At 44.2% G+C, this 144,179-nt stretch overlaps 2 protein-coding genes across 3 annotated transcripts in view; both read left to right on the top strand.

Moving 5' to 3' along the window:
* The window catches only part of KPNA7 (karyopherin subunit alpha 7), a 21,266-nt gene extending 20,224 nt beyond the window's left edge, over positions 1–1,042 (top strand). The window contains exon 11 of the mRNA XM_073647895.1: positions 932–1,042. Coding sequence (XP_073503996.1) covers positions 932–1,027 — 96 coding nt within the window. The 3' untranslated portion in view covers positions 1,028–1,042. The remainder of the gene's footprint in view (positions 1–931) is intronic.
* A 23,886-nt stretch (positions 1,043–24,928) lies between these two features.
* On the top strand, positions 24,929–129,388 carry ARPC1B (actin related protein 2/3 complex subunit 1B). Of its 2 annotated transcripts, none has more exons than XM_073647894.1 (10): positions 24,929–25,170; positions 96,780–96,845; positions 97,684–97,788; positions 98,524–98,746; positions 101,101–101,208; positions 111,358–111,564; positions 116,639–116,714; positions 124,783–124,979; positions 125,564–125,654; positions 128,936–129,388. In XM_073647894.1, the coding sequence occupies exons 2-10, from the start codon at positions 96,782–96,784 to the stop codon at positions 128,972–128,974; spliced, it is 1,110 nt and encodes a 369-aa protein (XP_073503995.1). In that variant the 5' UTR covers positions 24,929–25,170; positions 96,780–96,781; the 3' UTR covers positions 128,975–129,388. The 2 variants fall into 2 exon arrangements, with proteins under 2 accessions (XP_073503995.1, XP_073503994.1); XM_073647893.1 differs by lacking the exon at positions 24,929–25,170 and adding an exon at positions 48,494–48,649.
* Positions 129,389–144,179: the final 14,791 nt, after the last annotated feature.

Genomic DNA, 144,179 nt, shown 5'->3' with positions numbered 1-144,179 from the left:
TGGATCTGATGAAAGTTAAATAAACTTTATTAATCAAACAGTTGGTTTGCAGGAGTTGTGCAACAAGACAAATGGAGGAGCATGTCAAAATAAAAAAAATATGGTGCAGGATAATCAAAAATTCATGTGTAAAAGGAATGTGAGGAAGAAGGTGCTGACTATATATTAGTTACACATATAGAATGGCCACTAGTAAGGTAGGTGTATACCTGGTATGGCAGCAGCTTCCTGGAGATGTGCACGCTCTGACACTCATTTCAGCATTGCCTTTGTCAGTGGTTGGGCTTGTCTCCTGGAAGTTGCTGCTGCCATCCATCCTACCTTACGGCCACTTGTGATATATAGTTTCATCCTAGTTTCACTTGGCGTGGCGGTACTATATTTTGCATGTGGACTCATTCCCTATCGGCACATTTATACTCCTGAGTATGCACATGGATATACCAATACATACATGTGGGGTTAATGGCCCACATCATTATATTTAGCCCATGCACCTACAACTATACAATTGTGGATGTTTTAAAACAGCTGATCTGTAAGCAGACAATGCATTATCCTTGTGTGTGACACCTATCAATAGGGATAATGCATGGTCTACTTAGAGATCAGCTGTTTTAAAATATCCACAATTGTATAGTTTTTTTATTTAACTTTCACATGTTCCCTTTTTGTCTTGTTGCATGACTCCTGTAAACCAATTAATGTTTAGCTAACTTTCATCAAATCCATTTTGACCGTTTTTTTTTTTTTTCTTTTGTGCAAAATCTGAAGGTTAAATAAAATCTGCTACATTTCTAAACTATTGCCTTTCAAAACAAGTTAACAAGTTGTCACTTACTTTATAGTAACATTGTGGTTGCACTCTTTAATGCTGCTCGTATATTTAACTGTTTCTCTTCCATAATTTCTTGTGACAATCTATATCCAGGAGGCGGATGACATGGCGGCATTGGAACCAGAGGCTACTACGGACACTTATACATTCCAAGCCCTGAATGCGCAGAAACAGGCTTTCAATTTCTAATATTTATGCGATGCTTGACTAAATTAAAGTGTACAAAAATTTGTAAAACATGCTCATTTGTATCTGTAGGAAATAAAACTAATTCTAGCATTTGGGGTGTCTTTGTATTTCCAAGGTTGAAGGGAAAGCTTATCAAAGTCAGCTGTAAGTTAAAAAAGATATCACAATCACTCTGTGCTGTGATCTTATATGTTCTGCAGGAACATATGGTGGTAATAGCAGTGATTGGTCTTTGTATAGAGATTATTTTCAGTAACAGTGTGGTCATCTGCTGAGGTTCTCCTACATCCACTAGCTGGGTGTGCCACCATAGCTGTAATCAGGGTTAGGGGCCCACTTAGATTCCCCCTCCGTGAACCAAAACCCTATCTACGCCTTTGCCAGGTGATAATGATGGTTGGACATAGCGCTAACTATAAAGCTTTTCCCAGACGCTACTACGTGTCACTGACACACATTAGTTTGACAAAAACTGACATGTTTGTGTTTTACACACGGTCTGTGGAAATGCACTGATGTGTGCAGACCCATAGATTTGAATGGGTGTAAGTGCCTCCGGTATGTGTGTGAACTCACCGCACGTGCTGGAGCCACTGATGTGTGAAGGGGGGCCTGACTCTATATGGACAGTTATACATAGAAAGCTGTCAGTCACTGATGGGACTACCGACTGGACCAAAAATCCCAAATGGAGCAGAGGCTTAAACTACTAAAACACACAGATTATATTGAATATTTTCTGATAAAATATATAAATCTACTCGGATCATCCTCCTCTAACATGTCTGCAGTTTCATGGTGACACGTTCACTGTTAAAGCACCACTCCAGTATTTTTGTATTTTTCAGTGCTGGAGTAGCGTTTTAAATGCAAGTCCCCTGCGTCCGTTCTTATACACACTTCCAGCGGCTTCACCTTTTTAATAACTCCAGTCCTGCGGCATCAACTTGTGCCCATAACTTGCAACTTCTGACTTGCGGCCAGTAGGGTCACAAAAGATCAATGCAAGTCTGAGGCTCTCGGATGTATTGCAAAGTGATCTCCGGCACGCTTCATGAAACACTGGAGCTGCCAGCAGGTCACTCTTTACTGGAGATTGACAGTGACGGGAGCAATGCTAGAAACTGATGAAGGTGGCAGCAGGGGAATTACATTTAAAGCACCACTCCAGGGGTGCAATAAAAATGTTGGAGTGATTCTTTAAAGTGAAAGATTCTAGCTTCAGTTTTATTTTTAAATTAATTATGAGTTTGTATCATATGCTCATAGTTCTAGGGGGGGCCAAGTATTGATGCAACCATGACCTCAAATAGGTGCGATACCGGGCTAGGAAGCCGGCATTCACATTTTGGCTGAAGGGGCCAAAATTCCTAGAAACCCACTCAGATCTTGTGTAATGCCTTCCATAGCGGCTGTAAAATTGGCCACATTCAATGCTAATGCTGACTGTATATATTTCACTAAGGTGTAATGGTCAGATGTCCACTTCTATCAATTCTCACTATACAAGTGTGTAACACAAATTGTATTTCTGCAATTTATCAACATCTTTGTCCCTACTGGGTCTCACAATCTAAATTCCCAACTGCATGTCTGACATGTGGGAGGAAAGTCACTCACTCCCTCAGTGGGAATTTAACACAGGACTCCAGTGCTGCAAGGCTCCAAATCTAACCATTGAGCCACCATGCTATCCTGTGTATTCATGTGTTCACACAAGGTTTATATGATGAATTTATTCCAAATGTTCATTTAAAAATGTATTATGTGCTAGTTGATTTTGTAATAAACCAGTAGTTCTCTAAAACCACCTCATCATTCCTAGGGCCGATAGACTGACTATCCAAAGAAAAATCCTAAGGTCATGTCTGCTCGATGTATTATCCTGAGCAGACTACCTGGAGCTAGGAGATTCTATAGTTGCTTCTTATATACAATATAAAAAGCTCAGTAGCTAGGCAACTAGTTTCCATGGATATCCTATCTTAACGTGTCCTGATTTTCTGCAGTTATATAAATTTATTCTAGCACCATAACTTTTAGACTTTAACATGAGCCCTTTTACGATAGATTTCCTTTAACCCCTTAAGGATGGAGCCACTTTGTACGTTCATGACCTAGCCTCCTTTTTAAACTGACCGGCATCACTTTTTGGTAATAATTCTGGAACGCTTCAATGAATCCCAGCGATGCGGAGTTTGGTTTTTTTCATGACACATTGTACTTCATGTTTATTGGTCGATATTCATAAATAAATGCAAATCATATCATAGATTTGACAAAGTAGAAAATGTTTTCAAACTTTGATTTATTGTGTGTGTAAGACAGAAAATAGCAAAAAGTGACACCATTTTAAAACTGCACCCCGCAAAGAGTTCAAAACCATATTCAAGAAGTTTATTAACCCCTTCACCCTACAAGCCTGTTTTCATCTTCATGACCAGGCCAAATTTTACAGTTCTGACCAGTGTCACTTTATGAGGTAATAACTCTGGAATGCTTCAACCAATCCCACTGATTCTAAAAATTGTTTTTTTCATGACATATTGTACTTGATGATAGTGGTAAAATTTGTTTGATATGACTTGCATTTGTGAAAATATCGGATATTTGGGGAAAATTTTGCAAGTTTCATAATTTTCAAACTTTAATTTTCATGTCCTTTTAAACCAGAGAGTTATGTCAAACAAAATAGTTAATAGATAACATTTACCACATGTCTACTTGACAGCAGCACAATTTTTTGTTACGAAGTTAGAAGGGTAAAAGTTGACCAGCAATTTCTCATTTCTTTCAACAAAATTTACAAAACTTTCACATTTGAAGTGGCTTTGAGGGGTGTGAAGAATATAGGATGATTTAATGGCAGCTTACAATTCTCCTTCAGCATGCATAGCTGTGCCGGGACACCTGGTTCAGCTGGTGGTCCAGCCACACCAGCTAGTATCCAAGCTCATACAGGATGACTTCCTGTGGCATGCACGCTCTGAAACTGCTTGATCCAGTCAGGATTTCATATGGAGATTTAAGGAAAATATGGAGTTATCATACGTTCTAGCCACACACCAGTTACATTTTAGAGATCTCTGGAATGTGCCGAATGCCTTTCAGGGTCTTGATCCGTTCTACAACCCAGCGTGGGGAGATACACAGAATGGCTAGTGGAAGCCAGGTAGCGAAGCCGTGTTCGGTCTCCAGGTGTAACGGGGGGGCCTGGCCGGATCTGATAGCACTAGAACCGAAGCCTTATGATCTTCCATTGGGAAGTTATGATCATTCATAGGTTTTGGAGTTTTAGCCACAAAACCCCCCGGAGAAGGGGGGGGGATTAGGATCAGCCCAGAGGCGTAGCTAGGGTTTTGGTTCAGGGGGGGCAAAACTTCTGAGTGGGCCCCTAACCAGGTAACCCTGATTACAAAAATAGTGGCGCACCCAGATCGTGGATGTAGGAGAACCTCAGCAGATGACAGCGCTGTTACTGAAAATAATCTCTATACAAAGACCAGCACTGTTATTACTGCCATATGGTGACATATTGCTAGATACCAGTCCTGCAGAACATATAAGAGATCATAGCACAGTTATATATAGTAACATACTGCTGACGTTCTTTCTGATTAAATTGTTCACTTTTCCCGTCTTTTCCATCTGGCCCAGACCGACACGACGACTTCTCCATCCAGGACTCAGAGACTCAGGTCTGCAGAGATCACAACAAAGACACATTTGACTCCTTACATTTCAGGCCCTGTCCCCATCTATTCCCAACCTGCACAAACTCCTCATCCTGCTGATACCCCAATACTGAACCTCTGTTTCTGTACGTGTCCATATTACTGCACCGTCTGTGTGCTCTTAAGATGGTAAAACAACCCTCTAGAATATAGTAATGCAGTGTGCAAGTGCCATAGAAAACAGTGACCACATTTTGCCCCCTAGAAAGTAATAATGCCCTCTGTGTGCCCCTCTGACAGTCACAATAACCTGAATTCCCCTATAATGATAAGTGCCTACTTAACATTTAATAATGTCCTGAGTCTCCCCCATGTACAGCTCCCCTATACACAGTATGATGCTCTCCTATACACAGTATGATGCTCTCCTATACACAGTATAATGCCCCCTCACTGTATAGTACCCAACACACAGTATACTGACCCCTTAGTAGCCTCCAAACTGATGTCTCCAACACTGTATGATGGCCCCCACACTGTGCAAAGACCCCACATTATCTCCCACACTGTATGATGGCCCCAACACTATACAAAGACCCCACATTATCTCCCACACTGTATGATGGCCTCCACAATATACAAAGACCCCCACATTATCTCCCACACTGTATGATGGCCCCAACACTATACAAAGACCTCACATTATCTCCCACACTGTATGATGGCCTCCACAATATACAAAGACCCCACATTATCTCCTACACTGTATGATGGCCCCTACACTATGCAAAGACCCCACATAATCTCCCACACTGTATGACCCTAACTGTAATTCCCACACTGTATAAATAACCCCCATATAGTATAATGCGCCAGATAGTCCTCAATATAGTATAATGCACTCCCCATAGGCAGAGTCTGCCTATATGTATGGATACATCTACGGTCGTGAAGTGGTTAACCTTCAGATGCATCACAGAAATTAAAACAATATGGAAGGAAAAAGGGAAATTTTTTCGCACAAAAATGTTTTAGCATCAAATTTTTAAGTTTCACAAGGGTAACAGTAGAAAATGGACAGTACATACAGTGGAGGAAATAAGTATTTGATCCCTTGCTGTTTTTGTAAGTTTGCCCACAGACAAAGACAGGAACAGTCTATAATTTTAAGGGTAGGTTAATTTTAACATTGAGAGATAGAATATCCCAAAAAAAATCAAGAAAATCACATTGTATAAATTAGATAAAATGTTGGCAATGTTCTCTAGGGCACTTGCACACGGCATTACTGTAATCTAGAGGGTGCACAGCAGGTGCGGTCAAAGGCAGTCTGTAGCATAATCCCCCCAGGCAGTCTGTAGCATAACTCCCCCCCCCATCCCACATAGGCAGTCTGTAGCATAATCCCCCCCATCCCCCATAGGCAGTCTGTGGCATAATCCCCCCACCCACCCATAGGCAGTCTGTAGCATAATCCCCCCCACCCCCATAGGCAGTCTGTAGCATAATCCCCCCCCCCCCCATAAGAAAAAATAAATAAATAAGCACAATGCTCACCTCTCTCTCCTCCTGGTTACCCCACTGCTCTGAGCCTCCCGGCCCGCACACATCTTCAGCACAGCAGGCCGGGCTCCAAGTGATGACGTCAGACACAGAGGACGCTATGGGGACTGATCGGAGAGGGAGTGTCACTCCCTCTCCCATCACTGAACTTGCGGTTGCAGTGGATGATGGGGAGGGCCCGATGCTGGCACCGGGGGCCCCCCTCCCGCTCAAGGGCCCCATAGCAGCCGCCAGGCAGTGCAGGGACATCGAGTCTCCCTGCTCTGCCCGGAGTGTAACTGTAGCGGTGTGCTGCTCACGCTGCTACAGTTACAATAGTGTAGCTCCGGGTGGGCCCCCTCAGAGCGCGGGGCCCGGGGTGACCGCCCCCTCTGCCCTCCCCGGTAGCTACGTTACTGGACCAGCAAAAGGGTTAAAAGGCTTGTGTAAGGCCATGTGCTCTCTCTTTGTTATTCTCTTTGTTATGCTTGCAGTTCACTTCTAAAGAGGGAACCACGTTGAGTAATGTACTGGAAGAAACTGGAATGAGTTTGTAACCCCAGCACACATGGTCTAACATCAAACCGGTAGCATGCCTACTGATGGGAATGTGGGGGTGGATGATTTACTGTGTCCCTCTCCCCTCGAGGGGGGGATCCATCAAGGAAGCTGTAATAATACCTTAGGCCACGGCCCCACTATCAGTATTGGGTCAGTACTTTTTCTCAGGAGTGGGAGCCAAAACCAGGTGAGGAACAAACAGAGAAAAGGTGTAATAGAAACAAGTGCACAAATTGTGCATTTATCACTCATTCCTGGTTTTGGCTCCCACTCCTGAGAAAAAATACTGACTGAATACTGACCAAATACTGATAGTGAGGCAGTGGCCTTAGAGTGTGGCCAGCAAGCATGCTGGAACAGTTTGACTGGTGAGGTTGCCACAGAGGGGTCAGACAGCTGCAGAAGGGGAGCATGCAATTGAGGGCGGAGCTGTCCCAGGTAAGGGTAGGGCACACAGGTAAGGCCTCATTGAAGGGTTCCTTCACAACCGGGATGTCAGAGGGCCAGGTTAGTCAGTATGGCCCGACGACTTGGCCAGAAGCAGAGGGGCAGCGGGCACTACCGGTGGTTGCAGCGGCCATGGCCCCTGTCATGCGCAGTAGTTGCGCCAGGATCCAGGGGCCCCTCGGAGATCCGACGGCTTCCCCCCTTCCAACCAAGTGGCTGCCGAGTCAGACGGAGGCCAGGAGACAGGTCCTGGGGAACTGACAGAAGACATGGCGGCCTGGTCTATTCTGGCCATGTCCAGTCAGGGGTTTCAGGCATCATTGGAAACCGATGACAGCCTAAAAGCTCTCAAGGAGCAGGCGGCACAGCCTCCCTCGGACTCAGACCTCAAGCGGGTGGTCTGGAATCAAGGGCGGCTGTACCGGGTAACGGTCCAGCAGGGTTTAACGGGGACGTGGCCTAGGGACCGACAGTTAGTGGTACCCTATCCATTCAGGGCGGAGTTGTTGCAGATAGCACGCAAAATTCCGATGGCTGGACATCAAGGGATCTGTAAGACAAAGGTCAGGCTAGCCCAGCACTTCTACTAACCAAAGATGGGGGCTGATGTGGGTGCCTACTGCCATTCATGCGACACCTGTCAGATGGTATGGAATGCCGGGCGGTGCCCCAAAGCACCACTGGTAACTGCACATAATTGAAGAGTCTTTCAGGAGGGCGGCTGTGGATCTAGTTGGACCGCTGTCCACTCCCTGCAAATTCGGGAAACAGTTCGTATTGATGGTAGTAGACTATGCCACCCTCTTATTGTCCATTCGGGCCGACAAGGTGGCCACCGCCCTACTGGAGATTTTCTCTCGAGTGGATTTTCTCCAGGAAATGCTCATCCACCGGGGAACCAAGTTCAAGTCACAGCTGGAGTCCCTCTGTAAGCAGGTACAGATGCAACATCTGGTGACCAGTCTATACCACAGACAGACCAACGGCCTGTGCGAATGGTTCAATGGCACCTTGAAGCAGATGCTTAAGATGCAGGTCGACTCCCATGGGCGCGACTGAGAGCGGTACCTCCCACACATGCTATTTGATTAAAGGGAGGTTCCACAGGCCTCAACGGGGTTCTCCCCCTTTGAGCTCCTGTACGGGCGATATGTGTGAGGGCCCCTGGCTCCGGTGAAAAAGGTCTGAGAAGGAAACTTAGCCACTTCTGGAATGTATGTCATAGAGTATGTCATGCGTTTCCGGGACCAGATGCAGGCCTTGGCGCAGCTGGTGCACGATAATATGACGCGAGCCCAGGCTGACCAGAAGCAATGCTACGACCAGAATGCTTGTGAGAGGACCTATCAGGTGGGTCAAAATGTGTGTGTACTGGTGCCCGTACCCCAGGACAAGCTTCAGGCGGCCTGGGAAGGCCCATACCTCATGCACCAACGGCTCAATGCTGTAACGTACCTGGTCTCCCTGGAAAATGCCCGGGGAAGGCGGAAGGCCTTCCACATGACCATGATGAAGGCACATCATGCGCGGGAGGACGGCAACCTCCCCATATGCAACCTGCCAGAAGAAGGAGAGGCGGAGACCCTCCAGAATATGCTCACCCATGCTAGGGTGGATGAGACCATTGAGGATGTGGAAGTTTGCAACCAGCTCTTGTTGGACCAATGGTCCCAGCTGTGGCCAATCCTACACCCCTTCCGGGACAGAGTTGGCCGTCCATCACGAGGACACCGGGGATCACCCCCGAATCCAGTGTTCAGCATATTGGGTCTCCCTGGATGTGAAGCAGCACATGCGCAAGGAGATTGACGAGATGCTGAAGCTGTGGGTCATCCAAACATCCAGCAGCTCTTGGGCCTCGCCTGTAGTTCTCGTCCGAAAGAAGGACCGGACAACCCGGTTCTGCGTGGACTACAGGGGGCACAATGCTATCACGGTCACCGATGCGTACTCCATGACCTACTCGATCAGTTGGCCAGGGCTAAGTACCTGACCATCATGGATCTGAGCTGGGGATATTGGCAGATTCATCTGACTCACAAGGTGCCTTTATCTCCCCATTCGGACTGTTTGAGTCCACAATGATGTCATTTGGCATGAAGAATGCACCTGCCACTTTTCAGCAGGTGGTCAACACACTGCTCAAGGGACTGGAAGGATACACGCCAAGCACCTGGATGATGTTGCCATCTTTAGTCCCACCTGGGAGGATCACCCAGAGCATCTGGCGCAGGTGCTCGGGCAGATCTGCCAGGCACGCTTGAGCATTAAGCTGGAAAAGTGCCAGCGGGGCATGATTGAGATCCACTACCTGGGACACCGAGTAGCCAGGAAGGGGGGCTCTGAAACCGGAGCCGGGAAAGGTATATGTCCACCCCCAGGATCAAGAAACAGGTGATGTCCTTCCTGGGCACCACCTGGTACTATAGGGGGTTCATTCCCCAATATAGTAGCCTGGCGAAGCTGCTCTCCGCAGTCGATTAGACAAACAACTGTGAGACGGCCTTCTGGGCATTGAAGACTGCCTTTTACAGGTTCCTGGTACTTCAAGCAACGGACTTTACATGGCCAAATATAGCACAGAAAGACACCAATGACTTTGGCCTCGGTGCTGTGCTCAGCCAGGTCAACTCTACAGGCCAAAAACACCCGGTTTTGTAACTGAGCAGGAAGCTTCTGCCGAGGGAGGTGGTCTACTCCACGATGGAAAAGGAATGCCTGGCAATTGTGTGGGCCCTGCCGCGTCTGCAGTCCTACTTGTATGGGCACCAGTTCGCCGTGGAAACAGACCACAACCCCCTCAGCTTGTTACACACCGTATCCAGAAAACAAATGGGAGGTTGCTACATTGGAGCCTTGGCTCAAGCAGTACCCATTTGTCACAAGAAGGGCCATGACTGCGGTAATGCCAATAGGTTATCCCAACGAGGGGAGGTTGCGGACGGGCACGCGGCCAAACATTGGAAAGTGCTGCCACCTAGCACCAGGTGTAAAGAGTATGGGGTATTTAATGGCAGCTTACAATCTTTCTTCAGCATGTGTAGCTGTAACAGGACACCTGGCTCAGCATGTGGTTCAGTCACACCAGCTAGTATCCAAGCTCATACAGTATGACCTCCTGTAGAACCCATGCTCTGTAACTGCTTGATCCAATCAGACAGGATTTCATAAGAAGATTTAAAGAGTGTATGGAGTTATCGTACAGTATGTCCCAGCCACACACCAGTTACATTTTCGAAATCTCTGGAATGGGCCAAACTCCTTTCATTGTCTCGATCCGTTCTAGCACCTCAGAATGGGGGGATACACAGAACGGCTAGTGGAAGTGTGGCACCCCAGGGGTCTGGTTGCCACAGTAATAGAAATATTATGTCTGAGAGCAAGTGGGAGGTTTCTCTGGTCAGGAGCCCTAAGCCTGCAACACTGCCCGCCCAGACCTGGGAGGGGAGGAATCTGCCCTTATAAACTGGGTCTGGGGCGGGATTAGGTGAGTCAGAGCTTGGAGAGGGGAAGATACAGCAGGAGCTCTGTAGGAACAGTAGCTGAAGACCAGGGGCTGGAGCTGAGCAGAGCTCGTCCTGGCTGAGGACACTACAACTGGACACCGGAGTCTGAGGCTGTGGGGACATCCAGGTCCAGCAGCAGAATCCAACCGGCAGGGGATTCCAGGTCCTCTGGCCATAGAAGCCCGGAGGCTCAGTCACAAGAAAGGGACCAGCGTCGCCATCCAGGAGCGGAGGCTAACAGAAGGCCCCAAGTCACCAGCCATACGGGTGAGCACCACACGGTATACTCAGGGATGTGGGCTACTTGTAACCGCTTACAGCAAGGTAGCCAGGAAAGAGTGCAGATAGACGGGGAGGCCTACAACTCCGCCTGGCCAGGGGAGATCCTGCTTGCTCACAGACTGACCAGGCCTCTACTGCTAACCAGTACTCCCGGGAGGGTCTGCTTTATACCATCAGTAAAGACCCTGAACTGCACCACACGTCTATGTGTTTCATCGCTGCACCAGCACCATTAGTACTGGGACGCTCACACCGTCACTCCCATCATCCACACTAGCTGCCCTGAGGCAATACTTCTCCCGTGGGGAGTTATCCCATACTTGGCTGCGCTTACAACATCAGCCTCAGCGGTCTGCAGCGCAGCGGCGGTCCCCGCTGACCACAATCCACGGGTGGCGTAGTCGGACATTTGTTATTACACTAAGACTGCCACTGGTTTGACCACCCTGAGCCACCGACCGGGTCGCCGCCACACTGAGACTACCACCCCTAGCATCCCACCAGAGGCCCGGTTCCGGGTTCCCCACGCGGCCCAGGGGGCGAGTCAACTTTGGCGTAGTCGGCAGGATTTCGTGCCCGCAACCACTGGGTACTGCGTGCCTGAAAAAGACTTTTGTACTTACCTGTGGCGAAGTTTCCCGCCGTCCGGAGTCGTTTCCCGCCATCGGACGCCATCTTGGGTCGTTTCCCGCCGTCTTCTGCCGTCTTCCCGCCATTCGCAGCTGCTTCCCGCCATCGGACGCCATCTTCAGGACGCCGCACGGGAAGAAGAGGGGTGTGGACGCCGAAAGCGCGCGAGATCCGAAGCTCCGCCCCACGCACTGACGCTGCGCAAGGTCCTGGAAGGGAGGAAGAGCGACGCTGACGTCATCGGAGCGCGACGCCAGGTCCTCTACCCCGACAATTGACTGCGGAGCCGCGGCCTACGGAAGAAGAGCATCGCAAGGTAGGCCACGGTCCACTAGGGGGGTAGAAGGATGTCGGATACCGAGGGGAGCTCCACCGCCACACCATCCGCCAGCGCAACCGCTGCTGCGGTCATGCCATTCACCATGCCCTATATCCCGGGGGCAACCTGGCTACCCCAGTACTCAGGGGAGTCACATACCCTAAGTGACTTTAGTGAAAGACTGGATAGCCTCTTCCAGGTATACCCCCTCACGGAAGAGCAAAAAGTAAGCATCCTGGTGGCCCAGTTAATCGGGGCAGCCCAAAGGGAGGTAAAGTCCTGGTCACCTGGGAAGAAGAGGACTGTCAGAGAAATACTAGCCCGGCTGAAAGACACATTTGACACCCGCACCTCAGCCGAAATAAAGCTCAGATTTTACGGGTGCAAACAGCGGGCACATGAAAGTATAAGGGACTATGCTCTAAACTTACAAGAGGCCCTGAGAGCCATTAAACAGGCAGAACCTGACAGCGTGGGGAATGAAGACAAGCTGTTGACCGAACAATTTATTGAGGGTCTACTGTGCAACGCCCACTGAACCCAGTTGCGGGCAATGGCCTTACAGGACCCTGACCTGGACTTTGCACAGTTCAAGGACAGAGCCATCCGGGTGCTCCGAGAACCGGCACCAGGTGGCGCTGTGACCCACAGGCGCCCTGCTATCACTTATCACCAGGACACGGCGCCCTTGTCTGCAGGGCCTGTGGGAGCTGATGTGCAGGCTTTGAACAATAACCCGGCTACAGACCTGCACCATCAGGTCCAAGAGCTGACTAAGAGCGTTGCCGCGCTAACCAGAACTGTGCAGTCTTTACAGGTCTCTTCTTCAGGAAAGATCCAGCTGGCATCCGGACCGGAGGACGTCCCGTGGCGCCGACAGAGGAGGACCCCACCGGCCAGAGGAAGACCCAGCGACCGGTACAACGAGGACGGACGACCCATCTGCCGCCGCTGCAATCAACCCGGACATATGGCAAGGTACTGTCATTTAAACGGGCACAACCTGGGGTAGAGGGCCAACCCCCAGGCCTAAGATCATCAGGCCCATCGAACTGGCGTGACAAGTACGTAGGGGGACGTCCGGTCTTGCCTGTGGTACTGGACGGCATTCCTATGAGTGCCCTACTGGACACCAGGTCACAGGTCACCACCATCCCGTACGTGCTCTTCAAGCGGTACTGGAATGACACGGACATAACCCGCTACCCAGATGACGACCTGAGCATTATCGCCAGCAATGGTCAGCCCGTGCCACAGATAGGATTTAAAGAAGTGACCATCAAGGTCGGTAAAGTTGAACTGCCGGCACAAGGACTGATCATTGTGGACATTGACCGTCGCGAGAGTCACCCAAAAATAACCCTAGGTACTAACGTAATTGAAAACTGTCTTGCAGAAGTGATTCTTATTTTGCAGCAGGTTGCCAAGAATGCCAGTTCCAGCCAGCAGCATGTGCTCCAAAAAGAGATCCGGGCACTGATGAAGCGGCAAGAAGTGGAACTATCTGGTGGTGAGATAGGTAGCATGAGAATGTGTGACCCGTTCCCTATTGCCATGCCCCCAAAAAGTGAGATGATGATTTGGTGCCGGGCAGCTATTGGTCTAAGAGGTAGAGACTACCAAGCAATGGAAGAACCCATCTACTCAGACAGTAGGCCCACCATTTTGACAGCACGGGGGGTGGTAGATGTACGTCATGGGAGGGTGCCCGTCCGCATCATAAATATCGGGGAGAGAGAAGTATACCTGCCCCGGTATGCCACGCTAGTCAAATTGTTCGCCATAAACCAGAACTCTGTACAGGCCGTGGAACCCTTGCCTCCATCTCAACCAGAGGAAGGTAACGGCTCTAAGAAACCAATGGAGGACTGGTGTCAGCAACTGCATTTGGGTACTGACTCCACTCCCTCACACCAAAAACAGGGAGTCTACCGGGTGGTTCAGGAGTACGAGAGAGTGTTTAGCAAACACCCGCTAGACTTTGGGCGAGTAAAGGGAGTAGAACATCACATCCCAACGGGAGACCATCCTCCCATAAAGGAGAGATACCGACCCGTACCCCCTGCACACTATCAGCACACCAAGGGGATGTTAAAGGACATGAAGGAGGCTGGGGTAATTAGGGACAGCTGTAGCCCCTGGGCAGCTCCACTAGTCTTAGTGAAAAAGAAAGACAACACCATGAGAATGTGTGTAGACTACAGGAAGGTCAACCGTATCGCACACAAAGATGCGTACCCGTTACCAAGGATAGAAGAGTCCTTAGCTGCATTAAAATCTGCTAACTTCTTCTCTACTTTGGATCTCACTAGCGGGTACTGGAAGGTTCCTGTAGCAGAGGCGGACCGGGAGAAGCCCGCATTCACCACCCCGATGGGACTCAGCGAATTTAGCTGTATGCCGTTCGGGCTCTGCAACGCACCAGGAACCTTCCAACGGTTGATGGAATGCTGTCTGGGACACCGGAATTTCAAGACGGTCCTGTTATACCTGGACGATGTCATTGTTTATTCCAAGACTTACGAGGACCACCTGAAACACCTGGCAGAAGTGTTTGACGCCCTGGCAAGCTACGGCCTAAAGGTGAAACCCTCCAAGTGTCATCTCCTGAAACCAAAGGTGCAATACCTGGGACACGTGGTGAGTGCTGACGGAGTGGCTCGCGACCCCAATAAGATCACCGTGATTAAAGACTGGCCAAGACCCTCCAGCATAAAGGAAGTGCGGCAATTCCTCGGGTTGGTAGGCTACTACCGAAGATTCATTCCCGGTTTCACCAAAATGGCAGCCCCTATGCAGAACCTCCTGATAGGTCAATCTCGGAAAGCTAAAAACCAGAAGCCGCCCTTCAGGTGGGAAAAGCTGGAAGAGGAGTCCTTCTGCCAGCTGAAGATGGCCCTCACGGGGGATGAAATCCTGGCGTACCCTGATTACAGCCAGCCCTTTATCCTCCACATGGACGCAAGCAACATCGGGCTAGGAGCCGTACTGTCCCAGATCCAGCAGGGGAAAGAACGGGTAATCGCTTACGCCAGCCGAAAGCTACGGCCCACGGAGAGGAACCCTGAGAATTATAGCTCATTCAAGCTGGAGTTCCTGGCAGTGGTGTGGGCAGTGACCGAACGTTTCAAGCATTACCTTGCCTCTTCCAAGTTCACCGTGTACACGGATAACAACCCGTTGACACACCTGGACACTGCAAGGCTCGGTGCCCTGGAGCAGAGATGGATGGCCCGCCTGTCCAACTATGAATTCACCATCAAATACCGGGCGGGACGCTCAAATGCCAACGCAGATGCCCTGTCTAGAATGCCAAACTTACCGGACGTAGGGGAAGATCCAGAAGATCTGGAAGAAGTCGAGCTCCCTGCGTTCCACCGTCATGGGATTACCCTGTATTCCCACCGTGTGAAGGACAGGCGCTCTGTGACGTTCAATCCCTTGCCCCACTACAGCTGGGCGGAAACGCAAGACAGTGATCCCGCAGTCCGTCTGGTGAAGGAAATGCTGACACAGGCCGATGCCCGTCTTGACCCCGACGCTCCGGAGGAGACCAAGCAACTGTGGAAGGAGAAAAGTAAGCTGTTCCTCTACAGGGAGAAGCTGTACCGAAGAATGGTTAACTCTCGAACACATGAGTTGACCTGGCAGGTAGTGGTCCCAAGACGAGACGCGGCTATGATTCTGGAGGCATACCACAACGGAGCAGGACATTTTGGATGGAAGAAGCTGGAGTACTTGTTGCGTGAACGGTTCTACTGGGTAGGCATGAGAGGAGCCATCGAGAGGTGGTGCAGAGACTGTGGCTCGTGCAACCTAAGAAGAAAGGGCCATGCCAGCCAGAAGACTCCCCTGCAGCCCATCATCACCCGACAGCCACTGGAACTGGTAGCCCTGGACCATGAGAAACTGGCTCCGAGCAGATCTGGGTATGTCTACGCCCTCACAATCGTAGATCACTACTCCTGGTTCCTGGTGGTGGTTCCCGTCAAGGACTTAACGGCTCAAACAGCAGCTAGAGCCTTCCAGCAGCACTTCTGCCGTCCACACGGGTACCCGGAGCAAGTGTTGACAGACCAAGGACCAGCCTTCGAAGCAGAGGTCTTCCAGGAGTTCTGCAACCTGTATGGCTGCAAGAAGATAAGAACACCGCCCTATCACCCGCAGACCAACGGACTCTGCGAAAAGATGAACCAGGTGGTGATAGATCTGCTGAAAACATTGCCCCTGGAAGAACACAGTCTGTGGCCTGAGAAACTGCCCGATCTGGTGAACCTGTGCAACCACATCCCGGTAGGTTCCACCAACTGTACCCCGGCTTACCTAATGCGAGCAAGACCTGGTAAGCTGCCTATTGACCTGGATATGGGAGTCCTGACACCTGAGGACACCTTGCCAGAGGCAGACTGGGATACAGAACGGCAGCAGCAGTACCGGAAAGTACAGGAGCGAAGTCTCTGTCAATCAAGAGAAAGGCAGGAGAGGACTTATAACCAACATGCTCCCGCTGTTCTCCTGGTACCTGGAGAGCAGGTCTTGAAAAGAAAAAGGCGGCTCCATAAGTTGGACGACCAGTGGGAAAAGGACCCGTACACCGTACTGCCCTCAAGCCACAAAAATCCAAAGGTGTACGTCATCAGCAAGGATGGGAGAGACCACAGCCACTGTCTCCAGAGACCACCTGAAAAAGTGCCCCGAGAAGTTTCAAAGCACGGATGAAGATCAGGAAAACCCTCAACCCGTAGAGGAAAAGGAGGAAATGATCAGCACCGTACTCGGAGACTTTCCCCGGTCCTGGACACAAGTAAACAACGCACCCCAGGGGTCTGGTTGCCACAGTAATAGAAATATTATGTCTGAGAGCAAGTGGGAGGTTTCTCTGGTCAGGAGCCCTAAGCATGCAACACTGCCCGCCCAGACCTGGGAGGGGAGGAATCTGCCCTTATAAACTGGGTCTGGGGCGGGATTAGGTGAGTCAGAGCTTGGAGAGGGAAAGATACAGCAGGAGCTCTGTAGGAACAGTAGCTGAAGACTAGGGGCTGGAGCTGAGCAGAGCTCGCCCTGGCTGAGGACACTACAACCGGACACCGGAGTCCGAGGCTGTGGGGACATCCAGGTCCAGCAGCAGAATCCAACCGGCAGGGGATTCCAGGTCCTCTGGCCATAGAAGCCCGGAGGCTCAGTCACAAGAAAGGGACCAGCGCCGCCATCCAGGAGCGGAGGCTAACAGAAGGCCCCAAGTCGCCAGCCATACGGGTGAGCACCACACGGTATACTCAGGGACGTGGGCTACTTGTAACCTCTTACAGCAAGGTAGCCAGGAAAGAGTGCAGATAGACGGGGAGGCCTACAACTCCGCCTGGCCAGGGGAGATCCTGCTTGCTCACAGACTGACCAGGCCTCTACTGCTAACCAGTACTCCCGGGAGGGTCTGCTTTATACCATCAGTAAAGACCCTGAACTGCACCACACGTCTCTGTGTTTCATCGCTGCACCAGCACCATTAGTACTGGGACGCTCACACCATCACTCCCATCATCCACACTTGCTGCCCTGAGGCAATACTTCTCCCGTGGGGAGTTATCCCATACTTGGCTGCGCTTACAACATCAGCCTCAGTGGTCTGCAGCGCAGCGGCGGTCCCCACTGACCGCAATCCACGGGTGGCGTAGTCGGACATTTGTCATTACACTAAGACTGCCACTGGTTTGACCACCCTGAGCCACGGACCGGGTCGCCGCCACACTGAGACTACCACCCCCAGCATCCCACCAGAGGCCCGGTTCCGGGTTCCCCACGCGGCCCAGGGGGCGAGTCAGAAGCCAGGTAGTGTTTGGTGTCCAGGTGTAACGGGGGCCCGGCCGGATCCGATGGCGCAATAACCTCCGCCCTATGACCTTTCATCGGGAAGTTATGATCATTCAAATTTTTTCGACAAAAATGTTCTTTTAGTTCCAATTTTTTATTTTCACGAGAGTAACAAGAGAAAATGGCATAGACAATTCAAGGAACTTATTTAGATGTGCGGAGAGTACCTTGAATCCCTGGGTGCTTCACAGAAGTTTATAAAGTAAAGCCGTGAAAATAAAAAAATCGCCTTTTTCCCACAAAAATGTTCTTTCAGCCCCAATTTTTGTATTTTCACAAAGTTAACAGGAGAAAATGCACCGTAAAATGTGTTGTGCAATTTCTCCTGAGTGCGCTGATACCCAAAATTAGCAGGAAAACTACTGTTTGTGCACAAGGCAGGGCTCAGAAGTGAAGGAGCGCCATTTGACTTTTTGAACTCAAAATTTGCTGGAATCATTAGCGGACACCATGTTACATTTGGAGAGACCCTGATGTGTGTAAACAGTTGAAACCCCTCACAAGTGACCTCATTTTGGAAACTAGACCCCTCAAGGAATGTATCTAGATGTGTGGTGCGCACCTTGAACCCCCAGGTGCTTCACAGAAGTTTTTAATGTTGAGCTGTGAAAATAAAAAATCACATTGTTTTCCCACAAAAATGTTCTTTTAGCCCAAATTTTTTTTTATTTTTACATGGGTAGCAGGAGAAATTGCACCATGCAATTGCTCCTGAGTATACTGATAACACTTATGTAATTGAAAAACTACTTGTGAGGCACAGTACAAAGATCAGAAGGGCATATTGGAGTTCATATTTTGCTGGACTGGTGTGAGGGTGCCATGTCACATTGGCAGAGCTGCTGAGGTGCCAGAACAGCAGAAACCCCCCATAAATGATGTAATTTTACAAACTACACCTCTAAATGAATTCATTTAGAGGTGCAGTATGTTGACACCACATGTACCTCACAGAAATGTATACCATTGGGTGGTGAAGAAAGAATACCATATTTTTCTATAAGATGTACTTTTTTCCTCCAAAGTTTTGGAGGGAAGTGGCGGGTGCGTCTTATAGTCCAGATGTACCTTATGATTATGGCTGTTGATGGGGGGGAAAGCGGCAGCGGCGGAGGAGCAGGTTACAGAAGGCAGGAGCTGGCTTCTACGGCTAACACGGTGCCTGCTATAAAAAGAATGAATATTCACTGCTTCCCACTCCCATGGACATGGAGAGCAGTGAATATTCATTTTCTTTAACAGCGGGCACATGTGATCACCCAGCAGCTGCAGGAAGCCAGCCCGCTGTTAAAGGAAATTAATTCTCACTGCTCTCCATGTCCATAGTCCTGGTGTGGAGAGCAGTGAATATTCTGGCAGCTGATCTCGGCATGTGGGAGCGCATGGCAGTGATGTCATGGGCTGCTTACACACTGAGATCAGCTGCTGGACACAGCGCTTGAGCAGAGGGATGGAAGGTGAGTAGAATCGTTTTTTTTTTTTAATGTGTGCAGCATGATGGGGGCCATATATACCAGGTTGGGGATAAGGGGGCCATGTATACCAGGATGGGGATGAAGGGCCCATGCATACCAGGATTAGGATGGGGGCAATGTATAACTGGAAGGGGTGCCATGTATACTTGGATTGGGATGAGGGGGCCATGCATACCAGGATTAGGATGGGGGGCATGTATACCTGGATTAGGGGCCATATATACCTGGATTGGGGCCATATATATATATACATATATATATATCAGGATGGGGTGCATATATACCAGGATAAGGACATATGTAATCCAGGATATTAGTATAGATTTGGGGGACATCAGCCCTATAACAGAGTCAGCAGCAGCCCCCTCTTCATAGCAGTGCATCATGACCACATTTTTTCCTTCAAATTTTTTTTATTTTATTTTTCTCCTCTAAAACCTAGGTGTGTCTTATGGTCCGGTGCGTCTTATAGTCAGAAAAATATGGATTACATTTTTAACGCTAAAATGTTGTTTTACCTCCAAATTTTACATTTTTGTAAGGGCTAACAGGAAAAATGGACCTCTCAGTTTGTTGTGCAATTTCTCATGAGTACGCCAATACCCTACATATAATCCGAAACTGCTTTTGAAGTACAGTGCAAAACTCAGAAGGAAAAGAGCGCCATAATTTAGTGCCAATTTTACTGTTATGGTTTGTGGGTGCCATGAACCACTGGGAGAACCCCTGAGATGCCTGTACAGCAGAACCCCCCTTAAGTGACCCTATTTTACAAACTACACCTCTCAATTAATTCATCTAAAGGTGCAATGATCATATTGACAACATGGGTGTGTCACAGAATTTTATACAATTGGGCAGTTAAGAAAAAATAATTACATTTTTACCACAAAAAGTTTTTTTAGCCCCAGATTTTACATTTTCACAAGGGGAAATGGGTAAAAAATGGCACCAAAATTTGTCACACAGTTTAAGCTGAACATGTAAATACAGTGGTTTGTTAAAATATTCACCCCCTTAGCATTTTTCATGTTTTGCTACCTCACAACCTGGAATTTCACAGTTTTTTTAGGGTTTGCATCAGTTCATGTAAAGAACCTGCCTACAACTGTGAACATTGGGTTTTCTTTTTTTTTGTGAAGGAAACAACAACAAAGACAAAATAACTGAAAGCTTCAGTGTGTATAACTGGGATTTTTGCCCATTCCTCAAGGCAAAACTGTTCCAGCTCCTTCAAGTTAGATGGTTTCCGTAGGTGAACAGCAATCATTAAGCCTGATTCTCAGTTTGATTAAAGTCTGGGCTTTGAATAGGCCACTCCAAAACATTTACACTTTTCCCCTTAAACCACTCGAGTGTTGCTTTAGCAGTATGCTTTGGGTCATTGTTTTGTTTGAAGGTGAACGTCTGTCTCTCACTGACAGACTGAAACAGGTTTTGCTCAAGAATATCCCTGTATTTCACACCATCGATCTTCCCCTCGACTCTGATCATTTTCCCTGTCCCTGCTGCGGAAAAATATCCCCACAGCATGATGCTTCCACCGCCATGTTTCACTGGGGATGGTTTTCTTGGAGTGATGAACTGTGTTGATTTGGCGCCAGGTATAGTGTTTACCTTGATGGCTAAAAAGTTTAATTTTGGTCTCATCTGACCACAGCACCTTTCTCAATATATTTGGGGAGTCTCCCACATGTCTTTTGGCAAACTCAAAACAGGACTTACAATTTTTGTGTGTAAATAAAGTTTTTTTTTCTGTGCACTCTTTCATAAAGGCTACCTCTATGGCATGTACGGCTTATTGTGGTAGTTTGGATAGATACTCCAGTCTCTGCTTGGGAACTCTGCTGCTCTTTCAGGGTTACCTTTGGTCTCTGTGCTGCCTCTTTAATTAATTAATTCCCTCCCTGCCCAGGCTGAAAGTTTGTTGTGGTGCAATGTTCTTTCCATTTGATAATGAATTTGATGGTGCTCCGGGGGATCATCAGAGATTTTGGCTTAATAGAAAACGGGGTGAATACATATGTGCATGCCAATTTTTAGTTATTTGATCCCATGAATTTTATTTATGCCTATATTTTTCTCACTTCAACTTAATCAACTTCGACTATTTAGTGCTGATGCATCACACACAAATCGCATTACAAAAACATTTAAACATAGGTTGTAATGTTTTTGAATTGCTTTATTCTGAGAGCTATAAATCTTTATTTTTGCACTGATGGAGCTGTATGGCAGCTTGTGTTTTGCGTGATAAGATGACGTTTTCAGCTTTACCATTTTTATTTACATTCGTCTTTTTGATCTCGTTTTATTGCACTTTTTGTTCGGCACTATGATGAAAAAGCATTCTTTATGTTGTTCACTGAAGGGGTTAATGAGTGGGACAGTTTTTTAGGTCGGGTCGTTCCGGACGCGACGATACCAAATATGTATTCTTTTTTTATTTTTTTACATAAACATATTTATTTATGGGTACAATATATATTTTTTACCATTATTTAGTGGTTTTTTTTAAAGATATTTTTACATTTTTTTACTTTAACCTAAGTATTTTGCTAGCCTTCGTGACGCAGATGTCGTCATGATGACGTCGGCAAAGATCGGCCCCTCACGATGACGTCGTGGGGGCCCCATGGAAGGGCAGAGGGAGCCCCCTTCCTGCCTTCTAAATGGTGCGATTGATATTGAGCGCAGCATTTAGAGGGTTAAACTGCCGGGAGTGGGGCAGGCACCACTCCTGGCAGTGAGTGCCTGGTGTCGGCTATCATGTCAACTGAACACTGGTGGCGATCGCAAAATTGTCTGAACGTATCTATACGTACAAGATCGGGAAGTACTTCCCAACCTGAGCGTATGGCTACAACTACGGTCGTGAAGTGGTTAACCTTCAGATGCATCACAGAAATTAAAACAATATGGAAGGAAAAAGGGAAAATTTTCCTTCAAAAATGTTTTAGCATCAAATTTTTAAGTTTCACAAGGGTAACAGTAGAAAATGGACAGTACATACAGTGGGGGAAATAATTATTTGATCCCTTGCTGTTTTTGTAAGTTTGCCAACTGACAAAGACATGAACAGTCTATAATTTTAAGGGTAGGTTAATTTTAACATTGAGAGAGAGAATATTCCAAAAAAATCAAGAAAATCACATTGTATAAATTTGATTTTTTTTTTTTCATTTTGCAGTGAGAAATAAGTATTTGATCCCCTACAAACCATTATGAGTTCTGGCTTCTACAGACCAGTTAGATGCTCCTAATCAACTTGTTACCTGCATTAAAGACATCCGTCTTACATAGTCAACTGTAGAAAAGACTCCTGTCCACAGACTCAATTAATCAGTCAGACTCTAACCTCTACAACATGGGCAAGACCAAAAAGGTTTCTAAGAATGTCAGGGACAAGATCATAGACCTGCACAAAGCTGGAATGGGCTACAAAACCATAAGTAAGACGCTGGGTGAGAAGGAGACAACTGTTGGTGCAATAGTAAGAAAATGGAAGAAATACAAAATGACTGTCAATCGACATCGATCTGGGGCACCATGCAAAATCTCACCTTGTGGGGTATCCTTGATCATGAGGAAGGTGAGAGATCAGCCTAAAACTACACGGTGGGAACTTGTTAATGATCTCAAGGCAGCTGGGACCACATTCACCAAGAAAACCATTGGTAACATATTATGCCTTAAAGGTTTAAAATCCTGCAGTGCCCGCAAGGTCCCCCTGCTCAAGAAGGCACATGCGCAGGCCCGTCTGAAGTTTGCCAATGAACATCTGGATGATTCTGTGAATTATTGGAAGAAGGTGCTGTGGTCAGATGAGACAAAAATTGAGCTCTTTGGCATTAACTCAACTTGCCGTGTTTGGAGGAAGAAGAAGGATGAGTACAACCCTAAGAACATCGTCCCAATCGTGAAGCATGGTAGGGGAAACATTGTACTTTGGGAGTGCTTTTCTGCAAAGGGGATATGACGATTTCACCGTACTGAAAAGCGGATGGATGGGGTCATGTATCGCGAGATTTTGGCCAACAACCTCCTTCCCTCAGTAAGAGCATTGCAGATGGGTCATGGCTGGGTCTTCCAGCAAGACAATGACCCAAAACATACAACCAAGGCAACAAAGGAGTGGCTCAAAACGAAGCACAGTAAGGTCATGGAGTGCCTAGCCAGTCTCCAGACCTTAATCCCATAGAAAAGTTATGGAGGGAGTTGAAGCTCCGAGTTGCCAAGCAACAGCCTCAAAATCTTAATGATTTAGTGATGATCTGCAAAGAGGAGTGGACCAAAATTCCTCCCGACATGTGCACAAACCTCATCATCAACTACAAAAAAAGTGTCTCTGCTGTGCTTGCCAACAATGGTTTTGCCACAAAGTATTAAGTGTTGTTTGCCAGAGGGATCAAATACTTATTTCTCACTGCAAAATGAAAAAAAATTATCTAATTTATACAATGTGATTGTCTTGATTTTTTTGGGGGGATATTCTATCTCTCAATGTTAAAATTAACCCACCCTTAAAATTATAGACTGTTCATGTGTTTGTCAGTGGGCAAACTTACAAAAACAGCAAGGGATCAAATACTTATTTCCCCCACTGTATGTGGTGGAAAACTACTGTTTTGGCTCATGGCAAGGTTTGGAAGGTAAGGAGCACGATTTGACTTTTGGAGTGCAAAATTGGCTGGTATAGATGGCTAACGCTGTGTCACTTATGCAGAGCCACTGATGTGCCTAAACACTGGAAAAGTGACCCCATTTTGGAAACGAAACCCCTCAAAGAATTTAAAGGAATTTATCTAGAGGTGTGGTGAGCACCTTGAATCCACTATTGCTTCACGGAATTTTATAATGTTGAGCCGTGAAAATGGAAAAAAAAATGTTTTCCCCCAAAAAATGTTGTTTTAGCCCCAAATTTTTTCATTTTCACAAGGGTAGCAGGAGAAATTGACCTTAATTTAGAAATTACACCCCTCTTGGAACTCATTTATGGGTGTAGTAATAATTTTGACTCCATGGGCGTTCTCCAGAAACAAGCATTAATGGATGTTCAAGAATGAAAATACAAATATGCCATTGAGCTCCCGGCAGTGATTGTGCTGATGTTTCAGCACCTCCTGATTGACTAACCGATCACAGTGATCAGAGAGTGGGTACCACATCTCTAGCTGTCACTGTGTGTTTTCCCACAGTGACACGTAAAGTACATGATGGTATAGCACATCATGATGCGGGAACTGACACCTGCTCATGACGTGCTTATGTGAGATGTGTGTCGGTTCAGCAGAGTGATATGATTGTGTAAATCTGTATCCACACCAGTACTTGTTGAAAAACTGCATATACTGTATATTTTGATGTAAGGTTTTAGCTCTGTGAATGATTTAAAATGCATTGTATTACATGATTATATAAGGAGAATAAGCAGTTAATGTATTGATGATAAGAAGTTCAGTGCACGTTGTTAAGGGGTAGTGACTGCAGGAGAGTGAAGGATGAAGTTTGCCCAGCAACCAATGTAGACAATTGGTGATTGGTCTAGCTCCAGTGTGGGAGAGGCTTAGTTATTGTGCTCAGGGGAATTCCCAGTGGACAGTTGAAAAGTACGAGACAGGAATAAGTGGAGCAGCCATCTTGGGGGTAGTCTGGAATATGTCCTGAACAGAAGGGGATGTGCTGGAAGGAAATTCATCAGAATCTGCTTGTGAGAACACCCCACTGACACCAGAGAAATGGCATATTGGAGCTGAGCTTGCTCATGAGTGTTGGACACCACTGAGAAATGAAGCTACAAACATCAATGGTACCGCTCACCTGTTGAAGGGGCCCCACAGTGAGTAACTGTTCACGCATAATATAACATTTTGGTGCCAAAATACTCAAGGCTAAGATATAGCCTGTAGTTAGTTAGATATATTAACTGCTTCAAACAACGTTTGTTGCTAATACCAGCGTCCAGAATTTTTGGATTTGCTGCCATGGTTTATGCTGGTTTAATAACTAAGAAAATCCCAATCCACTTTGAGGTGCCGACACGGCACACAATGGACTCCGGACCATACTTGAACTCCATTTTGTTACAGGAGAAAGTGTCTGCACAGCATTTTAGTACTGGAAAGTTATTCAACTTCGTACGACAATATTTATGGCTACAGAAAAAACTGTCCGGCACTTCCAAAACAAGAAATAGGTGTGTACAGGTGCTTACTAGAAGCAGCTACCTCCATATATAACTAACAAACAAAGTAGCACTCTGCAACGCTATGTATACGGACATGAAATATATGAAATTTGAATAGCATTACTGCTCTAGAAAATAGACAACACTCATTAGGTACTACATATTACCTGCTGAGTTAAGAAGCGACACACATATTGATTATAAAATATACATTTTATTGTTAATTTTTTTTAAAAAACATAAAAAGGAAAGGATGCTAAAAAAATGCACTGGGGCTCAATCATATATATTGTCTATACAATTCACAACAGACACAATAAATTTATAACCTAGAAATATCAGATCCTTTTGAGATTATTGAAATCATCCTCTAAAGTGATAAAGTGCTAAAGTGTCAAATATACCTCCAAGATTATTATTAATATAAGTAGATATACAGTATATATAGTGCCAAAAACATTTTTTTTATTAAAACACCACAGTATATTATAAATATAAAAATAACCTAAATGAAAATAGTGGTCTTTGTTCTAAAGTGCATAGTGCAAAGAAATATATATATCCAATATCTACATAAAGTTTCCCCTATATCTATAAGGCTACTGCACACATTGGCATCCAATTGAAACATTAATAGTCACTGCTACAGCTATTTCTCTAAGGTGTATAGTGCAGAAAATGTCCAATACCTACATAGGAAGATTTTCACTATATATAAAGCTATTGTATTCAATGGCATCAAACTGCAAGTGACCGAGCGCCACAACAACTTGAGTAAAGGTTATTCTAGGCAATAATAAAAGAAGGTCTGGAATGTTATTTACCTGTAGTCCAAAGTATAAATATACTGTATGTTGGCTCCACAATGCAGCCCCGACGCGCACGTTTCACCCTGCTTGCTTCTTCCGGGGGCCACAGTGAGTAACAGTTCACGCATAATATAACATTTTGGCACCAAAATAGTCAAGGCTAAGATATAGCCTGTAGTTAGTTAGTTAGGTATATTAACTGCTTCAAACAACGTTTGTTGCTAATACCAGCTTCCAGAATTTTTGGATTTGCTGCCATGGTTTTTGCTGGTTTAGTAAATAAGAAAATCCCAATCCACTTTGATGTGCCGACACAGCACACAATGGACTCCGGAACATACTTGAACTCCATTTTGTTACAGGAGAAAGTGTCTGCACAGCATTTTAGTTCTGGACAGTTATTCAACTTCGTACGACTATATTTATGGCTACAGAAAAAACTGACCGGCACTTCCAAAACAAGAAATAGGTGTGTACAGGTGCTTACTAGAAGCAGCTACCTCCATATTTAACTAACAAACAAAGTAGCACTCTGCAACACTAAGTATACGGACATGAAATATATGAAATTTGAATAGCATTACTGCTCTAGAAAATAGAAATAAATGAGAAATCTTAGCGCATAAATTAGCCAATTCATGTGTACCTGGTTGTGACGTTAAGGCGTTTCTCGTCATACCAAAAACCTATCAATGTGAACTCCTCGCTAAGAGACATAAGCCTGCCTGTGTATGGGAAAGCAAGTTCCTGCTGCAATTAAAACCGCCTGTGGCCTAGAGGCGGAGTGGTCAGTCAAAGCTTATACATAGAAACAGAAAAAACTGACCGGCACTTCCAACACAAGAAATAGGTGTGTACAGGTGCTTACAAGGAGCAGCTACCTCCGTATATAACTAACAAACAAAGTAGCCCATTGCAATGCTAAGTATGCGGACATGAAATATATAAAATTTGAATAGCATTACTGCTCTAGAAAATAGAAATAAATGAGAAATCTTAGCACATAAATTGGCCAATTCATTTGTACCTGGTAGCTACGTTAAGGCATTTTTCGTCATACCAGGAACCTACCAATGTGAACTCCTCGCTAAGAGACATAAGCCTGCCTGTGTATGGGAAAGCAAGTTCCTGCTGAAATTAAAACCGCCTGTGGCCTAGAGGCGGAGTGCTCAGTCAAAGCTTATACAGGTGGACAGTTTAGACAGGTACGCCAGCAGGTAAATCTATAAAAAAAATAGTAAATACAGATTGCTTAGGTGCCACGCTGTATAGCACAGCGGTTCCAGCTGTTGACTAATGTTTGCATAATATTTAAATGTTTTTGTATTGTCTGGGTGAAAATATACACTTAACTAAGTAAAATAGTTCTTTTGGGATCAAACTGTGTAAGAGTTGGTTTTCTCGCCTGTGGCTCCGCTGTGTCCTGAAGAACACTCCCGGTACACGACTACAACTTGGCGTAGTCGGCATGACGTGGCGATCATTATGGATGAGAAAACAGCGGGAAGCAGGGTGCCTCAGCCCAGCAACACCAGCCTGACCCTGTGGTATCAGCCCAGGTAGGGTACCTTCCAGCAGGGACCCTGCTCCATCACATGGCCAGGTTCGATGGAAATAACATGGGACTTCAGGATTGGATATAGAGGGTTCGGAGTGCGGTTAAGGTGTGTAATCTGACTCCGGGGTTACAAGCAGAGGTAGCGCCGAATGCTCTAGAGGCGGACGTTGATGGTGCACTCTGAATCTGAGAGGGACACCATAGAGAATATATTTGCCCTGCTGGAAAGGGTCTATAGGACCTGTGTGCAGGTGGCGCAGCTGAGGGGCGAATTCTTTAACCGGCCACACCGTGAGGCGGAAACACTGATGCGATATGAGAACGCCCTTCAGAAAGCAATGCATGAGACCCGGAGGCGCGACCCAACAGGTGTGGGCGCATTTCAGGAGCTGGACCAGCTCCTGAGAGACCAGTTCATTGTTAGGATAGCTAATAAATCCTTACAGGACAAACTGCGAGAGTTGACTCGAGGTAACTCAGCTCTGACATTTGATGACATTTATTTGGCTGCCTTAGAAAGGGAGGAAGAGTGAAATCCTGGGATCAAGAAATCAGTGAGTAGCGCCCAAATTACTGAAGGTCAGGCCGGATCAGGGAAGGCAGCAGCCTTGAGGGAGGCGGTCCAGACGCTGACGACAGCAATGCAAGAACAAATATGAAATCTTCGTTTAGAGGTAGCTCAGATAAGAACTCAATCTTTCCATGTACCGATAGCGGCTCCGCGGTCCCAAGGCTCTATGGTGAGACCAGTCAGGAAGCGAAATTCCGTGGGTCATGTCACATCGGGATAACGACAACCGCTGGGAGCCCCAATGTTGGCGCTGCCTACGATATGGTCATATCACTAGCGATTGCTCAGCACCTATAGATGTTGAGCCACTGTTAAACTCGCGACTGCCGCAGTAGTCAGGCGTCCTGCAGTGGTTCACCGTAAGCCAAGCCCCGCACAAGAAGAACATGATCTTTATGGAAGCAGCCCTGTTATGAAAGTAGAGTTAGAAAGACAGAAGGTACGCTGTTTAGTTGATACAGGGTCGGAATGCACTACTATGCCCCTTGAGTTCTTCGAAAGGCATTTTGGACACATGATGGAGCTGGAAAATGGAAGCGTCATCAGGCTGACCGCGGTTAATAATTGTGAGATGGATGTGCAAGGAATAGTCTGGATGCGAGTCCGGTTGTTCGAACAGGACATTGGCAAGAAGGGGATCGTGCTTGTAGACAATCCGCCTCGGAGAGGATTGTATGTGACGCTGGGCATGAACATATTGAGGGATCTAGACCACCATCCCTATGCCAGAGAAGGTCCTAAATATTGGCAGCGGGCCACCACACAGCGGTCGACTCAGAAGATACTGCAGCAGATGGTGAGAAGCTGTAGCCTACAAAAGAGCCCCATGTGCGATCAGCCTGTCGGACGAGTGAGAGTGTGGTCGAAGACTCTGGTGAAAATTCTGCCACGGCAGGAAACGGATATTGATGCTGCCGGTGGGAACTAGACAACGACTAAGTGGACTGGAGGTTCAGATTGAGCCCGTTACTCAGGAAAAGACATCAGAAGGATCACTGGTAGCTTGGGCCCTTGCCACTGTGAAAGACGGATGTGTGCCTGTACGTTGTATTAATGTTTTAGACAGCGCGTTAACCGTCCCCGGAGGTACCCTGCTGGCCATAGTCTATGTGTCTGATGGAAAAGCCCTGCCTAGAAAAGACTTCACGTTACAGCCAGATAGGAGGTCAGTCTGGACTTATGCCATAGACGTCCAACGAAAGCTAGCTCCATCAGTGGAGTGGAATAGGTGGGTGATAATGAACCTGATGGGGGAGGACCGCTGGACCTTGACTCCGTGACAACAAAAGCTTCTCGAAGAAACTCTGTGGGAATTTCAGGAGGTTTTCTCAAGACATGATGAAGACTTTGGATGTGCTACCACCATTGACCACGAAATTCCTACCGGTGATGCTGCGCCAATTCGAGAAAGATACCGGCATTTTTTGTTGTACACTGACGGGAGTCTACATGGACTGGAGGCTGTGCTATCTCAAGTTCAAGACGGACGTGAGAGGGTGATTGCTTTCAGCAGCCGATGTCTGAGAGAGTTGGAGCACAATCCTGACAACTATAGCTCCTTTAAGTTGGAGCTTTTGGCACTAGTGTGGGCCATGACCATGAAATTTGCAGAGTATCTAACAGGTGCCGAAGTAACTGTAATGGCGGACAATAATTGATTAGCGCACCTGGAAAATGCTAAATTGGGGGCTCTTGAACAAAGGTGGTTGGCATACCAATATCGCATCCGGTTCTGATCAGGAAGAGAGAGCGGTAATGCTGATGCACTCTCCCGAGTTCCAGTAGGATCGCCAATCCAGAATGTCGATAAAGAGCTGGAGTACACTGAAACCCCGAATTTCAGCCGTGTATCTACATTCGAAAACTTGGCACATTCAAGTGGGGTGGCTTCCGGGATGCCTATGGTGTTAGCGAAGACTTTGACTGATTGGGAAAAAATTCAGGATGACTGTCCGGACCTACGGAGAGTGAAAGAGTGGGTCCGGATCAAGGTCTGGCCATGGGCACAAGAGCAAGCTCGCCTGTCCCCAGAAGGCCAGAAGCTGCTGAGGCAGTGGGATAAGTGGAATGTTACCCAAGTGCTGTTGTGTCGAGCTGTTTACTTACAGTCGGAGTTGCAATACCGACAGCAGATAGTTATTGCCATGTCTTTGGGGCCGATGGCTGCCCGGGAGGCCCATGAGAGGGGCGCCCATTTTGGGAGCGATAAGACATACAGGTGGCTCCAGCGCCTGGTATATTGCCCTGACTTGAAAGACATGGTAACTGAGTCATATTTCAGGTGTCGGCCTTACGGACTGAGTAAGAGTTCCAATCAGTAGGCCCCTGTTCAGACCATTCGAACATCTGGGCCTCTAGAGATCCTGATGATTGATTATGTACAAATTGGGTATTCTATCTCAGGACACTCATACTGTCTGGTTATGTCAGATCATTTCACAAAATATGCGGTGGCTGTACCCACCAGGGATCAGAGCAGAGTCAGCCGCTGAGGCGGTTTGCAAACAGTTTATTCAAGTGTTTGGTTGTCTGCAGAGAATTCATTCGGATCAGGGAGCATGCTTCCAGGGCACCCTGATGACTGAGCTGTATTAGCTTTATGGCATCGAGTGTTCCCGCATGACCCCATATCACTCCCAAGCTAACTGGGCGTGTGAGCGGTTTAACCACACTCTGCTTCAGATGCAGCGGACTCTGGAAAATAGTCAAAAGGCTTGGTGGCCGGAATACTTAACCAAACTGATGTAGGCCTATAACAACAATGTACAGAGCACCATTGATTACTCCCCACATATGCTCATGTTCGGGAGAGCAGGCAGGGAGATCAAGCATCTCCACATGCACTATCCAATGGGGCCACTGCATGAGCGCAAGAGCACCTCCGCCAGCTGAGAGCAGTGCACAAGGTTGTGGGGCAACGCCTGAGACAAGTGGTGCATCCTAACCCTGGACCTGTGTAGAAGGATGAGTATGGTCCGGGCGACCAGGGGATGGTCAGGGCCAAGAGGATATCTGGGAAGTTAGATGGGCGGTGGGAGGCGGTCCAATATACAGTGAAAAGGAGAGTGGACCCAACCATTCCGGTCCATGAGGTAGAGCCACTAGGGACAGGGGGACCCTCGCGGTATCTGCACCGTAACATGTTGAGGCGCTGCACTTTTGAGGAGCCTATGGCCTCAGAGGAAATATCCACTCCTACCTTGAGAATGACAGAACCTCCCATGGAAGAGGGGTGGTGAGTGGTTTCGGTCCCAGCATTTACACCGCCTCCAGAGGTTGCTGGGCTACCACCCAGGGAAGAAGTTGTACACCCGTTCCTTCTCCGACATACATACCCACTGTGTCCGATCCTATGACTGCGTAGGACAGCTAGGTCCTATGCTAGTATACCTCCACAGCGTTATGCGCAAGATGAATTTGTATGGGGAGGGTTGCCGAGGACGTCAAACTCTAGTGGGGTGGTATGTGAGATGTGTGTCGGTTCTTCAGAGTGATATGATTGTGTAAATCTGTATCCACACCAGTATAACATTGTACTTGTTGAAAGACTGTATATATTTTTTGATGTAAGTTTTAGTTCTGTGAATGATTTAAAATGCATTGTATTACATGATTACAAAAGGAGAATAAGCAGTTAATGTATTGATAAGACGTTCAGAGCATGTTGTTAAGGGGTAGTGACTAATGATGAGCGAGCACTAAAATGCTCGGGTACTCGTTGCTCGGATCGAGCAAATTGGAATACTCGGGTGCTCGACCCGAGCAACGAGCCAATGTAAGTCTATGGGAAACTCAAGCATTTTTCAGGCGGCTCCCCCCGGCGGTCTTCAGAGGGCCTAAAAATTGCCCAAATCTATGGGAACAGTGCTCAAATGACATGGGAACAGCATGGCGAAGACCCCTGGAAACATTTCTGACTCCCAGGTCACTGCTGTCAAAAACGTTGTCAGAGTATTACGCCACTTTTACGGACTCACAATAAAACATACAAAAACGAAACCAAAATGGATTTTCCTGGAAAATATGTTAAGAAACATCCTTTCCAGGGTAATGACTAGTATATAAGGCAAAATAAATAACTAATACCAAAAATACTCCTCCACACCTTGGGCTATGTTCACACGTAGCGTTTTTGATGCATTTTTGCACTTTTGCATTGCTTGCAACCAAGACAAATGCATTCACTGTGGTGTGTGACACATCATCAGACACATGCATACAGTGCTGAAAAGACATGGGAACAGCATGGGGAAGACCTCTGGAAGCATTTATGACTCCCAGGTCACTGCCTAAAAGTGTGCCCATCATAAGTGATCCTTGGCGCATGCGAAGATGCCTCCCGCCATGCACCTGTCGTTGCAGACTTGCAACAATCACCATTCACGTCCTTGTCCCAGTGCAGCGTTCGGGTGTCCCTACCCCATTCCTTGGAATGCAAGCGCAAGTATGCAGCAAGCCACCCACCCTACCACAGGCTGCAATACTATACTGCCAAATTTTTGACAGCTGCTTGCTCTTAAAATGTGGCCTTTTAGGCTCGTGGAGACGGAATCTGTCCAAAATCTTATGGCGGCGGTGACCGGGTATCCATACTCGGTCCCCAGCCGCCACTATTTTTCCCGGTATCGTCTGCGCCTTCGACAAGCACGGGTCCCACAACATTACCAGTGTCCTCCCCTGTGCACTTACTGGGAAGGACCGCCTAACCACAAACACGTGGACAGATGAATGTGGCCAGTCCACAGCTTTTTTTGATGAGAGTTGTATTTAGCTCGGTGAAAGGACTGGCATAGAGGGAAACCGTATCTACTCTGGGTGTCATTTCTCCCAGGAAGTCCTCTAATACAGCTTGTTGCAGAAGCAATGGCAGCCCGTCCAACATCAACTCGCACTTGTCGGTGGTACTTTGACACACACACATCTTTCTTTGCGCATTTAATTTCATGGCCTGATCTGCAAAGCGGTTTGAGAAATAACATGCATAAGCATGTCCGATCCACATTAAAAGAGCAGCCATAGAGTGTCTAGGAACCTTCCCCCACACTTATCTTAGCCAGGACTGCTTCTCGGCAGGGTTGGACGGTCCCACCAGTGAATCCTCTGGTGTGCCCTGGCTTCTACCTCAGGAGAGTTCATGATAGCGCTAACTTTGCAGCTGCTATGTGGCTTTTGAGCGGGGGAGAAAGGAGAGCCCTCAGAATCAAATCCTCTGGTGGGCACAATGTTTTTCAATCTGAAACAGCTTCTCGGTGGGAGTTGTATTTCACCACAGCCATATTCTTTAGCTCAGTGAAAGGACTGGCATAGAAGTAAACAGTATCTACTCCGACTGTCATTTCTCCGCCACCAGGTTCCGCCCATTGTCCCACGCGACCATGCCTGGCTGTATGTTCAGCGGTGAGAGCCACAGATCGGGCTGCTGTGTTACAGCTTTCAACAACTCTGCAGCACTGGGCGGTTTGTCACCTAAGCATTAAGCATGTTATCTTCAGCACAGCCTGTTGCTGCTTGGCCAAGGCAGTGCTGCAGTGCTGTCAGCTTGTGACTGATGTGGTCAGTTCAGAGATGGAGGAGGAGGTGCGGGAGCTGAACAATGTGATTACATTGAGGTTAAATTTGTGACGCTGTTTTTTATACTAAAGAAAGATCAAAAGCATTTTAAGACAAATGCATTCACCGGGAAATGTCATTTTAACATTTTACAACCTTATCTGGATAGTGGTGTGTGACACATCATCAGACACATCCTGTTTTATTTATGATGGAGGGACTCTGAAAATCATAAAGCCTATTTTCATAGGGCCATCAGACGGCCCTTACTATTCTTAAAAGGCCAGCAGTCGGCCCTCGCTATTGTTAGAGAGCCATCATCTGGCTATGCTTTGTTGTTCCCATTATTAACAAGTGGGTCTCCTATACTGTTATTGCATATGCAGTGACTGCAAGGGCTGCTGTGGCGCCCCTGAGGGTTCAGTCGCCACAGGGGTACTGCACCTCAGATAGAGGTGTGGTATCTCCTCTTCCAGGTAAGGATGGAGCATCTCTCAGGACCCCACTTCACCATTCAACACTACACCACTCCTGTCCTGAAGGGGGCCTAAATGCACCAGGGTGCTGCCCCGGCCCGGGATAGAGGAGATGGGAGGAACCAAAGATAGGGGGAACCATGTAGTGGGTGAGGGTGGAGGACACACTTTTAGGAAACACATTCATTCATATTTAATCTACAGCCATCTTAAGTTCAAGGCCTTTGATTGTGGTCTTCGTCTTTGATTGTGGTCTCCGTCTGTGATTGTGGTCTTCTGCCAGAGTCCAGCAAAAGTCTGCAGCTGACTGAAGATACACGGTCCTTGTACTCTGGCCTTGAGACGAGGAGCGGGTCAGAGTTAACCACTGTCTCTACCCGGTCAAGGTCCTGACCTAAGAAGGCCCTGGAGGGGAACGGAGGAGATAGGCTCCACAGGCAAAAGGATCCCAGGGGGATACGGACGGAGCGGAGTCGCCACCTGTATTCTTTACTCTGGCCTAGTCAGAGGGATTCCTGCTGCAAAAGGGGTGACCGGCCCCCGATATCTGACTTTGTTACTTCACGTCTCAGTCAGAAAAGCCCGGAGGCTTAGTGGATCCCAAAGGGATACGGACAGAGCGGCTTACGCCACCTGTATCTCTTACACTGCGTTTATCCAGTGGGACCCGGCCTTACAACACGTTCGTACCACACACAGTTAGGAGAAGACTTAGAGGGAGAGCTCACCAAGGAGAGGAACACACACCAGAGGGGTCTCGACAGGTGCTCCTGATCTACCTGGAAAGTGCTGAACCCCCTTCCCGGTGGCCGCAGTACGCCGTGTGTAGCAGAGAGAAGCTTTGCGGCTGAAAGTTCATCTGAAAGTGACTAAAGACCCGGATGACTTCACACACCGCCTCAGCCTGTTATTTCCTGCGCGGCACTGCACCCACCATTCCTCCTCACACTGCCCCGAGGCCTGCTCCGCCTGCGGGGAGCTGTCCCATCTTAGCTGCCCCTAACACCAGTCTCAGTGGACTGAAGCAGCGCTGGTGTCCATCACCGGAAACCGCAGGTGGCGTAGTCGAAATACCACTCTCACTTGAAAGCCCAATAATTTTTATGCGACAGCCCTGGGCACGGAACGGGTCCAAGCCACGACTGCATCCCCTGTAACACCTACACCGACCCGGCTCTGAGTAACCCCAAGGCTCAGGGAGGGCGAGTCACTGCCAAAAATTTGGACGCAACCCAATACCCCTTTGAAGAGACATAGAGGAGGGTCTCAGTAAAAAAAAATGTTTCCATTATAAAGGAGCGGGTCTCCTATAGTGGTAATGCCCATGCTGTGACTGCAAGGGCTGCCAAAGTTTGGGAAAAACCCCACTAAGAATTTAAGGACACATAGAGCAGGGCCACAGTAATGACAAATTCCCATTAGAAAGGAGAGAGTCTGCTATACAGTTATAGGGTATGCAGTGAGTCCAACGGCTGACCAATTTTAGAAAAAAACCCACTAAGAATTTAAAGACACATAGAGCAGGGCCACAGTAACAAGTACGACATGTTCCCATTAGAAAGGAGAGGGTCTGCTATACAGTTATAGGGTATGCAGTGAGTCCAATGGCTGACCAAATTTAGGAAAAACCCCACTAAGAATTTAAAGACACATAGAGCAGGGCCAGAGTAACGACAAATTCCTATTAGAAATGAGAGGGTCTCCCATAGTGTTGGCCTATGCAGTGAATGCAAGGGCTGCCAAAAATTGGGAGGCACTCCAATGCCCCTTGGAAGAGACTTAGAGGGCCTCATAAAAAAATGTTCCTATTAGAAAGGAGCGGGTCTCCTATACTTGGAATGCCCATGCACTAAGTGTATGGGCTGGCAAACATTTACCCCTGGGGGGGATACATGAACATACTGTATAACTTTTTTTTTTACGGGCATCATAAACACCCTTTAAAAAAATTATGTGGGTGTTGCATCACGGACCACGGTCACCCTGGTGATATGGTGGTGGAGGATGAGGATGAGGAGAAGGAGGAGGACAAGAGCAAATAGCCAAAATCAGGACGCGTATACCCATGTGTGGGTGTGAAAAGGTGCATGGGAATACACCTCCCAAAAAAAGACACTGGATTTGAGTTTATGTTACGCTGCTATCATTCGGTGGTGTTGAGAAGTCTGGCCCAATCCTGCCCTTGTTTATTTTTATAAGAGTCAGCCTGTCAGCATTTTCAGTTGACAGGCGGATGCGCTAATTAGTTATAATTCCACCAGCGGCATTAAAAACCCGCTCTGATAAAACTCTAGCGGCAGGGCAGCCCAGTACCTCCAAGGCATAGAGAGGCAGTTTATTCCACATATCCAGCTTGGATACCCAATAATTAAAAGGCACAGAGGAATCACTGAGGACGTTGGTACGGTCGGCAAGGTAGCTTCTCAGCATCTTCCCAAACTTTGCACTCCTTGTGAGAGTACCCCGCACCTCAGGGCCTGTGCGATGGGAGAGTCTGAGAAAACTGTTCCAGAACTTTGACAGTGTTCCCCTGCCTCTGCTGGATTGCATTTGTGTCTCTCTCGCCTGTACTCCTTGGTTGTCCAACGAACTGTGACCTCTGCCGCCAGCGTTTTCAGATGGGAATTTTTTTAATAGTTCCGCAACAAGGGCCTTCTGGTACTGCCCCATTTTTGTACACTATCCGCCTCAGGAATAGGAGATATAAAGTTCTCCTTGTAGCATGGGTCTAGAAGTGTCACCAACCAGTAATGACTGTCACACAAAATTTTGTGAATGCGAGGGTCATGGGAAAGGTAGCGTAACATAAACTAAGCCATGCGTGCCAGACTGCTAACAGGCAAGACTTCTGTGTCCTCACCAAGAGGATGACTGACCATGCTCTCCTCCTCCTCTCTGTCCTCTGGCCATCCACGCTGAACAGACGGTATGACAGTTGTGCAGGGCAGGTAGTACCGTCTATAGCGCATGAAACTAGCTCCTGTTCTTCCTCCTCCTCCTCTTCCTCATTGTCACCCAATCCATGTTGGGATGAGATGAGGCTGGGCTGTGTGTAATCACCCTGTATGGTTCCTTGCTCCATCTCATCGTGCTCCACCTGCAATGCATCCTCTTTGATTGTGAGCAGAGAGCATTTCAGAAGATAGAGAAGCGGGATGGGGACGCTAATTATGGCATCATCACCGCTCACCATATTGGTGGAGTCTTCACAGTTTTGAAAGATGGTACATATGTCTGACATCCATGTCCACTCCTGAAGTCTTATGTGTGGAGTCTGAACTGAATACCGACGGCCTTTTTGATGCTGGTACTCAAGAACTGCCATCTTCTGCTCACAAATCCTTCCCAACGCCTGCACACAGGCGGCGTACTTTAACAAGCAGATCCGGCAGCTCCGGGTAGGATTTGAGAAACCGATGAACCACGAGGTTAAGCACATGGGCCAGGCATGGTACATGTGTGAGCTCACCTCGCCTCAGAGCCGCCACCAGGTTCCGGCCATTGTCACACATGACCATGCCTGGCTGTAGGTTCAGCGGTGTGAGCCACCGATCTGCCTGCTTTTTCAGAGCTGTCCACAACACTTCAGCATTGTGCGGTTTTTCACCTAAATATATTAGCTTCAGCGCAGCCTGTTGCCGCTTGGCCGAGGCAGTGCTGCAGTGTTTCCAGCATGTGACTGATGTGGTCATTTCAGAGATGGAGGCTGAAGAGGAGGAGGCTGAGGAGCATGAGGTGCAGGAGCTGTAGACTGTGGGGACAACCCTGATTGACCTAGGGCTTGCAATCCTCGGCGTCGGGAGGATGTGTTCCGTCCCAAGGTCCGACTGGGTCCCGGTTTCCACCATGTTAACTCAGTGTGCCGTCAGCGTGATGTACAGTCCCTGCCCACAAGCACTTGTCCACGTGTCCGTGGTTAGGTGGACTTTCCCGGTAACTGCGTTGTTGAGGGCACGGCTAATGTTTTGGGACACGTGCTTGTGTAATGCAGGGACGGCACACCGGGAGAAATAGTGGCAGCTGGGGACCGAGTACCAAGGGACGGCCACCGCCATCAGGTTGCGGAATGCTTCCATCTCCACGAGCCTAAAAGGCAACATTTCGAACATAAACAGTCGTGAAATATGGGTTCCAAGGACTGGGGTATGGACAACTGAAAGCTGCGCTGGGACAAGGACGTGGACGTGCTTCCTGATGCTGCTACTTAAGAGTGTGCAACGACAGGTGCAGGGCAGGAGGCATCTTTGCATGCACCATGGACAGGGGATTGGCTTGCATGCATAACAGCGGAAGAAGCAATGATGCCACCCGCAGACACTGTTCCTGGACCCTGGGGTTCGGCCCACAAAGTTGGGTGCTTTGCTGCCATGTGCCTGATCATGCTGGTGGTGGTCAGGCTGGTCGTTTTGCCACCCCTGCTGATGCTGGCCTGGCAGGTGGTGCAAATGGCCTTTTTGGGGTTATCGGCAGAGTCTTTAAAAAACAACCAGACTCGGGAAGACCTAACAGTTGTACTGGCAACTTCCATCGTGTTAGTGTTACGGTGAACGATTGCCTGCCTTCTTTCTGTGGCCACCACACTGCTTCTTCGTGCCTGTTGGGGTGCTCTGCTTCCCTCCCCCTGTGTGCTGCTGTCCTCGCTCTGCATGTCCTTCTGCCAGGTTGGGTCAGTTACTATATCATCCACCACCTCGTCTTCCACTTCCGCACTCTCGTCCTGCTCCTGACTTTCTGGCAATTGTGTCTCATCATCGTCCACCTCTTGTGACACTTTCCCACCATCGCCTTCGTGTGACTGTGGCTGCTCAAATATTTGGACATTGCTACATACGATCTCCTCTTGCCCCGCTTGCCCGAATCTATAAATCGGAAAGTGAACAGCTCTTCGGAGTGTCCAAGTGTGGGATCAGTTGTCTCTGGGCACTCGGCATGGTGGGAGGAAGGAGGATCAGGGTGAGGAATATGCAATCCAGACTCACAGCTACTGAGACTTGACCGTGTGGAAGACAAGGTGGTGGTGGTGGTGTTGGCTAAGTGACTGGAAGCATTATCTGCTATCCAACCAATAACCTTTTGACACTGCTCTGTGTTCAATGCTGTTCTGCGGTCCCCTATTAATTGGGACAGGAAGGTCAAGCGAGAAGATATGGGTGTTTGTTGTGGCACAATTTCAGCTTGCCCACGGCCTCAGCCTCTGCATACACCATCATCACCATCAAGTCCAGTTCCCCGTCCCTTGCCACGTGCCTTGCCCATTTTAAATGGAGGACAATATCTTCCACACTCACAACAAATGACTGAATTTGGAGCGAACTTATATGTGATCCGTGTGATGGACAAACCACAGTTTTAAATACCTGGCCTGTAGGTAACTATTTTGAACAGCAAACCGGTGTCAAAAACTTTGCTGACACACTGAAAACATTTTTTTAATGGAGGCCAGAAATGGCAGTATTTTCTGAAAACGTATATGTCATTCGTGTGACGGAGAAAACACAGTTTTAAATACCTGGCCTGTAGGTAACTATTTTGAACAGCAAATCAGTGTGAAAAACTTTGCTGAACACTGAAAAAAAAATTTAATGGAGGCCAGAAATGGCAGTATTTTCTGAAAACGTATATGTGATCCGTGTGACGGACAGAACACAGTTTTAAATACCTGGCCTGTAGGTAACTATTTTGAACAGCAATCTGGTGTCAATAGCTTCACTGACACACTGCAACAAATTTTTAATGGAGGCCAGAAATGGCAGTATTTTCTGAAAACGTATATGTGACCTGTGTGACGGAGAAAACACAGTTTACATAGCTGGATTTTTAACACTGTAATATGGAAAGGTCCTGGCTGTATTCTGCAGTGCCAACAAGCAAATGGCACAGAAAAACTGTGTTCTCTGGATTGCTTTTTAAGCAAATAATGAGGATTAAGATCTCCAAAAAATTATTCCTGGCCCCTGAGACCTGGGCCTTTGTCTAGAAATATCTAACAGAAGCAGAAGGCATAACTGGAATGGAGCTTCTTGTGCTTTATGCACTGCAATCTGCTATATACCCTGCCTGCCTGCCTATATACACTGCCTGCCTGATATCTCTGCAGATGGATTAGTCCTCAGAAGGACTGTTTGTTGAGATGGATATGTGTCTCTAATATAGTCTGTACACCTACACTAACTAGAAACAAGCAAATCTCTCCCTAGATCAGCAGCAGTTCTCCCTACACTGTCTGATTCTGGAGTGACTGTGACGAGCATGGCGGCGCCAGGTCTGTTATAGACCTGATTACGCTGTGCGGGCAGCTAATCACTGTAATGCCACAACCAACATGGCTACAGCATTACAGTGAGTGGCAGGCAATCCCTGCATGTTCATTGGCTCTCTAAAGAGCGTCAAACTTGCAGGGAGGAGACCCGAGCTCCCGCCAAGCAACCCCGGAATTACTGAGCCGGCGCCGAGCATGTCGAGCAGTTAGATGCTCGGACGAGCACCGAGCAGTAGCGAACATGCTCGCTCATCACTAGTAGTGACTGCAGTAAAGTGAAGTATGAAGTTTGCCCATGAACCAACGGAGACAATTGGTGATTGGTTAGCTCCAGTGTGGAATGGGCTTAGTTACTGTGCTCAGGGGAATTTCCAGTGGACAGTTGAAAAGTACGTGACAGGAATAAGTGGAGTGGCCATCTTGGGGGTAGTCTGGAATATGTCCTAAACAGAAGAGGACGCGCTGGAAGGGAATTCAGCAGCATCTGCTTGTGAGAACACCCCATTGACAGCAGAGAAAGGTCATATTGGAGCTGAGCTTGCTCACGACCTGAACCTGTCCAAGATTGAGGAAATTCCTGTCAGAAACTCTGTCCAAAGACTCACTGCGGGGCTCATCTGTTGAAAGGGCCCCGCAGTGAGTAAATGTTCACGCATAATATAACATTTTGGCGCCAAAATATTCAAGGCTAAGATATAGCCTGTAGTTAGTTAGTTAGGTATATTAACTTCTTTACACAACGTTTGTTGTTAATACCAGCGTCCAAAACTTTCAGATTTGCTGCCATGGTTTATGCTGGTTTAATAACTAAGAAAATCCCAATCCACTTTGAGGTGCCGACACGGTACACAACGGACTCCGGACCATACTTGAACTCCATTTTGTTACAGGAGAAAGTTTCTGCACAGCATTTTAGTACTGGACAGTTATTCAACTTCGTACGACTATATTTATGGTTAAACGGACATCACCGTAGCTTTTTTGGGGTATTTTCGATACAGTTGAGAACGGACTGTTCCTCTATAAACAGAAGGGAAATCTATAACAAAAGATAGTAACTACAGATAGTTCAGGTGCCACGCTGTATAGCACAGCGGTTCCAGCTGTTGACTAATGTTTGCATAATATTTAAATGTTTTTGTTTTGTCTGGGTGAAAATATACACTTATATAAGTAAAATAGTTCGTTTGGGATCAAACTGTATAAGAGTTGGTTTTTTCGCCCATGGCTCCGCCGTGTCCTGAAGAACACTCCCGGTACACGACTTACACTATACCCATCATTGGTTGTTAAGAGGTTAAGCATGTGTTTTTCTATCAGCAGATTTTTGCCACCTAATCTGAGAGAAGCATGATGTAGAAATAGATCCTCCTTTCAGCAATGTGTCACTTACTGGGCTGCTTGCTGTAGTTGTTTTTTTAGAATATGCTGATAAAACATGGATTTTTTTTAATCCCTTGAGGACTAGTAAACCTGGTGCCATGTAGTCATCCATATTCATGAGCTCTATATAACCCCGCCCCCACCACTGATTGGCAGCTTTCTGTGTACTCTGTGCGTAATCAGTGGTGTGGGCGGGGTTATACAGAGCTCAGCCTTCAGAGAATTGATAGTTCTGTAGCAGAGAACTGTGATTTTATCAAAACTACAGCCAGGACCGCTTTTAGACAAAGTGGGTCTCTGGACAAAAGTTTAAAGTGGGGCCCAAATGCTCACATATGGCACCATCACACAGAAACATTTCAGTTGTATTTACAAGCGCTGAGTTCAGGTCGTTAAACAAGCGTGATCGGCAATATTGAAGTTGTTCGACGCTTGTTTCCCGTCCTCTTTACACCAGCTGAGGAAGAATGATGGGGACAGAACAATCACTAATAGATCAATCTGTCCCCATACAGTATCAGGTTATCAGCAGCACATCTGCAGTTTTCCCCGGACGATGTGCTGCTGAGAACAAGGATTTTTGTTCCGCCATAAACAATCCAATCACTCGATGAATGAGCAGCATTTTGCTTGTTTAGTATAATACACTCCATAGTCCTCCATATAATATAATGCACTCCCCATAGTCCTCTATACAGTATAATGTGCCCCATTGTCCTGCATATCGTATAATGCACCCCATAGTCCTCCATATTGTATAATGCATACCCCACAGTCCTCCATTTAGTATAATGTGCCCCATAGTCCTCCATATTGTATAATGCATACCCCACAGTCCTCCATTTAGTATAATGTGCCCCATAGTCCTCCATATAGTATAGTGCACACCCCATAGTCCTATATATAGTATAATCCACTCCCCACAGTCCTCCATATAGTATAATGCACACCCCATAGTCCTCCATTTAGTATAATGTGCCCCATAGTCCTCCATTTAGTATAATGTGTCCCATAGCCCTCCATATAGTATAGTGCACTCCCCATAGTCCTATATATAGTATAATCCACTCCCCACAGTCCTCCATATAGTATAATAAAATCCCCATAGTCCTCTATATAGTACAATGAACAGCTCATATCTTCCCTATAGTATAATGCACTCCCTATAGTCCTCAATATAGTATAATGCACCCCATAGTCCTTCATATAGCACAATGCATTTCCCATAGTCCTCAATACAGTATAATGCAGCTCCGATATAGTACATATAGTATAATGCACACCCTATAGTCCTTGATAGAGTATAATGCAGCTCCATATAGTACATGTAGTATAATGCACTCCCCATAGTCCTCGATAGAGTATAATGCAGCCCCCTCATAGAGTATAATGCAGCCACCCCATAGAGTATAATGAAGCTCCGCTCAGAGTATAATTCAGCCACTCCATAGAGTATACTGCAGCCCCCCCCTCATAGAGTATAATGCAGCCCCCCCATAGAGCATAATGAAGCTCCCCTCAGAGTATAACGCAGCCATCCTATAGAGTATAATGCTACCATCCTATAGAGTATAATGCAGCCCCCCTCAGAGAGTATAATGCAGCCCCCCTCATAGAGTATAATGCAGCCCCCCTCATAGAGTATAATGCAGCCCCCCTCATAGGCTATAATGAAGCCCCCCTCATAGAGTGTAATGCAGCCATCCTATTGACTATAATGCAGCCCCCTATAGAGTATAATGCAGTCACCCCATAGAGTATAATGCAGCCCCCCTCATAGAGTATAATGCAGCCCCCCTGATAGAGTATAATGCAGCCCCCCTCATAGAATATAATGAAGCTCCCCTTATAGAGTATAATGCAGCCCCCCCATAGAGTATAATGAAGCTCCCCTCATAGAGTGTAATACAGCCACTCCATAGAATATAATGCAGCACTCCTCATAGAGAATAATGCAGCCCCCCCATAGAGTATAATGAAGCTCGCCTCATAGAGTATAATGCAGCCACCCCACAAAATATAATGAAGCCCCCTCAGAGTATAATGCAGCCATCTTCAGAGCATAGTGCAGCCATGCCATAGAGTATAATGCAGCCCCCCTATAGAGTATAATAAAGCCCCCCTCAGAGTGTAATGAAGCCCCCCTCATAGAGTATAATGCAGTCACCCCATATAGTATAATGAACCCCCCCATAGAGTATAATGCTGCCCCCCCCATAGAGTATAATGCAGCCATCTTCAAAGTATAATACAGGCCCCCCATAGAGTATAATGTAGCCCCACAGTCCTCCAGTATTATGGCCACCATGTACTCACTGATTAAAAAAAAATACTTAACTCCAGTCTCTGCAGCACATCTCAGCAGCTCCACTGCCCGGAACACCGTGGCGTGCGATGAAGTGAAAGCATTGCACCCGCTGCGTCAGAGGGGGAATGATGGGAGAGGGAACGTCACTTGATGCTCTCTCCTCCATCATTGCTTACAACTGTATCAGCATCTATGATGCTGATACAGTTGAATGCACTGACTACAGCGAGCAAACCACTAAGTGATAGCTGGAATCAGAGTCTCTCCCCCAACATCATGCATGCTGGTTTTAGATGGAGTAGCAAAAATATGGTGACAGTTTCCATCTACAGAGACACTTTGGTGGTGGCTCCCAGTAGAAATAGAGTTCATTTTGTTCCTGCTGCCGCACATTCAGTACTGTGGCCGGGTAGCTTCATAATGCTATTAACCTGCAGATTAACTGTTATCAGACCTGACAGGGTCCCTTTAAGAAATAGGGCTCTTGAGGAGCAAACCTTTTGAGACACGGGTTACACATAGTGAAGTGAAAAATGTTATTAAAACCAGCGCTGCCACTAGTTAGGTGTATAAAGCAGCACACACAAACGCACGGTCTGCCGGCCTGCATGCTGGAATGTAATATCAAAATAAAGAAAGGTATGCCCTAAATGCGGGCCTGTAGCCAGTGATGCCATTTGTGCCCTCGGCGGCAGGTTTTTTTCACACGGTGTCTTAGCAAGTGCGACCGGCCGGAACGCTGCGGACACCGGTGCTCATCTAAATTCCAAACACAGGAAGGATCATCCCGTGTGCCATCTCTACTATCCACGAGCAAGAAAAGGAGACTTTACACGCCATCGGTGACGGGAAAAGCCATCTAATACGGTAGGCTTTCACTACCTGACAGCTACCATATGTGTAGATATACTAATCAATCAGGTATAACCAGTACCTTTTGAGTGTCAGATCCATTTTTCACTGTTAGATTTGCTCACATCAACCACATCTTGGAAACTTGCATATATGTGCTTGATTGGCGAAAAGCAAAAGCAAAAAGTGGAAGGCACTCACCGGACTGTTTAAAAATTGCTTCTTTTATTTCTTCATTAAAAACGACACGAGCTGGGGAATACGTGTTGCACCTTTCTTGACGACGGCCGTTTCGCGCTAAAGAGCGCTTCGACGAGTCAAACAGGTATGACCTGCACTCTTTAGCGTGAAACGGCCGTCGTCAAGAAAGGTGCAACACGTATTCCCCAGCTCGTGTCGTTTTTAATGAAGAAATAAAAGAAGCAATTTTTAAACAGTCCGGTGAGTACCATTGCATATAGGTGCATTTAGCACATACCTTTCTTTCTTTTATTTTGGGGTTACAAATAGTGGCAGTTGAGTTGTTACCTCTCCATGCTCTAGCACCATACTCCCATCCTTGCTGCATGATGCTAGTTGGTCACTGAATGACACTGATCTCACAGATGGGACATCATCATTTGATCACACCGGCTTCTGTACTGTGCTGCTAATTTTGGAGTCATCAATTCAGCTCCATAACCCAGCCACTTCAGGTGTCTACTGGTCAAGTCAGTTATGCTTTCTGTTGCTTCACACATTTTTAGATTAATAGGGTGAAAGTCTTAACAAAACATGTGACAAAATCTTTATGTAACACATGCGTACTTGGTGCAGAAAATCTACATAAAATTACATTTTACTCCCTTAGTTTCACAGCTCTCTACAGACATCATCATCGCTGTCCCCAGCTAAATTCCCTATCAGTATGTCTTTGGGAGGAAATCTACACAAACACGGGGAGGACATACAAACTTCTTGCAGATGTTGTCCTTGGTGGCTTCGAACACTAGGACTCCAGCACTGCAAGGTTACAGTGCTAACCACTGAGCCACTTAGCAATGTGTCTAGTAATGGGGGTCTAAGAGTGTGATGTGAGACATTGTGTGATTGTGTGACTGTGGCCTTTGTGAAGATACAGACCTGGGCAGGAGTATTCCCTAAGTAGTTTTGTGTTTATTTGGTGTTGTTTATTTTGGAACTATCAAGGTCAATCCTTTTTTCCAATATGAAACCATTAAGCAGTTAAAGGGAATCTGTCAGTAGGATCGTCCCTCCTAAGCCGTCTATATGGGCATGCAGGGCATAGGAAGCTGAATACAATTATACCTTGATATCTGCAATGCGATGTCTTACGTGAATCAGCATACATATTAAGAAAATCATGAGGTTTTCTGGAATTAGACATCGAATCGCAGATATCAAGGTATCATATTATTCAGCTTCCTATGACCTACATACCCATACCCTGGCTTAGGAGGGCTCATCTTACTGACAGATTCCCTTTGAGTGACAGTAACTAGATCACTTTGTGAGCCACTGTATACTGTATCAACCGTTGTGTTCAGTAAAGCTGAACTGTTGAATTAGGCTAGGTTCACAACAATAAGGTGCTCTACGCTGAGCACAACATCAGGATTTCTGTCAGAATCCCCAAAAAACTGTATTCTGCCCAAAACCCTGGCAGAGGCTCAATGGAGCCATTCAATTGAATGAAGATGATGGAATTACTGTGTATACTCTTTCCACCATCCTGGCAGTTTTTCTCTTCTTTACACATGCACGAAAACATGGTTAGCCACATGACTTAAAGGGAATCTGACAGCGGGATTCCTACCATCACCCCCAAACTATATGTGCATGTACCTCTTTCAAAGACAAGTCCAGCAATACCTTTATATGGCCAGTCCATTCCTCCATTACGGAGACTCAGTGTTTGAATTGATATGCAAATGATGATGTAGACCTGAAGCCTCTGTCATTCCAGCTCTATTCCCCACATAGCCATGCCCGTCAAGGGCGACACATAGCAGTGACGTCATGCGCCGCCCATGGCTGGCACGCCAAAGTCAGCTGCAGGCTATAGAAGAGGATGCCGCACGTCGTGGGAGTGGAGAAAGATAAGAAGAATCGTTTATTTTTTAATGTGTTGGAAAAGAGAGTCAGAATGAACATAATACTAGGAAAGGGTCCAAGATGGGGGACAGTATACAAGTAAGGGGCCCAGGATGGAGGACATTATAGCAGGAAGGGGTCCAGATTGGGGGACATTATAGCAGGAATGGGCCCAGGATGGGGGTCATATACCAGGATGGGGGACATTACACCAGGGTTGGAGCCCATGATGGGGGACATTACACCAGGAAAGGGCTCAGGATGAAGGACATTCTTATAGGATAGGGGACGTTATACCAGGAAGGTGCCCAAGATGGAGGACATTATAACAGGAAGAGGCCTAGGACAGTGAGCATTATAATAAAAAGGGACAGAATGGGGGACATTATAGCAGGAAGGTGTCCAGGATTGGGGTCATTATACCAGGATGGGGGACATTATACCAGGATCGGGGACATTACACCAGGGTGGGGCCCAGGATGGAGGACATTCTTACAGGATGGAGGACCTTATACCAGAAAGGGGCCAAGAATTGGGGACATTATAACAGAGTGTGAGTCGGGATGGGGGACATTATTACAGAAAGGGACCAAGACGGGGGACATTATTACTTTTCAATGCAACTTTCCAAAAGGTAAAGGTAAATTTTTGTTGTGATCAACAAAGCTCCAAAGACCCGTGATGATGAAAGGATTGAAGTATGCTTTGTACTGTATTGAAGTAGTGTCAGCATATTCTGAAATGCTGTGTTCTTGTTCTCGTCCGCTCTGGCAATACATAAATAAACTAGTAAACCAGAGGAATGTACGGAGAGCGCTTTCACTGCACAACATCGAGCAAATCATATTATTGTTTTATGGATCTTTGGAAATGAAACCTCCGGCTCCCAAATTTATTTAATCGCTGACTAAAATACAAAGGGTGCCGTGTTTAGAAATGTCCCTGATGTGCTAGACCCCCTACCCCTCCTATGTGCTGACACAGAGGCCATTCTTATTCTAGTACTTTTGGGGAAATTTGGTCATTTTAAATGTCCAGATGTGAATAAGTCTGAGTTCAGTCTAGAAGGAGCACTGAAGAGAAGGGGGAGGGAGAAAATGTTGGCTTATTTGTGGGATTTTTTTTTTTTTTTTGCTTTAAACACCTCCGCCCACACAAGGAAGTGGCTGCATTACTCAGAGAGGAAAAGAGAAGTTTTGTGAAACTGTAACAGACTTTATACTTTCTTCTCCATCTGAATCTACGGTCACCGGACAGCACAAGAGGCATAGGTAGGTGTAACTAATCTACAACTATCCTTAGATGAGGAATTAAGATATTCTTTATTCTGTAACAATTTGATTTAGTTATAGAGAATATTAAGCAGTTTCTGTTTTACAAGCCAATAGTTTGGTAGTGCAAGCATCAGCCTTCCTGAACCATGACAGATATGAAGATCAGCCGCTGTAGTAAGACTCATATGGCTTCTGCTGTGTCCTGAAGTGCAGATCAAGATCTATCTCCAGAAGGTGGAGAACCGGCACCTTAGAATAATGATCATATTCAGCTGTCTACAGGAAGTATGGAGCATCACCAACTGATATGTCCAAATCATGTGATTGCTACCAACTTCCAGTCTTGTGCAAGTCTTTCCTCCACTCCCTCCATATTTTTTGTAAATTATAATGAATTATAATGATAGAAACAATGAAGAAAAAGAAGTGTGCCAAACAAAGAGATCACCTACAAAATGAATATTTATTGAATTATGAGCAAAGAAAAACAATTAAAAACACTAAAAAGTTATGTGCACACAGTGCGTTTTTGGTGCATTTTTTTGTGCGTTTTTCCCGTGCAGAATTGCACCAAAAATGCATTGCATACCTTATCCCATGATTTCCTATGACATTTTGCAAGTTCTGTGCACAAGATCAGGAATTTTCCTGACAGGATTTCATGTGCGGAAAAAAAAGCAGCTTGTCCATTCTTTGTGTGTTTTTGCCTATACAATGCATTGGAAAAAATGCATGGCAAATCTGCAGGCAAAAATGCACCAAAAAATGCATCCAAAAATGCATCCGCAGCGTTTGGCTATGTGCCCACGTTGCGGACCTGAAGCATATTTTTTACGCTTCTCCCTGGCGGGAAAATCGCATGCGGATATTACATGCGGTTTTCCCGCCAGGTAGAAGCGTTTGTGAGGCGTCTTTGCATGCATTTCCGCATGCGGGTTATCAAGCACTTCTCCAAGCATCACTTGGAAAAGTGCTTGACAACTTGTTCAGAATGGTAAAAAATAAAAAAATAAACTTTATACTCACCTTCTGATGCATTCTCTGCCCCGTCCGGAGGCTTGAGCGGCTCACGCTGTTGTGTGCAGGACCTGCGGTGACGTCATTGAGTCATGTGGTGGGTCACATGACTCAATGACGTGGCAGGTCCTTCAGACAACAGCGCGACGGAGGGAAAACATCAGAAGATAAGTATAAACTTTATTTTATTCTTTTTTTTACAGGTTCTTTGGTACCCAGGTCTGGATGAGAGTCTCCTCTCATCCAGACTTGGGTACCATCCGCACATTGATTCCGCTGCGCTTCCGCAAAATTAATGAACATGCTGCGGATTTTTGACCGCAGCATATACGCTGCGGAAAAATCCGCAGCATGGGCATTGACATTGCGGAATGCCATTGGGGACCATGGGGTGCGGATATACATGCGTTTTTCAAGCGTTTACGCTGCGGAAATTCCGCAGCATATACGCTTGAAAAACGCTACGTGGGCACACAGCCTTTTTGCTGCCAAGAGGTGCAGAAACGCTGCAGAAATTTCTGCAAGCAATTCCTGAACGTGCACACATAGCCAAAAGCCCAAATGGCTATGCAAATATTGTTGGACAGGTCCATAATAGAGCTATAGTCCACCTGTCCAATCACATACTGTATAACACAGGTTATCAAAGATAAAAACAGCATTAATTCTATCTGTACAACAATGATAGGAATACATAGGTGGATAGAGGCAGCAATAGCATAGGGAAGTAAATAACCTATAAAACATATAAATAAATATTATATGCTATGTACACTGGGTACGGAAAGTATTCAGACCCCTTTAAATTTTTCACTCTTTGTTTCATTGCAGCCATTTGGTAAATTCTAAAAAGTTCATCTTTTTTTCTCATTAAAGTACACTCTGCACCCCATCTTGACTGAAAAAAACAGAAATGGAGAAATTTTTGCAAATTTGTTAAAAAAGAAAAACTGAAATATCACATGGTCATAAGTATTCAGACCCTTTGCTCAGTATTGAGGAGAAGCACCCTTTTGAGCTAGTACAGCCATGAGTCTTCTTGAGAATGATGCAACAAGTTTTTCACACCTGGATTTGGGGATTCTCTGCCATTCTTCCTTGCAGATCCTCTCCAGTTCCGTCAGGTTGGATGGTGAACGTTGGTGGACAGCCATTTTCAGGTCTCTCCCGAGATGCTCAATTGGGTTTAGGTCAGGGCTCTGGCTGGGCCAGTCAAGAATGGTCACAGAGTTGTTCTGAAGCCACTCCTTTGTTATTTTAGCTGTGTGCTTAGGGTCATTGTCTTGTTGGAAGGTGAACCTTCGGTCAAGTCTGAGGTCCAGAGCACTCTGGAAGAGGTTTTCATCCAGGACATCTCTGTACTTGGCCGCATTCATGTTTCCTTCAATTGCAACCAGTCGTCCTGTCCCTGCAGCTGAAAAACACCCCCATAGCATGATGCTGCCACCACCATGTTTCACTGTTGGGATTGTATTGGGCAGGTGATGAGCAGTGCCTGGTTTTCTCCACACATACCACTTAGAATTATCACCAAAAAGTTCTATCTTCGTCTCATCAGACCAGGGAATCTTATTTCTCATAGTCTGGGAGTCCTTCATGTGTTTCTGAGCAAACTCTATGCGGGCTTTCATATGTCTTGCACAGAGGAGAGGCTTCCGTCGGGCCTGCCATAAAGGCCCGACTGGTGGAGGGCTGCAGTGATAGTTGACTTTGCGGAACTTTCTCCCATCTCCCTAATGCATCTCTGGAGCTCAGCCACAGTGATATTAGGGTTCTTCTTTACCTCTCTCACTAAGGCTCTTCTCCCACGATTGCTCAGTTTGGCTGGACAGTCAGGTCTAGGAAGACTTCTGGTGGTCCCAAACTTCTTCCATTTAAGGATTATGGAGGACACTGTGCTCTTAGGAACCTTGAGTAATGCAGAAATTCTTTTGTAACTTGACCAGATCTGTGCCTTGCCACAATTCTGTCTCTGAGCTCCTTGGGCAGTTCATTTGAACTCATGGTTCTCATTTGGTCTGACATGCACTGTGAGCTGTGAGGTCTTATATAGACAGGTGTGTGCCTTTCCAAATCAAGTCCTATCAGTTTAATTAAACACAGCTGGACTCCAATGAAGGAGTAGAACCATCTCAAAGAGGACAACAAGGAAATGGACAGCATGTGACTTAAATATGAGTGTCTGAGCAAATGGTCTGAATACTTATGACCATGTGATATTTCAGTTTTTCTTTTTTAATAAATTTGCAACAATTTCTACATTTCTGTTTTTTTTTTTCAGTCAAGATGGGGTGCAGAGTGGACTTTAATGAGAAGAAAAAATGAAATTTTTAGAATTTACCAAATGGCTGCAACGAGTGAAAAATTTAAAGGGGTCTGAATACTTTCCGTATCCAATGTACTAGCAACCCGACGTATGGACAAGCAATCAATAACAAAAAGGCACAAAAATATGCCCCATATAATGGTCAGTGATAAAATGGAAAAAAGCAATAATACACCAAAAAGCCCAAAATAAAGCTACGATCTACCCTACCAGATCACATGAGACATAAGTGAACAGCAATATATACACTAATGATTGGGAATATATCTGCGTTGCAACATAATAGTTACGATTGAACAGATAGTGCATGATGGCAACGATATAAGTGAACAGACAGTCCCCGTGTAATAAGACCAATAATGTATACTGCCAACACAACTGTAAAAGTACAGACGTTCGATCAACAGAGAAAAGGCATAATGATAAGACCTGTGCAGTTGTGGTAGAGTTAGGGAATAAACCCCATGCGTATCGCTTCTTAAAGTGAAGCTTCCTCAGGGGCAAAAAGTGCATTATAATTATACAGCAGTAGCTCTGTAAAGCAAAATCCCTCAATGATGTCGATCAGCAGCAAATTTATGTCAACAGTATATTTCCAAAAAACATTAAAGGGGCTGCCCAGCCAAATAAAAAGTGGTTTGGTGTGGTAATTAATTGAACTTACTAGTATCATTCATTAAAGCTGTATTTATGACCCATTTTTACTGCTTGTCCCAGGTACCAACATATAGAGCTTTCTACCCCCTCTCTGTGTCAACACATGACCATTGATGCACTGGCGACACAAACAGAAGAGGCCCCTGTGCAAGAACAGTATATGCTCATCATAATGCACAATTCCACATGTTTTGGAGGTGGAAATGGGCCCCCTTACCTCTTGGGCCCCTGTGCGGCTGCACAGGTTGCACCAGTGATATGTCCGCTCCTTCATTGATGTATATAAAGGGGACTGGCTGCTAGTTCATTTCAATAGCTAAGGAAGCCCCCTTCTTTGACTCTGAATCAGCTAATAAAGAGGAGTCTGACTTTTCTATTGAAATCCACCAGCCAGCTTTCTCCATGCACATCACTGGTCACCTGTCAACACAGATAGGGTAGAAGAAGATTTCTCCTGTGTCTGGATTAAAGCAGAATTTAAGATTTTTTTTTTAATGAAGTACATTAGTGAGTCCAATTTACTAAAGGGGTTGTCTGGTCTAAAACTAAAAGTCTGCAGTCACTCAATGGACTGCAGTTGTCAGCGCCGGGAACGACAGTCATGTCACCTCAAGTATGTGATATGCACACTTCCAGCCACAATCCGACTAGACTGTTTCCTGCCTCGCTCAATACAGTTGCATTGAGCGAGGTCATGCCCATCTAGTTGGATTGTGTCCGGAAGTATACATATCACATACTTGCAGCCACATGGTCGCTGTACCCGGCATTGACGCTGGAGAATCCTCACAGTGTGCTGTGTGCGCGATGTGAGGATTCACAAGTCTACAGTCACACAGAGCAACCACAGACTTTTAGTTTTAGAACGGAAAACCCCTTTAAGTTTAAATCAAACCCAAACCACTTTTTATTTTTGGCAAGGCAACCCCTTTTTACGTTTTTGTTTTTTTAATTTATATCTCTTTAAAATGCATCATGTAAATAAATAGATATAATTGTGCAGTTCTACCTGTCTGCTGGCTTCTGGGTTACAAAGAGAAAGGAATTTGGTTGCCAGTATTGTCAACCACATATATGCTAAGTAGTTTTCTAAAAAGTGGTTAAGAATGATGAGGTATGGTGTGGTTGCTTCCAAAAGTGTATTACTTCAAAAACTATGTTTGCCTTTAATAGACAGCATATAGCCATCCATATATACACTGCTCAAAAAAATAAAGGGAACACTCCAATAACACATCCTAGATCTGAATGAATGAAATATTCACATTGAATACTTTGTTCTGTACAAAGTAGAATGTGCTGACAACAAAATCACACAAAAATCATCAATGGAAATCAAATTTATTAACCAATGGAGGCCTGGATTTGGAGTCACCCCCAAAATTACAAGTGGAAAAACACACTACAGGCTGATCCAACTTTGATGTAATGTCCTTAAAACAAGTCAAAATGAGGCTCAGTATTGTGTGTGGCCTCCACGTGCCTGTATGACCTCCCTACAACGCCTGGGCATGCTCCTGATGAGGTTGCGGATGGTCTCCTGTGGGATCTCCTCCCAGACCTGGACTAAAGCATTCGCCAATTCCTGGACAGTCTGTGGTGCAACGTGACGTTGGTGGATGGAGCGAGACATGATGTCCCAGATGTGCTCAATCGGATTCAGGTCTGGGGAACGGGCGGGCCAGTCCATAACTTCAATGCCTTCATCTTGCAGGAACTGCTGACACACTCCAGCCACATGAGGTCTGGCATTGTCCTGCATTAGGAGGAACCCAGGGCCAACCACACCAGCATATGGTCTCACAAGGGGTCTGAGGATCTCATCTCTGTACCTAATGGCAGTCAGGCTACCTCTGGAGAGCACATGGAGGGCTGTGCGGCCCTCCAAAGAAATGCCACACCACACCATTACTGACCCACTGCCAAACCGGTCATGCTGAAGGATGTTGCAGGCAGCAGATCGCTCTCCATGGCGTCTCCAGACTCTGTCACGTCTGTCACATGTGCTCAGTGTGAACCTGCTTTCATCTGTGAAGAGCACAGGGCGCCAGTGGCGACTTTGCCAATCGTGGTGTTCTGTGGCAAATGCCAAGCGTCCTGCACAGTGTTGCTACCACGAGTGTGAAAGCACAACCAGCATTCAAAAGTGATCCAAAACATCAGCCAGAAAGCATTGGTACTGAGATGTGGTCTGTGGTCCCCACCTGCAGAACCACTCCTTTATTGAGTGTGTCTTGATAATTGCCAATAATTTCCATCTATTGTCTATTCCATTTGCACAACAGCATGTGAAATTGATTGTCAATCATTGTTGCTTCCTAAGTGGACAGTTTGATTTCAAAGAAGTTTGATTTACTTGGAGTTATATTCTGTTGTTTAAGTGTTCCCTTTATTTTTTCGAGCAGTGTATATACTACTCATAGGTATATAAATTATGTATATTTATGTATTCCTCAAAATTAAAATTGCCACAGCATGAAGTAAAAATCGTTAAATTATGGAAATTACAAGATTGATAGATATGTTAATGATACACAAATTTTAAAAAAATGGAAACAAAGACCCCGATTCATCAAAGTGTTTTAACCAGAATTCTGACATACAAAAACCTTTTAATGGGTCACAAAACCTTTGCTCACGCCACTTTTCAGACGCACCTGATTCATTTAGAGGCGTGTGCCCAAATTATTCAAAATATCTTGATTTATTCAGTATTGAGTATGAGTGTCACACTCAGAAATACCTGAATTTATATGCTTTGGCTGCTATGAATGAGATTCTTAATCGTCGTCTGAGGAATATTCTGCCACGCTGATTGCACTTGGAAAGCAAATCATCAAGATCCACTGCTGGCAGCCCCCTTTGCAATTGCCAACCAATGATTTCCCAAATGTGTAGCACATTTAGGCAGTGCACATTGCTCATGGCAACATGATAAACATGCAGCCTGGCATTGTCATGTTGAAAAACAGCTCACTCTGGGACACTTTGGAGAAATGGCCGTACCACTAGTTCCACAATCAAATCAATACAACGCTGAGCGGTTATTGTACCTGGAATGAAGACTAGAGGGGTCTGGCTGCAGTACATTTTGCCATACCACATCATAATTCTGGAAGTAGGATGGGTGTGACATTTCCTCGTGATGGCCGATTCAGGATGTTTGCCCCGTGGTCTCATCAGATTTGAAGAATAGCACCTAATGATCAATTCTGTTCTGCAAGTGAAATTGGATGTCTGCATGACCTAAACATTCTACCATGGCCTGCAGTGTCTCCCGACTTTTCTCCCATCGAGCACATTTGGAACGTCATTGGTTGACAATTGCATAGGGAACTGCCAGCAGTGGAACTTGATGATTTTTGTGACCAAGTGCATTCACTGTGGCAGAACATTCCTCAGACGGCCATTAATAACCTCATTAATAGCAGCCAAGGTGTGTAAGTACATGTATTTCTGCACGTGGTACTCGTACTTGATACTGAATAAATTGAGATATTTTGAAAATTCCGTTTCATTTTTTTCATCATTTGCATATCATTAACATGTTTGTCCATCCTGTGATCTCCATAAGTCCATGACTTTTCTTTCTCGGTGTTGCAGTTTCAATGTTCAGGAGTCTGGACACACACTGCATGTATGGCCACTGTCCAAATACTTAGGAGGTGTACACCAGGCAGTGGCCACAGACAGGATGGATATGCAGTCTGCTACGGTGTCCTATACTGTTTAACAAACTTTATATGACTGTACGCAGACGTTTACCTGCCAGACAGTATAAAACAAAATACAAAAGGGGTGCAAATGGAGCTGTTACCTAATGAAACAATGGTTCAACAATAAAAAGGACGCTCACCTTGCCGTGCTGTGATGATGCACAACACATATAAGAGCTAATGTGGAGAGCTGCAGATAACACCAACCCTAGCAGGGTTCCAAAATGTATCAACGAATGATGTAGAAGAAGAAAGGTGTCTAAATGTCGGCGCTCCTCCGCATACAATGATGATCTTGTGTCCGATGGATAGATGTAAAAATTTTATTAAATAAAAGCCACATTCAAACTCGTTTCACGGACGTCCTGTCTGCTTCCTCAGTGAGTAGCTGCTATACAGACTTCTCTAGTGCAGCTTAAATACAAACATGCATAAAAAAAAAAAAAAACTTTTTTTTTTTTTTCTCTTTCTTCCCCTTCCTTCCCCCATGCAACGGCCAATATGTTGCATATTATTAGCATAGACGTAATTGAACTTAAAAACATATATAATCACAGATATATTAAAATATTATGTACATATACAGTACAGACTAAAAGTTTGGACACACCTCATTTAAAGATTTTTCTGTATTTTCATTTTTCATGACTTTGAAAATTGTACATTCACACTGAAGGCATCAAAACTATGAATTAACACATGTGGAATTATATACTTAACAAAAAAGTGTGAAACAACTGAAAATATGTCTTATATTCTAGGTTCTTCAAAGTAGCCACCTTTTGCTTTGATGACTGCTTTGCACACTCTTGGCATTCTCTTGATGAGCTTCAAGAGGTAGTCACCAGAAATGGTCTTCCAACAATCTTGAAGGAGTTCCCAGAGATGCTTAGCACTTGTTGGCCCTTTAGCCTTCACTCTGCGGTCCAGCTCACCACAAACCATTTCTATTGGGTTCAGGTCTGGTGACTGTGGAGGCCAGGTCATCTGGCGTAGCACCCCATCACTCTCCTTCTTGGCCAAATAGCCCTTACACAGCCTGGAGGTGTGTTTGGGGTCATTGTCCTGTTGAAAAATAAATGATGGTCCAACTAAACGCAAACCGGATGGAATAGCATGCCACTGCAAGATACTGTGGTAGCCATGCTGGTTCAGTATGCTTTCAATTTTGAATAACTCCCCAACAGTGTCACCAGCAAAGCACCCCCACACCATCACACCTCCTCCTCCATGCTTCACGGTGGGAACCAGGCATGTAGAGTCCATCCGTTCACCTTTTCTGCATCGCACAAAGACACGGTGGTTGAAACCAAAGATCTCAAATTTGGACTCATCAGACCAAAGCACAGATTTCCACTGGTCTAATGTCCATTCCTTGTGTTCTTTAGCCCAAACAAGTCTCTTCTGCTTGTTGCCTGTCCTTAGCTGTGGTTTCCTAGCAGCTATTTTACCATGAAGGCCTGCTGCACAAAGTCTCCTCTTAACAGTTGTTGTAGAGATGTGTCTGCTGCTAGAACTCTGTATGGCATTGACCTGGTCTCTAATCTGAGCTGCTGTTAACCTGTGATTTCTGAGGCTGGTGACTCGGATAAACTTATCCTCAGAAGCAGAGGTGAGTCTTGGTCTTCCTTTCCTGGGGCGGTCCTCATGTGAGCCAGTTTCTTTGTAGCGCTTGATGGTTTTTGTAACTGCACTTGGGGACACTTTCAAAGTTTTCCCAATTTTTCAGACTGACTGGCCTTCACTTCTTAAAGTAATGATGGCCACTCGTTTTTCTTTACTTAGAATTTGTATTATGGCAAGAAAAAAGCAGCTAACAGCCTATTCAGTAGGACTATCAGCTGTGTATCCACCTGACTTCTGTACAACACAACTGATGGTCCCAACCCCATTCATAAGGCAAGAAATCCCACTTATTAAACCTGACAGGGCACACCTGTGAAGTGAAAACCATTTCCGATGACTACCTCTTGAAGCTCATCAAGAGAATGCCAAGAGTGTGCAAAGCAGTCATCAAAGCAAAAGGTGGCTACTTTGAAGAACCTAGAATATAAGATATATTGTCAGTTGTTTCACAATTTTTTGTTAAGTATATAATTCCACATGTGTTAATTCATAGTTTTGATGCCTTCAGTGTGAATGTACAATTTTCAAAGTCATGAACATACAGAAAAATCTTTAAATGGGAAGGTGTGTCCAAACTTTTGGTCTGTACTGTATATTAATCGATTAAAAAGTAAATGTATATAAAACATCCAAAGGTAAAATTTACTTCTCACCAAGAGTGATAGTCCTCAAAACTGTTCAGCGGCAGACATTACGGACTTACTGAATTTATCGATACATCTCACATCAGCATCGATGATTTCCTCCCCGACACATAATCCTGAGACCCCCCCTATCTGGGACCCCTCTTATTAAGGATTGGTCGGGTGTTGGTGTTCTAGTTGATAATACTAAGATTGACAGCTCCAAATGTGTCACAAATTTTTTTACCCCAGGTCCACAATCCTCATCCAGAGACTCTAGATCACTATTTCAAAAGGTTGGGGAAAAGAAAAAAATTAGAAAAGCCTGTAGAGGAGGAGGCCAGCAAAAGAAAGCTAATAAACGGATAACAAATAAGGACACCAACAAGTGTAACAAAACTAGCATATACAACAACTTGTCAACCTATACACTTAATTCAGATGAAAATCATGTGCTCTCTAAGGGGCTTTCTTTTTGCCCCACATACAAAATCAAAGATTTTGATATCTTCTTGGACCTTCAAGCTTTCATTAGAAAGATCAGTCTCAAAAGACATTACGCCATCACCCCTATAAACATATCAAGCAAAGAAAACCTTACAATAGGGACAATGGAGGATACCATACACACTGGTCTGAAAAACAAATCCAATTTTTACCCGGTAGAAAGCAAGAGTCATCAGATAGAAACGTTTAGTGATGTAACCTTAACGGATTTTATAAAATTATCAGAGCATCCTATTAATTTTAACAATGGAAATTTGAGCAATCCTTAAAGAAAAGCTCTCATAAGTCTTAAGAACAACAAAAATATTATAATTAGATCAGCAGATAAGGACAGGGGGATTGTCATCCAAAATTACGGAGTGTAACATACCTGGCGGCGTCCTTGCATGGTGGTCCATCTCCCACTGTGCAAGAGGGCGCACTTGATCTCCTGTCCAGAATGTCTCTCTGGCTTCCCTCCATGCTGTCTGTTTGTGTCTGTTTCTGCTGCTTAAGGGCGGCGCCCGATCACTTCCTGCCTTTTGTACCTGCTGTGGGTCACACCCCTTGTGCGTCCTCAGCCTATTGCTGTCTGTCACTTGGTATATAGCTCAGCAGCTCCCTTCTATCCCTGCCTGAGCATAGTGTTTCCTTCAGTGTGTGCTTGCACTCTGAAGGTGCCAGGTCCCGTCTCTTGTCTCCTGCTTTTTGTATCAGTTCCCGTGTCTGAACTGAGTCCTGTATGTCTCCTGCTTTGCGGTATCAGCTCCCGTGTCTGAACTGTGTCCTGTATGTCTCCTGCTTTGCGGTATCAGCTCCCGTGTCTGAACTGAGTCCTGTATGTCTCCTGCTTTGCGGTATCAGCTCCCGTGTCTGAACTGAGTCCTGTATGTCTCCTGCTTTGCGGTATCAGCTCCCGTGTCTGAACTGACTCCTTTCTGTGTTCTCTTGTCTGTCCTGTCTGAACACGCTCCTAGCCTGTTCCTCTCGCCTTCTAGTGGCCGATTTCCTAGACCCGCTCCTGTGTCTGGTCTGTCCTGTCTGAACACGCTCCTTGCCTGTTCGTTCCGCCTTCTAGTGGCCGATTTCCTAGACCCGCTCCTGCGTCTGGTCTGTCCTGTCTGAGCACGCTCCTTGCCTGTTCGTTCCGCCTCTCTGGGGGCCGTATTCCCAGACCCGCTCCTTTATCCCTCTGCAGTGTCGGTCTCCTCCGTACACTCAGTTCCAGTCTGAACTCTCTCCTGTCCTTTACCTGTTTTGCCTCTATGTCCGTTCCCTTCCTTTTTCTGCAGAGTCTGAACTCGTACCTAACTCCTGCTTGTTGTCTCTGCAAGTACTGTGTGAGTATCTGGCTCTGTCTTTCCCTTCCTGTCTGTTCCGTGTGAACAGAGCCCTGTTCTCCCTGCTCAGCCTTGTCTGCACTCTAGCTGTGCTAGCCTGTAACCCTCTGCCTGTATTGTTCCTGAGTCCCGGTGTGTACTGGGTCCTATCCCGCCTGTGTTCCTACCTGCTAGTGCCTCCCTGTCTGCACTCTAGCTGTGCTTGCCTTTACCCCCCTGCCTGCATACCCGCCTGCCTGCATACCAGTCGTGCCTGCCTATACCCACCAGTCTGTGTGCCAGCCTACCAGCCTGTTCCTGTATTCCCCTGTGTGGGTCAACAGCCGTGTCCGGGGTCTGTCCTGGAGTAGCACCTGGTCCCTCTGCTCGGTTCCTCCTTGGTGCACTGGCGTCGTATGCCGTCGTGCGACCCTGGTCGGATCGGGTGAATACTTAGTCACGCCCCTCCAGGCATTCACTCTCCGGCACGGTCCAGTGGAATCACTACCAATCACACGCACACGCCGCTTAGCCCGGGCGTGTGCATAACACGGAGACTATGTAAATGAAGCCTTTAGGATCCTTGGAGATACTAACTATTATAAAAGGATACAATATGATCCCATAGAAAGAAGCATTTCCACCTATAAAGAATTGATCGAAATGGGATATAAAAAGGGATTGTTAACGGACAATGAGAAGAAATTCTTGACAGTAAAATTCCCCTGTATGCCCTTCTATTACCACCTCCCAAAGATTCATAAAAACACCACTAACCCTCCTGGAAAACCCATTATATCAGGGATTGGCTCTCTTACCAGTAATCTGGCTGAATATCTGGACAATCTCCTCCAGCCCTTTGTAAAAAATCTAAAAAGCTACCTACGGGACTCAGGTCATCTCATTAATTTAACGCGGAACATTAAATGGAAGAAATCCTACGTTATCATAAGTCTAGATGTCACCTCTCTTTATACTAATACTAGCTATTGAGCCCGTTCTACGCCCGGGTGGCGAGCATTTTTATTGGTATATGGTCTCCCATGCTGGTATGTGCTGCCCCCATCCTGGTATTTGTGCTCCCCAATCCTGTTTTCCCATCCTGTTATGTGCTGCCCTCTTCCCTATCCTGGTATGCATGGCACCCCTCACCCCCAATCCTGGTATGCATGGCACCCCTCACCCTCAATCCTGGTATGCATGGCACCCCTCTCCCCCAATCCTGGTACACATGGCACCCCTCACCCTCAATCCTGGTATGCATGGTACCCCTCATCCCTATCCTGGTATGCATGGCCCCCCATCCGAATCCTGTTATGCATGCCCCCCCAGATCCCTATCCTGGTATGCATGGTACCCCTCAGGTGGTCTTCTCATCCATCCTCCCAGTGGATGACCATGGAACAATGAGGTGGAATAAGATTCTACAGGTGAACAACTGGCTACGTCGATGGTGCCGTCAACAAGGATTTGGATTTCTGGATCACGGAATGAATTACCTATACGATGGACTACTTGCTAGAGATGGGGTGCACCTTACGAAGACTGGAAAACATGTATTTGGAAGTCGCCTTGCTACACTCATCATGAGAGCTTTAAACTAGAACAATGTGGGAAGGGAAGCAAAAGGCCAGAAAAAGCCATACAGCTGACAAATACTATTGAGATCTCTGCTACTGGAAGTGGAAAGAAAGAACAAAGACAAAAAAATCTAAATAAAAATATGGGAGGAAGAGAAACCAATCACAAACTAAAATGTTTTTATACAAATGCACAAAGCATGGGCAACAAACAAGGAGAATTGGAACTACTAATGCAGGAAAAGAAATATGATGTCATTGGAATCACTGAAACTTGGTGGGACGATTCACATGATAGGAATAAAAGGCTAAAAGGATACAACTTATTTGCAAGAAACAGACTTGATAAACGAGGAGGAGGTGTCGCATTGTATATTAGAAAAGCGTATATCTGCACAGAGATTGAAGCTTCAGAGACTGGGAGTTCTGTGGAAACTGTTTGGGTAAGAATACAAGGAGAGAACAACGGAAAGGACACCATTGTAGGCATTTACTACAGGCCACCTGGGCAAGCTGAAGATATGGATGAACTCTTTATGTATCAAATGACCAAGTTCTCCAAAAAATATGACGTAGTGGTCATGGGAGATTTCAACTATCCAGACATTTGTTGGGAATCTCTCTCAAGTAAAACTAACAGGTCAAGCAAATTCTTATCCTCTCTTGCTGACAACTTTATCTTCCAAAAGGTAGGGGAGAAAACAAGGGGATCTGCTACTTTGGATCTAATCCTTATAAACAGGGAGGAAATGGTTGAGGAGGTAAAGGTGGCTGGGACCCTAGGAGGCAGCGATCATGCTATTATAGAATTTTGGATAACTAGAGGAGGAAGACATGTGAAGACTCAAACTTCAAGGTTAGATTTTAGAAAGGCAGATTTTAAGAGACTCAGAAAGAGAATAGGAGGGATCCAATGGCTGGATGTCCTTAAGGACAAAAATGTCCAGGAAGGATGGGAAATTTTTAAAAATGAGATTCTCAAAGCACAATCGTTGACAATCCCGAAAAGTAGGAAGAATGGGAAGCATTTAAGGAAACCAAGATGGATGAACACAGAACTTAAACACATGCTAAAAAGAAAGAAAGAAATGTTTATTAAATGGAAAGAGGGAGGCATATCTAAAGAAGATTATAATGCAGTCTGCAGATCCTGTAGGGCACATATCAGGTTAGCTAAAGCTGACAATGAATTAAGGCTTGCAAGAGATGTCAAAAGCAATAAAAAAGGATTTTGGGGGTATGTCAAAAGTAAAAGAAAAGTCAAAGATGCTATAGGATTTTTACAGGATGAAAATGGAGAAATGGTAAGAGAGGATGTTGAGAAGGCCGAACTTTTTAATTCCTATTTTGCATCTGTTTTCTCTCAGAAAGAAAATGTAACATCAACTGATCTTCACTGTCCTTTTAAAGGAATAGAAGAATCCAAGTTATCTGTAAACAGAAAGATTGTGAGGGAATATTTAGCTAACATAAATGAGTTCAAGTCTCCAGGTCCAGATGAATTACACCCCAGAGTACTGAAGGAGATCGTAGAAGAAATTTTAGAACCACTCTCCATAATCTTTGAAAATTCTTGGAGAACAGGAGAAGTCCCAGAAGACTGGAGAAGAGCAAATGTTGTTCGTATCTTCAAAAAGGGGAAGAAGGTGGACCCAGGGAACTATAGGCCGGTGAGTCTGACTTCTATACCAGGAAAGATCTTTGAACAAATTATTAAACAACATGTATGTACGTACATGGATAAGAACGAAGTGATTAACCAGAGTCAGCATGGGTTTGTAACTAACAAGTCATGTCAGACTAACTTAATTTCCTTCTATGACAGAATCACTGACTGGGTGGATCAGGGAAATGCTGTAGATATAGTATATCTTGACTTCAGCAAAGCATTTGACAAAGTATCTCACACCATCCTTATTGAAAAAATGACCAAGTATGCAATGGACCAGGCAACTGTTAGGTGGATTCATAACTGGCTTAGTGATCGAACTCAAAGGGTGGTTGTAAATGGCTTCACATCCAGCTGGATGAATGTCTCAAGTGGGGTACCACAGGGCTCTGTCCTGGGACCTGTATTGTTCAACATCTTCATCAATGATTTAGATGAAGGAATTGAGGGTAAACTGATTAAATTTGCTGATGACACAAAGCTAGGAGGGATAGCTAATACTAGAGAAGAGAGAGAGAGGATTCAAAAAGACCTAAATAAACTGGAGCAGTGGGCTGCAACCAACAGAATGGTTTTTAACAGGGAAAAATGCAAAGTACTACATCTGGGCAATAAAAATGAAAAAAGCATATACAGAATGGGAGGAATAGAGCTAAGCAACAGTACATGTGAAAAAGACTTAGGTATACTAATAGATCATAGACTGAACATGAGTCAACAGTGTGATGCAGCAGCAAAAAAGGCAAATACAATTCTGGGATGTATTAACAGAAGCATACAGTCTAGATCACGTGAAGTCATTATCGGTCTTTACTCCTCTTTGGTCAGACCTCATCTGGAATACTGTGTACAGTTTTGGGCACCACATTTTAAAAAAGACATAGACAAACTGGAACAAGTTCAGAGAAGAGCGACCAGAATGGTGACTGGTCTGCAAACCATGTCCTATGAGGAACGGTTGCAGGATTTGGGAATGTTTAGCTTGCGAAAAAGAAGACTGAGAGGAGACTTAATAGCTGTCTACAAATATGTCAAGGGCTGTCACATTGTAGAAGGATCATCTTTATTCTCATTTGCACAAGGAAAGACTAGAAGCAATGGGATGAAACTAAATGGGAGGAGACATAGATTAGATATTAGAAAAAACTTTTTGACAGTTAGGGTGATTAATGAGTGGAACAGGCTGCCACGAGAGGTGGTGAGTTCCCCTTCAATGGACGTCTTCAAACAGAGGCTGGACAGACATCTGTCTGAGATCATTTAGTGAATCCTGCTTTGAGCAGGGGGTTGGACCAGATGACCCAGGAGGTCCCTTCCAACTCTACCATTCTATGATTCTATGATTCATCCCCCAATCCTGGTATGCATGGTACCCCTCATCCCATCAATCCTGGTATGCATGGTATCCCTCACCCCTCAATCCTGGTATGCATGGCACCCCTCTTCCCCCAATCCTGGTATGCATGACACCCCTCATCCCCAATCCTGGTATGCATGGCACCCCACCATCCCCAATCCTGGTATGCATGGCACCCCCCATCCCCAATCCTGGTATGCATGGCACCCCTCATTTCAAATCTGGTATACATGGCACCCCTCATCCCAATCCTGGTATGCATGGCACCCCATCTCTCATCCTGGTATGCATGGCATCCCTCATCCCAAATATGATATACATGGCACCCCTCATCCCAATCCTGGTATGTATGGCACCCCTCATCCCCCAATCCTGGTATGCATGGCACCCCCCATCCCCCAATCCTGGTATGCATGGTACCCAATCCCCCAATCCTGGTATGCATGGTACCCCTCACCCATCAATCCTGGTATGCATGGTATCCCTCACCCCTTAATCCTGGTATGCATGGCACCCCTCTTCCCCCAATCCTGGTGTGCATGACACCCCTCATCCCCAATCCTGGTATTCATGGCACCCCACCATCCCCAATCCTGGTATGCATGGCACCCCCCATCCCCAATCCTGGTATGTATGGCACCCCTCATCCCCCAATCCTGGTATGCATGGCACCCCCTATCCCCCAATCCTGGTATGCATGGTACCCAATCCTGGTATGCATGGTACCCCTCACCCCTCAATCCTGGTATGTATGGTATCCCTCACCCCTCAATCTTAGTATGCATGGCACCCCTCTTCCCCCAATCCTGGTATACATGACACCCCTCATCCCCAATCCTGGGATGCATAGCACCCCACCATCCCCAATCCTGGTATGCATGGCACCCCCCATCCCAAATCCTGGTATGCATGGCACCCCTCATTTCAAATCTGGTATACATGGCACCCCTCATCCCAATCCTGTTATGTATGGCACCCCATCTCTCATCCTGGTATGCATGGCACCCCTCATCCCAAATTTGATATACATGGCACCCCTCATCCCAATCCTGGTATGTATGGCACCCCTCATCCCCCAATCCTGGTATGCATGGCACCTCCCATCCCCCAATCCTGGTATGCATGGTACCCAATCCCTCATCCTGGTATGCATGGCTTTCTCATCCCCAATCCTGGTATGTATGGCCCCCTCATCCCTATCCTGGTATGCATGGCACTCCTCATCCCCCAATCCTGGTATGCATGGTACCCCTCATCCCCCAATCCTGGTATGTATGGTACCCCTCATCCCCCAATCCTGGTATGCATGGTACCCCTCATCCCCCAATCCTGGTATGCGTGATACTCCTCATCCCATAATCCTGGTATGCATGGTCCTCTCACCCCCAATCCTGGTATGCATGGCACCCCTCATCCCCCAATCCTGGTATGTGTTGTCCCCTCACCCCCAATCCTGGCATGCATGGCCTCCCTCATCACCCCATCCTGGTATACGTGGCCCCCTCATCCCTCAATCCTGGTATGCATGGTCGCCTCACCACCAATCCTGGTATGCATGGTCCCCTCATCTCCCCAATCCTGGTATGTGTGGCCCCCTCATCCCACAATCCTTGTATGGGTGGCCCCCTCATCCCCCAATCCTGGTATGTATGGCACCCCTCATCCCTTTCACACTGCACACATACAAAAAAAATAAACACTTTTCTTCCCTGTGCTCCAGCGTTGCTGTGTCCTGTTCTGCCGGAGGCCGGGGGAGGAGTGCGGTGCCGGAGCACCGCGCTGTCCAGTGCCATTTTGCTGAAGACACACTGCAAATGTGTCTTCAGTAAAATGGGGCCGGATAGTGCTATTCGCATGTGTCGATTCCGACGCCTTCACTCCGTCCCCAGTCTCTGGCCAGAAGAGAGGCGCTACGGCAACGCTCCTCCCGGTCAGGTAAGTATGTAAGCATGGCGCCGGAGATCGCGGTACGCGTTCAGTGTCTACGCATAACACGATCTCCGGTGCCATACACTCCTTTTACCTGTAACAGCTCCATGCATTCTTCTGTCTGGAGCCAGACTCCGCGTCGCGCATGCGCAGTCTATAGAGGCTTCAGACAGAGGGACGCTTGGCCGATTATATTATAGATTGATTGGGACATTGGTCTGCTTTGCATTGATTATGCCATCAAGGGAAGCAATGGGTTATCTGCTACTCATAAATCCTTCATCCTATCAGAACTTTCCTTCATTTTGAAAAATAATTATTTTAGTTTTTTACAATATACATATCATCAGAGGAAAGGGACCGCGATGGGGTCAAAGGTCGCACCCACTTTTGCTAACCTGTTTATGGGTGTTTTTGAACAAATATTTATCTATCAAGGTTTATATCACAGAGCAGTGGTTTTTTATAAGAGGTATATTGATGACTTGATCCTGAAACTAGATAGGGATATGTTTGAACCTAATTCCTTCATCACCTACAGTGGTGGCCAAAAGTATTGGCACCCCTGCAATTCTGTCAGATAATACTCAGTTTCTTCCTGAAAATGATTGCAATCACAAATTCTTTGGTATTATTATCTTAATTTAATTTGTCTTCAATGAAAAAAACACAAAAAGAATTGTCCTAAAGCCAAATTGGATATAATTCCACACCAAACCTAAAAAAGGGGGTGGACAAAAGTATTGGCACTGTTTGAAAAATCATGTGATGCTTCTCTAATTCGTGTAATTAACAGCACCTGTAACTTACCTGTGGCACCTAACAGGTGTTGGCAATAACTAAATCACACTTGCAGCCTGTTAACATGGATTAAAGTTGACTCAACCTCTGTCCTGTGTCCTTGTGTGTACCACATTGAGCATGGAGAAAAGAAAGAAGACCAAAGAACTGTCTGAGGACTTGAGAAACCAAATGGTGAGGAAGCATGAGCAATCTCAAGGCTACAAATCCATCTCCAAAGACCTGAATGTTCCTGTGTCTTCCGTGCGCAGTGTCATCAAAAAGTTTAAAGCCCATGGCACTGTGGCTAACCTCCCTAGATGTGGACGGAAAAGAAAAATTGCCGAGAGATTTCAACGCAAAATTGTGCGGATGGTGGATAAAGAACCTCGACTAACATCCAAACAAGTTCAAGCTGCCCTGCAGTCCGAGGGTACAACAGTGTCAACCCATACTATCCCTCGGCATCTGAATGAAAAGGGACTGTATGGTAGGATACCCAGGAAGACCCCACTTCTTACCCTGAGACATAAAAAAGCCAGGCTGGAGTTTGCCAAAACTTACCTGAGAAAGCCTAAAACGTTTTGGAAGAATGTTCTCTGGTCAGATGAGACAAAAGTAGAGCTTTTTGGGAAAAAGCATCAACATAGAGTGTACAGGAAAAAAAAAGAGGCATTCAAAGAAAAGAACACGGTCTCTACAGTAAAACATGGCGGAGGTTCCCTGATGTTTTGGGGTTGCTTTGCTGCCTCTGGCACTGGACTGCTTGACCGTGTGCATGGCATTATGAAGTCTGAAGACTACCAACAAATTTTGCAGCATAATGTGGGGCCCAGTGTGAGAAAGCTGGGTCTCCCTCAGAGGTCATGGGTCTTCCAGCAGGACAATGACCCAAAACACACTTCCAAAAGCACTATAAAATGGTGTGAGAGAAAGCACTGGAGACTTCTAAGGTGGCCAGCAATGAGTCCAGACCTGAATCCCATAGAACACCTGTGGAGAGATCTCAAAATGGCAGTTTGGAGAAGGCACCCTTCAAATATCAGGGACCTGGAGCAGCTTGCCAAAGAAGAATGGTCTACAATTCCAGCAGAGCATTGTAAGAAACTCATTGATGGTTACCGGAAGCGGTTGTTCGCAGTTATTTTGGCTAAAGGTTGTGCAACCAAGTATTAGGCTGAGGGTGCCAATACTTTTGTCTGGCCCATTTTTGGAGTTTTGTGTGAAATGATCAATGATTTGATTTTTGCTTCATTCTCGTTTGTGCTTTTTCCTTGCAAGCAAATTAAATGAAGATAATAATACCAAAGAATTTGTGATTGCAATCAGTATTATCTGACAGAATTGCAGGGGTGCCAATACTTTTGGCCACCACTGTATATCAACAACAATTGCTGGGGCATCTCTTTCAATTCAGACATGAATGAAATTGTATCAACTTCTTAGATCTTACACTTTTCATTAAAGAGAACACCATTTGCACAAAAACTTTTTTTTTAAAAGGTAGATGTGAATGGATACATCCATTACAGTAGTGGACATTACAAAAAATGGCTCAGAAATATCCCTTTCAATCAATTTCAAAGAATCCGAAAAAATTGTACAGCAAAAACAGATTTCACTGAACAGTCTAAAATCCTCAAAGAGAAGTCCGCCATGCGGGGCTACCCCAATAAACTAATTAAAGAGTCGTATAAAAAAATAAGTGAAACTTACAGTCAGGATACTATCTGTTGTCAAACGAAAACAGATAATATTCCATTTGAGCATAAGCTAAAAGTTTATTACCACATACAATTCCCAACATAAATCTATTAGGGAAATACTACAAAAAAAATTGGCATATTTTGCTTAATGATTCTGTCCTTTGCGGAGTTTTACCAAGGAACCATTCTATTGTATTTAGGAGGGCTCCCACTTTGAGAAACATAATAGCTCCCAGCAGGATATATAACCCTTGTAATTCCACCCACAAAGTGACACAAAGAGGGAAAATTTATAAATGTGGCAAGCTGCAATACCATTAAACATGGAGCAGAAATATTCACTTCTGTCTCCAACAAAGAACAATTTAAAATCAATAAAGCAATGTCTTGCAGCACAGAGTTCGTAATATACTTAATTGAATGTACATGTCCCAAACAGTACACTGGGAGGACCACCCAACCTCTTCATAAACGACTCAACTCACATAGGCATAATATAAACACTGGTTTCTTAAAGCATGGTCTTTCACGACATGTGATTAATCACCATAACAGAGATTTCAGCTGTCTTAGAAAGATAAGATAAGATAAGATATACTTTATTTATCCCGGAGGAAATTGCGGTATCACAGCAGCAGAACACAGATCTCGAACATGACACATATAATAACATAACATTTGGAATGCTTTAGACATTGCTTTTCAGACATTTGTTAAACACCCCCATAGCTGTTGGAACAAACGATCTCCTGTATTTTTCCTTTTTACACCTTAGTTGTATTAGGCGATTGCTGAATGTGCTCTTCTGTTTCGCAAACAGTTCATAAAGCGGGTGTGTGTTGTTGCCCATTATAGCTCTGCACTTCTTCTTAATCCTATCCTCTACCACCTCTTCAAAAGTCCCAAGCTGTAGGCCCACCGTCGCGCTAGCCTTCTTTATAAGTTTGTTGAGCTTGTTGACGTCAGCAACACGCACACTGTTACCCCAGCAAATTATTGCCGCAAAGGTGACACTAGCCACAATGGATTGGTAGAACACCTCAAGCATTTTGCCACACACATTAAAAGACCTTAACTTCCTTAGGAAGTACAATCTACTCATCCCCTTCTTGTAGACCTTCTCCATGTGGCACTTCCAGTCTGGCTTGCTATCCAGGTAAACCCCCAAATATTTGAAACTGTCCACCATCTCCACATCCTGACCGTCAATGGTAACAGGTAGGCATACCTTCTTGCACCTTCCATAGCTCATCACCAACTCCCTGGTTTTCTTAACATTTAGTTCTAGATGGTTAGCCTGGCACCATACTACAAAGTCCGCAACCACCCTTCTATATTCCTCTTCATCCTGGTCCTTCCCAATACCGCCAACTATCACAGAGTCATCCGAGTACTTCTGGAGGTGACAATGGTCTGATTTATACTGAAAGTCAGCTGTGTACAATGTAAAGAGGAATGGCGACAGCACTGTTCCCTGCGGGGCTCCGACACTGCTCAGTACACTATCTGATGTAGCCGTCCCCCACCTAACAAACTGTGGCCTATCCGACAGGTAGTCAATTATCCAATTCACAAGTCCCTCATCCACCGCCATTTTAATCAACTTTCCACGCAGTAAGAGTGGCTGTAATGTGTTGAACGCACTAGAGAAATCAAAGAACAAAGCACGCACTGTGGTTCCATCATTGTCCAAAAAGGAATGTACTGTTTGTAGCAGATACGCTACAGCATCGTCCACCCCCAGTCCCTGCCGGTACGCAAACTGAAGAGCATCAGTATGCGCCATCACCCTCGGACACAAGTGAGCAAGTACTATTCTCTCCAAGGACTTCATCGCATGCGATGTTAAGGCCACCGGTCTATAGTCCCCCGGGGAAGCCGGGAAGGTAGTCTTGGGAATCGGCACCAGGCAGGAAGTCTTCCATAGCACTGGTACTCTCTTTGATTGTAAGCTCTGGTTAAAGAGATGCTGGAAGACAGTACACAACTCATTTGCACACACTCTGAGGACACGTGGACTGAGACCGTCAGGCCCTGCTGCTTTGCCAATGGCCAGCTTACTAAACTGGTCCCTCACGTCATTTTTGGAGACCGAGAAATGATCTATTTCACCCCTTGTTAATTTAGCTAGTTGTTCCCCGGCCTCCTCCCCCTTCCCTGCTGCTACCGCACCTTTATTGCTGAATCTATTGAAGAACTCATTCATTTCATTAGCCATTCTAAGTCCACCAACCCCCTGCTCCGACCTTGCCTTAAACCCAGTCACTAGCTTCATTCCAGCCCACACCTCTCTGGAGCTTTTTTGTGCAAATTGATTTTCTAATTTAACTCTGAATGCCTCACGGGCAATCTTAATTTTCCCCTTTAGGTCTCGCTGTATAATTTTCAATGCCTCCTTGTCCTTCCTTTTAAAAGCCAGTTTTTTCATGTTTAGTAAATGTTTCAACTCTTTTGTAATCCATGGCTTATTGTTTGCATAACACCGAATCTCTTGAACAGGTACTACAATGTCCATACAGAAGTTGATGTAATCAGTAACTCTGCCAGTAATCTCATTAACATCGCAATTCTCTTTCATGGTACACAACACCTCCCAGTCTGTACAATCAAAGCAGTCTTGTAAAGCCTCCTCTGCTGCTGGACACCACTTCCTTATCTTTTTAATTGTCACTGGTTGTTTGCGGACGTCTGGTTGGTAAGCAGGAGACAATAGTATGAGGTTGTGGTCAGATTTCCCCAGGGGGGGTAATGCAGCCGATGAATAAGCATTCTTAACATTAGCAAAGAGGAGATCCAGTGTGTTGTTGTCCCGTGTAGGACATTTGACATATTGATAGAACTTTGGTATTGCAGATGAGATCTTTACTCGATTGAAATCCCCAGAAATTACAGTTAGAGAGTTTGGGTGTTTAGTCTGAAGCCGGGCCATCACCCCTGACAACACATCCCCAGCAGCCTCTGGGTTCGCACATGGTGGTATATACATCACAACTACAATAACAAGAGTGAATTCTCTAGGCAGATAGTAAGGCCTGAGGCCCACTGCTAACAGTTCAATATTTGGACAGCAATGTTTCTCCTTAACAGTTACATGCCCCTGATTGCACCATCTGTTGTTAATGTAGAGTATCACTCCTCCACCTTTTTTCTTGCCGCATCTAACTCTCTCTCTATCAGCCCGAACCATTTGAAATCCTGGTACCGAGACACATGAATCTGGGACCTCCTCATGCAGCCAGGTTTCTGTAAAGCACATGAGACTGCATTCCCTAAACTCCTTCTGGGTCTTACACAGAGCCAGCAGTTCATCCGACTTATTTCCCAGCGATCGTACGTTACCCATGATAATGGATGGGACCACTGGTTTAAACCTTCTCCTCCAGGACTTGATCTTCTTGCCTGCTCTGCAGCCTCTGAAAGGTCTCCTTATTTCCCGTGGAACATTCCGTATTGCCACTGCTGGAGAAGACTTTATCCTGCGCAGTTCCAGAAGACGATCCCTAGAATACACTGCTCGTTTAGCAACAGACCTAGGGTCCACCATCCCGTCATTGTTTCCACCCGTCACACCAGTCCTCTCCATGGCAAATCGTATGCAGTGACCTCCACCGCTCACATATGGCTGTATCCCTGTCACAGGCTGTGGGTAGCAGCATGCATCCTTCAGTAGCATTAGCTGAGATGGTCCGTATTGCGTGCCCCAGAGTGTCTGTACCTGCAGGAGACTTGTAAGTGGTGGAAGAAGATCCAGGTGCAGATCTCGTGCTGTGTGCCCAGCAGCAGTTGATAGTGTGGGAAGTGTTGTATCTTCCATCCCCAATAGACGAGTATACAGGAACGTTGCAATCCAAAGAAGGTAATAAAATAATAAAATAAAATAACTGTAACAAAACTGTAACTGAAATAAAGTAGAAGCTTCTGCTGCTGCAATGGGCTGCCAGTAGTCCGGCGCCGTATTGTCTCCACAATCTAGCAGAGAGGCAGACAGGCATGTCCACACCCTCCGGAGTCAGAAAGTGAAACTACTAGAATTATGCCAATAGAACATATCTCCAAGAATACAGCCAATAAGATCCAAGTTCTAAATAGAAAAGAAGTATATTGGATCTATAAATCAGATACACTAAAACCCGGTGGGCTGAATGAAATATTAGAGGTTTTAATGTAAGTCATCTTTTAGCTTACTCTTCTTGTCACTAGGTCATCATTATGTGTGTAATGAGCCTTGTTTGAGCCTTTTCCCCATGCATCAGAATCCTTATTTTAGACATACTCTGTTTGAGTATTTTAATTTCCCTTTCTAGCCTTCAAGGGCAATTAGGTTTGCGAGCCAGTGGAGTGATCTCGACATTGGGTTACCTGCGGCATTTTCTAACGTCGCTCTGATACTGCTCCCTCACTTCCTAGGCGCAGCACTGCTGCAGTATTCCCTTGGTGTGATGCACCTTGCGCTGAATCTGCATTGCTGGATTTCTAATGCTTCTTTTAGGTCACTTACCTTTGTAATGTCTGTCCCATCAGATGAGGTGTTTAATTTCTCAGTAGTAAAGTTCTATTTGATGTGATGTGGGTTCCGATCCTTTCGATCTCATTCGCCTTTTCTTATATTTATCTTATGGGATATGGGCGCCTATTGAGAATGGGTGCCTATTGGGGCATGTACTCTCTCTCTCTCTCTCTCTCTCTCTCTTTCTCTCTCTCTCTTTCTCTCTCTCTCTTTCTCTCTCTCTCTCTCTCTCTCTCCTAAAGAGTAATTCAAATAAGTCCTTTTTTCAGCTAACCAGTAAATATTCATCTGTGATCCTTCATTCTTTGGTTAGATCTAATAGAGTAGGGATTCCTACCAGCATCCTCTGGTGTATAACAGCACTACGTTGGGTTAGGAACCACAGGTTCTAATCCATCTGTGGTTTATACAATTTATTGGTACATTTTCCAGGGGCAACAAGCTCACATATATACAGTGGTGGCCAAAAGTATTGGCACCCCTGCAATTCTGTCAGATAATACTCAGGTTCTTCCTGAAAATGATTGCAATCACAAATTCTTTGGTCTTATTATCTTCATTTAATTTGCTTGCAAGGAAAAAACACAAAAGAGAATGAAGCAAAAAATCAAATCATTGATCATTTCACACAAAACTCCAAAAATGGGCCAGACAAAAGTATTGGCACCCTCAGCCTAATACTTGGTTGCACAACTTTTAGCCAAAATAACTGCGAACAACCGCTTACGGTAACCATCAATGAGTTTCTTACAATGCTCTGCTGGAATTATAGACCATTCTTCTTTGGCAAACTGCTCCAGGTCCCTGATATTTGAAGGGTGCCTTCTCCAAACTGCCATTTTTAGATCTCTCCACAGGTGTTCTATGGGATTCAGGTCTGGACTCATTGCTGGCCACCTTAGAAGTCTCCAGTGCTTTCTCTCAAACCATTTTATAGTGCTTTTGGAAGTGTGTTTTAGGTCATTGTCCTGCTGGAAGACCCATGACCTCTGAGGGAGACCCAGCTTTCTCACACTGGGCCCTACATTATGCTGCAAAATTTGTTGGTAGTCTTCAGACTTCATAATGCCATGCACACGGTCAAGCAGTCCAGTGCCAGAGGCAGCAAAGCAACCCCAAAACATCAGGGAACCTCCGCCATGTTTGACTGTAGGGACCGTGTTCTTTTCTTTGAATGCCTTTTTTTTTCCCTGTACACTCTATGTTGATGCTTTTTCCCAAAAAGCTCTACTTTTGTCTCATCTGACCAGAGAACATTCTTCCAAAACGTTTTAGGCTTTCTCAGGTAAGTTTTGGCAATCTCCAGCCTGGCTTTTTTATGTCTCGGGGTAAAAAGTGGGGTCTTCCTGGGTATCCTACCATACAGTCCCTTTGCATTCAGACGCCGACGGATAGTACGGGTTGACAATGTTGTACCCTCGGACTGCAGGGCAGCTTGAACTTGTTTGGATGTTAGTCGAGGTTCTTTATCCACCATCCGCACAATCTTGCGTTGAAATCTCTCGTCAATTTCTCTTTTCCGTCCACATCTAGGAAGGTTAGTCACAGTGCCATGGGCTTTAAACTTCTTGATGACACTGCGCACGGAAGGCACAGGAACATTCAGGTCTTTGGAGATGGACTTGTAGCCTTGAGATTGCTCATGCTTCCTCACAATTTGGTTTCTCAAGTCCTCAGACAGTTCTTTGGTCTTCTTTCTTTTCTCCATGCTCAATGTGGTACACACAAGGACACAGGACAGAGGTTGAGTCAACTTTAATCCATGTTAACAGGCTGCAAGTGTGATTTAGTTATTGCCAACACCTGTTAGGTGCCACAGGTAAGTTACAGGTGCTGTTAATTACACGAATTAGAGAAGCATCACATGATTTTTCAAACAGTGCCAATACTTTTGTCCACCCCCTTTTTTAGGTTTGGTATGGAATTATATCCAATTTGGCTTTAGGACAATTCTTTTTGTGTTTTTTCATTGAAGACAAATTAAATGAAGATAATAATACCAAAGAATTTGTGATTGCAATCATTTTCAGGAAGAAACTGAGTATTATCTGACAGAATTGCAGGGGTGCAAATACTTTTGGCCACCACTGTATCTAACAGAAGCAGAAGGCATAACTGGAATGGAGCCTCTTGTGCTATATGCACTGCAATCTGCTATATACACTGCCCTCCTGCCTATATACACTGCCTGCCTGATATCTCTGCAGATGGATTAGTCCTCAGAAGGACTGTTTGTTGAGATGGATATGTGTCTCTAATATAGTCTGTACACCTACACTAACTAGAAACAAGCAAATTTCTCCCTAGATCAGCAGCAGTTCTCCCTACACTGTCTGATTCCGGAGTGACTGTGACGAGCATGGCGGCGCCAGGTCTGTTATAGATCTGATTACGCTGTGCGGCCAGCCAATCACTGTAATGCCACAACCAACATGGCTACAGCATTGCAGTTACAGGTGCTGTTAATTACACGAATTAGAGAAGCATCACATGATTTTTCAAACAGTGCCAATACTTTTGTCCACCCCCTTTTTTAGGTTTGGTATGGAATTATATCCAATTTGGCTTTAGGACAATTCTTTTTGTGTTTTTTCATTGAAGACAAATTAAATGAAGATAATAATACCAAAGAATTTGTGATTGCAATCATTTTCAGGAAGAAACTGAGTATTATCTGACAGAATTGCAGGGGTGCAAATACTTTTGGCCACCACTGTATCTAACAGAAGCAGAAGGCATAACTGGAATGGAGCCTCTTGTGCTATATGCACTGCAATCTGCTATATACACTGCCCTCCTGCCTATATACACTGCCTGCCTGATATCTCTGCAGATGGATTAGTCCTCAGAAGGACTGTTTGTTGAGATGGATATGTGTCTCTAATATAGTCTGTACACCTACACTAACTAGAAACAAGCAAATTTCTCCCTAGATCAGCAGCAGTTCTCCCTACACTGTCTGATTCCGGAGTGACTGTGACGAGCATGGCGGCGCCAGGTCTGTTATAGATCTGATTACGCTGTGCGGCCAGCCAATCACTGTAATGCCACAACCAACATGGCTACAGCATTGCAGTTACAGGTGCTGTTAATTACACGAATTAGAGAAGCATCACATGATTTTTCAAACAGTGCCAATACTTTTGTCCACCCCCTTTTTTAGGTTTGGTGTGGAATTATATCCAATTTGGCTTTAGGACAATTCTTTTTGTGTTTTTTCATTGAAGACAAATTAAATGAAGATAATAATACCAAAGAATTTGTGATTGCAATCATTTTCAGGAAGAAACTGAGTATTATCTGACAGAATTGCAGGGGTGCCAATACTTTTGGCCCCCACTGTACATATATGTACTTTTTTTATATACATATAAAAAAAGTACATTTTACCTTTGGATGTTTTATATACATTTACTTTTTAATCGATTAATAAATATATATATACATAATATTTTAATATATCTGTGATTATATATGTTTTCATGTTCAATTACCTCTTTCCTAATGATATGCAACATATTGGCCGTTGCATGGGGGAAGGAAGGGCAAGAAAGAAAAAAGAGAAAAAAAAAATCATGCATGTTTGCATTTAATCTGCACTAGAGAAGTCTGTATAGCAGCTACTCACTGAGGAAGCAGACAGGACGTCCGCGAAACGCGTTTGAATGTGGCTTATATTTAATAAAATTCTTACATCTATCCATCGGACACAAGATCATCATTGTATGCGGAGGAGAGCAGACATTTAGACACCTGTCTTCTTCTACATGGGTTCGTTGATACCTGCCAGACAGAACACACTTTTGGCCACTTTCTTGTCAATGATGGCTGATGGGAACATGAAAGTTTAATTTGGTAAAAGCTCCCAATGTACTTTAGGCCACATGCACAGACATATTAGCTTTTAGCTTTACTTCTCACAGCTTTGTGTACGAAGGGAACATTCTTTTCTGATTATCAGCATTTTAGCCTCATGGGGTAATCATGTTGCTGTTTAATCCTTAAAGGGAACCTGTCACTCGATTCAAGCTGCTCAAACCGCATGCAGCATAAATCAGAGCCTGGCTGTACGATTGTAGCCAGGTATGTGATATAGTGAAAGGCTTTGGCATTTCAGAGAAAATATATTTATAAAATCTGGCCAGGGATCACAGCTGGAGATGAGACTAGTGCTGCTCTACCCCTGGATCTTCCCAGCTAGAGATGATTGACAGATATTATAACTATATTTTTTCTGAAACGCAGTCATGCAGCTAGGATATGATGCATGCTGCCCATGGTTTGGACAGCATGAATTAAGAGACAGGTTCCCTTTAATGTTTAAAATAAGAGGGTTTGGTAAAAAAAAAAATATAGTGTTTATTAAAATGATCACAAAAATTCTTCTAATTTATTCTCCCTCAAAGAGAAAATGTAAGATAATCTGTCAGAAGATCTTTCCCTACTATGCCATGTGACTGCAGACTTGTGAATCCTGCAGATTATTGTCTACTCTTTGTGACTGCAAACTTGCAAATCCTCCCAGGGCACGTACTGTGCGTTGTAAGGATTCTCCGGTGTCAGCGTCGGGAGCTAGAATCCAGAGTCCAACAAGACCAAGACCGGGGCACATCTGGCCCTCTGGTTGTTCCATTCCAGGCTACGGGCCGAGACAAGCAAATGACTGAAAAGTGGCCCACGGGCCGCACCATGCCATTGTCCGCTGTCCATCTGCCGTCGCCCGCTGTCACCTCTAACCGCTTCCTCGGGATTCAAAAAGCGGTGAATATATTGGTGAAGGACGGATTCGCTCACTCCTTCCACCAATTAGCGTGTGCGACTGAGACAGCAAACCTGATGACGTCACTTCATCCTGTCAGAGTCAGTGCACCAGAAACAGAAGCTGGGGGAATGGGAGTGAGGTGAGTATGTGGTTTTTTTTTTATACGTGTATGGGACGTTTGTGTATAGGAGGCTATGTGGGCACTCACACTGTATATAGTGGGGGCTAAGTGGGAATTCACCTTGTATTTAGGGGACTATGCGGGGGCTCATACTGTATATAAGTGGCTGTGCGGGGACTCATACTGTATATTGGAGGCTATGTGGATGCTCAAACTGTGTATAGGAGGCTACTCGTTCTGTATATAGGAGGCTAAATGGGGGCTCATACTGTATACAGGAGGCAATGTGGGGGCTCATACAGTATATAGGAGGCTATGTGGGGCTCATATTGTATATAAGGGGCTATGTGAGGGCTCATACTGTATGTAGGGGGGCTATGTGGGGGCTCATACTGTTTATAGGAGGCCACTCATTCTGTATATAGGAGGCTATGTGGGGGCTCATATTGTATATTGGAGACTATGTTGAGGCTCATACTGTATGTAGGGGGCTATGTCGAGACTCATACAGCATATAGGGGTCTGTGTGCAGGCTCAAATGGTATATAGTATGTTCTGCTCATAATTAAGTGATTCAGTTAATATTATTATAAAATAATTATAATTAATATGTTAATATTTATATTGAGCAGAATTAATTTCATCCTATTGGTTTGACCCTATACAACAGTCATGGTCTATTGTGTGGCTCCTCTGGAAAATAAATTGCCCACCTCTGGACTAGACTGTTTCAATCCTTGCGCAATTCACTTGTATTGAGCATGCTGGAAACAGTCTTGTTGGATTCTGGCCAGGAATATGCATATTGCATACTTGCGATCCCGTGACGCCGCTCCCGGCGCTGACACCGGCGAATCCTCAGCTCGCAGTACGCACAGTGTGAGGACTCACATGTCTGCAGTCACATAGTCATAGTCATTATTTTGAAACATGTTTTATTGAAGATTATACCACATAACAAGTTTACATCATAGAATAAAAAAACAACATTTATCACTGCTCATTAATACTGTTTGGCAAATTTAACCTTGCCCTTAACATACCATGGGTCTAATATCTTAACCAAAAGCATAAGACAACCATGTCAGACATCAAATTGATGAGTGAATGCCCCTCATCCCCTGGGGATTAATGTGAGTCAAAGGGGAATCAAACCAAAACTCCCATACCTTATCAAAATTTTCAGGACAATGTCTATTTTTATATACCACCCTCTCATAGGAAACTGCAGTATTTACCACATTGACCCAGTGTCACTTTGGATCACTCCGGGCTAAACACAATGTTTCCCTGCGATGAGTATGAGGGTAGCGAGGCCAGGTCTCCTCATCAAGGATTCCTAATAAACACACCTTAGGGCAGAGTGGTACAAGGGGTTTTATGAACTCAATGAGGATTGTTATGACCTCCTTCCAAAAGTTTGCATTAAGAGGGCAGTACCACATCAGGTGTATAACATCTGCCACCTCTTCCCCACACCTATTGTTAGAACCTTGCTCTTAGGTTTTTTCCTTTGCTGGTCACATGACCTCGTTGGCCTATTTAATCCTGCTCCGCCCTTCTGGCTTTGCTGGACTTCATTGTATAACTACTTTCTAGCTAGCCTGTGCTCTGTATCTAACTCTGTTAGTTTGCTTGGTCTACGGACCTCAGTGTTCTATATATTTTGTTTGTTTGTCTGTCTGCTACTATTTCTGTTAGGAGGTGTCCCATTTTCCTCCCAGTCCTTAGTACTTGTAGGGATTCCTTCCCCACATCTATAGGTCTCCGTACAGACTAGCTTAGGACTTTAGCAGGTCTGATCGCAGGATCAGGTTCCCTGTTACATCGTAGGGATTCAGCTGAGTTCTATCGTAGGGACAGATTTCCTCTCTTTCCTTAGCTCTGGTAGCAGAACATAACACCTATGGCAATCTGCAGTGGTGGATCTACCTGTTTTATATAACCTGCTAGGTGTCAGGCAGCATTGATGGATTATATACATTTGAACTAGCTTGTTATTAATTGTCGGTGAAACATATTGTGGGGAGGTCAAGGCCTCACTCCAATTCTCCTCTGGTAGGGAGGGTATTATGGTCCTCCATTTGGCCTCAACCAACAATGGCAATAAGGAGCATCAGTCATAGTCATTTTAGACCAGACAACCCTTTTAAAACCAATGGCAACATATCTTTGTAGCTATTTACTGTGTTAGTATAGCCGAGAATACAAACTTTATTCCTATCTGTAAATTAGCTTGCAAGTGCCCATGGGTTTATTCAACCCCGCAACTGCTTTGGCTCCAATCACTAAACTCTTGTCAACCCCTCCCACATGGTGTTGACTCACAGGTCCAGTGTGCAGTTCCTTCCCCGCTGTGCACATACAGGCCCTCACCCCACCCTGAAATGCACAGCATGGAACCATTAGTCAACAAAAAAAGGATAAGGGTTCTAACTGTATATACCGTATTTTTCGGGCTATAAGACGCACCAGACCGGACCATAAGACGCACCTAGGTTTTAGAGAAAGAAAATAGGAAAAAAAATTAAAGCAAAAAATGTGGTCATGATGCAATGTTATTGGGGAGGGGGGTCTGCTGCTGACACTGTTATAGGGGTAATGTCCCCCAATTCTGTTTCTATATCCCCCATCCTGGTATATATGGCACCCCCTTCCTGTTATACATGTCCCCCATTCCCATTCTGGTATACATTGTCCCCCATTTAGGTATGCATTGCACCCTCATCCCCATCATGGTATGCATGGCACCCCCATCCTGGTATGCATAGCACCCCCAGCTTGGTATGCATGAAACCCCCAGTCTGGTATGCATGGCACCCCTTCCTGGTATGCATAGCACCCCCATACTGGTATACCCATACTGGCATCCCCATCCCCATCACTGTGCACACAAAAAAAATAAAAGGATTCTACTCACCTTCCTTTGCTCTGCTCCAGCGCTGCGTCCTGTTCTGCCAGCAGCTGATCTCAGCTTGTTAGCTGTGCATGACGTCACTGCCATGCACCCTAAGATGCCGAGATCAGCTGCCGGAATAATCACTGCTCCCCATGCCGGGACTATGGACTTGGGGAGCAGTGAATATTCACTCTCCTTAATAGCGTGCAATGACAGCCCAGCCACGGCTCCTGCAGCGGCCGGGCGATTACGTGTGCCCGCTACTAAAGAGAATGAATATTCACTACTCCCCACGCCCATGGGAGTGGGGAGTAGTGAATATTCATGCGCTTTAATAGCGGGCACACGTGACTGCCGAGCCGCTGCAGGGCTGACACTGTGCGCACGCTATTAAGGAGAATGAAAACTCACTGTGAATATTCGTTTTTTCTTTTAACAGTGCCTGCCTCCTGTGCCCCTCTCCTCCGCCGCTGCCACTCCCCCCAAACCCTACACCATCCACAGAAACTGTATACATTCAGACTATAAGACGCACCCCCCTCTTTCCCAAAAAATTTTGGAGGAAAAAAGTGCGTCTTTTAGTCCGAAAAATACGGTAATTGTATAATCTAGTGAGAATGGTCAGGTGACTTCTTTTAATTACTTCACAGCTTTCAGAGTCTGAAAAGGTTAAAATAGCCTCAAAAAGACTGAATATGTGCACAGCAAGTTGTGACATTGCTGTGCATATGTTAATTATTTTTAATACTTTTTAAGTGCTTTTTTAGGCAGGTTTCAGGTGGAATGTATCTGAAAAAGACGAGTGCTATATGTTGTTTTGACTGATAACACTCGTACCCATGATATTCTATGGGGCTGTGCACGTGCCCAAGTTCTTCTCCAGACCGAGTGGTCTGAGGAAAAATAATTGACATGTCTGATTTTGATCTGGAAAACATCGGACCGCACTTGAATGACACAAACAGATCTCATTCTGGATCAAAATCTAATCAAAGTGTCATTAGCATCAGAGTGTTTTTTCTTGAATGGAGAGTATGCAGTCGTGTTACCCTAGCCTTAGGGTTAGTTTAATCATTGAGTGTAGCCTTCGAACTAGAAGTGGGTGTGGAATCCTGCTCTGTAGAATTCACTGTCGTGTTTTCATTTTTGTACACATTTCAGGCCAGGCTAGGTACATACATTTTGAGAGCCACATCGATAGTTAACAGTCTGCAGTCCCAAGCATAAAACCAAATGCAAGAGCGGCTGTCAGGATGTAGGTTGGCCATCACTACCATCAGAAACAACAATTAATAACACTTCAAAAGGATCTAGATATGCTTGAACAATGGGTAGTGAGTAATAGAATGGTATGTAACAGGGAGAAATACAAGATTCTACATTTGGGCAAGAAAAAACAAAACTGACATCTACAGAATGGGAGGAATAGAACTAAGCAACAGCATGTGTTTAAAAGACTTGGGTATACCAATAGATCACAGACTGCAGATGAGTCAACAGTGTGATGCAGCAGCAAAAAAGGCAAACATAGTTCTGGGATGTATTAAGAGAAGCATAGAGTCTAGATCACGTGACGTAATTAACCCACTCTACTCCTCCTTGATCAGACCTCATCTGGAATACTGTGTCCAGTTCTGGGCACCACATTTTAAAAAAGACATAGAAAAACGCGAGCAAAGTTCAAAGAAGAACGACCAGGATGATGAGCGGACTGCAAAGTATGTCCTACGAGGAAGGGTTAAAGGATCTGGGAATGTTTAGCTTGCAAAAAAGAAGACTGAGAGGAGACTTAATAGCTGTCTACAAATATCTGAAGGGTTGTCACACTGTAGAGGGATCATCCTTATTCTCATTTGCACATGGAAACACGAGAAGCAATGGAATAAAACTGAAAGGGAGAAGATACAGATTAGATATTAGAAAAAAAAAAATTGACAGTGAGGGCGATCAGTGAGTGGAACAGGCGTCCACGAGAGGTGGTGAGTTGTCCTTCATTGGAAGTCCTCAAACAGAGGCTGGACAGACATCTGTCTGAGATGGTTTAGTGAATCCTGCATTGAGCAGGGGGTTGGACACGATGACCCTGGAGGTCCCTTCCAACGCTAACATACTATGATTTCAATAAATTTTGCATAGTGGAAAAGAATGGGGCCTCCACCAAAATCATTGCCAAGGCAAGGCAGTCTGATGATTAAGCAGCCAAACTACAAATCTATCCCTGCACATTAGCATATGTATGTATAATTTTGCAAAGGAAGAGCAAAAAAATTAATATTTGCCCTTTAAAAATGGAAGGACAGCTTTGTTCCTGGTATGTGACACTACGTGGAACAGTGTCAATAGAGTAATGACCTTATAATTTAACCAGTTCGAGCAGTGCTCATACAAACACACCATTAGCACAAATACAAATGTCACAAATGTCATTATAAAGTGACAAATATTTATTAGCACCCATTTGTAAAAGGCCATTCCGTAGCCACATAAATGAATTTAAACATCTGAAATAAATGATATTCTGCCATAAAGGCAACCGGTCATTATTATGAGGCGTCAACCGTCTTTTCTCCAGTTCCTTCCTGCCTGCCCTTATCAAGGACATACACATTTCAAATTACTAATTAAATGTTGTTGTAAAGCCTGTGGGCAGCCTGCCAAATCACCGAGCAAAGGGTATTGTCTCCAAAGCTGCTCACGTCCTACACTACTCCCAAGGCTTGGCACAAACTGTTATTTTAGACATTCCGCTCAAGTAAGTGGTGCAGCTGACATTGACAGTGAGCAGTATTCAGACCATGCATCACAGCAATCTCTTTCCAAAGGACTAATCTCGGTCAATGCAAATATGGACTTTTATCTCACCTAGTAGAGCAGCTATATATGGCGCAGAAGCTAAAGTCGCTGGTGCCTTTTTTGGGGACTGTCTGCCAAGTCCAAACCTCAACCAATTTTACACCATTCAACAGAATTGACATTGATAAACTTTCTCCATGGTTAATGCTCATTGTAATGTAAGGCACTGGTCATATTATTTCTTGATATCAAGAGAAATAGAAAAAATCCTAAATGGGAAAATACTGTAATCCTCATAAATAGTCACAACAAACAAGTGTCGGTTCCAGGATAAGGAAGAGAAGTGATCAGAGGTCATTTCTCAGTCTGTGCATTGGGCTTTCACAAGACACTATTGCTCCATCATTACCATGAGGGGGGATTCTCCCTTGTGACTGGTTATACTGTATAAAGATAATATTGTGTGCCAATGATGTGTGCCAAATAAAGATTAATTTCAGTTGGAGAAACAAGTTCTCCTTTATTACTTGTGGGAAAGACTCATATCCAGGCGTTTACTTCTTAGATGCTAACTTTGAGCATTTGAGTTTCCTTTAGCAAAATATAGCAACTATTGGCTGGAATAACAATCTTGAACTAATCTTAAGGCTTTGGGCAGTTTTGTACAGAGCATGACAGCACTGAGAGTGGTATAACTAAGGAAGGCTGAGACCTGTAGCTAACTTTAGAATAGCTGCACCTTTGAGCACTAACATAATAGGACAAAATGCACATTAATGTGTGATTGACACCTAAATATTTTAAATCATTTTCTGGGAGTGTAAACATCAATATAACTGTAGGATATGTACTACTTAAGAGAAATGACCACCCTGCACGTGACCACTGCAGCCATGTTAGCAGGGCCGGCTCCAGGTTTTTCTGGGCCCCGGGCGAAAGAGTCTCAGTGGCCCCTTTAACACATACCACGATTCATGATGCAGAGATACGGCGGAGAAATAAATATATATATATATATATATATATATATATAGTACAATGCAAAGATTTCACTTCTTACATTACATGAGTGATATCTATTGTAAATTCCACAATAGCTCAGAAACTGGTGAATCGCTCCACACAGAATACTGGCCCCCATATAAGGCTCCATATGGAATACTGGCCCCCATATAAGGCCCCATACGGAATACTGGCCCCCATATAAGGAATACTGGCCCCCATATAAGGCTCCATACGGAATACTGGCCCCCATATAAGGCCCCATACGGAATACTGGCCCCCATATAAGGAATACTGACCCCATATAAGGCCCCATACGGAATACTGGCCCCCATATAAGGAATACTGGCCCCCATATAAGGCTCCATACGGAATACTGGCCCCCATATAAGGCCCCATACGGAATACTGGCCCCCATATAAGGAATACTGGCCCCCATATAAGGCCCCATACGGAATACTGGCCCCCATATAAGGCTCCATACAGAATACTGGCCCCCATATAAGGCTCCATACAGAATACTGGCCCCCATATAAGGCTCCATACGGAATACTGGCCCCCATATAAGGCTCCATACGGAATACTGGCCCCCATATAAGGCTCCATACGGAATACTGGCCCCCATATAAGGCTCCATACGGAATACTGGCCCCCATATAAGGCTCCATACGAAATACTGGCCCCCATATAAGGCTCCATACGGAATACTGGCCCCCATATAAGGCTCCATACGGAATACTGGCCCCCATATAAGGCTCCATACGGAATACTGGCCCCCATATAAGGCTCCATACGGAATACTGGCCCCCATATAAGGCTCCATACGGAATACTGGCCCCCATATAAGGCTCCATACGGAATACTGGCCCCCATATAAGGCTCCATACGGAATACTGGCCCCCATATAAGGCTCCATTCGGAATACTGGCCCCCATATAAAGCTCCATACAGGATACTGGCCCCCATATAACTCTCCATACAGGATACTGGTCCCCTTATAACGCTCCATACAGGATACTGGTCCTCATATAATGCTGCATGCAGGCTGTTACCCCCCACATAATGCCCCATACAGGCTGTCCCCCCCTTATAATGCTCCATGCAGGCTGTTACCCCCCACATAATGCCCCATACAGGCTGTCCCCCCCTTATAATGCTCCATGCAGGCTGTTACCCCCCCACATAATGCCCCATACAGCCCCCCCCCCTTATAATGCTCCATGCAGGCTGTTCCCCCCACATAATGCACTATGCAGTCTGCCCCCCCCTTTATAATGCCCCATGCAGGCTGTTCCCCACCTTATAATGCCCCATGCAGGATGTCACCCCCCCTCTTTATAATGCCCCATGCAGGATGTCCCCCCCTCCTCTCTTTATAATGCCCCATGCAGGATGTCACCCCCCCCTCTTTATAATGCCCCATGCAGGATGTCCCCCCCCTCCTCTCTTTATAATGCCCCATGCAGGCTGTCACCCCTCCTCTTTATAATGCCCCATGCAGGATGTCCCCCCCCCCTCTCCTTATAATGCCCCATGCCTCCATACATTAAAAAAAAAAATCAAATACTCACCTCCCTTCTCCTCACCTGCTGCCCGCTGCCTGCTGCCCGCTGCTCGGGTCCGAACTCCAGCGTTGTCGGCATCTTCCCGCTCAGCGCTCCCTGTGACGGCTCAGGGGAGGGCGCGGTGTAAAGACGTCACCGCGCCCTCTGACCTCACACGTCACAGGGAGCGCAGAGCAGGAAGACAGCTGATCTGCGGAGGCACGGGGAGAGGTAAGTATCCAGCTGCCGGGGCCCTGAGCAAGCGGAGGGGAGAGGGGAGGGGGCGCTGACACCGCTCTCCTCCGCCCATAGCCCAGCGGGGTGCGCGACCGCCAGTGGGCCCCTCTGCCTGCTCAGGGCCCCGGCATTTGCCCAGGTGCGCCGGGTGCTGACGCCGGCCCTGCATGTTAGTGGTGTTGCTTGCATGTTACTGGACGGCGCTGGGCAGATTTTGGCTTTGGCCCTCAGTAACTTCCCAAATTTGTAACACTGTGCAAGTGATTGTATAATTTGTATTGCCCTTGTGCCCTTTAGATTGTGATTCTAGTGTTCTGACCAAGCTACTTCCCTGATCAATCTTCTGCATTAACCGCTGGATGCCCGCTCTGTTTTACTTTAGACTAGATGACTATTCTCTTGGACATAGATGAAAAACATAGTCAATGGCATCAGGGTCAGATTCTGTCTTGGTCCTTGCTCTCTAGTTCTGACCTGAATTTGTTTGGTAATCCCCCAGCTCACACCACTGCCCAGCTAATACGTTTGAGATAAAACGTGCAGCAAAAACCACTTTCCTTTACAGGGCATAAAAAGTGAAAACCAGGGACCCCTTAGACCCTGACTATGGATATCTCAAATGAAACGTCATCAAGGGGGCAGAGTCTGTGGTCACTGCTGCAGCCCCTGCCACCTCCCTGAAATGAAGCGTCATCAGTGACCTTCATTCCAGGTGCTGGGCTAGTCCCTGTGCAGTGTGCACTGAGCAATGTGCACAATGACAGCACACTTTCTCACCGGCTCAACTCAGCCGGCAAAAGAGTGATTTGTCAGTGCGCGTTGTCTAAATAACCGACCCGGTGTGTAGAGACCAGCACCGCCCCCACAAGTGACGTCTGTTTAGAGGCGGTGAGGGAGCACTCTGGTGGTAGATACTGTAAGGGAAAGAACAAGGAAAGCAGGGAGAACATACTGGACATGCTTAGGAATTGACAACCGGCACTGGCTGAGTAGAAAAGAGTTTAGCCAAGCCACTGAAAGTGACATCACTGATGATGTCCCCTTTCAGGGTGGTGACTGCACCTGTGGGGAGTGACAGAAGCACCACCCCCCTGATGACATCACATTTCTGGGTGTAAAAAGAATCAGTGGTGAGTGACAACAGCCCTGTCCCCCTAATAACATGTTGGAGAATCCCCAGTGCATGCTTTTTGAGCCAAACTCTTCACAATGGTAATTCATGAAATTTGTGCAAAATAAAATGATGCTCTTTACAGTATATTTGTCTCTTGCTTTTTTTGTTCCAATATGTCACAAAAATTACAGACATACCTAAAATCACTCCAGGAGTGAGTGAAGTACATTTGCACAAAAATTTGAAAAATTTCCAAAAGTAGCAATTAATGAATTTGCCACAAACATCTGAAAAACATAAACCATGCCCACATTGGCAAATCTAAAACATATATAAAATGGACTTGAAAAAAGGCTCAAATTAAAAGAGCAATTTATTAGCTAAAACAGGCTAAAAACACCGAAAAGAAGACTAAAAACAGGGCAAATGTAATTATGAATCGGGACCTTACTCTCTATCTGCAGCATAAAATGCATGTTAGCTCAGCCTTCAGACAAGTCTAGCACAGTGTGAGATCCGTGACTATTACGCTGTGGTTTGAATACGGGAAGGAAATATTTTTCTGTATAAATGGCTTCTTTCATAACCTCAGTGCAGTAAACCTGTCTCAGTCATACACACAAAACTACTTACCATTAAGTTATCATTTGCTCATTTCTGATCTCTCCTGGCAAACACACTCCTAATGTTACTTCATAAATTTGTTTAAAAGTAGGACTTTTTTAACCATTTAATAAAGCAGCCAATTTTCATTTTTGCTCTTTTATTTTTCACTCTTCTTCTGCCAAGAGCCAAAAGGTTTTTTTTTATTTTTTTCCGGAGATGTACCGTATGAGGGCTTGTTTTTGCAGGTTGAGTTGTAGCTTTGAATAACACAGCCATTTTAGCATATAATGTACTGATAAAAAAAATCAAATTCTTTAGATCAATGAAATTACAAAAAGAAAAAAAACGTATAGATTTTTTTTTCTACGATATCAGTAGCTTAAAAAAAAAAGCTGAACTTTGTAAAACAAAAATTGTTTTGTGATGACATTTTCCGAGACACATAATATACAGGGATCTTGTGCGCAGGCGATGAGAAGTCACAGTATCTTGTCGGCGCCTGCGCACAATATCCCTGCAGTACTATGACCAAAGACAGCAGGAAGAAGTGCGCCTTCTGTACACTATATTCAGAGTATGGGAATTCCCCTGTCTGAGACTCTTTGCTCACCACCCCATCCTCTGATTATCCTACTCTCAAACTATCCTATTTCACTAGTTTACAAAATGTCAGTGTTGCAGTAGCATTGTTCAGTATTGATGTATATACTGACGAGCAAAAGGGTAACAATGTTTTGAAATTTTGACTTTCAGGCTCCATATCTCACCATCCCCTACTGCTTCAAACGTGAGACTACCATAATTTTATAGACAATCATCTTGGCTATCTCACACATAAATTTGACTTGCAACTATTTTGCATACAATTAGTTATGATGATTATTGTCATGTCACTGCATTGTTACTGTTTTGCTCCTAAAAATCTAAATTTTAACTATTTTGTTAATCCACCTTTGGTTTTCAACACTGCCTGAATCCTTCTGGGCATGCTCTCGACCAGATTCAAACATATCTCTACTTAAACCTGATCCCCGGTCTCTTTTACACATTTCCATAGTTGTGTTTATTGGTCGACTCACTTGGGTGTAACAGGTATAGTGATGGAACCACTGTGCCATGGCAAAGGAGAGCCTGGAGGGGCGTAACACCTGACTCTTCACTAGAGCCCCTGATGATGAGACTAGACTTGGCTCCAGATGGACGCCAGGACAGACCTCAGACACACGACAGCTGACCCCCAAAGGGGCTGGTAGTTGGAACGGCCATGAATGGATGGACTTTGACAAGTACAGGGAGGCATGGCAGGTGCGGCTGCAGGATGGGAAGCATGCAAGGACGCAGCTTTTTCTTCAACTCTACTCATATGTCTTCACTTAGGTTAAGGTCTGGGGACTGTGGGGGCCAATCCAGTGTAGTTTACTTCATTGTCATTGAACCATTTCTTTGTCAATCTCGACATATGCTTCGGGTAGTTGTGCTGCTGGAACACTATGTCGACCTTTTCATACCCATAGTACTCAAGTGTGCGAAGTAGTCTTGTAGGATACTCACATATAGCTCAGCATTGAGACTACCATTGATCCTGGTCAAGTATCCAACACCTTTGGCTGTGAAACAACCCCATATCATCAGGTTTCCTCCACCAAACTTAACAGTTCCTTCAATTTCTCGTTAGCCCCTTTTCTCTTGTTTCTTCCAGACCCATTTGCAACCATCAGAGCCTAGTTTTTTACTTTTGTCTCATTGCTCCAAAGCACCTGTTTCCAATCTTCTGCTGTCCACTTTTCGTACTTTTTTTTTTGTAAACTCGAGCCGACGCTTCTTATGACAATATTGAAAAGTCAAGGCTTCTTCAACTTTTATCCGGCCACTATTCCAAATTTGTATAATGTGCGTTGCACTTGCATGGATGTCTGTGATCTCACTATTACGAAGCATACAAGCCCCCTCCCACCAGAACTGATAGACCTTGCGATGAGCCGACTTGTTGACTCTGAAATTTTGCCTAGACATCCACCTCTTGTCTTTTAAATTGATAGACGGACTTCATTTCGTATTCTTCCAACTGTCATGGCACTCATATGACGCAGTTTGGCAATTTTCTTGGCCGAGAGACCGCTATCGATGAGCTGGATGATGCTGTTTCTCTTTTGTTGGGAAATCTTCTTCATTGCTGCTCCTCAATTTGAACCAGTGACCTTTCGCTTGGGAATCAACCTAATAACACACTGAGCTATTAGGGAATGTGAGAAAAGGTTGTATTTTGTAGTATACGGGAAGAAAAAGATTTTTCCACAACCAGAAGCAAAACAGTAACAATGCACTGACATAACAAGAATCTGCATAACTAATCCTATGCAAAATAATTGTAAATCAAATTTATGTATGAGATAGCCAAGGTGATTGTCTATAAAATAATGGTAGTCTCACGTTCGAAGCAGTAGTGGATGGTGAGATATGGAGTCTGAAACTGAAAAGTTCAAAACATTGTTATCCTTTTGCTTGTCAGTGTATATCATACGTCGTGAAGGGGTTAAAGAGGACATGCCACCATTCAAAAGTGGCCATTTTTTTATTTCATTTTATTCCCACTGCTACTATGAGTAATCAGGTTTTTTTGGTTTTGTTGTTAATAATCTGCCATATGGTTTCAGAGATATGGGCCTTTTTCTTTAGTGCATGTTTTTATGATCAGCAGAGATATGGTCTTTATAAGGGTGCATGGCTCAAAGGGTAAGAATGGGGAGTAGCCTAAAGAGACGCCCACAGACAATAATATGATCCTCGCCCCGTTATAAAGACCATGAAAATTAACATAAAAGACCATAAAGATTAAGAGGGGCTCCTCATATACTAGAAAAGGGAGAGGAAGAGTAATTCTTACCCTAATGTGTAGACATTGGATTGAAGTGAATTGTTTGAATTGCGTCATAACTTTTCTTTCTGAAATATCTGGAATTCAGAATTCTATTGATATGAGCCCAAGACAATGAACAATGGCTGCAGTGTCTGTTCTAATATTAAGTGTAACCCAGTTAGTGAAGTAATGAGTAATGATATCTGGAGATTCGCTCAGAAAGCGGGTTATTAATATTTTAGTAAAGATTTTGACCTTTGAATTTAAGAATGAGCTAGGCCTTTATGAGCTCGTTAATGAAGGGTCTTTCTTTGGCTTTGAAGGGTTTATTCACAATAAACTTTTAAGCAATCAAAAGCTTGTACGAGTATAAAATAATAATTGGAGCCGTCACTCTCCCTCTCTCCACCGATGCTCTGGTCTTTATTGTTAGGCTGTTTATATTATGTTTAATTTATTGCTTGTAATTTTACATTTCTACAGTTCTAATTTTCTACTGGATATCTGAGTACACCATGTCTATATTATTTTACTTGACTTGAAAAGTCATAAATCAAGAATAAAACAGAATTAAGCAATAAAACTTCCCAGAGATGTCATTAATCTTGAATGAGTGTTTCATTATATATATTTTCCATTGGTGTTACATGTGATTTTATGGTTTTAATGTGTGACTTCATTCTTCTTGTTTACATGGCTAAGTTATTCGCTACTTAATGTCTGACATTGTTTCTTAAAAAGGACCTGCCTCTTGCTCAAAAATATTAAATTGAGTTCCCTGTAAAAATCCCTGAGCTCCCCTGATTCTGCCACTCTTTTCTGTATTGCGCTGCGTCATTCCATTGCAGAGATATTCACATTTGTTTCTTTTGGAGCGCAGTATGTGAAATCTCTGCTTGTAGTACACCTGGGTGATTTTTCACAGTCTTCTCTGGGGTTATGTGCCTTCATCCTCCCTCCCAGATGCTGCCAATCACAGCTCTTCTTCTGATTTGGCAGTTTATTAATCCCAGAGGGTGCTGACCTGTGATTGCATCATCTGGTAGGTAGGGGTGAAAGTAGACAACCCCAGAGAAGAGACTAAAGGTTTCCCAATTGTAGAAATGTAACAGAAAATCTCTGCAATGGGGCTACGCAGCACAGAAAAAGGAGTGACAGAGTAAGTGGAGCTCAGGGATTTTTACAAAGTACTTAACTCAATTTCTTTGAGCAATTGGCAAGTCCTCTTTAAAAGAGGAACTGTATATGAAAGTAATAGCCCACACTTATCTGCATTTACTTTAGCAGAAATAGGCCCTCAATGTAATGTTATAATATATTCCATTTCCTTTTTCAGTTAGTTATAGCTCCGCAATCTAGTTTATTTACTTGAGCTAGCGATACTGCACAAAAATACATAGATATGTGACATTTTAATTTTGCCTCATGAGAAATCTCTTTGCTGAATTCTCATGTGATCTCGAAGCATAGTAAATATACAGTTTTAGGCTGCGTTCACATGTTGCAGCTGCGTTCATTTTTTTAACGCAATCACAGCAAAAACTCATTGCTTTGTTGAGATTTTTCAAAATCGAGGCAAAAACATTGTGGCTCTATTGCATTGTAAGCCCGCAAGGGCAGCGTCCTCTTCCCTCTGTACCAGTCTATCATTGTTAGTTCATTTACTGTGATATCTCTATTTTGTATGTAACCCTTTCTTATGTACAGCACCATGGAATCAATGGCGCTATATAAATAAATAATAATAATAATTGCATTTGCATACCCAAACCACACAAAGTGGCTGAAACATGTGGACACGACCTTAATGGTATTGATTCATTGAATTAATGTAAGTAAATCAATCAATTGCATCTCTATAGAATGATACATCCCATTGCATTATAGAGTAAGGGCTCATGCAGACGTCAGATCACGGATCACAATGCACGGACTGGCCGCGGGTCTCCCAACCAGAGCATGACAGCCTTATAGAAAAATATGAAGATATCATACTCCGGTCGAGAGACCCACGGCCAGTCTGTGCATTGTACTGAGACCACAGATGTCTGCATAGGCCCTTAGGGTGTAGAAGAATCATTTTCGTGGTTGTTTTTGTCATAGTTTTGGTGGTGACTTTGAGGATCAGAGCAAACTTGTCCTGTATTAGGATGGTGCAGTTTTGCATTGATTTAGAAAATTGAATGAGAAAGAAATCATAACAAAATGACTCAAGTAAGTACAACCTGAGTGCCCATAACCTTAGCTGATTGTGTCGTATGGCTGGGAAGTGTTTGGAAATATCTACACTGTGTTTGCCACACATTCTGCAGTTTCACAACATTGCTGTCAGCCTCATAGCAAGTGCATGTGAAGTACATTGTGTTCATGTGCTGCACCTGAGGCTGTAAGGCAGAAACCCAATCACAAATCCACATACAGTACAGACCAAAAGTTTGGACACACCTTCTCATTTAAAGATTTTTCTGTATTTTCATGACTATGAAAATTGTACATTCACACTGAAGGCATCAAAACTATGAATTAACACATGTGGAATTATATACTTAACAAAAAAGTGTGAAACAACTGAAAATATGTCTTATATTCTAGGTTCTTCAAAGTAGCCACCTTTTGCTTTGATGACTGCTTTGCACACTCTTGGCATTCTCTTGGTGAGCTTCAAGTGGTAGTCACTGGAAATGGTTTTCACTTCACAGGTGTGCCCTGTCAGGTTTAGTAAGTGGGATTTCTTGCCTTATAAATGGGGTTGGGACCATCAGTTGTGTTTTGCAGAAGTCTGGTGGATACACAGCTGATAGTCCTACTGAATAGACTGTTAGAATTTGTATTATGGCAAGAAAAAAGCAGCTAAGTAAAGGAAAATGAGTGGCCATCATTACTTTAAGAAATTAAGGTTCGTCAGTGCGAAAAATTGGGCAAACTTTGAAAGTGTCCCCAAGTGCAGTTGCAAAAACCATCAAGCGCTACAAAGAAACTGGCTCACATGAGGACCGCCCCAGGAAAAGAAGACCAAGAGTCACCTCTGCTTCTGAGGATAAGTTTATCCGAGTCACAAACCTCAGAAATCACAGGTTAACAGCAGCTCAGATTAGAGACCAAGTCAATGCCACACAGAGTTCTAGCAGCAGACACATCTCTTCAACAACTGTTAAGAGAAGACTTTGTGCAGCAGGCCTTCATGGTAAAATAGCTGCTAGGAAACCACTGCTAAGGACAGGCAACAAGCAGAAGAGACTTGTTTGGGCTAAAGAACACAAGGAATGGACATTAGACCAGTGGAAATCTGTGCTTTGGTCTGATGAGTCCAAATTTGAGATCTTTGGTTCCAACTACCGTGTCTTTGTGCAACACAGAAAAGGTGAACGGATGGACTCTACATGCCTGGTTCCCACCGTGAAGCATGGAGGAGGAGGTGTGATGGTGTGGGGGTACTTTGCTGGTGACACTGTTGGGGATTTATTCAAAATTGAAGGCATACTGAACCCGCATGGCTACCACAGCATGAATGTACAATTTTCATAGTCATTAAAATACAGAAAAATCTTTAAATGAGAAGATGTGTCCAAACTTTTGGTCTGTACTGTACATCTTCCCACTATGACGGAATGAGAAGGCTGCGGCCACTAGTGTTGGTGTAAATCGAGCCACAGGACCCAGTCTACTAGTCAGGTCAGTAATCTCTAGGTGTTGGATGGAACTGCCTCCTCCGCGCTTTTCTTTTGATTAGCTGGCCAGACACAATGTCACGTGTGTGGGACGCCACAATGATGAAGTTGAAAAGAGGGGTAATCAAAAGAAAAGCCACAGATAATGGGGGGGGGAGGAGACAGTTCTCAGGGCTCACAGCCACCTAATCTGAGGACTGGGTCTTATGAATCGATTCACACCAACTCTAGTGGCCACTGATTGGCAGTACGATCACACAGCGTCCTCTTCTCGAAGAATAAGCTAGGAGAACGACGGAGGGGTCCAGTAGGTGACTATATGTTCATTTTTTGCTTTCAAAACCCCATGGGCCCATTTTTATTATAAAAATGTAATGGACAACCCTTTAAAACCAGGTGTGGTTATTTTGCAGTGCGGTTATGAGCTGAGTGGTGCCCAACTGTGTGGACAAACTTGAACTGCGTTCACATGTTGCAGTTTTTTTTTTTTGCTGCAGTCGTTCTCCTATGATTGTCAGACATCACAGCTAGAATGTCGAGGTTCTGCCGTGACAAAAAAATACAACATAGTCGCTGCATATGAAATAAGGCTTAGCTATTGCCATTAATGGAGAATTCTGAGTGGTTAATTTGTTTCCTGTTTGAAAAGATAATAAACAGTCATCTGCTTCTGCTTAACTGTATACATGGCCCTCACATTACTTTTATTTTGAGTAACTTTAGAGATTTTACTATAATTTATAGAGAAGCCACTAAACTTGTATTTTCTTACAATTCATCAAGTCCACTTGGAAGGTTTTCATTTGTATGTGAGAATGAATTAATCGATTGATGCAGCACCAATTCGTAAATTAAATGGGTTTTCCCACAAACAATAATTAATAATAATAACAGATCTTGGAAGAATAATAAGTTTCACAATTGGATGTGTTAAAAAAATGTTCCTGTGCTGAGAATATCTTATGTGCCAAACATGAACTGGAGCAGCTCTGCAGGGTGAGACACAGCCAATGCACAGTACACAGCAGGGGCACATTTCTAAAATTATCTGAGAGCAGGAACATTTTTTTAATACATCCAATTGTGGAACCCATTTATATATAGATCTATTGATTAAAATGTAGTTTGTTCGTGAGACAACCTCTTTAATGCCTTTAAGAAACCAATTGTAACAAGTGTTATTTTATTATTTCATGTGTTATATATATTTTTTTCCTTTTACATAGGAATGGCTTTTCACAGCTTCCTCTTGGAACCCATAAGCTGCCATGCGTGGAACAAAGATAGAACTCGTAAGTCCTGAAATTACTATAGTATTCCGTATAGAGAATTAAATGTATGAAATCTGGGCTAAAGAGCTGGAAAATATTAGCAACTTGATACGGCCCATTTCTAGTTATTAAAGTGCCTTTCCTAAATCAGTCACTATGTTTCTTGATTTGGCCATCTGATGCTTCAATCACGGTGTAGGAAACTTTGTCAACTGACTCTTATGGGTTCGATATTTTATTTGCTAAATGGCTAAACTTCAAAAATAGAATAATTTTGATAAAAAGCTGCCGAATTTCATTATTAATTATTATTAACCTGACACCTTGCTGCATTTTTTATTTGAGAAGAAATTAAAATCCGTGAAGGTGGTTTTGTGCTACTGCCCTGATTCTAGTAAAGAATCAATGTTTTCAGGTTAATAAACCCATTTACTTCAATTTAGAAGGTGCAGTGTTGTGCAGAGTTCATCAAGTAGTCTATGTTTAGTATAAGCAAGGCATAGTAAAGTGGGTTGATGGGCTGATAAATTGGCGCCAATCAACAATAAAGGAAGTTGCCCAACACTGATTTACTTTAATCTACTTGTAACGATGCTCTGCGGGGGCGTTTGTATGAATGATCGCTACCCCCTGCCCCCACCCTCCCATAATACACTTTCTGTTCCTAAACCTGAACAGACAATTGGGATTTCAAGACGCTGATGTGAGGAGAGTCCAGTTATTACATGCAATGCTTTCAGCCCATGTAGAATAATTATGAGCCATGTTTAGAATGTAGCACTATACCGGTAGAAATGACTTTGAAAGTGTCAAGAGACATAGACAATACTTTTATTGGAAGTCCTTTAATTTTTTTCAGAAATTGCCTTTTGTCCTAACAGTCATGATGTTCATATTTACAAAAAGGATGGAGACAAATGGACCAAAATTCAAGAGCTAAAAGAACACAATGGACAAGTCACAGGTAAGAGATATTATTCCATTTCTTTTCTTTGATATGAACAAACAGCACAAAAGAAGACAGTTATTAAGGAGTTAAAAGTATAAGTACTTGGTGAGTGAACAGTGTGCCCTTCTTTATTTGGCACAGTGCTCCCACTTGAATTGAGGTAGTAGATGTTACCACCCTCAGGTCATAGCTCAAGGGGAATAAGTGGGCTCAACTAGTGACTAGTAATGACTAGTCATTAGTTCTCTTGAGGAAGCAAGAGGTATTTTGTGAAACGCGCATCGGGCACATGGATTTTGATCACTTTGCATCACCTTATTATGAGTAAGACTATTGTTGTTGTTGTCTATACATTGATTGGATTTATATATTACTGATAATATCACTAATTACATTTCCTACCTAGGATACCCATTTTTCTAATTTTCCAACATTTTATCTTCTTCTACTGTTACCTATGAGCTATTCATGTCACCATATATATTTGGGCTTCGTAGCCTTGGTTTATTTTGTTTTAAAAAAAATTGAAATATTTTTAGATTTTTTCAGTTCAATTAATTATATTTTGTCATTTTCAATGCAAGATCTGCCCTAATGGCATGGGGCTGATTTGTTAATATTTTGCCCTACAACAATGGTGTGATATCCTCTATGTGGTCTACAGTAATAATATGACAGCTTTGACGACTAGGTAATAGCGAGAAGGCAAACAGGACTTGACTTCTAAATCACTCTTACACTTTTCCCTAGGCATAGATTGGGCTCCTGAGAGTAATCGTATTGTGACGTGTGGCACTGATAGAAATGCCTATGTCTGGACTCTGCGAAACAATACGTGGAAACCAACACTTGTCATACTCAGGATAAATCGCGCTGCACGATGCGTCAAGTGGTCTCCAAAAGAAAATAAGTTTGCAGTGGGCAGTGGTTCGAGGCTCATCTCAATCTGTTATTTTGAGCAAGAAAATGACTGGTGAATATATTTTAACTCTTTATTTGTTATACACCGCGTGCAGAATTATTAGGCAAATGAGTATTTTGATCACATGATACTTTTTATACATGTTGTCCTACTCCAAGCTGCATAGGCTTGAGAGCCAACTACCAATTAAGTAAATCTGGTGATGTGCATCTCTGTAATGAGTAGGGGTGTTGTCTAATGACATTAACACCCTATATAAGGTGTGCTTAATTATTAGGCAACTTCCTTTCCTTTGGCAAAATGGGTCAGAAGAGAGATTTGACGGGCTCTGAAAAGTCTAAAATTGTGAGATGTCTTGCAGAGGGATGCAGCAGTCTTGAAATTTCCAAACTTCTGAAGCGTGATCACCGAACAATCAAGCGTTTCATGGCAAATAGCCAACAGGGTCGCAAGAAGCGTGTTGGCCAAAAAAGGCGCAAAATAACTGCCCATGAATTGAGGAAAATCAAGTATGAAGCTGCCAAGATGCCATTCGCCACCAGTTTTGCCATATTTCAGAGCTGCAACGTTACTGGAGTATCAAAAAGCACAAGGTGTGCAATACTCAGGGACATGGCCAAGGTAAGGAAGGCTGAAAAACGACCACCTTTGAACAAGAAACATAAGATAAAACATCAAGAATGGGCCAAGAAAAACCTTAGGACTGATTTTTCAAAGGTTTTATGGACTGATGAAATGAGAGTGACTCTTGATGGGCCAGATGGATGGGCCAGAGGCTGGATCAATAAAAGGCAGAGAGCTCCACTCCGACTCAGACGCCAGCAAGGTTGAGGTGAGGTACTGGTATGGGCTGGTATCATCAAAGATGAACTTGTGGGACCTTTTCGGGTTGAGTATGGTGTGTAGCTCAACTCCCAGACCTACTGCCAGTTTCTGGAAGACAACTTCTTCAAGTAGTGGTACAGGAAGAAGTCGGTATCGTTCAAGAAAAAGATGATTTTCATGCAGGACAATGCTCCATCACATGCATTCAACTACTCCTCAGCGTGGCTGGCCAATAAAGGTCTAAAAGAAGAAAAAATAATGATATGGCCCCCTTGTTCACCTGATCTGAACCCCATAAAGAACCTGTGGTCCATCATAAAATGTGAGATCTACAGGGAGGGAAAACAGTACACCTCTCGGAACAGCGTCTGGGAGGCTGTGGTGGCTGCTGCACGCAATGTTGATCGAAAACAGATCAAGCAACTGACAGAATCTATGGATGGAAGGCTGTTGAGTGTCATCATAAAGAAAGGTGGCTATATTGATCACTATTTTTTTTTTGTTTTTGTTTTTTCATGTCAGAAATGTTTATTGCTAAATTTTGTGTACTGATATTGGTTTACCTGGTGAAAATAAACAAGTGAGATGGGATTATATTTGGTTTTTATTAAGTTGCCTAAAAATTCTGCACAGTAATAGTTACCTGCACAAACAGATATCCTCCTAAGATAGCCAAATCTAAAAAAATCCCACTCCAACTTCCAAAAATATTAAGCTTGGATATTTATGAGTCTTTTGGGTTGATTGAGAACATAGTTGTTGATCAATAATAAAAATAATCCTCTAAAATACAACTTGCCTAATAATTCTGCACACAGTGTATATTTAGGCCTCGATTCATCTTTGCCTTTGCGCCTATTTTATGTCTAGTTTTGTGTGTTTTGCGCCTTTCATTTGATTTGCAAACAATTCATTATTGTATTTGCGCCTTTTTTGAAGTCTATGTTATATGACCTTGCCTGATTTTTTTATGCTTTGTGGGCGGAGTCTAGCAATTAGACGTTTTAGCCTGATTCATCAGTTGCGACTTTTTAAAAAGTTTCAAAATTTGGCGCAACTTCACTCCAGTTCCCCCTGGGTTTTTTTTTTTAGTGTGGCAACATTTTTGTGCAATTTTATTGTGACTTTTTAGCGCCAATGTGCAACTATTGGCGCCAAAAGTCCCAAAACAGTTCAAGAAACTAAGAGAGCCCTTTTTTTTTACTTTGTGCCATTTTGATAAATTTTGCTCCAAAAATACCATAAAACAAAAAACGAACATGACTTTAAAACATACGCAAATGATGGATCGGGGCCATAGCTTTCTATTTCACTATTCACATACAGAGGAACACTAAGAAAAAAATTCAAATTATTATTAACCCTCCTTGAATTTTCTAGATTTGATTGGTAATGATTATTTATTGTACAGTGTATCTTTATAAAACTTACTAATATACTACTATGTTTTTCAATATCTTTCCACTTTCAAGGTGATAACCACTTTCTGCTCACTTTCACTAAAGGGAAAAAAATCTTTGTCAGATCGATATGTTGAAACCCTGTCCTCATCATGTAACGCTCTGTACTTTTCATCGTAGGTGGGTCTGCAAGCATATCAAGAAACCAATCCGCTCCACAGTCCTGAGCTTGGACTGGCATCCAAACAATGTCCTCCTGGCTGCAGGCTCCAGTGATTTTAAGAGCAGGTAATAGCATTGTATTTGCTGTGACATTGAGTCCAAACCGCAGTAGATGTAAATTATCGTTATAATTTACATTTTCACGTGGAGCTAATATACAGAAAAAATAATTTCTTCAAAGCAGCTTGAGCAAAATGACCTAATTCTTCAGATCTGTACAATTAGAGTGATAACAAACTTGTATAGTTTTTTTTATATTGAAGTGGTCAAAAAAAATTGAGAACTTTGTATATAAAACTAAAATTGGTTTATGCAGCCATTTTCTGAGACCCGTAACTTTTTTATTTTCCCTTGATGGATCTGTGTGAGAGCTTTTTGTCTTTTATGTGCCGAGCTGGTGGTTTTATTGATACCATTTTGGAGAACATTTGATGATTTACTCGCTCTTTATTGCATTGTTTGTGAGGAGTGCGGTAACGAAAATGCTACAATTCTTGTATTTTTTTAATTTTTTTTATTTTCAGTGTTAACCTATGGCTGAAGTAATTTTATTTTTTAATAAACTGGACTTTTATGGATGTGGCGATAGATAAATATATAAATAAACATATTTGTTATTTATTTATTTTAATTGGAAAAGTGGAGAGATTTAAAGTTGTATGTAATTTTAATTTTTTAAAAACTTTTTAAAATTATTTTTATTTTAATTTTTAATGTTCGTAAGGGACTTTAACCCGCGATCATTTGATTGCTTACACTATATACAGTACTAATACTACCAAATTGCCATTGTGCTATAAGCCTAACCGTGGGCTGGATTTCATAGGAGGACCACATGGCCACCTTGGGAGCCTTCAGCATGCTCCCATTTGCCATAGTAACCCATTAGCACCCACCGGTTGCATTACGCACTGGCAATTTTTCCATTTAACTGCCTTTGTCAGTAATTGATAGCTGCATTCAAGTGGTTAACAGCAGTAATCAGAGCGCAGTTCTCTTACAGGCACATGCTGGCTGTGTACACAGTCGGCATCTGTTCAGTATAAAGCAGGCTCAGCTCCTGAGCGCACGCCATACCCCTGTGATCATATAACGTATCTTTATGGTTGCAGACAGGCTAAGGCTATGTGCCCACGATGCAGAAATGCGCAGGATTTTTTACTGAGCGTTTCTGCATCTCCCTGGCAGAAAAAACGCATGCGGATTGTACATGCGGATTGTACATGCATTTTCCTGCCAGGGACATGCGGATGTGAAGCGTTCTTCCCTTGCATTTCCGCATGCGGGTTGACAAGTTCTTTCCAAGCGATTTTAGCATCACCTGGAAAGTGCTTGTCAACTTGGTCACACTTGGTCACACTATATAAATCCATGCAAAACCATCCAGGTTTTTTTTTGTTTTGTTTTTACATAGTTTCATAGTTATATAGATTGAAAAAAAAGACACAGGTCCATCAAGTTCAATCTTCCTGCACCAGTTATACATTCCCTATCACTAGATTGCTTATAACTCATAATGCCATTTGTAGCAAGAAAATCATCCAGTCCTTTTTTAAAGGGAATCTGTCAGTAGGATCAACCCTCCGTGGCTGTCTATATGGGCACATAAATATCAAAAAGACTGACCAGCACCTCCAAACATAACAAGACAAGTGTAAACAGGTGCAGGCTGAGACTGCCAAGTCAATAAAGCTAAGAAAAAACAGCTACACTCGGAAATGCTATCATATGCAAATATTGAATCTATGAAATTGGAACTGCATTACTGCTATAAAAATATGTTACAAATGAAGGTACTTAGCGCACAAATTGGCCAATTTGTGTGAGCCCAACAGCCAGCGAAAGGGCGTACCTCATTGTTGGTACCCTGACCTAATATGATGCCTTTCCCCGGGCTAAAAGCCTACAACTTTAAGGGCAGGCAGGATCCAGCTCTAAATAAACATGCCTTAGGCTGATGGGAGGAGTGCTCAGTCAGAGGGATTGTACTACAAATATCAAAAAGACTGACTTAGCTTTATATGGGCACATAGATTATAGGAAACTGAATAAAATGATACTGTGATATCTATAATCTGATGTCTTATTCCAGAGAATTCACATATTTCTTAGTATGCTAATGAGCTGTTTAGATCTATGGGCCGGACACTGATCTGCATGAGAATCTGCCTCCAGAGGTTATTTTAAATGAAAGGGGGAAGTTACCAGTGTGAGACATGTAGATTAGGAGAGCAGACTGTCAGCCATTACTTGTCTCACACTGGATTTCTATGGAATAAGACATCGGATCGCAGATATCAAGGTGTCATTTTATTCAACTTTTTATGACCCATATAGACGGCTTAGTAGGGTTGATCCTACTGACCAATTCCCTTTAAATGCTTTTATAGTGTCTGCCATCACTACCTCTTGTGGTCGGCATTCCACAGTCTGACTGCTCTAATGGTAAACAATTCTTTCCTATTTAGCAGCTGAAATCACCTTTCCTTCACCTATAAAGATAGCACCCTGGTCCTTTGGGAGGTCTTTTGAAGGAATAAGTCGTTTGCGAGTCCTTTGTACTGACCACACATGTATTTATACTTATAAATGAGATAGTTACATAGTTACATAGTTTATAAGGTCGAAAAAAGACAAGCGTCCATCCAGTTCAGCCTATTTCTTGTGCACTGCAGCTATTCTGCAGCGTTGATCCAGGGGAAGGCAAAAAAAAACATGCGGTATAGGCCAATTTACATCATTGAGGAAAAATCACTTCCCGACTCCAACCTGGCAGTCAGATTAAATCCCTGGATTAATTAACTATCACTAAGCATAAGATGTAATTTTATTGTTCTCAAGAAAGGCGTCCGGGCCTCTCTTGAACTCATTAAGTGAGTTGGACATCACCACTTCCTCTCCCAGAGAGTTCCAGAGTCTCACGGCTCTGACCGTAAAGAATCCCCTTCTATGCTGGTGCAGGAACCTCCTTTCCTCCAGACGCATAGTGTGCCCCCTCATCTTTGTCACCATCCTTGGTATAAACAGGTCATGGGAGAGATCTCTGTACTGCCCCCTGATGTATTTATACATGTTTATGAGGTCTCCCCTAAGCATTCTCTTTTCAAACGGAAATAGGCCTAATTTTGAAAACCTCTCTGGGTATTCTAGTCCCTCCATTCCCTTTATTACCTTAGTCGCCCTCCTTTGTACCCTCTCTAGCTCCAATATGTCTTTCCTGAGCACCGGAGCCCAGAACTGTGCACAATATTCTAAGTGCGGCCTTACCAGCGCTTTATACAGAGGAAGAACAATGTTCTCATCATATGCCCCTATTTCTCTTCTGATGCATGCCATGACTCTATTTGCCTTCGCAGCTGCTGCCTGACACTGGGCACTCCAATTTAATTTGCTGTTAACCAAGACACCCAGGTCCTTCTCCATGTCAGATTTCCCCAACGGTTTCTCATTTAATATGTATGGGTGACTGCTGTTTTTCTTTCCCATGTGCATGACCTTACATTTATCGGCATTGAACCCCATTTGCCATATTTTGGCCCAACTCCCCAATTTATCTAAATCCTCCTGTAGCTGTGCCCTATCCTCATCTGTATTAACTACTTTACAAAGTTTAGTATCATCTGCAAATATTGCTATTTTACTATGCAACCCTTCCACTAGATCATTAATAAATATATTAAATAATATAGGGCCCAAGACAGACCCTTGACGCACCCCGCTAGTAACCCTGACACCCCCTGAGCTTACTCCATTGATAACCACCCTCTGCTTTCTATCACTCAGCCAGCTATTTACCCACTTGCACACATTATCCCCCAGACCAAGCATTCTCATTTTATATACCAACCTTTTGTGTGGCACGGTATCAAACGCTTTGGAGAAGTCAAGGTATACAACATCCACTGACTCTCCCCGGTCCAGCTGTGAGCTCACCTCCTCGTAGAAGGCCATCAGGTTTGTTTGGCAGGAGCGATCCCTCATGAATCCATGTTGATATGGAGTTAGACAGTTATTATCATTAAGATATTCTACAATAGCATCTCTAAGAAATCCTTCAAACAGTTTACCCACAAAAGACGTTAAGCTTACTGGTCTATAGTTCCCAGGGTCACTTTTAGACCCCTTTTTGAATATTGGTACCATATTTGCTTGGCGCCAGTCTAGTGGGACAGTCCCTGTCCATAAAGAGTGCTTGAATATAAGATACAGCGGCCTGTCTATCACATTACTTAATTCTTTTAGTACCCGGGGGTGTATGCCATCTGGGCCTGGTGACTTGTCTATTTTGATATTATTTAGGCGTTTCTGAACTTCCTCCTGGGTTAGGTGGGTGATATTTAGCGGAGGGTTTACTTTATCACTCTGCATTTCCTCCGATAAATTGTTTTCTTTTGTGAAAACAGTGGAGAAGAAGCTATTGAGTAGGTTTGCTTTACCCTCATCGCCCTCGATGATTTTACCCAGGTTATTTTTCAATGGGCCAACTCCATCAGTTTTAATCCTTTTACTGTTTATATAGTTAAAGAACAGTTTGGGATTCGTTTTACTTTCCTTGGCAATTAGTCTCTCTGTCTCCTCTTTTGCTATTCTTATTTGTTTCTTACAGATTTTGTTTTTTTCCCTATAAGATATTAGCGCTTCCTCGCTGCCTTCTTGTTTAAGTTTACCGAAAGCCCTTTTTTTGTTTTTCATTGCCCTCTTGACTTCCTTATTTAGCCACATTGGCTTCCTCCTATTCCTAGCCCTTTTATTCCCATAAGGTATGTACCTTCTACAGTGACTATGTAGGACTGTTTTGAAAATTTCCCATTTTCTATCCGTGCTCCTATTACTGAAGATACTATCCCAGTCTATAAGGTGAAGGGCATCTCTTAGCTGATCAAACTTTGCCCTCCTGAAGTTCAGTGTTTTTGTGACTCCCTAGCTGGGCACCCTACTGAAGCACATGTGGAATTGTATAATGTTGTGGTCGCTATTTCCCAGGTGCCCCCCGACCTGCACCTCAGTTATTCTGTCTGGCCTGTTAGTTAATATTAAGTCTAAAAGGGCCGTCCCTCTAGTTGGTTCCTGCACAAGTTGTGACAAATAATTGTCTTTGATAATTGACAGAAACCTGTTTCCTTTCTGAGATCTACAGCTTTCGGTTTCCCAGTCTATATCGGGGTAGTTGAAGTCCCCCATAATAATCACCTCGTTATTTTTTGCTACTTCGTCTATTTGTCTCATTGATAGACTTTCCGTGGCTTCTGCTATATTTGGTGGTTTATAACAGACTCCTATGATAATTTTATTATTGTTTTTTGCCCCATGTATCTCCACCCATAAGGACTCGACCTCCTCATTTCCCTCCCATACATCCTCCCGTATTGTAGGCTTTAGACACGTCTTTACATATAGACAGACTCCACCCCCTTTCCAATTTTTTCGATCCCTTCTAAACAGACTGTAACCCTGTAAGTTAACTGCCCAGTCATAGCTTTCATCTAACCATGTCTCGGTTATTCCCACTATGTCATAGTTACCTGTAGATATTTCTGCTTCCAGTTCATCCATCTTGTTTGTCAGGCTCCTGGCATTTGCTAGCACGCAGTTTACACGATTTTGTTTTGTTCCAATCTTCTCCCTGTGGATTGTATTAGAAATTTTCTTACCTCCCTTCCAAGTATCTTGTCTTGGACCTTCTTTGTTGCACTTCATATCTTTCATTAGTATGTTCTCTGGTTTCATGTTCGTGTCCGGCGTTTTTCTTCCCATCCCCTCTTCTTCTAGTTTAACGCCCTCCTGATGAGTGTTGCGAGTCTCCTGGCGAATGTGTGTTTCCCGGGTTTGTTGAGGTGTAGTCCGTCTCTGGCAAGGAGTCCGTCATAGAGGTAATTCACACCGTGGTCCCGGAATCCAAATCCTTGTTGTCTGCACCATCGTCTCAGCCAGTTGTTCACATCAAGGATCCTGTTCCATCTCCTGACGCCATGCCCGTCTACTGAAAGGATAGAAGAAAAAACTACCTGCGCATCCAGTTCTTTTACTTTCTTCCCCGCTTAGGTGTCTTTTTTATAAGCTAAACAAGCCCAACTTTTCCAACTTCTCATCAAATGAGAGGCCTTCCATCCCTTGTTATAATCTAGTTGCCGCCTTTGAACTGACGCTAACCTCTGAATTTCCTTTTTAAAATTTGGAGCTCAAAACTGAATCCCATATTTTAGATGTAGCCTTACCAGTGATTTATAGAGGGGTAACAATTCATTGGGATCACGAGAATTTATCTTTTATACACCTTAAAATCTTGTTTGCTTTTATAGCTGCTTCCTGACATTGAGCACTGCTGAAGCAGAATACTCAAGTCCTTCTCATGTTCTGTAGTCCCGACTATATTTCCTCTACACACCGAGTAGTTTTACAACACACACTAACAGTACGCTCTCCTGCTGCTGATATGAGCTGGCGACAGAGCGCGCTGTCATTGTGCATATCCCACAGCGCACATTGCACAGGGACTAGCCCAGCCCTTGAAACGAGATCACTGATGATACTTCTTGTCAGGGAGAGGGCAGAGGCTGAGGCAGTGACTGCAACCTCTGCCCTTCATGACACTTCATTTTAGTATCCCAGCATGCACTGGGATTCTCAAATGAGGCATCAACAAAGAGTAAGTTGTAAAAAAAATAGGAAAGCAGTTATATGTAGTTAGGGAACAATAGGGAATTTGTTGTTCAAGTTTATTAAAAAATAGTTTAGATCAGGGGTCTCAATCTTAGCCGGGTAAATGAGCTGCTAAAAAAAAATTGAATATGAAGGGCCATGTTCTTTGTGGAAGAAGATTACGTTTTCAATGATACCATTATTTTTCTATATGACTTTTTGATAAACTTTTTTTTTTATTTTTGGTATGTTTTTTATTCTATTTAATGGTGTTTATCATATGGGTAATGATACAGGTCTTCCTTTTCACTTCAGTTTTTACAGAAAACAGATAGTGGCCAAATATTTTTCTGTTATTTCTTCATAGTTTATTTTGAATTTTTTTTAAAAAAAAATGTTTTCCTTTTTTTGTCCTCAGTGAGCCCCAAACAGTATTATTGTTTTTCAATTAGCTCCTTATAGTTATTTTGGCCCCCGTCCTGTAATAATATCCCCTGTTCTGTAATTATGTCCCTTGTCCTGTAATAATGGTCCCCATCTTGTAGTAATGTCCCCATCCTGGTCCACATCTTGTAGTAATGACCCCGTCCTTGTTCTCATCTTATACTAATGTCCCCATCGTTGTCCCCATCTTACAGTAATGTCCCCATCCTGTTTGCCATCTTATTGTAATGTCCCCATCCTGGTCCCCATTTTGTACTTGTTACAATGTCTCACATTCTGTCGCTCTTGACACACACAAAAAAATCCTTCTCACCTGACTTTGCTCCCTCGACGAACAGTGTCCTCTTCTTCCTCCACAGCCGGAGTGGGGCATGGCAGTGACATCATGCACGACTGTGACGGAGATGCCGATGTTAGCTGCGGCTTTTGATTGGCTGGTGGCTGGTACTGTTATTGCGGTGCAAAGAGCTTGTCTCTGCACCGCTATACATCTCAATTGAATGTGAGTCTGAGGATGCACATTAAGTTGAAAAGAAACGCTGACATCGGCGGTCCCTCAATCGGGCTGCAAACGCCTCAGGGACCCAAGCACCGCACAATCGAGACCCAGTGGCCGCATGCGGAAACTGAGCCGCGTGTTTGAGACCCATGGTTTATATTATAGCATTATATACAGTAAATAGGGATTTTGGATGAAAATTAAGTTGGATTCCGTACCACCCCTTTAATAAAGAGAATTAAAAGAATTGGTTCTAACACAGATCCTTATGGTACTCCAGTGATGACTATATCCCATTTAGAGATTGTACCATTTACAATGACTCTTTGTTTCCTTTCCCTTAACTTGTTTTTTACTCATGTACTTTATTCATTTGCAGTAAAAGTTACCTGGCAACCTGATACTGCAGGTCTATTATAGCAATAGAAAATTTGTGTGGGTTTATTTTATTTAGTACGTTAAAAAAAAAAAGTAAATTTGTGAAAGATAAAACTTGGTTTGTGTCACCTTATTCTAACGGTTACATTTTTCTGTGGATGGAGCTGTGTAAGGGCTTGTTTATTGCGCCCCAAGCTGTAGTTTGATATTGTACCAGTCTGGAGTACATAGTTCATTTTTATAGCTTTCTATTGTATTTTTTAAGGCAGTGTGGTGACCAAAATATGGCAAATTTGTGGGAAGAGTGGCTACCGAGCAACTACAATTCTGTCTCTTTTTCTCTTCACAGCATTTTCCATTTGAATTAATTGATATTGTTATAGATTGGAGTTTTACGGACGTACCAAATGTGCTTATTATTTTATTTCTTTATGGTAATATTAACATTTCATGTTTTTTTTACGTTTTTATTTTTCCCTTTATATTAGTCTCCTTATTTGACTTGAACTTGTGATTGTTTGATTGCTTGCTCTATAAAATTAAGTTTTCCTTCTAAGCCCAGTGCACACACACAATGGCAAGCACTTTGTGTAAATGCCTAAACAGCTGGCATCTGCTTGTAACAGCTCCGCTTGCTACTGTTACAAGCAGATGCCGGCTACGTAACAGCTGGCATCTACTCAGTGTGGTGCAGGCTCAACTTCATGCATGGTGACTTGACATAACATGTGATGTTATATCCTATGTTGAGAAGGGATTAAAAATCCTTTCCTATATCAATAACAGAGAAGAATAAAGATATGAAGAATAAAATATTGAGTGCTCAGAGATAAAGTAAAGCTAAAGTACCACAAAAACTGGTTAAGTTCAAAGATGACTTACTCCACTGTTGGGGATAGTAAATGCACATCGACTTACTCTTTTCTGCATGGCTTATCACCCTTAGGGTGCAGTCAGGCAGCTGTATAAATCAGACCTCAATGCTTGGACTGGCTCCGGCACTCCTAACCCGAACATGACATCTGTACAGAAATATATGAAGCTGTCACGCTTTGGTCGGAGGAACCGCCGGCCAGTCTGTGCATTGCAACCTCAATTCGACCTATACGGCCGTCTGACTGCACCCTCAGGGTCAAATATCACATTTTCTTTTTTATACCTTTATGTCGCTACTTAACCCTACCAATAATCTGGCTTCTACCAGCGATCTCTAGTTTGCATGTTCTTTGAACAGTGATAAATAAGGCCGGATGGTTTGAAAGCAAACCTGGCCCCAAGGTGTAATGGTCGATGCTCAGTGATGAAGGACATCCTCCTTCACCCGGTGAGCCTATAATTTTACCTCTTTGGATAATAACTATCATCACTCTGGCACCACTGTCTCAATTCTTTAATTTGCAATTAATCCGATCTCAACAACAGAGGGATTTTTAATTTTATAGTTTAATGATCGACGCCTAGGTTACAGTGCTCCTTCAATGCTGCAGAGGCAAAGCTGTTCAGGCCAGAGGTGCAACCATGCTACTGGTCCAAAGTGTCAATCTAGCAGGAGTAAACTGCCCTGGAAAGCAGGAAGCTGGGGAGTGGTGGACTCCTGAAGAATGATTTTGACAAAACCTTTTTAAGAGTAACTTGTGCAGTACACAGAGGGGCGACTAGGCCAGGGGTATACATGGAACCTAATGGCAATAATTGCATCCAATGTGCAACAGTGACTTCTGTAATGAACAATTGAGTGGAAAAGCATTAAATGGAATCTGTCAGCAGGATTTCACACCCCAAAATATTTATAAATGCGTTTAGCTCTTTCAAACACTTGGGCAGTTTGTTGCTCCATTTGAATTGATACTGATATGCAAATTAGGCTGAAGTGCTATTGTAGATCTGAAGCCTCTGTCACTTCAACTCTTTTCCCCACCAAGTGCCGCCTCCTCCTGCTTGAGTCACACAGCATAGAAACTGTCAGTCAAGCAGGAGGAGGTGGCGCTGGGTGGGGAATAGAGCTGGAGTGACAGAGGCTTCAGATCTACAGCCTCATTTGCATATCAATTCAAATGCTGATTTCTCAGTAATGGAGGAATGAATTGGCCATGTAAAGGTATTGCTGGACTTGTGTTTGAAAGAGCTACTGTAGATATAAATAATTTGGAAGGTGATTGACAGATTTCTTTTAAACTAGTTGCAAACATTGATTTTTCATCTTAAAGCAAAAGATGAGTTTCTGTTAAAATGTCACATTTGTGTTTTCTTCTCAGGATTTTTTCATCATATATTAAAGAGGTAGAGGAGCGTCCAGCTCCTACCCCATGGGGATCCAAGATGCCTTTTGGTGAACTGATGTTTGAGTCCAGTAGCAGCTGTGGTTGGGTTCACAGTGTGAGCTTTTCTCACAGTGGGGACCGTATGGCCTGGGTGAGCCATGACAGTACCATCTGTCTTGTTGATGCTACTAAGAAGAATAGGTAAGAATGTGGCGTGCTTTCTTGGTGCTTACAAATAGAAGTCACACCTGATTGACTAGGTATAACAGTGTTTACTGACTTTTTTTGGCATTGGGGCACCCCTGGCAGAAAAAAAAATACTTTGGGACACATCTACCAAATAAACCAGTAAACCTATACCAGAAAACCTATATAATGCCCCTTAAACTCTTCACCCCCGAGCCTGTTTTCACCTTCCTGACCAGGCCAACTTTTACAATTCTGACCACTGTCACTTTATGTGTTAATAACTCTGGAACGTTTCAACGTATCCCAGTGATTCTGAGACCATTTTTTTCGTGACACATTATACTTCATGTTAGTGGTAAATTTAGGTCAACATTTTTTGTGTTTATTTATAATAATATTGTAATTTTGATGAAAATTTGGAAAATTTTGCAATTTTCAAACTTTCAGTTTTTATATCCTTAAACCAGTTAGTCCTGCTGTACAAAATAATTTATAAATAACATTTCCTATATTCCCTAATTTACATCTCCATCATTTTTGAAACATCATTTTTTTCTGTTAAGAAGCTAGAAGGGTTAAAAGTTTATCAGCATTTTCTCATTTTTTCAACAGAATTTACAAAACCTTTTTTTAGAGACCACATCACGTTTGAAGTGATGTTGAGGGGCCTATATGACAGAAAATACCCAAATGTGACACCATTTTTAAAATTGCACCCCATGGAGCATGCTTTGTTTCCTTCCGGCCCCGTTTGGCAGCGTACTGCCAGCGGAGCGGAAGTCTCAGTGACTCATCGTCTCTTGCATAATACAAGGCTGCGGCGCAGTACGCAGCCAAACGGGGCCGGAGGGAAACAAAGCGTGCTCCATTAACATTTTAATTTTTCCCACAAAAATGTTAATTTAGCCCCAAATGTTGCATTTTTACAAGGGTAATAGGAGAAAACAGACTATAGAATTGTTCTGCAAATTCACCTGAATATGCTGATACCCCATATGTGGTGGAAAACTACTGGTTGGGCGCACGGCAAGGCTCGGAAAGGAAGGAGTGCCATTTGACTTTTGGAGTGCAAAATTGGCTGAAATAGATTGCGGACACCATGTCGTATTTATAGAGCCCCTGATGCACCTAAACAGGGGAAACACCCCACAAGTGACCCAATTTTGGAAACTACACCCTTCAATGAACTTATTTAGAGGTATAGTGAGCATGTTGAACCCACAGGTGCTTCATAGAATTTTATAATGTTGAGCCGTGAAAATGAAGCAATACATTTTTCCAGCAAAACTATTGCTTCAGTCCCAAATTTTTCATTTTTGTAAGGGTAGCAGGAGAAAATAGACCATACAATTTGTTGTGCAATTTGTCCTGAGTACACCAATACCCCATATGTGGTGGCTACTGTTTTGGCACACGGCAGGGCTCGGAAGGGAAGGAGAGCTAATTGAATTCTGGTGCTCAATTTTGGTTGGAACAGATTGCGGATGCCATGTCACATTTGGAGAGCCCCTGACATGCCAAAACAGCAGAAACCACCTCAAGTGCCCCCATTTTGGAAACTATACCTCTTTACGAATTCATCTAGTGGTGTAGTGATCATTTTTAACCCTCAAGCGATTCACAGAATTATATAACACTGGGCTGAGTCAATGAAAATTTTTTTCCACTAAAATGTTACTTTGGCCTAAAGTTTTCAATTTTCAAAAGGGATAATAGGAGAAAATAGAACACAAACTATATTACACAATTTCTCCTGAGTACTCCAATACCCCATATGTGGTTGAAAACTACTTTAGAGGCACAGTGCAAAAAACTCAGAAGGGAAGGAGCCTCATATTGTAGTACACATTTTGCTGGAATGGTTTGTGGGTGCCACGTCACATTGGCAGAGCCCCTGAGGTCCCAGAACAGCAAAACCCCCCCACAAGTGACCTCATTTTACAAACTACACCACTCAATGAATCTAAGAGTGCAGTGAACATATTGACACTACAGAGACCCCATTTTGGAAACTTCACCCCTCTGGGAATTTATCTACAGGTGTGGTGATGATTTTAACTATATGGGTGTTTGCCAGAAACAAGAAGCAATGAATGTTCCTGAGTGAAAATTGCAAATCTGTCAGTGTAATGCCCAGTACATTGTAGTGCCCATACATTGTGCCCAGCCAGTGCTTCTGGAGAATTGGACCCGTAAAGTAGGCAGGCTCTCATTGCTACAGAAATGCCAAATGTGGATGTGAACTGCAGTTTAGGCACACTGTGGGGCTCAGGAGGGAGGAGGCCATTTGAAAAAAGGGAGCACAGTATTCGCCGGATTTCTTTTGTGGGATGAGGAGCTATTTTGCTTTTCCAGAGCCTTTGTGTTACCAGTAATGTGGAAGCCTCCTATATTTCCATTGACAGATCATGGACCTGAGTGGGGCTTTTTTTGTGGATTGAGTTGAAGCTTTTCTTGGGAGCATTTTACATAAAATTTTGGATCACATTTATCCTGTGCTCTACGCTGAGCACTTACATCATTTGGGTTTCCATCTAAATCTCCAAATGATGTGATTCAGATGAAACCCTGAATGATCCATTCACTATAATGAGCCAGCAGAGTTACTTTGGACTCCATCTGGCCTCTGTGCAGCGGTGTCCTTTTCAGAGGTGCACAAAACTGTGGCCGACCGCACTTTTATGCACAGTTAAAAAGAAGGACATTGCTGGATCATAGGCCAGACGGCGTCCACAATTCCTCCATCTGCCTCATAATAGGGAATCTACCTCCGGGGGTTACGTCTGAATCACGTATTTCAGAGATTTACAGAGGAAACCCCGGTGTAAGCGCTCAGCGCACAGGATAAAGCTGCGCAGAGCCTCACTACTATTTTTGGGAGGCAAAATCAAATAATAAACTCTTCTGTTGATTTGTTATTACACTAATTAAAATGATACCTGAAATGACGAAATCCATCTTGTGGTTCTTGTGTAATCAGTGTCTGCAGTTTCGAGTTAATGATATGCCCATGCTCTGGGGTGGGACTGTGGGCAGGGTCTTATCCTGGTGCTCTAGGCCAGATCAGCCAGATAAGACCTGCCCACAGGCCGCCTCTGTCTCTCTCTCTGACAGTCTCTATGATGAGGAACATACTTTGGGGCGGCCTGTGGACAGGTCTTATCTTGCTGACCTGGCCTAGAGCACCAAGGAAAGACTCTGCCTACAGTCCCGCCCTGGAGCTCGGGCATATCACTAACTCAAAACTGCAAACATTGATTACACAAGAGCCACAAGACTGATTTCTTCAACTCAGGTATCATATTAATCAGTGCAGCAGCCTCAACATGACGCTGTCTGTAGTTTAATTAGCAAAATCCTGATGACAGGTTTGCTTTAACTTTTATGACGCTGGTATAATGCATTGCGATGCACAAGCGCTGCAATGCATTATACCTGTCGTTGCTGCACCGACACAAGCCCTTTAGACCAGGCTCTGAGCATAGTCTAACATGCTTTCTGTAGCTTGGTGACCCGAATGATGACCTCGGGTCACCACGTCAATGATCAGGCCCCACGTTATGGGGGCGCCAATCGAACAGGGGAGGGAACCCCTTCCCTCTCCCAGTCTGCTAAATGTTGCAATTGATATCGATCGCAGCATTTAAGGGGTTAAACAGCTGGGGATGGTGCGGGCACCACCCTATCTGTAAGAGCGGTGTCTCAGTTGTAATATAAGCCAACTCCCGGAGGAGATCATGTGGGCACAGCTCCGGTGCGCGCACAATTGCCATGACGTACCAATACTTCATTGGTTGGGAACTCCTTCCCTTCCATGACGTATAGGTACGTCAAATGTCATTGAGAGGTTAATATAGAAATAAACACTTTGCCCCCTAAACATAAATATAAACTGTGCCCCTAAAATATTCAAATATACACTACCACCATTCCTATCAAGAGTATTGTGGCACCGTAATTGTGAATCATTCGGTGATTGTACTGAATGTAAAACTTTAAATGGAATCTGTCAGTAGGATAAACCCTCTTAAGCCGCCTATATGGGCATGCAGGGCATAGGAAGCTGAATACAATGATACCTTGATATCTGCGTTCCCATAAATTATTCTGTTTTTCTTATATGTAAATGAGCTGCTCAGGACTATGGGCCGGACACTGATCTGCATAAGAATCTGCCTCCACAGATTATATTAAATGAAAAGGGGGCTTTACTAGTGTGAGACATGAACAGAACTGAACTTTGTCTTCTTGCAAACACATTCTTGCTTCTCTCAGCTCTGCTGTATTGCACCACTGTCTGCCTGTGTGGCTGAAGCTGAGAGGAACCTGCAGATGTGTCTGTAAGGGTATGTGCGCACGATCCGGAGCTGCTGCGGGTTCGACGCCTCGTGTTATGCAGTGTCAAACCCGCAGCTGCCAGATGTTACAGCATAGTGGATGGATTTCTAGAAATCCCATGTCCACTATACGTCTCCGTGCACCTGCAGATCACCTGCAGAAACTGACATGTGGTGCGTCTTTCAGATCCGCAGCATGTCAATTTCTCTTGCGGGGTCCACATGTGGACGTCCCCCATAGACTAACATCAATGAGGAAACTCCGCATGTAAAAAAAAAATTGCGTCACTCATTTGCATCATGAGGGTGGAAGCCGCGTGGCTGTTCAGCAGCGTCAGGGCCGCAGGTGGCTACGGATCGTGGGCACATACCCTTATAATCACACACAGCTCTGCAGTGAGATCAGGAGAGCAGAGAGCGGCCATCACACATCACACTGGTAACTCCCCTTCATGGAAAATAATTTGTGGAGTCAGATCAGTGTCTGGTCCATAGTCCTGAGCAGCTCACTTGCATATTAAGAAAATATGGATTTCTCAGGAATAAAACTTCGGATTGCAGATGTCAAGGTGTCATTTTATTTAGCTTCCTATGACCTACATGCCCATACAGACGGCCTTGTAGGGTTCATCCGACTGATAGATACCCTTTAAGACTGTGCCCGACAAATGCAGACATGACCATCATGTACAATTTTTGGTTTCTTTTTTCCCAAGTATTAATCTATTTTCTGCTTTTATCTTTTTCAGGGTAACTACTCTAATAACTGATACTTTACCCCTGCTGTGTGTAACATTCATCACTGAAAATAGTTTAGTAGCTGCTGTAAGTGCATTTACCTTTTACATTTCTGTACACTTTTGTTACATTGGAAAACAAATTCAGTCATATATGATATATGGATTTAAATTCATCACGAGGTGCTAAATATGGTTCCTCTTCATTATGACCATAGAGATTTAACTATGATAAAATGTTCTTTTGCATGAGGGTGCTTTTTCCTTTTATATACAGTATAACAGGGAACATTTGGGAGAACAAATGCCGCCCCTATATGCACCCTTGCATCTAATGTCTGGCTGCCTATTAGAAGACACGGCGGTATTCTCGCCGTCCGCTCTGGCAGCCTGGCTGTACTCTCCGGTGGTGCTTGTTAGGACTCGTCCAAAAAATGATTCACTGCACACAAAGACTTAAAGGGGCTGTTCACTTCTTTCATATAGATGACCTAGCTTTAGATGATCAATATCAAAGTAGTGGACATCCTCTTTAACATTGAGTCATTTCTTATACAAGTTCCCAGGTGGGTCATGACAACTGCTGTTTGGAATCTATACGTGCAAGAAGAAGCTGCCACAAGACACCCATTATTATATTTTAGTAAGTACCAGGTAGCTGGGACTTTGGGTAAGGAACATCAGAATAATATATAGGCTGGGATGCTAAATGGTAACTTTGTCCGTGACACAGGTTGCTGTTAGCCGGTGCTACATTGCGGCGTAATGAAAGTGGTTGGGTTCACATTATGACATGCATGGTACTGTGACCCCGACAAGCGGGTTGCAATAAGTCAGGAACAGTTGGATTTTTTGTAACTTGCTTGTTGTGATGCCAGGATCTTGTCCAAGTCCCGTTCACTTGGATCACTGTAGCAGCAGCGAAAGTGATCTGTGTCGTTGTTAGAGTCACCATAAAGCCCCAGCCTAAATCATGTATCAGGTAGAAATAACAGCCTGAACGGCTTTCTTACACAATATATTGTTTAGAGTTTTATTATTGCAATGTTTAATAACCTTCTACCAATTGTTATGAATTTCAGTTCATATGGAATTAGGGTTAATTCATAGGACCACATAGTGGCCATATTCTCTTGTCCACATTATGTCTGCAAGTCACATCCCAAGCGCTGGTCTTGTAACCCAGCTAACAGTCTCACATATGCCTACAGGGCTATGAGTTCAAGTCATGAGACCAAAGGTCAGGACACGACATGCACCCATAATATGGACAAGAAGATATGTCCAGTCATGTCAATTCTATCTATTTATCTATTTATTACACTGTTCTCCATATTTTCAAAAGTTCTCAGGTTCAGTTATGAAATGAGCCATTTCTTAATGATTTTGACCTCCTGAATTCAAATCTGACAATGAAAATTTTTAGTTGGCTCCTGTTTCTATTATATCAAAGAGTTTTCCTTTTGCTACTACATATAATCAATGCATAACATTTTCCGAACTTTGAAACATTATTATTTTTGCAACTATAAAGATGCAGAATATTTTATTATGCCAATTTTCTGATATTTATTTAGAGAAAACTTAGCAACAATTCAAACAACTAAAACACTATTGCGAATTATAAAGAGTAACAGAAATTGCACTACAAAATTTGGTCCTCATTCAGTGACAACTCTTTTTTTGCTTGTCTCTTGTACTCCTGCATTGGATCATCACAGTAATTGTCCAACAGTAATCTGCAAGCATTGATGGATTCCATTTTCTTTGATATCTTTTCTCCATAGCCGCAATATCTTAGTGAAATCTCTCACCATGCTCACCGCTCACTGCTGCGCAGTTTGGTGGAAAACAGTGTAGCTGTGAATGTAAGAAATTAATCTTTAAGGACATGTTACAGCCAAGATCATTGTATGTTTTGAGGAGATTTTCCACCAACTCGTCATAGTTATCTGCTCTTGAGTTTCCCAAAAAATTAATTAGCACTAATGCGAATGCTACCAATGCAGAGTTTTCCTTGCCCTGCAACAAACGTAGAAACTCATCATCATGAAGACGCTTATGAATCTGAGGTCCAATAAAGACTTTATCTTTGCTTCACTCAACCTTGGAAATTTATCAATGAGATACTTGAATGCTTTTGCATTTTTATCCATTGCCTTTACAAAGTTCTCCATTAGGCCCAACTTGATATGCAATGGTGGTAACAGAATGTTATGTGGGTCAACAAGTGCTGGATGCAGGACATTTCTACTCCCTGGCTGAAGTGAATGTCGGAGAGGCCAATCTCTTTTATTGTAGAGAAATTCCCTTGCACGAATATCCAACTCGCACAGAAAGCAGCAGTACTTTGTGTACCACCCAGGGAAACCACCTTTGAGTCACCACAGATGGCCACAAATTTTGGTCATAGTTCAGGCACCTCAGCAGATGTTTCATGTTGTCATAGGTTTCTTTCATGCGGACTGCATAACCAACTGGAATTGAAGGTAGCGCATTGCCATTATGCTGAAAGACGGCTTATGGGCTTGTTTTGGACGAATCAATGAAGAGCCTCCATTCCTCTGGATTAGTACTTATCTTCAGAGCTTCCATTAAACTGTTGATGTTGTTGCATGCCACAACATCGCCCTCCATGAAGAAGTATTGGACAAGATCTTTATCACGGTTGCGAAACAACAAAGAAATCCGAACATCGAAGGCTAGGAGGTTCCACTGTTGTAGCCTGGAACCAGCTCAGCCGTACTCTTGGGCAGATCCAAATCTCTAACAAGATAGTTCAGTTCACTTTGCATTAGAAGGTCTGGGTCATGAGAGGAAGATGCTTCATGACACCAAGCGTCCTCTTCTTCCTCACTTGACTCAACTGAAAATGATTCTGGTGCTTTTGGAACCGGCAGCTCTCCTGTATGTGGTACGGGGCGTTTTGCAGATGAAATGTTTGGATACAGTAAAGTCCACTTCTTTACTGAAACTCCTTTCCTAATGGAGGGCACTATGCAGAAATAGCAATTGGCTGTGAGATTAGCTGGCTCTCACCAGATCATTGGGAAAGTGCAAAAGGCATAATTGCCTCTTCCCATGCAACCACTGGGTAAGATGTGATGCACACCTATTGCAGCATATGTGTGGAGCCCAACTCTTGTCCTGATCTCCTATTCTGCAGCCAAAACACAGGTTGTAGGATTTACTTATCATGGCTGTCAAGTTTCACCTTTGTGATGCAAAATTACTTCTCCGCATATATTGCAAAAACTATCCACTTTGTTAATTCAATAACAAGCCATATCTGAAAAAAACTTATAGAAACATGTCAATATGCTAAGAAACTAAACTAAGCATTCCTAAAACTGTATACCTTATACAGAGAGCATTTATAAAAGTAGGAGATGCAACTGTAATTAGGTGATAATAAAGTGATAGAATACTGAAGGCTCAATAGACTAAATAGATGATGTAATAGACTAGGTACTAACAATGCAATAATGATGATAAAATAATAAAAGACGCACTTTTTCTATAACCCTGCATGAAAGGTGTCAGAAGTAATTGCAACCTCCTCTGGATTTTGAAAATTAGAGCCAATCAGCAAATATAAGCATCAAATTTGTTTTCAGCGCCACAAAATTAGTTAAGTTCGCCTGTTTTCGTCTCTGAACCAATTTGCCCGTAGAACAGTAATATCTATCTATCTATCTATCTATCTATAATCTATTTATCCAATGTATTTACAGTGGGTACGGAAAGTATTCAGACCCCTTTAAATTTTTCACTCTGTTTCATTGCAGCCATTTTTTAAATTCTAAAAAGTTCATTTTTTTTTCTCAATAAAGTACACTCTGCACCCCATCTTGACTGAAAAAAAAAACAGAAATGTAGAAATGTTTGCAAATTTATTAAAAATGAAAAACTGAAAATGTGAAAATTTCACTGGTAGAGGGAACAATGGATTCTATGAAATTTCAACAAACTCTTGATGCAAACATAACACCATCTGTAAAAAAAAGCTGAAGTTGAAAAGAGGATGGCTTCTACAAATGGATAATGATTCTAAACACATGTCAAAATCCACAATAGACTACCTCAAAAGACACAAGCTGTAGTTCTTACAATGGCCCCCACAGTCCCCTGATCTGAACATCATTGAAAATCTGTGGCTAGACCTCAAAATAGCAGTGCATCCAAGACGACCCAGGAATCTCACAGAACTGGAAGAATTTTCCAAGGAAGAATGGATGAAAGTCCCTCAAACAAAAATTGAAAAAGTCTTGGCAGGATACAAAAAGCGTTTACAAGCTGTGATACTTTCAAAAGGGGGTGCTACTAGGTGCTAGCCATGCAGGGTGCCAAAACTTTTGCATTTATACAGAGGGGAGTAGGGAAGAAATGTCAGCTCACCACATTGAAGATTTCCAGCAGGTATGAAGCCTCGCATGGAGCCGTCCTAGCCTTGGACATGTAGATAAATACAAAAAAGAAAAAGAGGTTATCCAGCGATGGCAAACTGTTAAAAATCCGTTGAATGGATGAAAGTCCCTCAAACAAGAATTGAAAGACTCTTATCTGGCTACAAAAAGCATTTACAATCTGTGATACTTTCAAAAGGGGGTGCTACTAGGTACTAACCATGCAGAGCGGCCAAACTTTTGCATTGGCCCATTTTCCTTTTTGTAATTTTTAAAATGTAGAAGGTGAAAAAAATATATATACAGTACAGACCAAAAGTTTGGACACACCTTCTCATTTAAAGATTTTTCTGCATTTTCATGACTATGAAAATTGTACATTCACACTGAAGGCATCAAAACTATGAATTAACACATGTGGAATTATATACTTAACAAAAAAGTGTGAAACAACTGAAAATATGTCTTATATTCTAGGTTCATCAAAGTAGCCACCTTTTGTTTTGATGACTGCTTTGCACACTCTTGCCATTCTCTTGATGAGCTTCAAGAGGTAGTCACCGGAAATGGTTTTCACTTCACAGGTGTGCCCTGTCAGGTCTAATAAGTGGGATTTCTTGCCTTATAAATGGGGTTGGGACCATCAGTTGTGTTGTGCAGTAGTTAGGTGGATACACAGCTAATAGTCCTACTGAATAGACTGTTAGAATTTGTATTATGGCAAGAAAAAAGCAGCTAAGTAAAGAAAAACGAGTGGCCATCATTACTTTGAGAAATGAAGGTCAGTCAGTGCGAAAAATTGAGCAAACTTTGAAAGTGTCCCCAAGTGCAGTTGCAAAAACCATCAAGCGCTACAAAGAAACTGGCTCACATGAGGACCGCCCCAGGAAAGGAAGACCAAGAGTCACCTCTGCTTCTGAGGATAAGTTTATCCGAGTCACCAGCCTCAGAAATCGCAGGTTAAAAGCAGCTCAGATTAGAGACCAGGTCAATGCCACACAGAGTTCTAGCAGCAGACACATCTCTACAACAACTGTTAAGAGGAGACTTTGTGCAGCAGGCCTTCATGGTAAAATAGCTGCTAGGAAACCACTGCTAAGGACAGGCAACAAGCAGAAGAGACTTGTTTGTGTGATGCCTCAAAGCCTCCTGTAAGCTCCTTACCCTGGGAGATGGGGGACTCGGAGTTGGGTCCTGTGATGGAGAGATGGGGTGCACCTGTGGCCCGGACCCGCTCCGTGCCCAGGGCCGTCACATTAAAAAGGATGGTATGGGCTTATCCGGGTTGAGTGGCTGATTTCAACTACGCCACCTGTGGCACCTGGTGAAGGCCACCAGCGCCGCTGCAGTCCGCTGAGGCATGGTGTTATGGCAGCCGTAGTTGTTACTACTCCCCACAGGCAGAGCAAGGCCTCAGGGCAGAGGGACAGGATGACGGGGGTAGTAGTAGAGGAGACCTGGTGCTGCGTAGTGCGGTGTAGTGAAGAATAAAGAGTCCGGAGGCCATAGGGGTGAACTTCCAAGGCTTTACTCACGAAAGAGATGGCAGTAGGAAGGCGACTCCCTGCTCCTCGCGGGGTTCTGCGGTCACCAGAGACGAAGGGGGTCCGATAAACTCCGAGTAAGTCCAGTGTTAAATCAGGACCCTGCACCAGAGTGTTCCTAGACTTCAGACCGGGTCCTTTCCTGTCTGTGTGTGTGTGGATAGGCCGGGACTCCCTCTGAACTTCACTCAGAAAAAGGGTACGGGTGGCAGCGCCATCCCTTCCGTTACCCGGTGGGATCCTCAGGGCCTACCGAGCTTTCCCGACCAGGACGTGGAGTAGCAAGGTCAGGTGTTGGGGGCCGGTACCCCTATTGCAGCCGGACTCCCTCTGAGTATATCAGGTGGCGAGGACAGGTGGCGTACACCGCTCCGTCAGTATCCTCCCTGGGATCCATTTGCTGTGGAGCTACACTCCTGAGCTCCGGGCCTTCTTGGTCATGGTCCTTGACCGGGTTGAGACGTTCATTGTCTGCAACCTGCCCCTCGACCCAAGGCTAAGGTACGAGGGCCGTGTCTCCGTCCTCTGCAGGCCCACACAGGATCCACGCTCAGGGAGGGAGATCACAATACCAAAGACCAAGAACCAAAATGGCTTTATTATTAAATATGAAATTTAAAGTGTCACTAAAATGTGAGTCCTCCACCCTCACCCACTAGATGGTTCCTCTATCTCTTGGTTCCCCAGTCTCCTGATAACCAGGAGGGCAGCACCTAGTGCATTCTAGCCCCCTCTAGTGGAAGAAGTGTGGTGTTGGATGTGAAGGAAGGGTCCTGACCATCGCACTGTTCTTACCTCAGAGGAGGAACACTACACTCCATTAGAGAAGTGCAGCATCCCTGTGGCGGTCGAACCCTCAGGGGCGCCACATTTGGGCTAAAGAACACAAGGAATGGACATTAGACCAGTGGAAATCTGTGCTTTGGTCTGATGAGTCCAAATTTGAGATCTTTGGTTCCAACCACCGTGTCTTTGTGCGACGCAGAAAAGGTGAACGGGTGGACTCTACATGCCTGGTTCCCACCGTGAAGCATGGAGGAGGAGGTGTGATGGTGTGGGGGTGCTTTGCTGGTGACACTGTTGGGGATTTATTCAAAATTGAAGGCATAGTGAACCAGCATGGCTACCACAGCATCTTGCAGCAGCATGCTATTCCATCCGGTTTGCGTTTAGTTGGACCATCATTTATTTTTCAACAGGACAATGACCCCAAACACACCTCCAGGCTGTGTAAGGGCTATTTGACCAAGAAGGAGAGTGATGGGGTGCTACGCCAGATGACCTGGCCTCCACAGTCACCAGACCTGAGCCCAATCGAGATGGTTTGGGGTGAGCTGGACCGCAGAGTGAAGGCAAAAGGGCCAACAAGTGCTAAGCATCTCTGGGAACTCCTTCAAGATTGTTGGAAGACCATTTCCGGTGACTCACTGCTTGTATCACTGCCCACTGATGGCGATTTGTTTGAGGGCAGTACTAGAAGCTGTGGGGCAATGCTGGTATCACTCACTGCTTCTATCTCCGTCCCCTGATGACATCTTCTTTCACAGAAGCTGTGGCGGAGATAAAAGCAGAGAGCCGGCGCTGCACTCGTCTCTCCCACAGCAGCCATCACCATGGATCTAGCACGTCTTCAGAGGGCGGCAATGCAAGAAACTAGTTAGTAACTGCAGCGCTTCCCCCTGATAACATCCTGTTCCAGGAGGGCCATGGAAGCTGCAGGGAAGTGAGTGCAGTCCCAGCCTCCTCAAACAAAACATCACAGGAAGTGCAGTAAAAAAAACATATATAGGGATTAGGTAGATAGGGAAAAGTGTAGGGTATTGCGTAATAAAGCTAATTACAAAAGTGGTTAGGGTTAGTGATGAGCAAACATGCTCGTTTAACCCTTTAAATGAGCATGCTTGGGTGCTTACCGAGTATCTTCGGTGTGCTCGTATATTATGCTCGAGTCCCTGCGTCTGCATGATTTACGGCTGTCAGACACCCTCAACACATGCAAGGATTGCCTGTCTGTTAGGGAAACCTCACATGTGTTGAGACTGTCTTACAGCTGTAAATCATGCAGACACAGGGACTCGAACATAATATTCGAGCACGCTGAATCTACTCAGTAAGCACCAGAGCACCCTCGCTCATCACTAGTTAGGGTGTAAGGTTAGACATTTGTATTGTCACTAGTTTTTAACTGTCTCATTTGCCATCCCAGGGTCATGACTGCTATCCTATCCTTTACACATATAATGAAGCCCAGGGGACCCTGAGCTTTGGAGGAAAACTGGATGTTCCCAAGCAAAGTTCACAAAGAGGGATGACTGCAAGAGAAAGATTTCAGAATCTGGACAAGAAGGCCAGCTCTGATACAAATAGCAGTGCCCTGGAGTCTTTACACAAGAACAGCATCAGGTAATCAATATTTGGAACAATTTTTCACGTGTCACAGTGACCACACACTTTAGATAGCTGTCAGCCGAATGAGCGAACATGAGGACATAGCTGTCAGCCAAAAGCTATCCCTGATGACTCCATCCACACACACAAGAAAGCTCTTCTGTATTTTCATGTGTTTTTGTTAGGGAGAGGGGAGTAGGCAGCTTCTATACTCCTCGGGTGGCAGCTGATCTCTCAAGAGAACAAAAAGATTGAGCATGTGAATATTAAAGTGCCTGATCATTCTGATGTCATGTGAGAGTCGGGAGACCACATACATCTAAGATGGTTGATCGATCCTTCCAATATCTGCGGATGTCGCAGACGAATGTAATCTTATGTGTTTTAATCTTATTGCCTTCAGATACTGAACACAAGCTTACTGGCCTCTTGAAAAAGAGAATAGCACAGGATATAGTAGCCCATTATCTGTCCCTTGAAACAGCCTTTATCTCCCATTAAGCAGATACAGTATAATGAGCGCTGCTGAGCTTATTACAGTCAAGAACTTCAATATTAACTAGATACTCAGAATATTAACAGACTTATGTACTTTACAGTCAAATCTCTGTGCTGACTGGAGGGAAGGTAAAATGTACAAAGTTCTGCACCACTGGGATGGATGGAGGCATGTGTATCTGGGACATCAAGGTAAGCGACACGCAGCATTCACACACTGTCATAGTCATGTCCTGTTTCCTATACTTTAACTGAAAGAGTATAAACAGCATGTTACTCTTACAGCATGTGGATGCCTTGGGGGGGCTTTTTTTACTGAGGTATAGGCATTCTTTATAATAAAATATTTTTGTAGCATTAGTAGTTAAGCTATTACCAGTGCACCAACTTCCATCAGCCACAAGGGGGAGCGATGGGTTACCATTGTGGCTTGGAGCTTGCTGACGGCCCCCATAACTGCCCTATTAGTCCTCCTTACCTTACAGCTACAGGCTGTGCTTCATAGGAGAGCAACAATTTCACAACGCAATAAATACTACTGTAACATGAAGCGTGGCGGTAGCCGGGGGCAAGGTACGTGTGTTACACACCCAGCCACGCTACATGGAAATGGGGATCCTGGCTGGGTGTGTGGTCTTTAGCTGTGATGGTGATACGCCCTTGCAGACCGCATGGTGCCATTGTATTCGGCCGGCCAGGACCAGATGTTACCAAGTTCACTGAGGGAGACCACAGTTCATAAATAAACGTATTTTTACTGACCAATAACGTTTGAGGAACTATGTACAGCAGGTAATAGGTATGTTTTTGTTATGACATGGAACATTATCACACACTTCCTTTCGCCCACTACTTTGTTTAGCTCTTCTGCCTCAACACAGCCCAGCACACACTATTCAAGGAGCCTCCTTGTCCCCAATAGCAGCCTTCTCCCCTTAGGGGAGTTTTCTATACCAATATGGCTGCTACTTAGCTTTCCGCTTTATTGACGCCTCGGGACCATCACACGGGGCATTTCCTCTTCGTCTCGCTTAACCTTCCTTCTCGGTCACGTTACCAGACTGATAGAGAACTTCGTACCGTCCCTCTAGACTTCCTGCCCCAGTGACCGATGCTTCCTTTTCTCTCTTTTCCTCTGGACCGGCTCCAGACACTACTCACTCACTTCTCGTTGTCACTTCTGTCATAGAAATTTACTACCTGCCTCGGTCATCTCCCTCTTGCCACAAAAGTACCCACTGCATGTGGTTCTGCTACTCTGCCAGACCTGAGGTCTGCTACTAGTGCAGGCTTGTCCCTATCTGACTGGAAGCTCTCTGTTGTCCCTTCACTTTAGCCCCTCCCACTATGGGCTAGTCCTAATCATTAACTGTAACTCTAACTGTCCCTGTCAACTACCTGTGCTTGGGCAGAACACAACTTCCTTACTAACAATACAAGTTATTAGACATATAACACATCATAATGCTTGACATCACTTTACAGATCTTCAAGGGGGACTGTAGGCAACACCTCCACTTCCTTACACTGTGATATTGCTGAATATAATATAACATATCAAACTATCAGAGGTTCAAGACTAAACAATACAGTAAAAATAAAAATAACTTAAAATAAATGTTTAACTCACTCAACTTTTTTCCCTACAAAAATGAATTAAAAAAGAAGAGACATGTACAAAAGATTGGTTGGATTTCCTAACTTTGAAAAATGTAAATATTTATTAAGAAACAAACACAAAAAAACCTAGAAATGGCAAATTAAAACATTTAATATTGCGCCAGAACCTGTTTCCTAGCCTTGGGATACAACCCATATGACCGGCATGATAAACAAGTAAATGTGGTGGATATCTTAGATAAGTATGAATGGGCAAAAGCCCTAAAGTGATGACAAGTAGTATTCAGTAAAGAAGAAAGGTGCAATACACATGTACAAACAATAAATAGTGCCGTATCAAAAGAATATATTGTATAAAATTAAATATGCAATAGCTATGTGCAATAAAGTGCCATGTGCATAGTCACCAGGTAAACTGGAGCATAGAAAAAGCATCATATGTGAAAGAGGACCTACGTGTATCGCCACAGGAAGCGGCTTCCTCAGGGGCCACCTCCTGTGGTGATACATGTGGGGTCTTCTTTCCCCATATGATCCCATAAATATTTACATTGCTCAAATTTAGGAATCGCAACTAATCTTTTGTACGCGTCTTTCCTCTTAGGGCAGGTACAGACGAACATATATTCTACAGTACATCCGAGAAAAACGGTCCAATTATACTTAGCACATTCCGATCAGACTATGATCAGAGTGTGATCCAACTTTCTCAAAGGTGAAGAATTAAAGAAAATAAAAAAAGTTTACCTTCTCCATTGAGTCTGTCCGTAAAAATTGTACCGCACTCAGATGTCATTCGAGTGCAGTCCGATGTTTTCCACGGACTCATAGACACGAATGGGTGAAGGCCTTCAGATTATCGGAGGCAAATCATACATGCTGCAATTTTTTTTCCTTGGATCAAAATCGGACAGGGGCATTTTGCAATCCAGTGTTTTGATGGATCACACTCGTACCAAAACTACGGTCTTCTGCAAGAGCCCTTACACGTTCTTTGGTTAGCATTCCATTACTATACAGGTGGATCCTCACGCCATTGTTACTTTTTACATATTTGAGATCGTCATAATCTAAAAAAGTTTGATCTGTGAAAATATAATTTCATTTAAACTGTACCATTAAATGTCAAAAAAAGAAAAAATCAATATGGCTGAATTACCATTTTTCGGACATCCCCTTGTCCCCAAGAGACCAGACACTTGTTTCATGGCTTAGGTTGCTTTCATATTGCGTTCTGTTTCTCCGTCGAGGCATATGTCTTAAAATTCCCTGCAAAACGGGGTCTGGACGTATGCTGTGACGGGGGCCATAGACTGCAATGGTGATGGCAGAGCGAACGTGAGCTCTGCCGTACACTTTTTTCGGGAGTGTACACCCACAGGAGGCTGCTGCGTCTGAGTGTCCGCCTTCTGTGGGCGTACACTCCTGAAAAGTGCAGGGCAGAGCTCGCGTTTGCTCTGCTGTCACCATTGCGGTCTATGGCCCTTGTCAGAGCATACGTCCAGAACCCGTTTTGCCGGGAATTTTAGGACGTATGCCCCGACGGGGACACAGAACACAATGTGAAAGCACCCTCACACATTTGAAAGATTAGAAACCTGTAATCTCCTGCAACTTTTTAGAGCTATTTTTTTTCCAAAACAATTTTTTTTTGTTCTTTTTTTAACTGCTTAATTAAATATTATAAAACGTGTACATTCGGTTTAGCTGTGATCAGACGAACCTGGAGACTCATATGGCCAGGACATTTTTAAAAACTAATATGTAGATCTTTTAGGATTGAACCCAGATGAACCTAGAATTGTTGTCTGTAGCACAATTGTACAATTATATTTTCTGCTTTCCTTTCTTAGAGCCTGGAGTCGGCAATGAAAGATTTGAAGATCATATAAAAGCATTAAAGCAGAACCTGATCCAGCAGCTTCTCTGTCCTCTCATTTCTCTCTGCTTCGCTTCAGTTTTAGTTTTGAGTTTTTACAGGATGACATTTTTCAGCATTGTTTTACTCAAGAGTTGTAAGCTGGCCGATGGGATGTCAGCTTTTAAATGCAATCATGTAAATGAAAAATCCATGTATTTTCTAGGACTTCTTAAAACATAAAACCCATCTGGAAATGTAGTAACTCAGCAACTGGAAATGAGCTTTTAGTACTGGAGCCAGGCTTTTTACCTAGACTGTTTCCTGATGACAGATGTTTACAAGCAATGCCATGAATGATTTTTCAACAAAACTATAAATTGTACTGTTTAGAAAAGAAAAATTATGAAAAAATAAATATTGCTTTGCTTTGGTTTTAAAAATGAAATTGCCCTGTCCAAAGATGTCAAACACTGAATTTTGCATTAGCCATGTATAAAATAGATGACAATTCTACACAAATGGTGATTCTTTACTGTAAGAGCAGTGAGATTATGGAACTCTCAAAATATTTTACAGGTTATGGTACTAGACTCTGTGATGGGACATTGATCCAGGGAGCTAGTGGCAATCAGCATCTGCCGTGTGTGGTCTTCGCCTTCCTCTGGATCAACATGTTAGGTTATAGATTGAACTCGATGGATTTCAAAATTATGAAATAAACAATATACATACCACATTGAGCAATAAATGTTTAGTAAGTGGAGATTCCTAAATATTCCTGACCTAGGCAGTAGATATTGGGAACATGAAAAAGTACCAATATCAAGAGAGGAACCATGAGTATTAAGACTCGGTTCACACTTGCATTTTGACATTCTCTTTGTCTGCACCATTTTTAGGAACAAATGGAATTAATGTAAGAACCAGAGCTGTTGTATATCTGATGCAAACGGTAGCAGGCAGTCTCCCGTTGTTTATCATGGGGTTCATCGGGGTTCCAGATGTTTTTTGGAACTTTTTCTTCCGTTCTAGAAATTGTAGCATAAAGAACCCAGATGGACCTCATAAAAAGCAATGGGGTTCCCCGAGCTTCCTTTTGCATCAATTATGCAATGGATCAGTATTTGACAGAAATTTAGTTTGCTTTGTTCCCTAAAAGGGTATGTGCACACAACTTCTTTTTCAAGTTGGATTCCACCTGAAGAAGTGCGGCGTTTCGCCTCAATAAATTAACATAATACACATGAATGTAAAAACAAAATTGCTATGCAAATGTTCAATGTTTTGTTATTTCTTTTAACTGCTTCAGGGTTCAGAAGCTGTGCAATGGTTAAAAGCAACAGCATGTCATTCATTGCGTAGCGTCTGCTAGTATAAATTATAGAAAAAAAAATGCCAGGAGTGGAGCCACCATAAGACTATGTCAAAACCACCAGCGAAGCCACTTATGGGAAAAAAACAAAACAAATTCCAGCTTTTTCCTGAAGTGGCTTCGCTTAGGAAAAAACATTTGACTGCACACTAATGTCATCTGAGTTCGCTCCGATTTCCACAGACTGACAGAATGGAGAGGATGGGGAAAAAAAAAAAAAATAATAATAATAATTTTTATTTTTATAGCGCCAACATATTTCGCAGCACGTTACAAATTTTAGGGTCGACTTTTACAAACAATACAGAATAAGCATATCTCATATCGAAAGGAGTGAGGGCCCTGCTCGCAAGCTTACAGTCTATGAGGAAATGGGGGAGACACAAAAGGTAAAGTGTACATATAATGTATAATGCAGCCTTGATATACTAAATAGGATAAATAATAATACATGGACTGGTCGCCAGCCAGTATGTATACAGTCCTGACAGAGGCTATTATGTGCATGGTTGGTATGAACCTGAAATTGAAGAAGATTTTAATATGAGGGAAAACTGGGACAGACAGATAGTGTGTGGATGCGATACGCCAGTCTCAGGCTGCGTGCCCACGTAGCGTTTTTCAAGCGTTTATGCTGCGGAATTTCCGCAGCGTAAACGCTTGTTAAACGCTAGGTAATCCGCACCCCATGGTCCCCAAGGAGATTCCGCATGTTCTATGCACATGCTGCGTACAAAAATCCGCAGCATGTCATTTAATTTTGCGGAAGCGCAGCGGAACTCCCGCCATTGACTTGCATTGAGACGCATAGAAACCGCGACTGTACTTTTGTACAAGCGGCTTCTATGTGTCTCTATGTGCGGATGGTACCCAGTTCTGGAGGAGAGAAGACTCTCATCCAGACCTGGGTACCATTGTACCTGTAAAAAAAGAATAAAATAACAAATAAAGTTTATACTCACCTTTCCGAAGGCTTTTCTCTGAATGCTGGCATCGCTTGAGGACCTGCGGTGACGTCACAGTCATGTGACCGCAGGCCCTTCACCGCTCTGTCTCGCGATATGCTGGCATCCAGGAACCAGCCAGGAAGCAGCGCTGCAGCACACGCCGGGGCCTCGGGGGTGAGTATAGCTTTATTTGTTTTAATTTTTACGGTTCACACTGTATAAATCCATGCTGTTTGCATGGATTTATACAGTGTGACCTAGTTGTCAAGCACTTTCCAAGTGATGCTATCGCCTGGAAAGCGCTTGTCAATCTGCATGCGGAAACGCATGTGAATCCGCATGTGGATCTGCATGTATTCTGCAGGAAAAACGCATGTACAATCTGCATGCATTTTTTCTGCCAGGGAGATGCAGAAATGCTGCAGAAATTTTCTGCTTCATTTCTGCATCGTGGGCACATAGCCTAAAGAAATGGGTTTTTAGGGTCCGCTTGAAACTGCGTGATAAGTTTAAATTGAACTCTATATTGGATGGGTAACCAATGCAATGACTGGCACAGGGAAGAGGCATCTGAGTAGCGGTTGGCGAGGAATATGATCCTGGCTGCTGCGTTAAGGACGGATTGGAGAGGGGAGAGTTTAGTAAGAGGGAGACCGATTAGTAGAGAGTTGCAGTAGTCCAGACGAGAATGAATAAGAGCGACAGTAAGAGTTTTTGCCGAGTCAAAGGTGAGAAATGTCCTGATTCTTGAGATGTTTTTGAGGTGTAGATGACATGAACGAGCGAGTGATTTGATGTGAGGAGTGAAGGAAAGATCCGAGTCAAAAATGACCCCAAGACAGCGGGCTTGTTGCTGGGGAGTAATGGTTGAGCCACAAACGGAAATGGCAATATCGGGCACAGGTAGATTAATGGAGGGAGGAAAGACGAGTAGTTCAGTTTTTGACAGATTCATTTTTAGACAGAGAGAGGACATAATGTTAGACACAGCAGAAAGACAATCACTGGTCTTTTGTAGTAATGCAGGGGTGATGTCCGGAGCAGACGTGGATAATTGGGTGTCATCAGAATAGAGATGGTACTGAAAACCGAATCTACTGATTGTTTGTCCAATAGGAGCGGTGTATAAGGAGAAAAGAAGGGGGCCTAGGACTGATCCTTGAGGAACCCCGACAGTAAGGGGAAGTAGGGAGGAGGAGGAGCTGGTAAAAGACACAGAGAAGGAGCGGTCAGAGAGATAGGAGGAGAACCAGGAGAGAACCGTGTCCTTGAGGCCAATAGTGCGGAGCATAGTGAGGAGGAGCTGGTGATCCACAGTGTCAAATGCTGCAGAGAGATCCAGGAGAATCAGCAGGGAGTATTGACCATTAGATTTAGCTGTTAGTAGATCATTAGAGACTTTAGTGAGGGCAGTTTCAGTAGAATGTAAAGAGCGGAAACCAGATTGTAAAGGGTCAAGAAGAGAGTTGTCTGAGAGATAGTGGATTAGACGAGAATGGACCAGGCGTTCCTGGAGTTTAGAGATAAAGGGAAGATTGGAAACAGGTCTGTAGTAGGCCGTGCAGTTCTGGTCAAGGGATGGTTTTTTAAGTAATGGATGTATGCTGGCGTGTTTAAAAGAAGAGGGAAAGATACCAGATGAGAGGGAGAGGTTGAAAATTTTAGTTAGGTGGGTGGTGACAGCTGGAGCAAGGGACTGAAGGAGATGTGAGGGAATAGGGTCACTGGTGCAGGTGGTAGGGCGAGAAGATGCGAGGAGCCTGATCACTTCATCTTCCGTGACGGGTTCGAAATCAGAAAGTGAGCAAGATACAATGTGGCGGGGGAGAGCATGTATAATATTTGGGGATTGGGAGAAAATTTCCTGTCGGATATGGTCAATTTTTTCTTTGAAATAATTGGCCAGATCATCTGCGCTGAGGTCGGTGATCGGGGCCTGTGCTGTTTGACTGAGGAGAGAATCAAACGTGTCAAAGAGTCGTTTAGGATTATTGGAAAGTGAGATTATGAGGTTGTTAAAGTAGGTTTGTTTGGAGAGGTGAAGCGCAGAGTTATATGTTTTCAGCATAAATTTATAATGGAGGAAATCTTCGGGCAGATTAGATTTTCTCCACAGCCTTTCAGCACACCTGGAACACCGCTGGAGAAGACGTGTTTGAGGTGTGTGCCAGGGGTTGTCTCCGTCTATGCTGAATTGTTCTTTGTGTAGGAGGTGAGGCTTCATCTAGGGCACATAGCATTATTTCATTATAATGCTTCAATGCAGAGTCGGGACATGAGAGGGAGGAGATTGGGGCCAATGATGATTGCAACTTTTTCATAAATTTCTGGGTGTTAATGGTACGTATGTTTCTATAAGTGTGGAAAGTGGGGGGGTCTTGAGTAGAGTCACAGCTCTTGACAGAGAATGAAAGAAGATTATAGTCAGATAGTGGAAGGGGAGAGTTAGTAAAGTCATGTACTGAGCAAAGCCGGGAGAAGATCATGTCCAATGTGTTCTCGTCCTCATGTGTAGGAGAATTAGCAAGCTGTGAACGGCCGAAGGAGGAGGTTAGGGATAAAAGATGAGCGGCAGATGGGGAAAGAGGATCGCCAATTGGGATGTTAAAATCTCCCATGATTATCGTGGGGATGTCGCAGGATAGAAAATTTGGAAGCCAGGCAGCAAAGTGATCCAGGAACTGATGGGAGGGACCTGGAGGGCTATAGACAACCGCCACTCGCAGGGAGAAGGGCCGGTAGAGTCTGACTGTGTGGGCCTCAAAAGACGGGAAGATAAGGGAGGGTACTGGGGGGATAACCTAAAAAGTACATTTTGTTGAAAGAAGCAGACCAACACCTCCACCTGATCTGTTGTCAGGTCTCGGAGTATGAGAGAAGTGTAGGCCACCATAGGAGAGAGCTGCAGCGGCGGTGGTGTCCGACTGCTGGATCCAGGTTTCAGTGAGAGCCAGAAGGTTGAGGGAATTAGAGTGGAAAAAGTCATGGATGTAAGAGAGTTTATTACACGCTGAGCGCGCATTCCAAAGGGCACAGTTGAATGAGACAGAAGATATGCAGGGAATATTAATGAGACTAGATGGTGGCCCGATTCTAATGCATCGTGTATTCTAGAATATGCATGCGGCTGACCGGGCGCGACTAAGCAGCAAAGCAGTGTTTAAATGGGTTGTGCACTACTTTTAATTAACTTCACAATGTATCCCCTCGGTGCCCCTAATGAATTGTGTCATTACGTCATGTTGTCAATCCTGCTTGTGACAACATCGCTGACGACGCACAGCCAGCACGTAATTCTCCCGCCTGCAGCCGGATCTTGCTTCCGTTTACATCACGACTATTTGCGCCTGCAGCCAGGGGTCTGCTGTTCCGCGCACCACAGTGAATGACGAGCTGTGGGCGGGGTTATCCCACATCGTGTCACATCCAGCATCCACAGCGCGGTCTGTCAATGTGGTTTGTATGGCTCCGTCATTCCTCTAATCCTGGTTTGTATGGCTGACTTATTTTGGATTGTACGCCTTCCTCATCTTAGCTTGTATGGGCTGCTTATCCTGGTTTTCTATGACCTACTCATTCTCCCATCTCCACAGCACACTTAAAAAACTTAACCCTAATCCTCCCCTTGTTTCCTTTTCTCTGCTCCAGCGCTGTCGGTCCTGTTTTCAGCAGCTCCTCGCAGGATGTGAGGCACAGCACGCGCTCTCAGATACTGCTGTGATTAGCTGCTGTCTGTAGATTCGCTGCTTTCCACGCCGGGACTAAGTGCGTGGAGAGGCACAAATCTGCATTCACTTTAGTAGCACATGCTGCAGATGCGGCTATGAAGATTTAAGAATAATACAATGAATACACAAAATAATACTTTATTATTAACTATTATTGGTTATAGAACTTAATACAACTGAACAAAATTATTAAACAGATGATCAAAATATATAAACTATTCCATGAATATCTAACAATATTTTACAATAAATCATTGGACAAAAGAAGTACGACCCTTGAATATATTTCTTAACAATATCAACCTAAAATATTTTTGTACATAACATTTTTGGTGAATACTTTTGGACTATCTGTAAGCAACTTTCCTTGTAAATGGGTATCCAAAACTTGCACCTTGACATTGGATCTCATTTTAACTCTTGAAAATGCAACATAGAGTTGTCCATGACCAAAAACGGGCTCCGGTAAATATATGCCAACACGGTGTAGAGTTTGACCTTGTGACTTGTTTATTGTCATGGCAAATGCTGGTTTTACTGGAAACTGTCGACGTCTAAGCCTAAATGGAAGACCGGTGTCTGAAGGACATAAATCAATGCGTGGAATGAACACTTCGTCTCCTTTTGCAGATCCAGTGATCACTGTTGCTTGAATTATGTGGGAATGGAGTCCAGTAACAATAAGGCGAGTTCCATTACATAGACCATTTCTTGTATTTAGATTCCGAAGCAACATTACGATTGCTCCAACTTTAAGTTGTAGTCTGTGGGATGGCATTCCTGATGGCGTAACACTATTTAAAAATTCAACTGGATAATGCTCTCGCTCATCTTCATTGTCTACATCCACCGAATCATCACTTTTGTACAATTTATACTCTCCAGGCATTCTATCCATCACACGGGAATTTAGCAGAGTCACGTCATCGTTTTTGGTACAGAGAATTGCATAGGAAGAGGCCCTCTCAACACTGCTTTGGTAGTTTACATCTATTTCAACGCGTTGTCCAAAAACATCACTTACGATGCAGTCAGTGCACAGCATGTCTTCTGGTATTTCAATAATGTATTCTCCAAGGTTATATTCATTGCTAAGTTCACCATTACCAAGTTTAAGAAGCCAGTTGCTGTACTCTGGGTCAGAAGATCGCATGTTGTTAATTAGTTGGAGTTTATTAAACTCTTTCCAAAAGTCTGACATTTTTAAGGTTGACTCGATAATATTTGTTCTTGTTCCATTTGGTACAACTGGAAGGCATTGCCTAAAATCTCCGCCAAGGACAAAAACTTTACCTCCAAAAGGAATTTCATTTTTTTCAGCAATATTTGTAGTCATAACTTCACGCAGAAGTCTGTCAATTAAGCTCAAAGCATATTTGGGTGCCATGGTGCACTCATCAAGTATCAAAAGATTTGCACTGTTTAACTGTTTTCCTGCAAATGTGTCTTGTTTGATTCTGGAAACGGAGATTTCATTGAACTGGTATCCCAAACAGTGAATGCATAGTGCGACCTCCTTGTAAAAGGTTTGCTGCAATACCTGTTGTAGCCGATGGCAATACGACTTTTCCCAACCCTCTATCGTGATGCATTAAAACTTCATAGAGGTATGTTTTACCGCTGCCTCCAGGACCGTCAATAAAGAAACATTTTGGCGTTGGATCGGCTTGGTTTTCTACAGCGCTCACAATAGTATCATATGCAATCCGTTGTTCTTGATTTAAGGAGTTTTTCTTCTCTGTTGCCAACAATAATTCATAAGCTTCGTCATACTCTTGAATTTGTGCAACTTGACTTGCAGGCTGTGGCAAATTAAAGTCTGAAAACGTTTTTCCATGCAGTAGTAGGATATTTTGGACATCTTGCATGGCATAAGATTCACAATTTTGACAATTTCCACTTTTGTTGTGAAGACGTAAGCAGTAATCTTCAATTATATGTTCTTTGAAATTTGTCCAAAGTTGAGCAGGATTTGTAGGCGGTCCAAAGACACAAATGTAGGCAAACAATTCACGAAGTTTCTTAGGCATATGTAGGGTAACTGCGTCTTCTAAAGTAAGTGTCCACATAGTATCATCCAATAGAAGTCCTAAATCCAAAGCTGCAGCTTTAAATGTATCGTGCAATACTCCATTAACTGTTTTCAAATCTTCGTAACTTCTAGCTCCTTTGACAATGCAGTAGTAACAGCCGAAGGCAATATCTTTCTTGATCCTTGACACTAACAGTATACATGCGTCCAATTATTCTGCTAAGCCCTCGTTGTCTTGGCTTCCAAGTTTTATTCCAAATGTAATGCTCTGGAATCTCTCGATACAAATACTGCCTTGCATTTTCGTCATGTTGGTTCAGCAAAAACAATTCCATTAATGTTGACGTTGTGCTTAAATTTTTTGAGACATCTTCGACTTGAGCATTTTCAAAGAAATAAAGCTGCTGTTGATTTGGTAAATGAATAGCTAAACGTATAATGGCATGGGACTGTGAATGCATTGGACACGCAAATATTCTCCAAGCAGCTTCTGGAGCACTGACATATCTTGAGTCAACAAACCGTGATGATTCATCGTGATTGACTGTTTTTTGTTGTATTTCAACGTTAGCTTTGTCATGCCCCTTGTAGATGTACTTGAAAAGATATTTAGCACTTTTTATTGAAGCGCAGATTTCAACGTTGATGTGACAGTTTTAGCTTTTTAATAAGTAGGGGTTGTATGGAACGTAGTGGTGAGGACCGGGGAGCGGCTGCCTGTGCGGCTACTTCCGCTCCGAGAAGCCGGGAGATGAGCGACTGCTCGCAGCAGAAGTATCCCGACCCGCAGCGCCGCTCCCCGGTCCTCCCTTGACACCCTAGCTGCATGAATGTCAGCGGTGCTGCCTGTGCGGATACTTCTGCTGCGATAAGCCGGGACATGAGCGGGCGCTCGCAGAAGTATCCCGACCCGCAGCGCCACTCCCCTGTCCTCCCTTGACACCCTAGCCGCATGGAGGTCAGCGCCGCTGCCTGTGCGGATACTTCCGCTGCGAGAAGCCGGGACATGAGCGGGCGTTCGCAGCAGAAGTATCCCGACCCGCAGCGCCGCTCCCCGGTCCTCACTTGACACGCTAGTCGCTGATCTCCCGACAGTAGCCGCATGGTGTTTCTAAGGTCCGGACATTTGTGTTCAAAATCGCTGATTGGTCGCGGTCGCTGCCCGCGACCAATCACCGATTTGGGCGCCACATTTAAATAGCGGATGCAACCAATCACCGATCTTGGCGCCACATTTAAACACCGCTGTGCTGATTGGTCGCGGACGCTGCCCGCGACCAATCACCGATTTGTGCGCCACATTTAAATAGCGGCCGCGACCAATCACTGATCTTGCAGAGACATTTAAACACCGCTGTGCTGATTGGTTGCCGACGCTGCCCGCGACCAATCACCGATTTGGGCGCCACATTTAAATAGCGTCCGCGACCAATCAGCACAGCGGTGTTTAAATGTGTCTGCAAGATCGGTGATTGGTCGCGGGCGCTATTTAAATGTGGCGCCCAAATCGGTGATTGGTTGCGGGCAGCGTCGGCGACCAATCAGCACAGCGGTGTTTAAATGTGGCGCCCAAATCGGTGATTGGTCGCGGCCGCTATTTAAATGTGGCGGCCAAATCGGTGATTGGTCGCGGGCAGCGTCCGTGACCAATCAGCACAGAGGTGTTTAACTTTTGCGGCAAGATCAGTGATTGGTCGCGGCCGAAGACCGCGACCAATCATCGAATCATATTGTGAGAACCGGGGAGCAGAATCTTATTGGTGAGGACCGGGGAGTGCCGCTGCCTGTGCGGCTACTTCCGCTGCGAGAAGCCGGGAGATGAGCGACTGCTCGCAGAAGTTTCCCGACCCGCAGCGCCGCTCCCCAGTCCTCCCTTGACACCCTAGCCGCATGGATGTCAGCGCCGCTGCCTGTACGGCTACTTCCGCTGCGAGAAGCCTGGAGATGAGCGGCTGCTCGCAGCAGAAGTATCCCCACCCGCAGCTCCCTTCCGCATGGAGGTCAGCGGCGCCAGCGTTCCTTCTGCTGCTACCGGCCGGGAGATGAGCGCCTCGCGCCGGTCATCTCCCGGCTGCATCTCCGTCCCGCAGATAAGCCGCTATTTGCAAAAAAGATGAACTGGAAGCAAGTTTGTTTAATTGTCTTGCATGTCTTACCTATCTCCTGCCCTGTCCAACTGCCATATCTAACTGCCGAGACACTTTGATAAATTATGGCACTTCGATAAAGTATGCATAAATGCTATATGCATAAATGCCCCCGCATAAATGCTGCCCCTTGACTATGTCTCAATATATAGGGACGTATCTGCTTAGATCTACACAGATTTAACACGTTAACAATCAATCAACTAGCTTAAAACAACAGGAGACCATAAAACTGCAGAAAAAAAAACAGACTGACAACTCTACATGGATCATAAACTGTTAAAGTAAGTGTGATGACCTTAAAGTATCATGGATTAAACAACGTAGAGGAGTGAGAAATATATACCAGTGATTAGCTGCAGAGCATAGCAAGGAACATGGAGGTACAATGCAGTTTTCAGAATAGATAACACATAGTAGAGGAGTGAGAAATATATACCTGTAAGAAGAGAAGAAAGATGAATATTAGCAATGCCATATCTAACTGCCGAGACACTTTGATAAATTATGGCACTTCGATAAAGCATGCATAAATGCTATATGCATAAATGTCCCCGCATAAAAAAAATGTTCTCCACCTTCTCCTCATCCAAAAGAATCAGATCACACTCTGATCAGTTTCATTTGCAGAATTACCCAATTCTCTCACATGAGAGAATACATGGTCGTCTGCACCTAGCCTATGAATTGTGCTATCCCAACTGCCCTAACACATTTTATGAAATTGGTAATGGATAGAGCTCTCACCCACGTATGGAGGTACCTTACTGAGTCTTTAGCACAGCAAAAAAGAAAAACTTCCCAAAAGTAAGGAAAGAAACAAATTTTTGGTTAAGTAAGCAAGTCCTCCAGTATAAAGCCATATTGTTTCCCTGTGGTGCCATACCATGCTTAATTGGGTTACATTTGTAAGCATGGCACATTTTTTTGTTGGGTTCATAGGCAGTAAAAAAAACAAAAACAAAACACCCTTTGACTGGAGAGGAGACACGGGAGATACAGGAGATACACGTAAGGGCTAGTAAACTTTTATTGACAACATATTACAGCTCCATATCAAGTCACAATATGGTCACGTGCAGGAACTAAGCATATTGGGCTGGGGAAGGCAAAAAAATACCTCACGGACATAGCATTCGGCTGGCAGCCCCATATACAGTACAGGGGCACCCGCTTGGACAGAACCCTCTTGTGGGCTTGCTCACACGAGCCTACATATCAAATAACACTAGGACCAGTGTTATTCAGTGGGGGAGTGCTGATGACCGATTTTATTCCCTGACAGAATCTGCAGAGCATGCTGCAATTTCACTTTGAAATCAGATGTCACTCGCCCATTCAAGTCTATGGGTGCGTGGAATACATTGAACTGCACTGAGATGACAGCTCAATATTAACATTTTAATCAACAATCTTTAAAAAATAAATTTCCACAATTGGATGTGATTATGAATAAAATGTTCCTGTGCTGAGATAATCTTATAAATGTTCCCCTGCTGTGTATTGTGTAATGGCTGTGTCTGACCTTAAAGGGACATGGTCTGATCATACCACATCTCCTGGGCAGGGGAGGATGCAAAAGAGTATACAGATATTACACCATGGGATCACAGCTGATTCTTTCTTTGAAGTAAAACATTGCTTAAAAACAGGGAGGAAATGTTTTACTCTACAGAAAGAATCAGCTGGGATCTCTGCTGTAATGTCTGTATACTCTTTAGCTTCCTCCCCTGCCCAGGAGATGTGGTATGCTCAGACCATGTACCTGTACGGTCAGACACAGCCATTACACAGCACACAGCAGGGGCACATTTATAAGATTATCTCAGCACAGGGACATTTTATTTAAACACATCCAATTGTGGAACTTATTATTCAAAGATCTATTAATTAAAATTAATGTACATTGTTTGTGGGAAAACCTCTTTAAATAGAAAACAATTGATGCATATTTGGTATAGCTGTAACCGTTGTAGGGATTTGTACTCACTGAGCCACGTTGGAGGTAGGCACAGGTTCACACAGTGATGCAGTCCACGGGTTCAAACAAACTGGTGGTTTATTTAGTGTCCATACACCAGTGAGGAAAAACAAAAGTAACAGCCTTTTCCTGGCACAAAAAAGGAATAACAGAATAAAGCTCAAAATAACAAGTCCATGCAGCACGGCCTCAGCCGTTTAAAGAACGTGCTTTTTCTCTGCCTCCAGGAGACTCTGAGAAGCACATGCAAGGTCTGCTCACCTTGTCCAACACATACCGACAGAGACAGGCGCAGCTGTCTTAAATCAGCCTTCCAAGACCTGGACTGGAGGTAAGTGAGCAGCTGTACCCCCCCCCCCCCCAGCTCTTTCAGCTGCTCGTAAAACCCGGCCCTGTAATCCGGGCCCATTAAATTCCTCTCAGCATTATGTGTGCTGGAGCCTGCTTCTCCGGGTCCTACATCACCAAAGCTTGGCACTTCGGGGACACATACCCCCTGTCCACAACCTGTCTGGCAGCCACCTTACTAACCCCCCCTCTGCCCAAAGCCGGGGGGCTCGGCACCTTCAGTCACCATACAATAAACCCTTGACAAGGCATCAGCATTCCCATGTTGTTTCCCAGGCCTATGCTCTACCCGGAAACTAAAATCTTGTAGAGCCAGGAACCACCTAGTCACTCTGGCATAGTTCCCCTTCTTTTCTCGCATCCACCTCAGTGGGGCATGGTCTGTCACTAACCTGAACCTTCTACCTAACAGGTAATACCTCAGAGTGTCTAACGCCCTCTTAATGGCCAAACATTTTTTTTTTCTACAATGGAGTACTTCTTCTCACAAGTGGAGAGCTTCCGACTGAGATATATTACAGGGTGTTCTTCTCCGTTAATCTCCTGGGACAAGACTGCTCCCAGCCAGACATCCGATGCATCCGTCTGGACCACAAACTCCTTGGAGAAGTTGGGCGCCACCAAGACTGGCTGTTTACAGAGAACCAGTTTAAATTCCTGGAAGGCCGCTTCTGCTTCCGGGGACCACTTGGCCATAGCTGACTTCGTCCCTTTCAGAAGATCCGTCAGCGGGGCTGCTATCAGGGCAAAGTTAGGGACAAATCTTCGATAGTAGCCCACAATGCCTAGAAACGCCCTGATCTGCTTCTTCGAAAGGGGCTGTGGCCAGTTCTAGATCGCCTGGACCATATTTATTTGTGGCTTTATTTCCCCTCTACCAACCACGTACCCTTGGTACTTGGCTTCCTCCATCCCCATGGCACATTTCTTCGGGTTGATAGTAAAGCCCGCCTTCCTTAGGGCATCAAGTATGGCTTGAACTTTGTCCAGATGACTTTCCCAGTCCTGGCTGAATTTGACGATGTCATCTAGGTAGGCCGCTGCATACTTTTTGTGGGGTGCTAAGATCCGGTCCATGGCTCTCTGGAAGGTGGCCGGAGCTCCCTGCAACTCAAACGGCATCCTGACGTATTGATATCATCCGTCTGGCGTCGAGAAGGCTGTCTTCTCCTTGGCCTCTTTGGACAGGGGAATTTGCCAATATCCTTTGGTGAGGTCCAGAGTGGTGATGTACCGAGCGGGTCCTAGCTTTTCGATAAGCTCATCTACCCTAGGCATTGGCTAGGCGTCGAACTTCGAGACCTCGTTCAGCTTCCTATAGTCGTTGCAAAACCGCCATTCCCCATCTGGTTTCGGCACTAAGACTATAGGACTGGACCATCCACTTTTGGACTCTTCAATGACTCCCAGGTTAAGCATCCGCCTCACTTCTTTTGAGATAACCTCTCTGCGGGCCTCAGGGATCCTGTATGGTTTTAGATTGACGCGAACATGAAGCTCTGTGAGAACCTCATGCTCTATGACCTGAGTGAGTCCTGGCAACTCCGAAAACAGGTCTTTATTTCACTGTAGCAACTCTTAGCACTGTTGCTTTTGGGCACGTGACAGTGACTCTGCCACCTTGACCTCTTTCACATCGGCCTCAGCCTCAGCCACTAAACAGGGAGCTTCCCCGGGCTCTCTATCTTGCCATGGCTTAATCAAGTTAACATGGTAAATTTGGTAGGGCCTCCTCTTCCCCAGTTGGTGGATTTTATAGTTGACTTCCCCCACTTTATCTACCACCTAATAGGGGCCCTGCCACTTGGCCATGAACTTGCTCTCCACTGTGGGCACTAGCACAAGCACTCGATCTCCTGGGTTGAACGATCTCACTCTGGCTGACCTATTATACACCCTGGACTGTGCCTCTTGTGCCTTGAGGAGGTGCTCCCTCACAATGGGCATCACGTGGGCAATGTGCTCCACCACGCTCCTATAGGGAGTGGTCTCAGCTTCCCAGGACTCTTTAGCCACATCTAGGAGTCCTCGAGGGTGTCGTCCATACAGTGGTTCAAACGGGGAGAAACCTGTGGAAGCTTGGGGAACTTCCCTGATGGCGAACAACAGATAGGGAAGCAGACAATCCCAGTCTCGGCCATCCTTTTCCACTGCTTTCCTCAACATTGCTTTCAAGGTTTTGTTAAACCTCTCGACCAGTCCGTCCCAGTCCGGGAATGGTACACGGAGGTTCTCAGTTGTGCAATCTGCAATGTCATGCACAATTCCCTCATGACCTTCGACATAAATGGAGTTCCTTGGTCTGTTAGGATCTCCTTAGGCAATCCCGTTCTTGAAAACATGTGGACTAACTCTCGGGCTATACACCTGGCGGAGGAGTTTCGTAGTGGTACGGCCTCCGGATAGCGTGTAGCATAATCTAATACCACCAGGATATATTGATGCCCTCGGGCGGACTTGACCAGAGGCCCCACTAGATCCATTGCTATGCGTTCGAATGGAACCTCTATGACGGGTAGGGGCACTAGGGGACAGCGGAAGTGGGCCACTGGGGAGGTTATCTGGCATGTGGGGCAGGAATGACAATAACTATTTCTCTATAGCAACCTGGCCAGTAGAATCTCTGGAGGATCCGTTCCTGAGTCTTGTCTGCACCCAGGTGACCCCCCAACACATGAGAA

Source organism: Phyllobates terribilis, unplaced genomic scaffold (genome assembly GCF_046119375.1).
Source record: "Phyllobates terribilis strain yellow unplaced genomic scaffold, ASM4611937v1 Scaffold_9__5_contigs__length_417890890, whole genome shotgun sequence".
Taxonomy (NCBI): domain Eukaryota; kingdom Metazoa; phylum Chordata; class Amphibia; order Anura; family Dendrobatidae; genus Phyllobates; species Phyllobates terribilis.
The sequence above is the reverse complement of the archived record's forward strand: the minus strand, read 5'-3'. Positions and strand labels throughout refer to the sequence as shown.

Excerpts from the sequence above, each read along its gene's own strand:
- ARPC1B (XM_073647894.1), top strand. The coding sequence starts at position 96,782 with ATGGCTTTTCACAGCTTCCTCTTGGAACCCATAAGCTGCCATGCGTGG. Across the intron at positions 111,565-116,638 it reads GATGCTACTAAGAAGAATAG|GGTAACTACTCTAATAACTG; the intron begins GTAAGAATGTGG and ends TATCTTTTTCAG. Across the intron at positions 116,715-124,782 it reads AAAATAGTTTAGTAGCTGCT|GGTCATGACTGCTATCCTAT; the intron begins GTAAGTGCATTT and ends TTGCCATCCCAG.